The sequence below is a fragment of the Lactuca virosa genome, chromosome 2, assembly GCF_052849685.1.
Source record: "Lactuca virosa cultivar CGN04683 chromosome 2, Lactuca_virosa_CGN04683_v6, whole genome shotgun sequence".
In the NCBI taxonomy this organism is placed as follows: domain Eukaryota; kingdom Viridiplantae; phylum Streptophyta; class Magnoliopsida; order Asterales; family Asteraceae; genus Lactuca; species Lactuca virosa.
In genome coordinates, this window is record NC_136427.1 from 215504628 (window position 1) to 215648806 (window position 144179).

The following is a 144179-nucleotide window of genomic DNA, read 5'->3' on the forward strand; positions in this document are numbered from 1 at the left end:
AATGTCCAAAACCAAAATCTCCATGTCCCAAAAGGCTTATAAGGAAAGAACTTAATCAATAAGCACTTATTCCACAAAATCCGAAGTTCATCCTTTCCAGAAGTGATTGTAGCACCAAAACTAACTTAAAAGTTGGTGTTTTATAGACATGCATGTCCAATGCATGTCTTGAACCCATATTAGGTCAAAATGAGGGTTTTATGACCTAATCTCATGCATGGATCAAAAACCCAACTAAACTCCAGATCCATGGCACAAAATACACCAAATGTCCCAAAGATTCATAAAGTTGCAAACTTTATGAGATCTCATTATCACAACAAACAAGAACAAGAAGTCAATGGGACAAAACTCAAGATCTAGCAACCTAGCATGATAAAAATCGAGTCTTGGGCACTTACAAAGGCCCAGAAGAGTGCTAGGGTGAAGAATGGAGACTTGCTTGCTTGATCTTTGCTTCTTTCTTCCTTTTTCTTCATTCTTAGCTTCAAGGAACACCAAAACTAGCTCAATAATGGAGGAAAGTGATTAGGGTTTCTTTGGGGCTTAAGGGGAATGATGGAGGCTGAGGATGAGCAAACCCTAGCCTCATCATTCCTTTAAATAGGGAGCAAACCCGAAAAAATAGGGTTTGCATGCCAGTCGCCACCACATCGTGGTGACTCGAATACACGCGACCCATTTTCGCCTAGCCACATCGTGGTGGTGCCTCCACCAGGTCGTGGTAATCCCCAACATGATAGATTTAAAAATGAAAAACATACTTAATGATCCGGGCGTTACAAATGTGTTGCATCAATTTCTACTCTACACAAGTAAAATATCTTATATGACTGAAATATGTTAAATCTGTATTGGTCTTCACTCCAAGGAGATATTGGGTCAAATAAAACGTGATACTTGGGTATTAGACATGGTTGTTTTTGGATTGGTTAAATTTCTTAATCGTGATAAACAAAATAAGAAGACGAAAGATGAAAAATGACGTTGTTAAAGATTAAAATCATGTCTGCAGTTCATTTATGTGTGTGCTTGAAGATCCTCAACAACGGTGTATTCAGCTAGGGTTTTCCAAAGGTGCTACATGTAAGATCAGCGGGCAATAGCGATAGTGATTGTTCAATCGGGCAATAAAAAGTTGATGAATGAGTCATGTTGCCTGAGAAGGATCGTGGTGGGTTGGTTGCCTGAGAATGTGTGGTCGGTGTCATGTTGCAATGGTGGAGCCAAATTAGGTTAAGGTTTCTGTGATTTTAGGTTACAAATGCAATCCAAGTTTGGAAACTATGAAGACGCGTAAGTATTTGTCAAAAGAAACTGGGCTTGACTTGTTATTTGGTCAAGATGATGTCGGTAATTTGATCTAAAGGTGGAAAAGTTATAAATGAAATACAATTAAGGTTTTGATTGTTTAAGATAATGTCGTAAAGTTTTTATTATATGAAAAGGGAAGTATGGTCTCTTTTTTGCATATGAAGCAATAGTTAAGGGCTAATTAACGATAGCACAAACGAAAGATTGCATGAACGAACGTACGTGAGTTGGTTATTACTTGCAGAGTCGACGTTGGCAGCTATTCGCATGAAGAAACGGAGAGAAAAATGGGGACGAGAGAGAAAGATAGAGATAGAGATAGAGATAGAGATCTAGAACGTCTTATACCAATTAGCACATTAAGAAGATCAGAGACGATTGATGGTGATTCCCACTCCTCATCGCCGGCGGAATCCCCTGCACCGGGGGCTTCCTCCTCTTCCCCACACCATTCCGGCAAGGAGGTCTGCAAATTTGTGCGTGTCTCTTCCTGTGGTTTGTTTCTCTTGTGTATCCTCGATATTTGAAATGAAATATTAAACCATAATTTGTTTATTAATTCATGCATGTTTGATGATCCGATTAAAATATATATCCAGCTAGGTTTTGATATTGATTTCCAATTAATGTGGTTGATACGATTGATTGTTCGCCACAATTGATACCGAATGTGTACATCTTATTTGACTAAATTGCATTGTTGTTCTTTGCAATAACACATTCAAAATCTTTCTAGGTTGTAATTTTGTTGATCAGGTTTAAATATCATATACAGCAGAATTGATACAGATTCGATTATCTAGAAAAAGGAGAAGAAGTGAAGGATAATTCACAACCAAGTCTATTGAACTTCAATTCGATCTTACCATGTTTAACATCGATTGTTGATGAGGATTCTACTAAACATACACATACACGCACTAATTAATGATTTAAGGAGTAAATCCGCAGAATTATTAGTGATATTTGTTGTTTGTATGTGTATATGCAGGCAATAGTGAAAGTAATTCGCAGTTGGGCTTCAAAAAAGTTCATGACTGGATGGTTTGCTTGCTCTCATTAATTTCATCGTTTTCATATCTTATTCAATTCTTCTCTAAAGTTTTCTTATTTTTGCAGTGTGATTTTATTTCCCATAGCCATCACATTTTATGTGACTTGGTGGTTCATTCAATTCGTGGATGGAATCTTCTCCCCAATCTATTATGTTCTTGGAATCAATACATTTGGTTAGAGCTAGCTAGCTAGAGGCATTAATTGCATCGAATGCATCAACATATTTATACCATCATGACATTTTTTTTTACTAATATAATAAGTTCTTGTTGTGATCATTCAGGTTTTGGATTTGTGACGTCAATTGGTTTCATATTTTTGGTTGGTGTGTTCATGTCATCATGGTTGGGGTCGTCTCTACTGAGCTTAGGGGAGTTTATAATAAAGAAGCTGCCTGGCATGAGCTACATTTATGCTGCTTCTAAACAAATTAGTTCAGCGATTTCACCAGGTAGTTAATTAATTAACTCATTGTATAATGTATTTCTAATAAATATATATATATAAAGATATAAGTTGTAATAGTACGTGTTTAAATTTGTTTAGGTGAAGAAGGTTCACAAGCATTTAAAGAAGTTGCGATCATAAGGCATCCACATGATGGAGAATACGCAATTGGGTTCATAACATCAACTGTTATGTTACGTAAGAATGAAGGGTCTGAAGAGTTATGTTGCGTTTATGTGCCAACAAACCACCTTTATCTTGGAGATATGGTGCTTGTCAATTCAAAAGATGTTATGAAGCCAGATATCTCTGTCAGAGAAGGCATAGGTATTTATATATCACCTTATAGAATTACATGTTTTTAATTAACATGTAATTACCTTTATACATATCCGGCCATAAAAGTAATTATTTACATTTGTAGCATTAATCTGATTTTTTTTACTATAAATACAGAGATTGTGATCTCAGGAGGCATGTCGATACCAGAGACATTAACTATGGTGGATTTTGAAACAACATTTCCAAGAAGCCGGAAGTTTGTTGTTCCACGAGTATGATTTATAATTCATTCAAAGTGGGGATTTATAATTTTTGTTAAATCTTGATTATTCATGTTATTGAAAATACAAAGAATGGATTTACCTCGTATTGTAACCTGTAATTGTCGACAAGCATTGTATTACTTGTAACTCATGAAAGAAAAACAATAAATTAAAATAACATCTTCTTTTCTTTTTCTTTCATATCATCTCTTTGCTATTTGGCCTAATATTTTTCTAAGTTAAAAGTAAACAATTTGCAAATCTGGAGAAGAAGGACCAATCACAATGTGTTAAGTTTTTGGAAATCTATCATTTGATTGAATAGAATATAATTTGAAATTGTTTACTTATTCATCAAAATACCTGTAATCCAATACTACCCTATCGTTTGCATCACACATGATATGGAGAGGTGATAGGAATGCAACAAACAAATAACAATCAAATCATCTAAGCAAAGTAGCAGAAAAAAGTTAAGAAAAGCCCAAACATTGCCTTGTAGTTGTAGATGCTCTAAAGTCTAAACGCAAAGCAAAACATGTTTAACATTTTCTTACTTGCCCATTCTCTCTTAAGTCTTACCAATATTACATCACATGAACCTACTTAATCAGTGCTCACATTTAAAAGAAAAGGGTCATAATTCCATTTCTAGACCCACACAAAATCCTAACCAAACACCGTCATTCCAAAAAAAAATAAAGAGGCAACTGTGAGTGTTTGTTCCAAAAGGGCAAAATGGTAAACATGGTTGCGTTAGTTGTTGACAGTGGAAAGCATCCCACCAGTAGCTGTGGGAATGACCACCTCCCAACCAGGGCCTTTAAGTGGCAGTGCACTTGTCATGTACTCGGGCTTCGCATCTGATCCTGCTTTTGCAAGCAGATCACTCCTATCCAACACCCTTTCAAGATCCTCCTCGCTTATATCTGTTTGTATCCTTTTGTCTTCTGGATCATCATCATCTCTCAAAAGCGCCAGCATGTCCTCCTCCTATACCATTATATCATACTTTCATTATTCATTATCAATAAATAAACATCCATCCAATTAAAATGACTTATTAACTAAACATATACCTACCTTCAAAACTTCTGTGTTTGTCTTCTCCTGTTGAAACTGACCTTTTCCAATCACCACATGCTCCAGCCTCAGCTTCCTGAAAGCTCTTTTCAAAATCCGACCCTACAATTATTATCATCATATCAATCAATTATACAACATTGAATAAACTAACCAGATTTAATTAATATAATATACAAGAAATCAAATAAATACCTCAACAGATTGTGCAGTTGCAAGCCTGTAGACATGAACAGGCTTTGTTTGCCCAATTCTATGACATCTATCCATTGCTTGAAGATCCATTTGAGGATTCTGAACCAAATCCAAATATGTTTATTAAACTAAAACTTAAAAGAAAAAATATTTAATATGTTGGATGATGAATGTACCCAGTCACTATCATATAAAATGCAGGTATCTGCTGCAGTCAGATTAATTCCTAGCCCACCAGCCCTTGTGCTCAGAAGGAATATTCTAAGATCACTATCCACATCATTGAACTCCTGGATCTGTAGTTTTAAAAAAAAAAAAATTAGAATACAATCATTAAAGCTTATACCCAATAATTTGACCTAAACTAAACCTACTTGTTGTCTTCTCTCATCTAACTTCACACTCCCATCAATTCTACAAACTTCGATACCCTTCTCACTGAAGTAGTAATGCATTATATCCAATATTTTAGTCCACTGAGAGAAAATTAAAACCTGTTGTTTACAAAAATTAAACATATCATTAATTTACAATTTACAAATAATAACACCAACATCTCAATTCTCAACACCAAAAAGAACAAACATCAATTTAATTTAATACTTTGTGTTTGCGAGCCAACAGCTTTTGCAGCAATTTTTCAAGCAACTGAAATTTCCCACATTGTCCAACTATTTGTTCTACAGGTGGATAAAAACCTATCCAAACAAAAATAATCAATATTTATTTATAATATTTAATATACTAATTATTTAATTCAATAAATTTAAACATACATGAACCCTCAAAGGCTCCCTCCAAGAGGTCAGGATGGTTGCAATTTTTCCTGAGCTGAATCATCAGATTATTTAGCTGTCCTTTCGAACCACGACCTGTAATTTTATTTTTCAAATAAAACCATTATTAATATTATATTTTGATTATTTCAAATTTAATAAATTAAAAAACCTTTGCAATTGCATTACCAGTGTCGACTTTCTCTCTCAGATAAGCTTCAAGAGACTTGTTGACCAAAAGATCTTGGAAGTTCTTTTGATGCTCAGTAAGAGTAGCATACAAAATTATCTCTTTTTTGCGAGGAAGCATTTGTTCAACATCTTCTTTCATTCTTCTCAGCAGAAAAGGACGCAAAATAGCATGCAACTTTGCTACAACCTGAAATTATAAACAAATATTAAATTAAAAAAAGAATAAGAAATAAAGGTAGGGAATAAAGTATACAAATAATTTTTTACATACTTTTGATTTTCTCCCTTCTTCTCCTTCCTCGGTGTTTGACTTTCCAGATAGATCAAACCTATGTTTACATCATATTATTAATAAGTGAAGATTTATATAGTTGTATAAAGTTAAACTTATAATTTTTTATAAAATATAAAAGTTACCATGACTCAAATTCAGCATGGGACGAGAATATATCAGGCAAAATGAAGTTGAGCAAAGACCAAAGTTCTGCAAGATTGTTCTGAAGAGGTGTTCCAGTCAACAAAAGCTTGTTTTCAACACGTAACCATTTTAACTCTCTTAATAGTTTGCATTGAGAATTTTTCAATCTGTGACCCTGTATGTTATGAAATTTAACAATTTAGTTGAAGGAAATAAAACAATGATAGGCATAAAAGAATAGATAAGAACAAGGTAACTAGAAGCACCTCATCAACCACAAGGTATTTCCAGTTGTAATGCCTCAAGTGCTTTTTAGCATCATTCATTGCTACTTCATATGAAGTAATCACAATTGGAAACTTTGGGCCTATTGATTTTGGCATGTGTTTTCTCCTTAGTTCCTCTCTTGCAGATCTATCTCCATGGTAGATAATTGCATTCATAGATGGGACAAACCTTCACAAACAAGAAAAGATAGAGTTTAAATTTGAATACTCAAACTTGAAAGAAACCAATAAAGATAAAAACTTTGTAGAACAAGAAAAATGATACCTTGCAATCTCATTTGCCCAATTTGACAAAGTAGACAAAGGGGCAATAACCAAGTAGGGCCCATCTAAGCCATTCCCTTTTAAATGTGCAAGAAAACCAATAGTTTGTATTGTTTTCCCAAGTCCCATTTGGTCAGCAAGAATACCATTAAGACCATTTTGCCACAGTGAGATCATCCATTTGACACCTTTAACTTGATAAGGTTTCAACTTTCCACCAGTCAACAAAGGAACAAGCTCAGCCTGCTCTATTGCAGCTCTCTCTTCTTTACTGAGATTGGTGTCATCAAAAGGGGTACCTTCTTCAGATCGTGTAAGCATGGCTGCTACAGCTGTTTTGGCCTTCCTCTGAAAACATGATGCAATATTGTTATGACTTGGGTAAAAACAGAGAAACTGTAGAGAAAAAAACAAGATAAAAGACATTACTGTGTTGTAATTTGAGGCAGATTTTCTTTTAGCACCACGGCCTTTCTTCTTCGCCCCTTTTACTCCATTAACATCTTCAGCCACCCCATTCTGCAATTGCAACTCAGAAAATGTGAGCAAATGTCAAATTATGAGCAAAAGAACGAGATGATAGAGGGCATGGGAGCATACTTTAGTTATGTCGTCCATTTTTTCCAGTAAAAATTCAGAGTAAAGCTGAGTCTGAGTAAGAAGCTCATCCAGTTTAGTAAACTGTGTGTCGTTCAAGGTAGGAGGTTCCTTTTCCACAGCTTCTTCTTCCTGATTCCTTTGTTGTTCAAGTTTTACTTCCTCTTCTGCCATTACAGCTGGGATGAGAGTTGCGTCCCCATTTTTTGTCTCGCATAACAGTTCATCTTCCATCTTCACAGCAGATTTATCCTTGCAGACATCCTTCAAAATAAATCGGGAGTAACAGTTAAGAAGGTAACCAAGAGCTTTAACTTTTTAAACAAAATATTCAGGCAGAAACCTCGAGGAAAAAAAGGATAAACAAAAGCTGTAGATATGGCGCCGTAAAGCATATAGGATCACAGTAGATTCAAGGATCTTATAGCTAAAATGGAGTTCGATAACAATAAAGCCACAAGCACGCACAAAAAGTTGATTTTAAGCATATACGAAGTAAAGTACGGAGTAAACGAAAAAGGGGGAAATGTATAAAAATATGATAACACACCTCGTCTTCAAGCACCGAAGTCGGAGAATCTGCTACTGGTTCTTCCATGACTTCGTTTTTAGGCACCATCTCGCAGTCAAAACCCTAGAAAATAAAGTCAAACAAAATCAAATTTTCAACACAAAATGTATACAAGGAAATCAGAACTTAAAACGCGAACAAAATGTCTGAAAAGTTTCGAAGCAAAAACTGCAAACCGGAAAGGTGAACTGAATCGCAAGCATGTGGCGAGAACATATATCAACATATATGGAGAAATTAAAGCATCATACACATAAAACAGCAAAATTATTTCAAATTTGAGGGTGAAACTTACTTGGATCTCTGCAGGAAGCGTGAAGAGGACCGGTGGAGAAGGTCCGATGACAATGGAGAGTGGCAAAGAAAGGTTTTCAATGGAAGAAAAAGGGGGATGTTTGGTAGTGTTTAATAGGCTTGTGTAATCGAGGAGTGGGCGGGAAAATGTGAATTTGCTTTAATGCCCTGGAAAGAGGATACAATTACGAGTGGAGCCATTCTTCACGCCATTACTGGTCATTTTTCAAATTTATTCCACCAATCGATGTACTTTATGCATATGGGTTTAATCCTAAACATTATTTTAAATAATAATTTTAAAAGAGTTTTAAAAAAATTATATGATTATTTAAGACACCTTCGATGGTATTTTGTATGAAGTAAATTACTTACTTGAAATGATTTATAGGTTGACGTTGATAGTCTTGTTAGTTTCCATAATCGACCATTTTGTAAATGTTAATACTCAATACTTTTATGATACAAAGCAAAACGGTATGTTTAATTGTTTATAATGAGGATTGAATTTGATTGAATGTTATTTAACACTTATAAAAGTCTGTTATCTCTTAGGGGTGTTTGGATAAATATTTCTACCACAATAAACAATAAGCATCTCCCCTTGCTTATTAAAATCAGCTTATTTAGTTTATTCCTACCACAATAAGCTGGTTTTTAAGCTTCCTATCCAAACACTTCAACTCAGCTTATTGTTGTGAGAATAAACAATAAGCAACAAGCAGCCACTTTTTTCCCTATCCAAACACCCCCTTAACTCGGACATTCAATTTTTTACTCTAATAAATAAAGATATTTTTGTCACATGTCACATTATCATTCATTTTGCCACATGTCATTTTGTGGTTATTTTAAATTAAATTTTATTCCACATGTCAATTTTATGGTTTTTTCATTTTATTAAATTCCATATATATTTAAATATAATAATAAATGTATATCAGTTTCATTAATGGTATTTCCTTCTAATTGCAAAATTACTAAAGTAAAGCCTCATTAGTTTCTTTTATTTATTTATCTAAATCTAAATTATTTGTTTAAATTTAAAAGAGAAAAAAAAACACTTTACTTTTAATAATTCAATATTTTTCTCAATTTTATTATAAATTCAAACTTCTCAAATGTTTATAATTTATATTTATTTTTTATTTGAAAGAAACGCATATAATACATGGGTCTCATACCTAGTTATTTAATGAAGTATGATTGAGTTTGACATTGGTAAGGGTCACTCGTCCAGCAGGACTCATTCTGAATTTGATCCACTAGTAACATGTTCCTTAAAGGATGGACTTAGACTATTTGTACAAAATATGATGTTAAGTCCACTTGACATTAATATAAGTGCCAAATATGGATATCCCCATTTCTCACGATAATACAATCCTTACTTTTTATACCTTTCGTAGAAATTCAACCACTTAGTCCCAACTAAAGATCAAAATATGTACAATAAGAGGATTTGTAAATGTTTTTCGAAGTATTTTAGCATATGTTATGTTCCATAAAATATGCTAAATCTTTAAGAAAAAGCTTCTAAGAGATTAGGGTTATCAAAAGTACCAAAAATGGCACGTATATTGCTTTATGAATTCGGTCGAATAGGTGTACAAATATCGGTTGGTCGGGATTATCTCAGCCCAAAACTAACGGCCCGTATCGAATATGTGTACCCTTTATGCCGTTGGTCACTTTTGGTGCACTTGGACCCAAGTTCTGTAAGGAAAACTCTTTCATAACTATATTAAACATGTTTTAAACTTATAAAACAATTTTCTTTTTTTTGCATCTTGTCTTCTCCTTTTATGAAAACCCTTATTTTTAGAAAGATGACTTTTTATAAGTCTAATAATAGTGCACCTTGGGGGAGTTGATAATAGAAAGTTAAAAGTTTAAACATGTTTTACAAGTTTCTTGAACACCGAAATAAAGTTTATAAAGATAAAAAACAGTACTTTCATTTATATTTCGCTATGATAAAGATACTCTCTGTCTTCATCGGTTGCACTCACGCATGGTTGATCTAGTAAAAATCATTAAGACTTTAAAGGTATTCTCTAAACAAATATATAAGTTTTGATAACCAGTACTCTCATATACAATGTTAAGAGGTAATGAATCCCTCGTATAAATGTTTTGGAACATGTACACAATATAATGATATCGAATGGGGTCACACCACCGATATATGAATTGAAGCAAGTAAGTGTAGATGTGTAGATGATAATATCAAATGGACTTGCACCATCTTTTTCTTTCGGGTTTACCTTGGCAAGTCCCCAAGAGACGAGAGACAATGACAAAATGAGATTATATGACTTTGGGATTTGGATTTTAATGCCATAACATACATTGCATGTTACATTGTTTTATCTTTAAGATGGTTAGGAGTGTTCATCATCACATATCCAATGTTTTTTTATACAACCAATCCAATCAAATCATTCATTTGATATTGGATGTTGTCAATCGATCCAATCTAATTCGTTACAACTAACCGAACTAAATTGGTCTAATTAGAAATTGAATTTGATCAGTTGTATTCATTAGATGTTTAATATTCGATATCCTATATATCTAACTTGATCTATATAGTTTTCATCCAATTGGATCCATCTAAATTTCATCAAATTTTTAAATAACTGAAATATTTATATTAATATTTTTTAATAATTGAAACTGGATACTAATTGGATTATAAATGGATATATAGAATTGCATGAAATTTGGGTATCAAGTTGGATATCTAATTGGATATCTAATAGGATAGTAATTAGATTACATCGGTTGGTTTGGTTTTTATTGGATTTTCGTTATCATCCAAAAATCGAACCACTCTAATTAGATATTGAAATTTGAGAACCAATTCAATTCAATTGTGACTATATATTCAGTATATTTCAGTCGTTTGTAATTGGATCGGATTTTTTTCTACACACCCTCAAAGATGGTTATTGAGTATTATGGAGTTATAACAATGTACTTTGTGTTATGTAATGCTTTTCCTAAAAAAGAAAATTAAAAATGTAGTTTTAGGATGTCTAAAGAGGTTTTAATTGAAGTTGGGGTTGTTGCACTAGTGTATAAATTGTGTTCATGCATATACTTTGATATGACATCCAATCCCTGTATGACTCATTAGGCTCCTAAACCTAGTATATTATTTTGACATATGTTCAAGTTAGCAGCGGTCTCAGGTTTGAATCTTCAACCATAGGGTGACCCGTCGTTCGAAAAAAATGTACATAGCGACTATGAAGGTTGATTAGCATGCTGATAATGAGATTATGTTTCCACTTGACCTATTAGTGTGTTCATAACTTTTCTATGCCTTTGTATATTTTTGGCATTTTTTAAATTTATAAACCGTGAAAAGCTTGAATATTTTTGGGACCTTTTCTACACTTCTTTTATTGAAAATGGTATCAAACTGTTTTAATGAGATTGCAAGGCCTTTTTCAATTACCATATAATGTGCAAAGCATACGCTTAAGTGTAGTAGGTGGTTAGCATTGATTACTAGGTAAGTATTCTATCGAATATGAATTTATCAATGTGAGGTATTCATTTTGTTCTACATTAAAATCACTTTTCTTTAATTTTACATCTCCAAACAAGAGCTCTCTGTCGTATTCAAAAGCGTATGATTTGCAAATAAGGGGTCTGAAAACAAACAAGAGAAATCCAACTCTTAGAGATATCTTTTTGTACAAGTTTCTGTAGAAAATCCAGTGGGTCACTAATCCTTCTAGTTTTCACTATTTGGGCTATTTTGAATTTCATATACCACAAGAGCACAAGGCACAGTCTCCATTTCATGAAAACTCAAAAACAAATCACGAGGCACGAATAGTCTAATACACTTGATATTACAACTTATAAAAAACAATCCAATACCACCCACAAAGGTTAAATCCAAAGGTCCATAACAACACACAAAAACAAAAACAAAAACAAAACACATACGCGCATGCATCTTATGCTTTCAGTACTCAGTACTCATAGTCACGAGAAAGCGACCTGTCGGATCGCCTATACTCACGTTCACGATCCTTATCACGCGGCTCCACCTTTCCTGGCTCATACACATCATCCTCCATCTGATCATACCGATCATGATCCTGATGTTCATACCGCTCCTCATCATAATAATCATACCCTCCACCACCAACACCTCCCATATCACGCTCCGCATCCACACGCTTACTATTCCCATGCTCCCCTTGCTCATACCACTCCTCCATATCCCCACGATCACGATCATCATAGCTTTTCCCCCTAACATTATCCCCTCCTCCATGTTTATCTCTCTCATGTCTTTCACTGCGATCATACTCATAATCCTTATCACGCGACCTCCCGCGATCACGATCCAACGCCTCAACATCGCCCACCTCATAATCTTTCTCCCGATCCTTTTCACGGTGACGACTGCTACGCTCGCGGTCCCCACGGTCACGACCGCTACGGTCCCGGTCACGGTCGCGGTGTCGATCACGGTCGCGACCGGTTCGATCGCGGTCACGGTCACGGTCGCGGTCCCGGTGCCGGTCATCGCGGTGTTCCCGTTCTCTTGGCTTGTCGTGGGACCGCTCGCGCTCACGTTCACGTGATCTTTCCTTAACCACCCTTTCGCGCTCACGTGACTTCTCCCTCTCTCTGAATAATATTTAATTATGAAAACTATATAATAAATAAATAAATAATAATTGTATTATTTAATTTACCTATCTCCTCGCTCTTCAGTTGCTCGTGGCTCTACGGATCGAGAGGCTCCTCCTGATTGTTGTTGTTCTCTGATCACAAAAACAACATGTGCCAAATTAGAATCACTCAATTCTAGAAACAAAAACATGTGACAAATTACCTCCCGGAGTTCTTCTGGTTAACTTCTTCACCACCAACCCTGGTGGTCCCAAGTCCACCACCAAGCCTACGTGGCCGCCAGTTAGGAACTGTTCTTCCACGTTCAACATCCACAAGCACTCTTCTGTTATCAAGCTTCCTTCCATCCGCTTGTTTATATGCAGCTATTAATTCATAAAACATGCAATTTTAATAATAATGATAATAATAAAAAGGAAGTGAGACATGAGATGTAAATAAAAGAAACCTTTCATATCGCGTGTATGCATGTACTCAATGAAAGCATATCCTCTTGGTTTATTCGTCTCTTTATCAGCAATCAAGCGAACCTAAAAACTCTTGTGAATTAGACAAAATATCCAGATGGATTTATATTTTTTTTTTAAAAAAAAATCATACTCTTTTTGGATTTGAACAGATTGTAACGAAAAACATGCAGATGAAGGTTAGCAATTTTATAAAATCCTAATGCACGGCAAACAGGCGACTAAGCCTCAATAGCCGTGCTCACCTTTTAATTTATAGGCTCCCGAGGCGAGAATAGATGCATCAATCATCATCATCACTGCTAGAACTTGTAGCCAATTTCTCCAACAAACTACCCTCCCCTTACCAGGGACTATTTAATTAAATAAATAAATTACTAGAAAAATGATATAATTGTTTATATATATAAAATACCAGGAAATCTTCTCAACTTCTGAAACGTTTTTGATATGATATGATATGATACCCTTTGAATCCAAAAGTAAGAAATTTTCAGTAGCAAAAAACGCAACAACTTTGAAAAGAAGAGAAGAGATGCACTCCCTAAATGTTTTACCCATTCACAGTCTCCATTTCTTGCATCATTCATCTGTGCTGAAGTAGGATACCTTTTAACAAGTGACATGACACAATTGCCCTTACCATGGATGGTGACTATAATCTTTTTTACTAGAATAATACCCAAAATACCCGGATTCTTGATTTGTGATTTGAGCAGAGAGAGAAAAAGGAAAGGGGAAAAGAAAAGAAACTATGAGGGTAGTAGTAGAATGGGTGGGCAATAATACCTGAGGAAAAATTACCGATTTGACTGAACTTCCAACTTACTATTCGGATTTTGGAGAAAGGATAGGCATGTAATTTTCTCAAACTTACTGTGTATTGTTGAATAGATCTTATTCTAGCATCATGATTCACAAGTAAATGCATTGAAAAATGGAAAGACACATTTACAATTCTCCAAGTTTGTTGTTTCAGAAAAATCATTAATAGCAAGCATCATGTTAAAGGTGTATTGATATGGCAATATGGCATTGACAATCATGTATGCAGTTAGCAGAATTATAATCGTTTTTCAGATAACCCAGTTATGAGAATATGATAAAATCTATGAAATAATGTCTGGATAATGGGTTATCAGCTTTATTTCCAAATTGGGTTTTTTTATAAAAATTTAATTGTTTATTTCACAAAGATGTTTTGCAGACAACTTGATGAGGATGTTGTCTGTGTACCACATAACCAAACCTCTTACCGAACAAAAGGCTATAACCTTGAGCCCCTTTTTAGGGTACTCTACAAAACCTACCCGTTTGATTGGCCCATATGCCTCAAACTCCCTTTTAATTCTGCTCTCTGTTGTCTCATAGTTCTGAAAGTAAAAAGAAAAAACATTGATTCAATTAAATCAAGAAACTAGAAAGACATAAAGTCTAAAAATGCATCAATGCAAAAGAGAGTAATGCTCACAAGCCTAGCTACAAACAATGTCTTGTATGGATCTCCAGATATATTTGGGTCGCTGTTTGGATCATCTGTATAAGAAAACATGCATATGTCACTTCTAGAATCTATTAACTCAAAAAGAAAGAAAAAGAAAAGAGTCTTCTTACATTTCTCAAGCTCCTCGGCTGCCTTTCTTGCACCCTCTTCTAGTCTTAACTGGTGAATCCTAGCCCTCCGTTGGCCCTGATTCACACATGTACATCAAGTATCAACCAAAAGATAATTAACATACAATGGATGATTAAAGTGTATATAGTTTGCTAAATGAAGAATCTTACAGGTGTTTCACCCTTTTCTACTGGTGGAGCATATTCAGGATCAGTGGGCTCAGCAAAGTGGCTAACATACTGTGCCATGCCTTTTCAAATGAAAGTAGAAGCAAATCAATTAGATTTTTCAACCTGCAATGTATGAATTAGAACTTAAATAGTATAACATGTATTACATACCTGTATATGGTGGACATTTTCTCTTCTCAGGAGGTGGTTTATACTCCAGAGGAGGACGTGGCTCAAAAAGCTTTAACAGATTATTAGTTAATCCTGTTGGATGACTCTGTCCAATCTGCAAGAAACAATAGAAACAATCTCATACAGTTAAACTTGGGGGGCAGGAGTGCAAGCGAAAGCAAGTAAAACAAACAGCATCATTGCTCAAACTCAATGAGAATTTGATCCTCCCACAACCTTGTTTGCTAATAACTTCAACCTAGAGTTCTCAACTCAATAATTAATCCAATTTCACTGAAACCTAATTCTCAATTGAAGCCCTAATTACAACAATCACCAGCTAATATTACGAGAAATGATACTAACCCCTAGCAATTTCCGAATCCACTGCAAAGAAAACCAGCTAAAATCTCCTAGTTTCAATTTAATCGCATAATACAGAAACGCAGATTGCGGTAAAGAAATTAACCAAACCTAGGGGCTAGGGCGACAATTTTTTTTCTACAAGTAAAGTTCACCTAAAACAGAATCAAAGTTAGGGTTTTTAAGGATAGAGATATACCAGCTTCATTTGCATGAGATTAGCTCGGTTCTGTTGCTTCGTTCGAGCCTGAACGGCGGCGTTGTTGTTGCGCATGAACGCATCATTGTAATCCCCCATGTTTTTCAAGATCGGATCACAGATTTTAGGGTTTCAGTGTGATAACAACGAAACGGATATATAGATTAATGAATCAAAACGATTTCATGACGGATGACGAAGGGAAAGATCGATTTCTTAGAAGCGGCTACCTAAATAAAGAGAAAGGGTTTGAAGAGTTTTGTGAGGACTCGATGTAAGCTAACCGAGTTGAACCTTCTGTAACTCGGTCGGTGGCAGAGAAACTGTTCTGTTGCACTTGCATCTCCAGTTGGGCCTGCACTGGCCCATTTCTATTTGAGTTAATCCGGAAAATGTAATACGATAAAAAGTTTTAACTCATTAATGAAATTTTGAAGTATTCTTTTTGATGAATGTAAATAAACAATAAACTTGTGAATTATAAGGCTAAACGAGGTGACTTGGCACCAGTAAGGTGCCGTTTGATTTTCTGAAGCAAAAATTCATAAAGTCTGCGGACCATCTCTGCAACCCTTTGCAGTAGAAGAGGTGGACCAAACAGCTGCAGACTGTAATAAGAAGCGTGTTTGTTTTTTTTTTAACATCTGCATACTGCTGCAAATATTAAAAAATTAAAATAAACTAATTTTATAAACCGAAAAAAGTTTTTTAATACGTAAATTTAATAATGTATAACATTTCGGCAATAATTAATGATATTTCAATAAAAAAATAATGATATTTCAACAAAAAATAAAGATATTTTAGTAAAAAATAAATATATTTTAGTAAAAAATAATGATATTTCATTAAGAAATTATCATTATTGAATATAAAAAAACAAAAAAAATCAACAATAATAAACAAAAAAAAACGAAAAAAAATGTGAAATAAAATTTCAACAACATATAATCAAAATTTCAGCAAGAAAAAAAAATGTTGGAAAAGGCAGTACAAGTGTTGCGCTAAATAGAACATGCGCAGAGGTTTTTGACTCTGAAGACTTCTAAAAAACAAAAAGCTGCGAGATAAAAAGTGTTGCGCGTGTGTTGCGCCGCGCAGCAATAAGAGGTATGAAGAAGTTTTTTTCCAAAAAACAAACAGCACCTAATTTACATACTGACTTACCACCAAACATCACCATGTCTTATGACTTTGTTGTGACTTTATGACCATCCGTAAAGCTGTTACATTCTTTTACAAATGAGAAAAAAAATACCTTTTTTATACCTCTCTAACTACAAAGTAACTCATAAATATCATTTCTCACTATTAGTAACTTGAGGGTGTAATGATTTTATGTAATGTGGCATACCTTGACGCATAAATGCATTGTGATGCATTCCATTTAAACATACTAAAAAGTAGAGGTGCACATATATTAGTTTTAGGTTTTTTTAAATATGGTTATGTCTAGACCTCTTTCAGTTATAATCGGGTTTTTTTTTCTGAAGTGAAATTGTATTAAAAAAAACATGTTTCGGTTAAAAAATGGTTTTTGCTTTTTTAGAAAAACTATAACGTCCCAAATTCCAATATAAACTTTTTCAATTTTAAAATAGAAAAAACACTCATTTTTATAAAATTACATTAACTCAAACCATTTGTTCAAAATTCATAATTCAAAATCAGACTTGGGAAAACAATGTGGAAACTCGAATCATAAAACTGTTGATATACGTGTGTACAGTCCCGCATTCGCAATCCGATAAATACATGAATAATATTTAAATCTATAATTGTAAACCAAAGCTTAGTGAGTTCCCTCAAAATATTTCACACAACAATACATATATAATGCATGTACACTAGGCTCACTGTAACGTCCGCGCTTTCCCGCTAAGCATTACTAAGATGATGTAATATTTAGGGTCAACAATTGTAACCTATTTTGAAATAATAAAGAAGAATTATTTGAGTATTTTGTGATTTATGTGTAATTATGAGCAATACACGTGTTTATAACGATATAATAAAGTAGGAATAAAACACACGTCTAAATAGAATAATAATTAGGCCGAATATCATTCACGAAAGTTAAAGTAGTCGTAAAAAGGATTCTGGAGATATAAGAAACGCTTAAATCGGACTTATAACAAATAATTAAGTTATGACCCGTTGAAAGTTCGCGATTTAACCCGATACGGCATCGCGTGTCATAGAAAGTAAGTTTTTGTTAGGTTACCTAAACGAAAGTCGTAGTAGTCGTTAAACCGGGAGCGTGCATATAGAGAACGTCTAAATCTGACTTCATTATAGGAAATTATGGTTTTTCTAAGATTCAACGTAACAGTATATAACTCAGAAATCGAACTTTTGATCGGTCGATTTTTAGCCGAGATGATATAAACGAGAATTGAAGATCTCGTTAATAGGAGTTCAACGATATAAAGACAGTCGAAAACGGACGTCAGATAACAAAGTTATGCATTTTATATGGACTTTAACAGTCTAAGCCTTTGTGAAATAAATAAAGTCAAAAATAGCCGACGAAGTCTACATGAAAGTTGTAGATCTCGTCGATAGCTACGTGTGGATATAAAGAACATAAAAACGGAGCTCATGAAAAAGTTACGCAGTTTTTGAAATTCTGAAAATCGGTGCGCGCGTGACGCGCATAGCTTGCGCCCGAAGTCAGCCACGTCGCCCCTGTAGAAAGCCGCCACGTGTCAAGCCCTGAGAGGAAAAGTAGCGGCCAATCCAGTGTATGGCGCACATGGCCTTTCCGCGACACACAAGGTCGTTTATCAGCCTATAAATAGCTGACGAAAGTTCATTCATTCCACAAACCAATCATATTCTCTCTCTCTCTCTCTCTCTCTCTCTCTCTCTCTCGAATTCTAGTTCTTTTGATCCGAGATTCTCTTAGTACTTAGGATATTTTGGCAAGTTCAGAGGTCCCTGGGAGCCCGAAATCTAGTAAATATCAGCCCAGAATTCTTCCAGTACAATTTTTGGACTTTTGTCTAGGAAATCTCTGTAAGTTAAATTACACTCTATATTATTTTAGTGTAATTTATATTTGAATTCATAGTCGTTGTTATGAATTTATAAATAAAAACTATCAGTAATTCCAAGTTATAATATTTGTTGATCTACTTACGGGAGAGGTGACTAGAATTATCATGTTGGCTTGGTTGTTGGATTTCAGAAAGGCTATACGTCGAAATGGTCATGTGATAGGTGCATTTTATGCACCTATTTTGCATGTTTATTTCCGTCCTTTCATAGCATTCTACTTCATAATTCTTGCATTTAGTTAATTATTTGGGCAATTGCATATTTCATCAAGAATGTCTGGTACTTCACTATTTTTGATTTATTTTGCAGGCATTATGGAGCGTAGAGCTTGGATGCTTGGAGCTTTGGAGCATGAAGAGAAGATGAACCAGTCATTCCATGGCAGAAAACATGAAGACATAACCCGAGTCATTTTTGCATTGTCATCATAGCAAAGGACTACGTTTGAAATGCGGTTCTTGTCACGCTGACACGGGTCGTGTTTGTCCTTTATCATCTCATAAGCAACATGACTCGTGGTGAAGCTAGACTGAAGATGGAGCCAACACTGAAGACTTATTTGATTTTTAGCAAAAAGCATGGGCCATGCCAAAAAAACATGGTCAAGACAAATGGCCATGCCAAAAACACATGGGCAAAAGGCATGGCCATGCCAAAAACGCATGGCCTTATGGCATACACGTGAACATTAATTAAAACAGGAGAAGACGTCATTTGGAGGAGAGAACGGTTTCTGGAGCAATTTTGGGCGATCTTGGGCGATTCTATGAGACTTCTTGGAGCTTTTAAGAAGACCTAATCATTGCAAACACTTTTGATTTTATTTTTGTAAGTGTTGGGTCTGGTGTTGCGTCTGTGGGCTCGACTATAAGTCCATTTAGTTAACCCGGTTTGGGTCTGTCCAACCGTGGATAAACATTAGGGTTAGAATATAAATATTGCATGCATGTATAACTTTGGTAAGGATCGCTCTCATCATTTACTTGCATTGTAACCCTAGCACACCTCTACAGTCGAAGTTCTTCATCGAGCTCTTCTGAGGTGTGAGTTATTAATCATTCGACATCATTGATCCATTTTTGTGTTCTTTACTTGATTAAATATTGTTTTTCTGTTTGGAATCTATCGATCTACAACTCTAATAATCCAACAATTGGTATCAGAGCAGGAGATTGTGTAATACATACGCATCTCTTCTGTTTGAAGAATCCTTTAGAGTTTCCGCTTTTATCAATATAAAGACGTTGTCTTCTTCCTGTCGACGGTATCTCTAGTGTTTGATAAAACCCTAAGTTCAATGTTACAAGTCTGATTCTAACAGAATATGTTCATCATGTCTCACGATGACTCTCAAAGCAATCTAATCAACATCTCCAACAGTATAGGATCAACTACAAGGATTCCCATACTCTACACTCAAGATTATGAAGTGTGGGCGCATCATTTCGAAGATTATGTAGTTGGATCTGAAGACAATGGCTACTTGATCTGGGAAGCAATAACATTGGGTCCGTTTGTTCACTCTGGAACAAATCGAACAGTCAAGACTCAAAAAGAGTATAACCAACTCCTGGCGGACCAAGATAAGATGCCTCAAGACGAAAAAGACAAGGTGTTATGTAACGTCAAAGCCATGAGGATGATCCGGTTCGCATTACAGTCCAATACCTTTCGTCTGGTAAGTTCATGCACAACAGCAAAAGAAATATGGGATACGTTGAAAGAATTGTACTCAACAGATGAAGATCTAGAGCACTCGATCCAAACCCTTTTGCTCTCTGAGTTTGGTGCCTTTGTACAGAAACCTGAAGAGAAGCTTGTTCAGACATTCGAGCGATTCAATCATCTGCTCAGCAAGATGATGAAGCATGGCATTGAAAGGAAGGTGGTTAAACAAAAGGTTACCTTCATGAATGGATTAAGGCCCGAATGGATGGCGGTAGTTTCGACTGTGAAGGCTCATGAGCAATTTAAATCATATTCACTGGCGAAACTAATGGGTATTCTAAAATCTCATGAAAGCGTGGTAACGAAGGAAGCAAAAGTAGTTTCGGGTGTGGGTTCACTGGCCCTCGTTTCTAAAAGCAAGAATGTAGCAAACGAGGAGGAGGAATCTGATTTGTCTGAGTGTGATCTATCCAACGAAGAATATGCAATGATGGTCACAAACCCAAAGAAGTTTGCTCGCAGAAAATTCCCAGTCAATAAGAACCGAAACTGGCAGAGAAGCTATAGTTCTGAAAAGGTGAAGGAATAACCGAAGAACAACACCCAGAAGGACGATGAGAAGAAGGAGAGTAAACTTGTGGGAGACTCTGGCTACGATTGCAATTTCTGTCATGGCAAGAACCACTTTGCCAAGGATTGTATGCTGAGAAAGATGGCTGAGAAAAAGGAGGGTGAAGATGACGAGACTTACTACATGAGAAAGCTGGAGGAGATAAAGAAGAAGAGAACTGCTAACATTTCCATGAATGCTTTGATTGTGCAGGAAAAAGTTGTTGATGATGAGTTTGGTGGAGTGGAAGTTTGGTCTACAGATTCTGAGGATGAAGAGGTACGCAGACCCTCACATGGAAGAGCATATGTAGTGAGAGAAGGAGTTGTTGAGTCGGCTGGGAGATGCTTAACGGTTACAACCGAAAGTAAGCATGAGGAAGCGAAGGTCATGGAAGACAGATGTTTCGCAGCCAAGCCCATGTTTGAAAAGATCAGCGACTGCGATCAGTTGATCAAGAAGGTACAAACTATCCTAGAATCTCATAAAGTACCAATAATAAACTATGAAAAAGACTTAAATGATTTAAAATCCAAGTTTTCCAATTTAAGTGGTAGTCTTATGCAAACACGCTTAGCCAATTCTAACCTAACTGACCAACTCAGCAGAGAGTCTTCCAAGAGTGAGGAGAGAAGAATATGGATTCAACAGAAGGAGTTAGAGTTGAGTAAGGCTAGGGATAAACTTATTTATTTGCAAAGAGACAATTTGAAATTTTTGAAACAACGAAATGTTTTATGTTTGATTGCTAAACGTCTATATACCAATATCACTCAGTTACATTTAGATTGTGAGATAGGAAAACAGATTCATAAAATGATTTTGCCCTTCCTTGAATTTAAGGAGGACGAAATCATTGCTGAATGTGAATCTATAATGTCCTCGGATGAAATCTCTGTCACTTACAAATATGGACTGGACAAAATTGAATCTTTCATAGAGTCTAAAGAGCATAAGTGCATGTTTAAGAATTTGTTGGACGAGAATGATAAATTGAAAATAAAGACAGAGACTATACAGAAATTTGACTCATCCAACGCCAAATTGAGTTCAGAAAATAAAATCAATTTAGAAACCACTTCTGAATTTGATGAGGAAAGTGAGATGAGTGAAATCTCTGTAGAAGACATTGTCGATTGTTCAGAATTCATTAAAAGCGGAACCGAACCAACAAAACCCCTCATATCTGAAAATTCAGTTGAATACGCTCGGGTGTCAAAGGACAAATCAAAGAAGCTCAAAGAAAAGGATGTCGTCTATCAGAAGGTGCAAACAACTCCAAACCAAGTGTATGCAGTGACTGGCGTAACTAAGAAGCAAACAGCAGAGCTAAAATCAATGGTTGACAAAGATAACGTTGAAGGGTGTGATAACTTCTTCTGGTCAGCTCCCATCGATAATGAAGACGAAACAGTCGGTCTGTCAGAGCAAACCTCATGAAGAGTTAAGGGACGATACATACCCGAACCCCTCAACAAGCCCTCAAGCTTCGATAAACCCAGCACAAGTGGTACAAAAGACATACCAGAGGAACCACTGAAAGCTACTAGCGATTCATCAACTACAACCAGTGCTCAGGAGAAGAAAGCGAAGCCTAAGGCCAACATTCGCTCGACTCAAGAGCAAATTGCCGAACAGAAACGACAGAGGAACAAAAGATACATGAAAAATCTCAACGAGAGAAAGCAGTTTTGGCACTCACAAAACCCCTCTTATGTTCGCTCTGAAAAAGCTTCAACTCTCAAAAAGGAAGCTCAGGCCAAGTCTCATTCCAGCAATCAACATCAATCGTACCGACAGGCGAACCGAATGACACGTTTCGGCCCTAATACTTGTGGTCACGAGAACCAAAAGACAAGTTTTGGTCCCAGCATCTACTACGCCAAAAACCGAAGGTCTAGTTTCGGTCCCAACACAAGAGCTCAAAACCGAAAGTCAAGTTTCGCTCCCAAATCCCATCCTCCTCACTCTCATCCTAAACCCAACTCCGTGAAGGACGTTAAAAGAAAAGGGAAGCTGTACTCAGACACTGAAATCCAAAACACCAAAAAGTCAGCTACCCCTAGATCTTCCAAGAAAACCTGTAATGAGAAACCTACTAACAATAACACACACCGATTAAAACAAGATAAAAATAAAATAAAAGTTTACACCATAAAATGAAAAAATGAAACCACATTAATAAAAAGAACATATATGGTTGATCTTTCAGTTGCAATTCCCTATTCTGTAAAAGACTCACAAGGACCTAAGAGACTTTGGGTTCCTAAATCTGCTTAATTTTGCAGGTTATAAGTGACGAGCAGTTTGACGAAGAATGGTATATTGATAGTGGCTGCTCTCGTCACATGACTGGAAGAAGGGAAGAACTTAGGGAGTTTCGGTCTCTTAAGGATGGTGGATGTGTTAAATACGACAACAACTCTTACGGCACGATCAAAGGGTATGGGATGATCACCAACGGAGAATTCTTAATACGAAGGGTAGCCTACGTGTAAGGATTGCAGCATAACCTCATCAACGTTTCTCAACTAGTGGCAGGAACAGGTTTGAAAGTCTCGTTTGACGATGAGGGTTCTGAAATAACAGAAAAACAAACGAAGAAAATTCTGCTAAAATGTGAGCGAAAAGGGGAGATGTTTCCTCTAAATCTCAACTCGATAAAAGGAAAGTCAGCTATATGTTTGTTATCAAAGGTGAACTCAGATGAAAGCTGGTTGTGGCACCGAAGGCTATCGCACCTGAACTTCAAAGATATCAATAAACCGGTGCTTGGTGATCACGTGCGTGGACTTCCTGTTCTCAAATTTGACAAGGAACATCTGTGCGCAACATGCGAAATGTGCAAGCAAAGCCGAAAAAGTCATCCAACTCGTATCAATACAAAGATCATCGAACCCCTCGAACTACTACACATCGACTTATGTGGTCCTTCAGCTATTGAGAGCTTCGGTGGTAGTAAATTTATACTGGTAATAGTAGATGATTTTTCTCGCTTCACCTGAGTTTTCTTTCTTAAACAGAAATCAGAGGCGACACCCAAGCTGATGATATTTATCAAACAAGTGGAAGTCCAGCTGCGAAAGATGGTACGAAATATAAGAAGTGACAATGGTCTTGAGTTCAAGAATAAAGATTTCGAAGACTTTCTGGCTGAAAAAGGAGTAACTGACAACTTCTCTGCTCCCTATACTCCACAGCAGAATGGGATCGTTGAAAGGCGAAACCGTTCTTTATGTGAAGCATCCCGAACTATGCTGAGCTTCGCCTCTCTTCTACTATACTTTTGGGATGATGCAATTGCTGCCGCATGCTATACTCAGAACCGATCCTTCCTGAACAAGAGATTCGTCATCACTCCATATGAAATCTTGAATGGTCGAAAGCCAAATGTGAAGTTTTTCCACGTGTTCGGTTCAAGATGCTTCATTTTCAACTCTAAAGAGAACCAAAATAAGTTTGATGTTAAGGCAGATGAAGGAATCTTTCTCGGTTATTCGCTTACTTCAAAAGCATATAGGGTTCTAAATAAACGCTCGAAGAAGATTGAAGAAACCTATTATGTAACTTTTGACGACAATTATATGAAGAAAATGCGAACAACAGAAAGTCCAACGGAGGAAATCTTTCTAAAATCAGGTCAGGTCTCGGTTCCTATTGCCAACCTGTTTGATGAATACATGTTACTCTTTGATGAACCAGAAAAGGCGACCAACTCAGAAGAGAAAGCAGCAGATAACAAAATCGATAACTTGAAGAAAATCATCGATGAAGCTGCTAAAAACATGGAAAGCGAACCTCATCAACCAGCCGAGAAGCAGTCTCAAAGCGCACCTGCTGTAGCAAGTGATCATCCAGTTACTGATGGCCCTCCAAGAGAAAGCTCAACAATCCAGGGGGAGGGTTCGTCTACTCCAAGACCAAATAACATACCTTTCCAAGGGGAGAATCCTACAAAGGCCCCAACCTATGAAGATCCATCTGAGGGGGAGAGCACTGAATCTGACATAGGTTTCGGTTCGCCATTTGAGGGGGAGAATGAGAACGAAAATACAAATGACGAAGGCGATATGTCAGAAATGGAAGAAGAAGTCAATGCTGAGCTGGATCCTGCCTATGATCCCAATTACCCTCCTCTTTTAAAATGGACAAAGGATCATCCTAAAACACAAATTATTGGTGAATCATCTAAGGGTGTTCTCACACGCTCACAAATGAAAGCGAAGCAAACTGCTTCATTCTCTCAAGTAGAATTCTGCATGTTTAATTCGTTTGTCTCTAAAGTAGAACTGAAGACGATAAATGTTGCTCTTGATCACTCTGATTGGGTGCAAGCTATGCAAGACGAACTCCATGAGTTTGAACGTAATCGTGTTTGGAGACTGATTCCCACACCAAAGGACGCATCTGTAGTCGGCTTAAAATGGCTATTTAGAAACAAATTGGATAAAGAGAGAAATGTTATTCGTAACAAAGCGAGACTGGTGGTGAAAGGGTATTGCCAAGAATAAGGGATAGACTATGAAAAGACCTTCACTCCAGTAGCAAGGTTGGAATCTGTAAGAATCTTTTTGGCATATGTTGCACACAAAAACTTCGAAGTTTTCCAAATGGACGTTAAGTGCGCTTTCTTAAATGGAGAACTAGAAGAAACGGTATATGTCGAGCAACCACCCGGATTTGTGAACGAGAAGTATCCTGATCACTGCTACATTCTGGATAAAGCAGTTTATGGATTGAAGCAAGCCCCAAGAGCATGGTATGAAACTCTTACTCTTTTCTCAAAATGTCAAAATTCAAGCAAGGTTCGGTTGACCCAACCTTCTTTCGCAAGAAAGAAGGCGAACACTTAATGATGGTTCAGATTTATGTCGATGACATCATCTTCGGCTCCACGAATCCTAGCTTAACAGCTGAATTTAGGAAGTTGATGGAGACTAAATTTGAAATGAGCGCAATGGGTCTAACTAACTTTTTCCTTGGATTGAATATAAGACAGGGTCCAGAGGGCATCTTCATTAATCAGGAAGCATATACGAAGACTCTGTTAACGAAGTTCGGCATGACGGGTGATTCCAAAGTAAAGGTTCCAATGGCATTTGGCATGAAGCTGACTCCATCTCTAGAGAAACCAGCTGTTGATATGACTCTTTATCGTCAAATGATAGGGTCTTTAATGTATCTAACGGCTAGTAGGCTAGACATAATGTTTTATGTCTGTTATTGTGCCAGGTTTCAAGTTAATCCAAGAGAACCACACATGATTGCAGTGAAAAATATCTCCCGGTATTTAAAGCGAACCTCGTCTCTCGGTCGTTGGTATCCTGCAAAATCTGGCTTCTTTATTCAAGCTTTCTCAGACGTTGATCTTGGTGGATGTGGATTGGACCGAAAGAGCACAACGGGTGGATGCCAGTTCCTAGATGGCAAACTTGTCAGCTGGCAGTCAAAGAAACAGACGTGCGTATCTCTCTCCACAGCCGAAGCTGAGTATATTGCTGCAGCATCCTGCACATCACAGGTCGTATAGATACAAAGCCAACTTAGAGATTATGGCTTAAGCATGAAGAAAATCCCTCTATATTGTGACTCTGAAAGTGCAATACGAATATGTCACAATCCAGTGCAACACTCCAAGACAAAGCACATCGCACTGAGATATCACTTCATTAAGGACCACGTTGAAGATGGAAATGTTGAAATTCACTTCGTTCGGTCCTCAGATCAACTGGCTGACATCTTCACCAAGGCCTTACCAGAAGCTAGCTTTAATAAGATACTCCAAGGATTGGGAATGATGGAAGCTGAGTCAGCACCGAAACCTCCTTCTAATCACTAAAAATGAATAAGCGAAATAGAGCGCATGCTCGGTCTATTTCGGCTCCTGAATTTTTGGAGAACCGAAATGAACCGAACGCTCGGTCTATTTCGGGTCTTAAATTTTTTTTTGGAACCGAAATGAACCGAACGCTCGGTCTATTTCGGCTCTTAAATTTTTGAGAACCGAAATGAACCGAACGCTCGGTTTATTTCGGCTTTTAAATTTTTGAGAACCGAAATGCACCGAACGCTCAGTCTATTTCGCTTCATCTTTTCTAAGGAATAGTTTCGGTTGTATAATCTTGTAAAGCTTTCTTTCTCTTTCGAATGTTTATATTTTCTTTTCTGTTTTTATTATTTTTCAGAAAATCCAAAAATCCAAAAATATTTTCTTTTCTGTTTTTATTTTTATTTTTCAGAAAATCCATATATTCAAAATATATTTCTATGTTTCTTTTTGTTTTTATCTGATGTTTCTCTTCTACACATCAATGTCAAATATCAAGTTCACCGATGCGAAACACGCTGATGATAGGGCAGGTATAATTTTCTTCTCACTGCACTAGTTAAGTGTCCCTAGAAGCATGATGTTGTATGCAAACCAAAGCCTCCATGACTCTCAGTGAAGCCTTAATAATTCGATAAACACCAATCGTCTCTTCCAAATCAGGCTGCTTGAATTGCTGAAGTCACGAGCTACCTACCTCTTCTCATAATGAGTTAAGAGTTTTCTGCTTTGTCCTTCTAATATAGCAGAGGTACTTTCGGTTCCTTAACCACCTCACATTTCTCCATTTCAGTTTCGCTTCATAAAAGTAACCCTTAAGACTCTCAGCAATTACCACTGAGGTTTATGGTTACACAATCTCTGTGTTGATGATCTTAGTTTCGTTTACCACGTGCTGAGTGAAACCCAAAATCCAACACCTTGAATGCATTGATGGTGAACGCTCTAATGTTCAAGCTATTACTTGTCACCTCACGAAATTTCTTTTTCTTTTTGCGTGATCTTTATGAAACTGTCTAACACCAGGACGTTTCTTCCTATAAGATCCAGTTTAATTTTTTTTAGATTTCTTACTATTTTCCAGTTACTTATTATATTTTCCAACCTACTTGTTCAACAAACCACATCGGTTTCACAAGTACTTCACCCGACTTTCGGTCTTATTTCAAGTATCAAGGTTCAGTTGAAGGTAAGCCACCCTATAAAGCCTATAATTGAAAAGATGTCTTTCAATGTTTCTTTACAAACATTTGATCGTATTTCACGGGAAACCACACAGACACTTCTCAGTCTCTCTAGACTTTGAAGGAAGAGATTCGTGCCCGGGATCATCAGTTTCATGTCTCAATAGACATCACTAAAACCCACAAATATTTTGCTTTATTTCTTTATCATTGGCACACTCTTGCATGAAAGTCTTTATGATTTTCCAAATTCTTGTTCGTGGTTCTAATTGCAATTTTCAGATATGTGCTTTCAGTTCTGTCAGATATGGTGATCTCCTTAGTTATGGAGAAGTCACAGTTGATTTTCACAACGCGAATGGATGTGTCTTGTTTATGGTGACGCTGATTTATTTTTGAGGGTGAGTCAGCATGAAGTTGAAACGGTTCGAAATTTGAATAGTAGATAAGATCGAGAAGGCGCGTGAATTTGAAACGGTTTCTATACCCACGCCTGCTGACGCATTTCTAGGGATAACAAACTGTCATATCGCGCTTTTTCAGGCGACGTTTCAGAGATTCAGTCATCATCACAACCGATTTTTCTCTCTCCTAGAGATGGTATAAAATATTTTCTCGAACCTCTTGGACTTCTTTACCAACTCTTTTCTCTCTCTCTCACAAACTCATCGGCGATTATACACTGTTCATCTTCTTCCCCACTGTAACAATGGCGGAATCATCCTCAGTCCAAGATCAAACTGTGTCATCATCGTTGCTCACGATCAAACCCAATCAGAACCTCATTATTCAACTGGATCCTTTTCTCTACGATTCCTACATGCTCCATGTTTTCGAGTGCCTAAAGTATTCTCCATTAGTGATTGCACTCACTCGGGTGGAATCCGTTCCAATGTCTCTTTTATCCCGGTATACTTTACTGCTGCATACGACAAGCGCAAGGAACGAATCTTCTTCGATATCTTCAATCAAAAGACATCCATTTCCAAGGCAAGATTTTGTTCGCTGCTAAGGCTTGCAGTTGATGCCTCTGTCATCTCACCGGACTTCATCACTACGACCCAGTTATTTCAAATGCTCTATGATATGGGTTACACAGACATTCTAACAACGGTAACGAAGTTCAAGAAGTCTTGTTTGCCACCATAGTGAAATGGTTTGCTTACCCTTCTCTACAAGGGTTTAGCAGAACGAGTGGCAGGGTCGGATGGGGCAAGCAAAGGGTTCCTGACCATTCTCTATGGTCTCTATAACGGTATCAATCTCGATTATGGAACACTTCTTTGGGCCCAGTTGGTGCAGAGTCTCAACTCCTCAACGAAACATTCAGAGATCTCTTGCGGCTATTTCTGGACTTTGATCGCTAACAGAGCGATTCAATCTTTTCAGATTCCTGTAATGGAAGGTGCTCTGCGGTCTTCAATTGCGACCTTTCACACAGTCAAAATTATTGTGACTGATCCAACTAAGTTCCTATTTATCGGTTCCATTCCAGAATCGATGTACCGATGTGTCTCCAGTGAAAGTAAAGTGATGGCTGATTACAGGAAATTGACCCCTTCTGGTCCACGCCAACTCACTCCAGAGATGCAGATTTCATTGGATGCTGCGGACAAGCCAACAAAACGAGGGAAGAAGGCTGATCCCAAAGGCGACAAAGAGGGTCAATCCTCCAAGGTTTCAACTCCGAATAAACGCAAGGCAGAGCAAGTTGTGCCTACTGCTCCAAAGAAACGAAGGGTCAAAAAGCAAGCTCGACGACCGAAGTCTCCTTCCCCTTCTACAAGTGATCCTGAGTATGTTCCTTCTGATGGCCAGCCAGATCCTTAGACCACTGATGATGAAGCTACTTAAACCGATAGTCCATCTAGAGGTAATTCGCCTCCTCTCTCACCCACTAACGATAGCAACCGAACCTCGCCTCCACGTTCTGTTCCAATTTCTGTTCATATTACTATCGCTCCTTGTCCTCCACCTATCACATCTACAACTGCTTCATCCATCCCCATTCCAAACCCTCTGTTCACTACAGCTACAACTACCACCACCACCACTACACCCGAACCAACTGTTCATGTCAACGTATTTGATACGGGGGCAAGTCCATTCAGTTCTGATCCTCCTGTTACCTCAACTCCTTTAACCCCACCTGCATCCCCTAAACCTGTTCTTGGCGGTGAGGACATGGAATTTGATTCAACTTATTTCATTCCTTTTCGTGTATAAAGCGATGAAGATGATGACGCCCTAATTACCAAAAAGCATCTCAAGGCTATAACCGAAAAACTTGATCAACTGCTTTCGTCATCTTCTACTGGTGCATATTCAGAGGTTGCTCTTCAAGCTTTATTCTCCTCAGTCGTCAAAGATCATGAGGCCTCCATCTCTAATGCTGCCAAAGCCATTGAAGCCTCCACCTCCACATGCCAAAACCTTCTCTTGCTGTTGAAGCTTCTACTAAAGATTGCAAGGAAGCGACCGCAAAAGTCGAAAAACTAGTTTCAGAGGCACATATTTTTCTTGATTCCCTCCAAGCAGATGCACAAAAGAATGCTGAAACAGTGAACGCTTCGGTTGATCATCTTACGCGTTCACTGGCAGCCGAAAAGACACATCTTGAGGAAGCTCGAAAAGCCATTGAGGCTGCTAACCAAGAACTTCATACTTCAATCGGTGATCGGTTGACTCAACTTGAAGTCGAGCTTGCAGTTGAGAATAAAATTATGGATGAACTTGACAAGCGACCTCTCAGCTTAAGCTTCAGAATCTTAAGCTTAAGAATGCCACCAAAGAGGTTGAAGATTTAAAATCTGAGCGAGAAGTGATTAAAAGCTCAGTTGGTGATGTGCACTCCATTCTCTTACATCTACTGGAAGCTCACGACTCCATTCTGACCATCTCCATCCGACGTCACCTGACTGAAAAACTATGACCTGCATTGGATGTGTTGAGTCGTATCGAAGGTGTTCCGGTGACTGTGTCCATCCAAAACAAGGGGGAGATAAGACTACTCATGGCAAAGGTCAACCTCATCCACCTCCCAAACCGAACATCACTACTGAGCCGAAGGTTAATGAAGCTTCGGGCAGTATGAGGGACAGAAGAAAGAAGAAGATTGGAGAAGATGATGATGATGATGATATGCAAGAAAATACTGAAAGGAATGCTTCTAAACTTGATCAGAAAATCAAGCCTACTGATCAAGAGATCCGGGAGAAGGTTCAGAAATAGAAGGAACTTCTTGAGAAGGAATTGAAAGCGAAGGAACTGCTAGAGCAGAAGAAGTCCATGTTTCCTGAATGGACTATGTAATCGCTTCTCAGGGAGGTTATTGATGCACCGAGCACTCATTGGCTTGAACCCGTTTTTTCGTTCGGCCTTGAGAACTCGAAGGACTTACAGTTTGACATGCCAATCTCCCGAAAGGCATTCATCTTTCATTGTTTTGAGTCGACGGCGGGCATTCCTTCTCCAGACCCGAAGGTAGATCGGGATTTGATCGAGTATTATCTCAAGTTTGCTCAGCCACAATACCTGACCTGAAGCACTCAGAAAATCACAACGGTCAAGGTCTTGAAGCCCACTTCGGCAGGGAAATTTATTAACATTAAATTCAAAGTGACTCGAGGCTCTGATAGATTGGTCCATATGGTTTCCCTGGCTGACCTACCGAACTTGAACCCTCACGACTGGATACTCCTTAATAATATTTTGCTGACCAATCCACAGGAGTATCAGCCTATTATCGATCACATCAAGTGGATGCTTGTATGTTATATTCATGAAGTCGCGAAGATGGATCAGGTGATCGTTGCTGCTATTCATAGCGATTGGAAAGGCAGGCGATGTAAATGCGATGGTTAAGGGGAAGATCGATCCAAAATGTCACACTGTTATGTTCATAAGGGGAGAAGGTCAAAAATGCATGTTCGCTCTGATTGACAAACACCTATTTTCCACTTCTTGTTTGGAGCACATTTTGGAGATCATACATAGGTGTAATCAGAACAGTGATGCTGATAAGAAATTGTTCACTGATATGCTTCGATGGTATATCCAGTTTCGTCAGACGCTTCTTGCGATCATCCCTCGACTCTTCAAAGTTGTAAAGAAGATCAAGGTCACTCAACCGAAGTAGTCTCTCGCCTCAATTGACGCAAAGGGGGAGATTGTTGGGTCTGGTGTTGCGTCTGTGGGCTCGGCTATAAGTCCATTTAGTTAACTCGGTTTGGGCTTGTCCAACCGTGGATAAATATTAGGGTTAGAATATAAATATTGCATGCATGTATAACTTTGGTAAGGATCGTTCTCATTAATTACTTGCATTGTAACCCTAACACATCTCTACAGTCGAAGTTCTTCATCGAGCTCTTTTGAGGTGTGAGTTATTAATCATTCGACATCATTGATCCATTCTTGTGTTCTTTACTTGATTAAATATTGTTTTTCTGTTTGGAATCTATCGATCTACAACTCTAATAATCCAACAGTAAGCATTAAACATTCCAATTCCATCTTTATTCTTTTTTTGATTTGTTCTTAGCCATGTGTGGCTAAGAAACCCTAGTTTATAGTTCTTGTTCAAAACATGTTGATTGCTTGACTTGCAACATGTGATTTGATGTTTGATTTGTGATTCTATTCTAGTGATTATGTTCTTGTTTAAACTAGAATCCTTAAATTTGATTTGTGTTGATTGGCCACTTTCATGAATTGAATTTTTGTGTAGTTAATTAACTTTTAGGGCACCTAATCGTTCTACAAAGTTAATGATTGGTAACAAACAATAGGTTTTCTTATTGTAGAACATTTATCACATGTTTTCACACTTCCGAGCGTATGAGAAGAAAAAAACATTGTTGGGAAGATTGTACAAAACTTAATGCAGTTTTTCAATACAATGTAAGAGCATGTTTAGGTTGAATTAGTAAAGTTAGGTCTAGTCAAAGAGCGTGTTTTTGTTAGATAATTTGGCAAGCGAGAGGTATTAGAGCGTGTTAATATCTTTCGGTACCAACTTAGAATAACAATCACAAATTACATCAAATCATAATCAGGTTAAATGACAACATTGAGAACTAGAACTGGAAGCACTTTTACAACTTGTTTACAAATCTATTTCATTTTATGCATGTTTCAAAGTTGATTGTTATTTTCATTATTTGACTTTTGCAAACAAATCCCCCTTTGTGACTAAAGTACCTTGCGCAAAGAGGTATAGACTTTTATCTCGTGTCTCTGTGGTTCGAACCTGCTTGCCTTGTACTACTTTTTAGTGCATTAGAGCAGTATATTTGGAGTCTGTTGTACCCCTATTATTTGTTGGGTTTGACACACTTAACATCCTACCTCACAACTGTCTTGCCTGATTGATCCTTATTTGATAGAAATATCGGTATTCATTGGAATGATTGATAGGTCTAGGCTATTTTCAGTCACATAGAATATTAAACTAAAACTTAGTGATAATGATACTAGGTTACGTCAGAGGAAAATTCAGTAGCTAGTAGCGAAGCACTGTCCGAGTTTCGAGTCATCACTTTAACAAGTAAGTGCATAGTTACTTTCATTTTACACATAGATATGAAGTATTTAAGATAATTACATTCTATATGTACCTATTATCTGTGTTCCTGATATTTATGCTAGATGAACGACTTATACATGTTTTTCTTAATTTAAATTGTATATGTATTTTTATACCTATAAATATGTTAGGTAGAGATGGGTAGATAAAAAGATGATATAGATGATGAGATATGAAAGATAAAATAGGTGATAAGAGGCCTTGACTTTAAAGATGATCCAGTCGTCTAATGGAGTATAGATGACGACCACGAATTATTCTAGACAGTCAATTGGAACACTAGCATGCTCACAACCTGTAGGTGTTTTTGAACTAAGTGTTCACCAGGTGTACTCCATCCCCCCCCCCCCCAGTTGCCTTATTGACATATATTACTAGGGAATCTCCTAAACATTATTGTAATCCCGAAGATGATCCGTAGGATAGGTCCCTCGAAGATGATCCACGGTTGCTAGTTTTTTATTTTTAATTTACGTCTACGTTGTGTATCTTTGCAATATTTACTTCGCTTTCAATTGTCCATGTTTGTTTTTATCTCTTTAGTCTCATTTAACTAGTTTATTCCTTATTGTAGGCTAACGTTTAATGTTGCAGGAAATTACTCATTGTGGGCAAAATGAACAACCCAATTTATCTATTCATTTATTTTCGTTTTATACGTGCAACTTATTGCATGTATTTGCTTTTTTTTTTTTTTTATCTTTTTTATTTAGTCACATTCCACTGTTTATTATCTATTGCATGCTAATGTTTCATATCGTAGAAGATTATTCGGCGTGGCATATGAACAAGTCAATTTTTTTTATTTATGTTTCTTTTATGTCGGAGGTCATCATCGAAAGGATCGTCTCTACTGTCGGTAAGGACTGTCTGATTCTCACATCCCCTTTATCTAATTTTTATGGATTAGGTTAGTGTTAGTGTTAGTGTAAATGGTTCATTAATGTCTATTTTGGAAAACCAACCTCCAATGGTACATTTTCCAACACATTTCTTAGCCCTATACATAAGTTTATAGTTTTTGTCTCTAAAAGGTCATGATTTATTCGTCTCGTTGCTCATACTCGATCTGCTACTGTATTCGTTGCTCTCAAATTCTTGGCTCGACATCACCATCTTCCTAAACTTCATCATATCATCATTGTAGTCTTTTGTGTCATAAACTCTCGTTTCACCATTGCTTATTGGTGTCCCTCCATTTGTTGTATTCTCGTTCAAGCTATCCAACGATGCATCCCCTTCCAATGCTCGTACAATCTGGTTTGTTCATGTCAAATACCATATATCAATTAGTTCATGCACACATGAATTTATCTTTGACATAATTTAATTAAGGAAGTTAGAGAAAACAAAATCCTAAACCCTAAATCTAACCTGGCTCATCTTAGGGCGCTTTCTAGCAGAATGTCGAACTGCAGCTGCAGCACAAGAAGCCATACGGGACATCTCTTTCTGATCGTAATTACCTTTCAAACGTGGATCCACGAGCTCGTTGAAGTCTCCATCTTCTAATGCCTTCGCGATGAGTGGTTTCGCCTGTTTTTTAATTTCACAAGTTATAAAAAGAAACTACTAAAGTTTATATAAAATTCATGAAGGTTAAGAAGTTGAATTAGGTTAAGCTAGTTACAAACCCATTCGACAAGACTGTCATCCATGTAGTCGTTCGAGGGATCGACCGGTTTCCTTCCTGTTAATATCTCCAATAACATGACCCCAAATGAGAAAACATCTGATTTATCTGTTAGCTTCCCACTCGAAGCATACTCCGGAGCTAAGTACCTGTTAATTGATTCAATAGACTGGAGAAATTTATATGCAAAAACTTTAAAAAAATCGTACACTTCATCATTTTAATTTATAGATAAATAACTCACCCGAAAGTCCCCATTACACGAGTTGAGACATGTGTGTCGTTAGCCGATGTTAGTTTAGCCAATCCAAAATCAGCCACCTGCAACAAAATATCCAAATAACCTTTTTGATAAACTTAAAACCATGATGGAAGTTATTGGTAGTTGTGATATCCTTCACGCTACTAAAATAGTGTCAATTTTAGAGAACATGACTCGAGCACTTTCCAAACGGTCACCCATCTCTTTACTATTCTTGCATAGGTATATAGTTGTTCTTTTAGATAGCATTTGGTAATGGGACAATATTAGATGGAACTGTAAAAGTTCTATAGAACTGGAATGGACTAAACAAAACAAATTGTTTGTATAATGTTTCGTAAAATCGGAAAATGATAGAATAAAGATTTAAAATTACCAAGTTATCCTTGAAACTTATCATATTGACTTTTTAACATATAACAATTATGAATGAGAAACATCGTGTGATTTTTAAGTCCTATTATAAAAAAATATACACACAAGTTTATATGATGACAAAGATGGGTGTTGCTCTCACTCGTTTTCTTCATTAAATTAATGGAAAGAATCGAGATTAGTCAAGTATTTTAACAAAGTTCCAAAAAATTATGTAAATGGGATTTGCTTCTATTAATTGGAAAGTTTGATTTGTGAAAAATGTGACAGGGAAGAAAGAGACTCAAGTACTCAAGTTAAATGAGAAAGAATCCAATAGTAATAAAGGGCATTTTAGTCGCAAATTATTTGTTTCATTCTTTTGGATAAGACAAAAAAATTAGAAATTTTTTCCCATTTGAATTGGTTTTTGTTATATTGTTCTTGTTCCGTTCATGTCAAACACCCCAGAAACGATTCTGTTATGTTTTGTACCGTCTAGTTCCATCCACCAAATATTATTTTAAGATCTTATGTAATCATAATTTTAAAATGCTTTTGATAGGTGAAATAACCTTATAACAAATTCTTAGTTCCCCTTCAACTAACATGACGTGAGACTAAGTTTACACTAATTGGTGTATAGAATTTAGTCTCACGTCGACTGAAAGATAACAAAACATTATTTATAAGATATGGATTTCAATAGTAATGAGTCTCATAGAACAACATAGTTAAACGTTCTACGTTCTCAGAGTAAAGTAATACCAAGACTCGTGAACCACTTATAAGTTCAAAACGAACAATATCTTTATGTGTGCATGAAATGTTATAATGGCCCACAAATGTATTCATTCATTTAAAGTATTTCTACTTTTTACCGACATAACATACCTTCGCCTCATACTCATGGTCAAGTAGAATGTTAGCGGATTTGATATCTCGATGAATGATCCGAGGATGGCCTACAAGATTTGAGGAAATGTTTAGACTATCGACAAATAGAACACATGAGAGAATGATAGAGTGATAATGTCGTACAATCTTCGTGAAGATACGCAAGTCCTTTGGCAGATCCAAGCGCAATATGCATTCTAGTTTGCCAATCTAGAACAAGTTGACTCTTTCCTACAAATAAAAGTTGGATTCATGATGCATTCCTACAAAAAACATGAAATGTTTTTTGTGTAACCTGTACCATTTTGATATGGTCAACATGTATTAATATAAAGTGAATAAAGATGTTTAAAAATACACACCGTGAAGATGGAAGTCCAAAGTTTTATTAGGAACGTATTCGTAGACTAAAATCCTCTCCGCATCACAAATACAATATCCGACGAGTGAAACCAGATACCGGTGGTGGACCCTGCTAATGATCTCCACCTCTGCCTGAAACTCTCGTTCACCTTGTCCGCTGCCCGATTTTAAGCTCTTTACAGCTACCTCTTGCCCGTTGGGTAACACTCCTTTATGAACATACCCAAAACCTCCCTGCCCTAAAATGTTGTATCCGGCGAATCCTCCGGTGGCGGCTGCTAGCTCGTCGTATGAAAATTGGCTCCTGAAAGCTAAAGACATGACGGATGTCGCTGACATTCTTGCCCCCGACGACGCGCGACCGGTGTTCACCGGTGGTGATTGTCCCCAATTACTACTGCCGCCAGGCCCACCTCCAAATTTGACGACATGGTCTGGTTTGCCATGGTAGTGTAGTCCACCACCGCCTACTCCTGGAGGTTTTTCATGGCTGTCGTCCAAATAATAGGGTTTCTTCTTCTTCCGATTACAGAGTAGACAAACGATAACGAGAGCAAGAAACACCGCAAGGGCGGCAGCTACTCCGGCGACGATTGTTATGCTGGTGGTGGAATCAGAATCTGAAATTGAATCATAGTCGTTTGATTTATATGGTGATTTCCGGTTAGAATTTTTGGGTAATTTGTTGTCAGGATCTCTGTTAGAAGCACTGCCACGTGGCGGATAAACGTTAGGAGGGGTGAAGGTAGATGATGGACGTCGCTTCTTCCGCGACGGGGTTGGGTTTGATGGCGGCTGTAAAGGAGCGGCAGGCGGCGGAGTTCCTTCACCGTCTTCAGGCGGCGAGGGTGGTGGTGAATAATCTGAAGGTGGTGGCGATGTGGGGGCCGGAGCAGCCTCTGGGGCCGGTTCCATATGTCAAGATGAACTTTTTCCGGCCCTCGGAATTAGAATCCCTCTGCCGGAAAAATCAGACCTTCATCTGTAACTTCTAATTCACCACCCCTATAATCTATTTACTAACAATTATGTAGTAGTGGTATTTTTCTTGATTTTCCTCCTCAATGCAAATTTAGAACTACATTCCAAATTCCAAAACCAAAGTCAAAATTCGCATAAATCAATCATACACCCTTTTTTGTATTAACATTACAAGAATTCAGAAATAACCCACATTTGAAAATTTGTATTTCTTTTAGCATGAAAATTGAAACAAAGGATCTCCATGTTTATCATCATCATTAAAAACTCAGATTATAAATTTTGAACAAACATGAATGTTAAGACTTACAAAATACGAACCAAACACCATTCAGAATCTAAGACTTTTCCCAAATAGAATCTTTTCATTTTGCTTATAATCGGAAAGAATTTACGGATAACAAGTCATAAAAAAGAGAGATGTTTTACTTTTACCTGAATGAAGAATAAAGAAAGGACTCAAGAAAGGGAGGAGAGAGAAAGAGCATTGCGATATTCCCAATTGAGAAAAGTCAACCGTGTCTTTCCCCTCCTACAAAGATGGACCCTTCTCTCACCTCACAATTCAAACAAAATATGATCATATAATGACCGAAATACCAAATTAACCCCTAAAAAAATCAAGATTAAACATCTCAAGAAACTACCATGTCAATTAAAACGATATCAAACATCCAAAAAAACAAAGTAATAGCATATGTACCAAGGGGCAAAACTGTCATTTACTAACTACTACTTAAAAAAAACATTAAGCAATGGAGACAAGGCTATTAGCATAAGGCAACAACTTATTAAAACCAGAACCCGAGATAAACCATGGGCCTTCTACCTTTCCATCTTTCACATGATAAACAAAAAGACGATTCAGCTCTTCACACGACTTCTTCAAAATCACACCAACAACATCATCACATGAATTACCCAAAACACTACAATCAACCACGTCACCTTTTTTAACATCGTCAATGGGAGCAAAAAAACTCATGCTATTTTTCAATGACCGAAGACCACCACGATAAACATTCAACACACACTTTTTGGTAGAATTGCGATAATGCCCTTTGACATAGCATAACTCTCCGTGGACCTTCGACAATGCACCACCTCCGGGGAGTATTTGAACACTAAGGATTTCATGCTTCAAATCAAAGGCTAACAACTCGCCACCTGTCGTTTCCCAGTAAACAACTCCATTTACAAAAACACCCTCGCTTTTCACATCAGATTCATTCAAATCTACACATATTTCTTCAGAAACCCTCCAAGATTTTGTATTTGAATCATAAATGTCAACATACAAAATGGGTTCTTCACCAGGAATAGAGAACGGGCATATAACATGATAAGATGGCTGGAAATTTAAAAGATAAGGTTCAAAAGCAAGCACAATTTTTGCTTCTTGGCTATGGTAGTAACTAGAATTTGGAAGCTTGATGAACTCTTTGTTTGCAGGGTTACAAACGTAATTTTCGTTTTCATCTTGACAAAGAAGTAACCCGTTGCATGAGCTTTTTATGGAAACTTCTTTTGGGAGGAAATTTAAAGAAGGTAAAGGAACCCCATAAGTGAAGTGGTCAAGGGAGATGAAACGAATTGATCCAAATTCGTCTTCAAAGATACCTGAAGTTTGACTAAATTGACTTTGGGTGTGGGTGAAGAATGGACCTGATATCCATGAATCCCATTCTTTAGAGACAAGTTTACACCTGGCTAATGATTTGGCTGGAAGGTAAGGAAGGATGTGGGTTTTTGCCAAGTATTGTATCGTTATTTCTTCCTTTAACTTATGATAATTAGGCATCAACGCTAACTTCTGCTTTTTATTCTGTAAACTTGAATACAAGTGATAATGATTATTCAGTAAACGAAAATGATTTATGCAAAAAAAAAAAAAAAAAAGACATGGGTGTTAGTGTTACCATATCGTTACTAGCAAGAAACTCCATTCCTTCTTTATCATCATTTTCTTCTTCATCTTCTCCATCCTCATCATCATCTTCATATTCTCCACCTTCTTCTTCATCCTCCTCCTCCTCCTCATCATCATCATCATCTTTATTCTCATCATCCTCATCATCATCTTCATCTTCATCTTCTTCATCTTCTTCTTCATCCTCATCATCATCTTCATCTTCTTCATTCTCATCATCCTCATCATCTTCTTCATCCTCATCCTCATCTTCTTCATCATCATCATCATCATCATCATCGTCTTCTTCCTCATCATCATCTTCTTCTTCATCATCATCCTCATCATCTTCTTCATCCTCATCATCATCATCATCATCATCATCATCATCATCATCATCATCATCATCATCATCGTCATCTTCTTCTTCATCAACATCATCTTCTTCATCATCATCATCTTCATCTTCACCATCTTCTTCATCAACATCATCTTCATCATGAGAGTTGGTTGAATCCTCGAATTTTGAATCCTCATTTGGTAAATCTAACGAACAAGATTTGATTTGTGTATTGTCCTCATTAACAGGTGTAGTGTTTGAAGCTTCTTCTTCTTCTTCTTCTTCAGAAAGGAAGTCATAAGAACCATCACTGGATCGATCCTGAAACAGAATGAAAACATTTAGATGTCATTTCGTTTATACTCTATACTGATTTCTTATGTTCTGTAATCATACCATGTTACTAGAGATATCATCCAAATCGACGAATTCGTAAGATCCATCACTATGAACTTCCTCTTTGACCTCCATAATCAAAACCCTAACGATTCAACAACAAAAAAGGGTTAGAGAAAAGTAGACAACAATGGAATACAAAATTGTAAAGTCAAGTCAAAACGATTGAGGGTTTTTCATCAAGAACTGAAAACAAATTCAATAAAAACAGGAGTGAAACACAAACACTAGAAGTAGGGGCTGAAACCGATCAAAACTAAGGTGTTGTTTGTTTTGGAAGTGGTTAAATGTCTTTTGTCTTTTTCCATGTTTGCGGAAGAAGACGTGCACTTGCGAAACGTCTACCCACCAGAAGGAAAAAGCGCTCCAAAAATACTTTTGTAGAAAAACAAACGAGGCCTAAATGATATAAACAATTTTAATTTGGTTCAAAATTATGATATATTAAAATAAAAAATATGTATAATTAATATAAAATACTTTTACATTGTTTATCAAATTGGAACTTGTACAGTCTTCAAAATCTTGAAGAATTGAGTCTAAACTATTCTAACAGACATAATTTATCTTGTCATTTTAATTGTTTTGTACCAATTTTAACAAAGTAAAGTGCTAAATTTCCTTCACCCTTAAGGGTATTTTCGTCATGTCCAAATGCATATCTAGTGTCTGGTAACTTTTGAGCTTTTAAGGGGTGAGCAAAAACTCATTGTTGTAAGGCATCATTTGTTATAAAAAAAACATTGTTCAGCCACTTATACAGAAATCAAAACACAAAGGTGAAGGGACTAAAACTGAAATTTTATGTAACTTTGAAAATGATCAACAGGTTTAAAAAATGTATTAACTTGTTTAAGAAAACAATCTCACATTTGAAGTTGTGTATTTATCAATTATCATAACCTTTTCTTATAATAATGGTACATAATAAAAGCTTAAAGATCTGAATCCACCATTACTTTCTAATAACCATAAATTCACCGATACACAAATTGTAAAAAATAATCCCAATTATGATATTTTGTATCTTTTAGAAGTCACATTTTTATCACAAAATCTAAGAAGCAGGGGTGAATCTGTTTTTAATGAGTTCTAAACACCAAACACAACCCCACATGCACCTTCTTCATCTTTTGTAGTACAATATCAAACTTGAGCATGCTATGTCAAGAGTCGATCTCTTCTTAATTGAGCATAGCTATTTCTTTTAAGCTACCAATTCCTAAGTTTTATGTCTAATGATGACAGATAACTTTTATGTCTTTATAAATAAATAGAGATTACGTACAGCTACTTAGATAAACCAATAAAGTCATAAACCCAATAACAGAGAGAGAGAGAGAGAGAGAGAGAGAGAGAGAGAGAGAGAGAGAGAGAGAGAGAGAGAGAGAGAGAGAGAGAGAGAGAGAGAGAGAGAGAGAGAGAGAGAGAGAGAGAGAGAGAGAGAGAGAGTATGTACCTTTGTGAACGAGAGGGCCGGAGAGCACAGAACAGAGGTATCCCAACGGTGAGCAGCGGCGGAGGTCGGCAGCGGGGGAGCAGCGACTGAGTTCGGCGATCCGGTAGGGAACTGATATCACAAACTGTATGGGGTTTTATGGATTGAGTTAATAGGTTTGTAAATTGAATATTTATAATGATTGTTTTCGTACTTTAAAGAATTATTTGTTTCCTAATAAAAAGTTGAAACCCTAGCAGTTTCATGCATGCAAAACAATAAGAGAAACTTTCAATTCGTATATTGTTTTCATATAATCGTAAAGACTTTGAAGAAATTAAGCAATGGATCATGATTCGTGAATCTTTATGCATGAATGTGGTTTGAAGAACATACAGATTGAAATCGAAAATCGCTCTGAAAACCCCGAAAGTGAAATTGGTGAAGTGCGTAATTAGAAGGGAAAAGAGAGGTTTATACCTTTGGTACCTTGACGTAGAAAAGAAGGTTAGGCCAATAGGGTTTTTAAACACAAAATAATCATTATATCCAATATTTTATAATTTTATATTCCCCTAATCCCCTTTTACGGATTTTGTGATAAATTAATAAATTATAACAGCTTATACTTATCCACTAATCCTTATATATTATAATTGTAATTGTAATTATAATTTTACATATAATTATACAATATATACGATTATTGCTTGGATATTACAGTTATTTATGGTTTTGTTGAATGTTGAATGTTGAAGAATAAGTAAATTCGAATTACAATTATGCCCCCTACATTCTTCTTTATTAGTCACAAACCATTCCATTACGTGTGCACTTTTTGTTTATTCACAAACCAATGAACCATCCGTGCAACTTTGTTGAAGAATAAATAAACTAATAAAGCCCCATTATCTACAAGTTAAAATATGGTCCTTATATTCTTCTTATTTATTTATTTTTTTGACAAACCATCTAATATTTATTTCTTTTAAATTTTTGGTGTTTTGTTGCCCATTAGCATATATCATTTTCCTGTTCATATATAGATTTTTTTATATTTCATCGTTTTTTAGTGTATAATAAATTAATATCGTTTGCACTTTGCAGGTTTGTTAACAAAAGTTTTGCTACAATCAATAGTTTTATTTTGCAATTTTAACCTAAATTTCAAATATATATATATATATATATATATATATATATATATATATATATATATATATATATATATATATATGGTACTTTCTAAGCTTTTAACAAACAAATAAATTAAAACTTGCTTTTTTGAAATATTTTTTTACAGCTTATTGTTTTACAACCCAAGTTTGTCCATATACAAATTAGACAAAACTTTTGGTTTTTGTTTACAGTGTTTAACAAATTAAAGGTGTTCTTTTTATCCAAACACTTCCCTTTTTTGTAATTTTAATCCAAATGTTAAAAAAATCTACAATTTTGGTCGAATCTTTTAACAAAAGTTTTTTAATACTTCGGTTTTTTAACATTTTTTACAACTTATTGTTTTACAGTTTTTTGTACAGACTTAGTTTTTTTACAAAATTATACTTTACCAACCTTTGTATATATTTGTTTTTATGTATATTTTTTGAATTCAAACTATATTTTTATTAACTTATTCTATATCTATATCTGCAGCAAAAAACATCAATCATACCCTAAATAATTGGAATACAATTCACATCCAAAAAACTTTATTTAAAAGAACAAATTCCCATGTTAAAAAAACATAATAAACATCACATGTACAAAAACACCTCATAGGGGCAAATTAAACCATCCACTAATTAGTGACAAAAAAACGCTGCTAAAAATTAAAATGTCGACTATAGATTTCTATGAACCTATAGAAACAAGACTGTTAACATAAGGAAACAACTTAATAGAGCTCCAAACATACCATGGGCCTTCAACCTTTTGATCCTTCATATGATAAGCAAAAAGACAATTCTGCCCTTGAGACTTCTCCAAGGTAAAAGCGACAACATCATCGCATGAATTACCCAAAACTCTGCAATCAACCATCTCACCATCTTCGACACCATCAAGACGAACATCAACACTCATTGTACTTTTCAAAGACATAACACCACCACCATAAACATCCAATACACACATTTTGATGGAATGACAATAATACCCTTTGACATAGCATAACTCTCCATTGACCTTCGACAATGCACCACCTAACGGAAGCTTCTGAACACTGTAAAACTCATTTTTCAAATCAAATGCCAACAACTCGCCACGTGTAGTTTCCCAATAAACAATTCCATTTACATAAAGACCTTCACTTTTAACATCGGATTCATCGAAATCGAGACATATCTCATCGCAAGTCCTCCAAGATTTTGTATTTGAATCATAAATGTCAAAATACAAAATGGGTCCCTCACCAGGAACAGAGAAAGGGCATATAACTTGATAACGTGGCTCAAAGTTTAGAGAAGAAGGTTCAAAAGCAAGCACATTTTTTGGTTCTTTTCCATGGTAGTAACCAGAATTAGGAAGCTGAATCCACTCTTTGTTTGCAGGGTTACAAACGTAAATTTCATTTTCATCATCAGAAGCTTGACAAAGAAGCAACCCATTGCAAGAGCTTTTTATAGAAACCTTTTGTGGAAGGAAATAAAGGGAAGGGTAAGGAACCCCATAAGAAGAGTTGTCAAGAGAGATGAAACGAATAGTTTCAGCATCATCTTGAAAGAAACCAGAGGTTTGACTGAAGTATCGACTTTGGGTGTGTGCGAAAAATGGGCTTGAAATCCATAAATCCCATTCTTTAGAAACAAGTTGACACTTAGCTAATGATTTCGCTGGAAGGTAACGAAGGATGTGGTTTTTTGCCATTTCTTTTATTGTTATGTTATCCTTTAACTTTATGTGAAAAGGGTAATCATGAACATCAAAATTCGAGTTCTCATAAGCCATGGTCATAAAATTTCGCTTCCTACTCTGTAATTTGAAAACAAAGAAGCGATATAAGAAAAGAAACAAGAAATGATTAACAAAAGAAGATGAAAAGCAGGAGATAAATGTTAATGTGTTACCATATCGACACTATCAGGAAAATCCATGCCTGAAAACTCTTCTTCTTCTTCTTCTGAAGGATCAGATTTGGCTTCATTTTCTGATTCGAGTGAAAAGAATTTGATTTGAGCAGAAAGGTCTTCGTAAGTAGAAGCTTCTCCTTCTGTTAGAACAAGTATATCAGATAGTTCAGAAGAAAGGAAGTCATAAGAACCATCACTGGAGATATCCTGCAACAAAATAATAAAATTTAGATTTCATTCGATTTATAGTACTTTCTTATGTTCTTTGACCATACCCTGTTGCTAAAGAAATCAGCTTTTATATTCATATCTTCCATGTTCACAGCGTAATCATCAAAGTCGATCAATTCAAAAGATCCATCATCACTATGAACTTCCTCCTTGGATTCCATTATCTAAAAACCTGTCGATTTGAGTTAAAATTAGCTGCGCAGTTGCTTGATTTGGTAGTTCTTGGATATAACAAGCTAGTTGAAAACTGAAATGACTGATCGATCATACATCCAAACACTTATTTTGATAAAGAAAGAGAGACACACGAGTGTGTGTGAAACGACTTGTAAAGTGAAGTCAACACGATTGGGGTTTATTCTTGATCAAGAAATGAAAACGAATTCAACCCAAAACCAAAAGCAATAAATCAAAAAGAAAATGAAAACAGGGGAATTAATTTCATCTATCAAAATCGAAACCCTAGCGATTTCATGCATACATATACATACATACATACAAGCAATCAGATAAACGTTCGTATTATTTTCGGACGATCGGAGAAAACGTTGAAGAAAAGAGATTGATCATGCATGAGTGTTTACGCGAAAAGGGTTTGAAGAACTTACAGATGAAATTGAAAAGGCAAATCGATCTGAAAACACCGAAAGGTGAATGGGTGAAGTTTAAAATTAGAAGGAAGAAAAGAAGAGAGGAGAGGTTTATAATTATATCGTGACGGAGTGTATTTGCTTGGTATCTTCCGGAAAATTTCGTTGCATGTAACGAAGAAAAAGAATTTAGCCCAATAGGCATTTTACACAAGACGAAGTCAACAGTCAAATGATTTTTTATTATCATTTTTTGTGGTGTTATTTTGGTTTATATTTATATTTTTTTTTTTGTAAGTTTATATTTGTAGTAGATATCAAAATCCCGTTAAATATTGGGATTCTTGTTATATTTGTATGATGATCCGCAATTCCAAAACTATAGTTTTATCTTCTAAACTTTCCAAAATAATATATTTAAGCTTAACAATACGTGCACCTCAAGGGATGTGAGATCTTGTTGCACAGCCAATTCCATGTAAAAATCAAAGGCCATCTCAAACTGCTCAAACTTTCATGCACCATACACAAGGTGTGTAGTTGAGCTCGAGTTGGGTGAGCTTAATACCGCTTCCCAAGCTTAAATATATATTTGTCTCGTATGCATTTGACAAGTCTTTCGACGTCTACAAACAGTCAATCTGAAATCTCATATAGACTCAAACAACTTAAATATATATATTTGCAGAATCTCATATGTATTTATTTATTATGACTAGTCTCTCGGCGATTACAAACAGTCAATCTTAAATCCCACATAGACTCAAACAACTTAAATATATAGTTGCAGAATCTCATATACATTTATTTATTATGACTAGTCTATCGACGTCTACAAACAGCCAATCTGAAATCTCACATAGACTCAACCTGTACGGTCATATTCACTCTCCTTTGGTTCAAGATCTTCCCTATATTACTGTAAAACACCGTTATAAAACTCTTATTAAACTCAACATCTTTGAAGATCCGTTGGAACACAACATCACGTTCTCGCCCGGAGGTCCTATTCTCTACCCAATGGAGTATAAGGTCATCCACAATGGGAGTTGTATAAGGGTTTAATAGATTAAATGTGAATATAATATAAAGGAGAGAGAGTATGAAGTTAAATGGGTGCAATAGAATTCTAATGAAAGTTTATGAATTTTTTAAGAATAAAGTGAATGCATACATTCTCTTTCATACTTGGCAATCCATAGAACTCTCCATGGATTTAACATTGGAGATGACCTAAGATTGTCTTTCTATCTTGACATACACTCATCGGGAGATCGACATCTCTCTAAAATATTTTTAATAAAACATAAGGAATTGAATCTAAAATATTTGTTGTTAGCTAAAAATGACCAAACTCCTTTAAACACATAAGAGTTCAATTTTTGTGGGTCACCATGTTAACGAGATTTACTTTTAAGGCCACATAAATTTAGAGCATCACGTATAAAAATGTCAAATATATATTTTTAACTAATATAATTAAACTGTTGACGTGTTGATCCGTGGATCTGCCTACTTACGGGGTATGCAAATCAACCCACTAGTGACCCAATCTCGGTTAAAATCGAACCAAACCAGTTTAGTTGTGTTTCGTGTTTCGTATCATAACTGAAAAATACTACCTTTAATTAGAAAATACCTATAAACTGATTATACATATAATTTACAAATATGTTTTGATATGAGTTCACAAGGTGACCAAATTATATGGGCACACCTAAGAATGATATGGACCGTTAAATTATAATTTTTTTCATTATAGGTATATTAGTAAACCACTAATCCTATTTATTTAATATATACAAAAGAAGCAATTGATCGAGATTCCTTGGTTAAAAAAAAAGGTCAATCCCAAAATAATATACGGCCTCGACACCATCTCCATTATGGTGGAATCATTTTGTGCTTTTAGAAATTCTTGAACTCAATTTATGTCTAATCTTATCCTTCTTGAGCAAATACACAATTATTTTTATAAATCCAGAATATCTACAATATGAGTATTTCAATAGTGTTTTCAATAGTTCTAAAAAAATCTTGAAAAATGAAAACTGAAAAAAACTATAAGAGAAGTTTTTTCAAATCAAAACATTTTCAAGTTAGTTTGTTAACTAGCAAAGCCCTTCTAATAAAAAAATTTCAATGATTGTGTAGGTTCTATATTTTTTTTAACAAATTGCAACTAAACAACATCTAATAAAAAAAACATCTCATAAAAATATATTGAAAAAACTCTCGTAGGAGATACAATGAGCTTTATCTTTTTGAGTTTTTTTATTAAAAGAACTTCACTAAATATTTCTTCTATTATGGATGCTTTGATAATAATAATAATAATAATAATAATAATAATAATAATAACTAGAAAAGATTCCCCGGCGTTGCCGGGGTCGGAAGGTATTGCTTTGTAAAGTAAAGTAGCATGTTGGTTGCTTTTTGTCCGTTAATGTGAGGGTAATTTGGTCTTTTCAGGTAGTAGAGACTGAATTTGTCACCATAGGTAAACCATATGGACCATTTATGAAATTTTGGCGGTGGTGGTGGTGGTGGTGATGGCAGATGGTGAGTGGGTTTTATGGTATTGGGTGAATATTTTCTAATAAATAAAACATTAATTTAAAACCAAAAAGAGAATGTTAAATCTGGTAAACCACAGGGACCAATCGTGTAATTTTGTCTAACAATAATAATAATAATGATGAGGGACAATTTCTGCCAAAAGACTAAATACTAATAACATGTAATAAAAGGCGAGGGTTATGAAAAATTCGAACCAAAGTGAAAGGGTTGTTTGTGAACAAAAGCATAAAGATGAAGGGTCAATGTTGTAAGTTGGAGGACCAAAATTGACAAAAAAGGTGTTACTTTACTCTTAAAATCTTTCATAACTTTAATATATATATATATATATATATATATATATATATATATATATATATATAATAATAATAATAATAACTAGAAAAGATTCACCGGCGTTGTCGGGGTCGGAAGGTATTGCTTTGTAAAGTAAAGTAGCATGTTGGTTGCTTTTTGTCCGTTAATGTGAGGGTAATTTGGTCTTTTCAGGTAGTAGGGACTGAATTTGTCATCATGGGTAAACCATATGGACAATTTATGTAATTTTGTCGTCAAATTCAACAAAACCTAAGGACCATTTATGTAAAATAAACCAATTCCTTACTGTTCATATATGCTTTTACATATTAAAAAAAACCATTAATTAAAGAAGTGACGATAACAAAAATGGGAATCGTTTTAAGTAAAAGCGGAGCGAGAGAATTGAACGGAAGAAGTAAAAAACAATAACTTAGGGGAAAAGTGGCAACAGGTAAAACAATTGAAGCAAAAGAGTAAAAAAAAAGTTGTAGAATTACCATTTCATAAAAGTGTTATCCTTTAAACAAAGTGACACACAAACAAAAATGTAGGGACCGAAATGTAATTTAAGGGACCAAAAATGGCAAAAATATCTCAGCTTTACTGTTCTTTTTGTCCACAACTTTAATATATATATAATAATACCATGGGTAACGTCTAGTCAAGTAATGTTGATTTCAAAAGGAGATTTGATTCAATCAAATTTGATATTCTATGAAATTGAAGATAAAGAACGTGATACTACGACGAACGATTCTCCTTGATCAATTTCATATACAAAAGTTTGGGTTTTTAATTTTGGCTACCCTTTGGACACACATAACATAACCAGGGACAAAACTTAGTATGGTAGGTACAACTGTAAATTAACTGAACGTTCACCGAACTGTTTGTAAAATTGTTTGGCGGAAACTTCATTTATGTTATTTTATTTAATAAATAAACGAACACGAACACAAATTGTTGTCTGTTTAGTTAAACGAACGAATATAAACAGTGACATCAAAATCAATTATGTTGTTCATTTACATTCGTTTATGTTCATTTTATGATCATAAACGTTTAACTTTATTTGATTATATTACTATGTTATATGTTCGTTTATGTTTATATATGTTCAATTATGTTTATTTATATTCGTTCTTTTATTTACGTTTAGCATGTTCACGAACATAAACAAACAGACATGAGCAATGTAATTTGTTAAACGAACGAACATGAATAAAAAAATTCATTCGTTTATCTGTTCATGTTCGTTTGTTTGTTCAGCTAATTTAAACGGACAAACATGAACTAGATCTCGATCACATTCATATTCGTTCGATTTGTTTACAGCCTATGAATAAAAGACGAAAGGATATAGGGTGTGAATGTCCCGTGGGGTTGACCATAATTTATGACAATCTGAGATCTTTATATAAAGATTTTTATGCCAATATGATAAAGGTGTCTTGCACTCGCAATAAACAAATAATTTAACTATATTGTTAATTATATATAGATTAGATGTTTATTATTATTTATTATTTAAAAAAATAAAATGTTTATTAATTAAAATTATCAAAATATTTATTTATTATTATTAAGCAACATGTTTAAATAACATAGTTAACTAACTAATTACGGGTTTAGATTGATTAAAATAAAATCTTGAACAAAATTAGAAAAAGAAAAACATTATCCTCGTCACATACAAATGAGGTAAAAGAGAGGACTTAGAGTGGTATAATGGTTACCAACCCGCCAACCTCCACCTAGCCCCTCGTTAGGGTTGAGATGGAGTGAAATTAAAAGTTTCATTATTTTTAATTTAATTTAAAACAAAGTTTTGGATCATTATGTTAATCATTATAACTCTAATTGGTTTCATCCCCTCGTTTTGTTGATGGCGCCAACCATACAAACATTTGGGTTTGTAACATCCCAAAAACCATAGAAAATTTTTTCATTTTCAGAAATGGGATAAACCATTTTTTCATAGTATATAAGTCATAAAAATATTGTTTCATAACCATATCATAAAATCAGAGTATCAAAACATAATATATCTAAAAACATGTCAACCATTAGATGAAGTGTACAAGCATTCGTCTTTCTCCGATCCTCTAAAGTACCTGAAACTTTTAAATCCATAACTATAAGCCAAAACCTAGTAAGTTTCCCAAAATACATCACACAACAATACACATACAATGCATGTACACATGAGCCTTCTGTCTGACTGGACCACTTCGCAAGGCCTACTGTATACCTGGATCGCCCTCCTGAGCCTACATCATATAGATGGACCACTCTCCTGGGCCTATGTTAGGCGTGTCAAACCCAACAAATGATAGGGGTACAACAGACTCCAAATACACTGCTTTAATGCACTAAAAAGTAATACAAGGCAAGCAGGGTCGAACCACAGAGACACGGGATAAAAGCTTATACCTCTTTGCGCAAGGTACTTTGGTCACAAAGGGGAATTTGTTTGCAAAAGTCAAATAATGAAAATAACAATCAACTTTGAAACATGCAGAAAATGAAATAGATTTGTAAACAAGTTGTAAAAGTGCTTCCAGTTCTAGTTCTCAATGTTGTCATTTAACCTGATTATGACTTGATGTAATTTGTGATTGCTATTCTAAGTTGGTACTGAAAGATATTAACACGCTCTAATACCTCTCGTTTGCCAAATTATCTAACAAAAACACGCTCTTTGACTAGACCTAGCTTTACTAATTCAGCCTAAACACGCTCTTAGATTGTATTGAAAAACTGCATTAAGTTTTGTACAAGCTTCCCAACAATGTTCATTTCTTCTCATACGCTCGGAAGTGTGAAAACATGTGATATATGTTTTACAATAAGAAAACTTATTGTTTGTTACTAATCATTAACTTTATAGAACGATTAGGTGCCCTAAAAGTTAATTAACTGCACAAAAATTCAATTCATGAAAGTGGCCAATCACACATAAATCAAATTCAAGGATTCTAGTTTAAACAAAAACATAATCACTAGAATAGAATAACAAATCAAACATCAAATCATATGCTTCAAGTCAAGCAATCAACATGTTTTGAACAAGAACTAGAAACTAGGGTTTCTTAGCCACACATGGCTAAGAACAAATCAAACAAGAATAAAGATGGAATTGGAATGTTTAATGCTTACAAAAATGAAATCAAAAGTGTTTGCAATGATTAGGTCTTCTAAAAAACTCCAAGAACTCTCCCAAAATCGCCCAAGATCGCCCAAAATTGCTCCAGAAACCGTCACTGCTTCAAAATGGCGACATCTCCTGTTTTAATTAATGTTCACGTGCATGCCATAAGGTCATGCGTTTTTGGCATGGCCATGCCTTTTGCCCATGTGTTTTTGGCATGGATATTTGTCTTGACCATGTGTTTTTGGCATGGCCCATGCTTGTTGCTAAAAGTCAAATAAGTCTTCATTGTTGGCTCCATCTTCAGTCTAGCTTCACCACGAGTCATGTTGCTCAAATATGAGATGATAAAGGACAAACACGACCCGTGTCAATGTGACAAGAACCGCATTTCAAACGTAGTCCTTTGCTATGATGACAATGCGACAATGACTCGGGTTGTGTTTTCATGTTTTCTGCCAGGGAATGACCGTTTCATCTTCTCTTCATGCTCCAAAACTCCAAACTCCATGCTCCAAGCTCCAAGCTCCATGCACCATAATGCCTGCAAAATAAATCAAAAATGGTGAAGTACCGGGCATTCTTAATGAAATATGCAGTTGCCCAAATAATTAACTAAATGCAAGAATTATAAAGTAGAATGCTATGAAAGGACGGAAATAAACATGCAAAATAAGTGCATAAAATGCACCTATCAGCCTACATCGTAGAGATGGACTACTCTCCTAAGCCTACATCATATAGATGGACCGCTCTCATGATCCTAAACTGTTCTCATTAGGCCTACGGTATCAACTGGACTGCCCATGTATCTTGGCCTACAACATAGAGCAAGACCGCCTCAACCCAACCATAATACGTCGACATATGTAACAAACAAACAATAAACAACAAACACATGTAATCATAACAGATCTACAGGAGTAATATATCACTACAGCATAAAACATCCTACACACAAGGATACATATTGTAATACAAAGTATAGTGAGAAAAGTCACCTCGAAGGTTAGCGGACAGCAACACAACTCTCACGAAGCAAAGACAGGTACTACAAGCAACTTATACAACAATCAGAGGTATATCCTCGATATACAGTCTAAAAATCCTCAGGTTGACCAAAAGTCAACTTGGTCAAAAATTCAACGGTCAACGGTCAAAATCAACAGTAAAAAATGTAACATCCCGTTGTGAGGTACTCCTAAATTTAAACCCTTTAATTCATTTATATGCATTTGGTCTCAAAGTTCAAGAATGTATGCAAAAGGGCTTGAAGGGTATTGTTGTAATTAGAAGCCTTCAGAGTACGCCATGCGTACGTGGTGTACGTTGAGCATACTAGGGCGCGACCTAGTACGATGGCGTACATCAATGTACGTTGGGCGTACTTGCTAAATGGGGAAACCCTAATTTTTAGGGTTTGGCTGGTATTTAAGCATCCTTATGGCCTCATTTCCCTACACCTTATCAGCCTCCACCCTCTCATTCGTGTTTGAAGCCCTAGTTCTCTTTGAGAATCTATTTCTAGCCTAAAAGTGTGTGTTTGTGTGCTTAGAAGAAGAAGGAAGGAAGCTAAGATCATCTTTGGAGAGTGAAGCACTTTGGATTTAGGATTTACTCTTCATTTGCAATCCTTCAAAGGTATAAAGCCTGCAACTTGATCTTTCAATCATGTAGATCTAGAAATGGGTGTTTTAGTGATACTTTTTGGTCCCAAATGTCTTATATTGAACATGACATGTTCTGGACGATTTGAGTTGTCCTTTTAGACCCTATGAGGGATCCTAAGTCACAAAAACGAAGTCTCAATGGTTAGTTTTGCTCCATGCATCTTGTAGATGGTCTTAATGGTTAGTTTTGCTCCTTATGGACGCCCCACGTCCACAAAAGGACAAAACAGTCGGGCCACTTGGCTGAAAACAGACGCATACCAGCCTTCACAAAAAGTGTGATGTGGCTCGAGAAAGAGTGTCGCGCCTTGGCCAAACTCAGATTCTTAAACCTAGTATGTATGTATATATATATATATATATATATATATATATATATATATATATATATAGGGGAAGGTTATTGCAAAAATACATAAAAGATGCGAAAATACGAGAACCAATCAGAAAATGACACATCATTAACCTTTATTATTATTAATAAATCATTAAACTAAATTATAAAGGGTATAAATGTCACTTAAAAATTATTGAAATGCACGTTTTCAATGTATTCGTACTAATACCTACTTAATCAGAAACTGCAAACATATTAACGGTTAATAAGGCTATTAACCAACATCTCTATGATTCGCCTATTCAATTTATCCGAATCTTGATGAATCGAAATACTTCAATGAAAAAATCTTATTGAAAGAAAAAAGGTGAATTTTCAAGAAGATATTCTTACATCGACAACAACTGATTATCAAAACTTAACAATTGAAAAATCAGGAAGTGTATTCAACGATCCTAATGCAGGCAAGTTTTCAATCTGTTTGTATTTGATTTGAAAAACGGTAGGTTATTTAACTTCAATTGATCTTCCGTGAATTAATATCAAACATTAATAAGGTGTTTTATTACAAAAAAAATGCATACTTATATTAATTAAATGTTTAATTAAAGAAGATATCGATGAATACAGAATAACATATACGTTACAAAAAAAAAGTTTCAATAAGATTGCATAATTTTTTTTCGCAGAATTTTTATATGGAGATGGAGTCGATTTTTATGTTCCAACTGCTGAAAAAGAAATACAATCATCAATTGATTTCAGCATTGATGAAACAAAATCATAAAATATTTGTTCAGGTGATCAATCAGAAACATTAATCACAAATTATTCAGGCAAGTATTCAACCTTAATATTAAGTTAATATATTTTTATTAGAATAACTACAAATTTCATATATAAACAGAACCAATTTATCCTGAAGGAGACGATTTATATCATCAAAATGTTGAAAAAGAATTGATTCCTAAGGAAAAAGATTCTTTTCCATCATTGAATGAAGCAATTGAAATGTACCGGAAGTATGGGAAAGCTGCTGGCTTTGGAATTAGAATGGGAACTTCAACTTATTATGGAGATTATACTCTGCGAAAAAAACATATAAGGTGCAACAAGTATGGTCAACCAAGGAAAAAAAGTATTGATACATTGACATCAAGAGGTCTGAAAAAGAAAGAAATAAAAAGTTATCATAAGGTAACAGGATGCATGGCTATGATAGGTTTTCACAGAGATCATAAAAGTGATACTTTTACAGTATACAAATTTCAAGCAGTACATAATCATCCACTTAATGATTTTGATCAAGAAAGCATTTGTAGTAAAAGCCATAAGCTGACAATTTGTGATCAAGAACTTATTGTGAAAGCTTCTACTTTAAACATTGGAGCTACAAAAGCACACAAGTTACAAGCAAGTCTAAAAGGAGGCTACGATAATGTAACTGCATCCAAGATTGATTACAAAAATTTCTGGAGAGATTATATGAATATAGTTGGACCTAATGATGCTCAATGTGTTTTGGACCAGTTGCAAATTCGTAGAGATAATTATCCAAATTTCCACTTTGAATATAAGCTAGATGATAAATTACTAAATGCTATGTTTTGGGCAGATGAAACTGCTAAAGAAAATTATTCTAAGTTTGCTGATGTGATTTCAATGGATGCGACTTACAGAACCAACAGGTACATTTCAATATAAAATTTATATTTATATTAAAAATTTATTTAAATGTTATAATATACATTACAGGTACAACATGATTTTTGTTCCTTTCACTGCCATTAACAACCATGACAAGACAATCAATGTTGGGGCTGGACTCTTATCGGATGAAACAATAGAGTCATATACATGGTTGTTAAGAGCTTTTCTTAAAGCACATGGAAAAATTCCTTCCATGATTTTGTCTGATATGGATCCGGCTTTATGTACGTCCATTTCAAAAGAGTTTCAGGGATGTAGACACAGGTTATGTATGTGGCACATCATGAGCAAAATTCCTGCCAAAGTAATTTACTTATTAACTATGTAGTTAATAGAATTTTTAAAATTAACATTGTATACTAACAACTTAATAATTGGAATTGCAGATTTGTTCAGATGTAGTTGAAAATACATATTTCAAGAAACAATTACATAAAATTGTTTGGAATATCCATCTTGAACCAGCAGAATTTGAGAGTAAGTGGAACTTAATGTTGGACAAATTCAAATTGAGAGAAAATGAATGGTTGGATGACATGTATAATAAGAGAGACAAATGGATTCCTTCTTACTTTAGAGATATTCCTATGTGTGGTCTTATGAAGACTACATCACGATTTGAAAGTTCAAATTCTTTCTTCAATGTTTTCTCTAGCCCATCCAATTTACTTGTGAATTTTATGTTTAACTTTGACACTGCTATTGCAAAGCAACGTCATGAACAAAGAAGATTGGATATAGCTTCAAGAGATGGTACTCCTCATATGATTTCTGCCAATTATCCATTGAAGATTGAAAAACATGCATCCACTATTTATACTAGGGAGGCATTCATTAAAGTACAAAAGGAGATCAAAAAAGCATTCACTTTATGTTTCCAAAAGACATCCTTAATTGTGAATGAAACTCAAGAATGCACAATAGTTTACAAGAACCACAAAACTGGAGAAAGACCCCATTTCAAGGTTTAAAATTATTTAACATTATATTTGTTTTCTATTTCTATTTTTTTAAAAATTTTATTATAAATGTAATTTGATAAAAAAATAATAATATTGCAGGTGGTTTTTAATGAAGGAGATATGACCATACACTGTTCATGTAAGCATTTCCAGTTTTATGGAATTCTTTGTTGTCATTGCTTTAGAGTTCTCTTAGACAATGACTTTTTCAAAATACCGGAAAAATACATTCTTGATCGATGGAGAAAAAACATTGTAGATGTTTCTTATCAAAAGCTATTGCATAGATGGGGAGTGGGCAACACTGAAACTTCAAATCTTTTGCATGAGGCGTCATCAGATTATGAGAAATGTGTCGATTCGGTGGCTCATGATCTTGGGAAATTACAAGAACTGGTACAAAGTTTGAAGACATTAAGCATTGAGTGTGAAAAGAATGTTGTGACTAAACCAAATACAAATCTAATAAAAGAAATTGTTGAAAATGTTGTTGGTCTCCACATTCCAAATGAAATTGACATTGAGGCACCTAGCGGGATAAGAACTAAAGGTTCTGATAAGAGAAATAGAATGTGAAGCTCTGCAGAAAAAGCAATTGCAAAATCTCTTAAAGTTAAACGTAAATGCACTGGATGTAATGAATTTGTCAATCATGATAGAAGAAACTGCCCCATCAACCCATCCAAATTGCTTATGCCTTTGAAAAAACATCAGTAGAAAACTTTATATTATGATTTTCTTATGTAAACTTATGCTAAATCTTTGCAGATATTTGTTTAATCATACATTTTTAGTTTCATATATTTGAATGTGTTACAATGTTGGATTATTATGTTATCAAAATGATGTTTCTGTTACAAAAGGACAATTATGCCCTTCAATAAAAATACAAAAGGTTATCTTATCATAACCAAATTCTGAAAAAAAAAGCTTTGTATAAGAAAATAAAAGGTTTAACATGTGTGTTGTGATGTATAACAGATAGATAGATGAAATTGTGGTACTTCATTTAATACAATAAACATCAACAGTTTTTAACAGGTATATTATAAAGACATAAATTGTATGAAAGAATAAAATTATAAAAATAATATGAACAAACAAATTTTTTTGATTTTTTAGAATTTAATGCAGGGGCAAAATGTACAAACTTGAAATTTTAATACCTTTATGTTGTAAAAAAGCTCATTATCCTTTTAGTCAATGGAATTATAAAATAATAAAAATAATTCAACTTTGCCCAGGGGCTAAATAACCAAATTGAAAAGTATATTGAATTTTAATTTCATTTAAAGGGATTTATACATAAATTAAAGAAAATCAATGGAAGTTTTGAAAAATCAACTTTAATAAAAAAATTTATGAAAATGTATACATCTTGCAAAAATAAAAAAAGCAAACAAAATTGAAAAAAATGTAAAAAATTGAAAAAAAATTCAACTATGTATTAAATAATTATAAAAAATGATGTTGTAAGAGTTTTCCAACATAAAAGTACATTGCAGTTGTAAAATGGATCAAAATACCCTTAATACAAGTATTGTATTTATTTACTATCAAACGGACAAAAAAAAGACAAAATAAACAAAATTGAATAAAAAAGAATTGGAAATTTTTTTAAAAAACTACATCTTCGCATAACGTAAAAGTATGATTAAAAAAAAGTACAAATGTCCTTTTTTATGTATTTTATTAAATTTATATTAAATTAACGAATTGGCCCTTTTATAAATGTACATTGCTTATTTTGATTTTAAAGAGATTTACACGCAAGATAAAAAAGTGATGCAGGGGCAAAATGGAGGAAATTGCACTTTTTACATGTATTCTATTAATTAGATATCAAAAGGACAAAAAAAAGACAAAATAAACAAAAATAAATAAAAATTAATTGAAAAAAATTAAAAAAACTAAATCTTCGAATATCATAAATGTATGATTAAAAAAAAGGGCAAATTTTCTTTTTTTCATGTATTTTATTAATTTTATATTAAATTGATGATTTGGTCCTTTTATAATACTACATTGCTTATTTTGCTTTTAAAGGGATTTATACACAATATAAAAGAGTGGTGCATGTGAAAAATGGACAAAATTGCCCTTTTTTCGAATAATAATATATCCATCAATACAAATAATTTTTAAATACTATATTTTATTAAATTTATTAATAAAATTATTAATAAGAAAAAATATATATGGTTAGTTATAATATAAAAAGTGTCATTGTAATTAGTATATTATCTACCAATTGAAGGATACCAAAATATATTTATTATTGATTATACTTCCAACATTAGAAATTGCATCGAATATATAGATAATATGATGCAAAATATAACCGCCATTATTAGTCATAATATGAAAAGAGTCATTGTAATTAATATACTATCTGCTATTTGAACGATTCTAATGATTATCTAATATAAAGGATAAGGATTACCTAAGACTCTATAACCGCTATTATCAGAAACAATAAATGTGATTGGCAACCCAAAACAATATTTAAAAACTACAATTATTTCTTTTGACTACAATTACTTCTTATATATGCAACACCTCCACATCTTCTTCCGTTATCAAAAAACTAAAGACTAATAAGATTTGCATTCGATGGTTTTTGATGGTGTTAACTGTATTGTACGTGATTCATCACAGTATATCCTTCCAGATGAGCTCTATGGTATGATTCTTTTTCTTTATATCATATGATATTTATGTTTATCTAATTTTTATTTTTATTCAATCAGGAATTGAAAACACATGTTACTTCTCAATGAAAATTTATCATGGAGGACATTTTTTCTACAATCCAGATAGATCTTACGATGGAGGAATTATTGAGTATGTTGATTTTTGCAACATAAATAATTACTCTATTCAGATTTTTCAGAAAATAATCTCCTCTTTAGGTTATGAATTCCACAACACATTCTGCTACTCGTTGGTTACTTATGCTCCTTTAGATGTTGGGTTAAACAAACTTCAATATGTTCTTGATATTTCTGATTTTGTTGAAAAAGTGAAAAATGATGGGCTGTTTTGTGTTCAAGAGATTTATGTTGAACATTTTGTTAAAACTGTTTCTATCTATTTCCTACATACTGAAGGACATTCTCTTTGAAAATTTTATACTCTTCTTCACTTTTAGTTCCTTTGATGTGCATATATCCAGGATTCTACTTATAAAAAAAAATTATCAAAGTCATATTGAAACAAATAATAAATTAAAAAAAAATTACAATTTACCAAAATACATGTCTTGAAGAAGAAACATGACGGAGTATCTTTATTTCTAGCTCTCTCATCATAGTTTAGAACATCAACAAAACAATCAATTGTTCCATAAAATAGATATTCATGCGGATATAAGCTCTCAAACATATGACGTTCTCCACGTTGACCATATATGCTAAGAAATAAGTTATCCCTACAAAATTAAAATAATAATATTAATATATGTTAAATTAATAATTACCTATATTCACAAAAAAAAAAAATACACATTACATTGGATCTTCAACTAAACTGAATACCCAGTTAGATATTATGTTCTCTTCCTTTGTCAAAGTAGTATCAATAGGAACCGCACGAATCACATAAGGAGACCTCCTTACTGGAGGTAACATTTGATCTCTTTTTGGCCTTGATTTAGATGGCAATTGATTTTGATCTCTTTTACTCAAAGAACTTGTAACATGCAAATTTTTACCCATTACATTAACTGGAGAATCAAAAAACCCTTTAGATATTGATTTCTCTTGCATTTTATGACCTGAACTTAAACAAGAATTTTTTGGGGTATATAACTCAGACTCTATTCCTAAAACAAATGATGGTATATCTTCATTCAACAACCTTTTTCCAATTTCCTTACCTACAATACAAAAAATAAAAATAGATTTAGTATTTCATGTTCTTTTGCATTATCATAAAATGTATAATTCATAAATATTCAAAACAATTACCCTGATGATTGAAAGAGTCATCCTCACAACTAATTTTCCTTCTTATTGAGTCTGAACTTGAAACATTATCAACATCACTTTGATGGAATTTAGTAAAAACTGAAACAATCTCTTGTAATTTCAATCTATACAATTGAAATTTTTTATGACTTCCATGCTTTTGCAATGCCATTTCAACTTTCTTATTCAAATCATAAACAACCCACTGAATATCTGACTCAAAATCCTGAAAATTTTAAAAAAATAAATAAAATAAAAAATTAATGAGAAATTTAAGAAAATATACAAATAAAAAATGAATCTTACTAATATCGATCCACTTTCAAAATCTTCATTACAATTTGCAACAACTCCATAACCGAAACCACCATTTTCCAATTCCTTGATTTCTCTAAACTTAAGTTGATCTGATGTCCAGAAATTAATTAAAGGAAATCTTCTGAGAAATGACATTTGATTACATTGAATCCTGTCAACATATAGCAACTACAAAAAACAACTTTAGTTAGAAAATGAAATGATATGAATACTATTTATTATATATACAAAGCAAAAAATTTAAAAGAATATACCATTAGAAATTCACATGGTCCATTAAAAAATGTTTTAATTTCATTTCTGCTCCATACCACTTTCTCTTCCTTCAAACAATTCAAAACATATGCACACCAATCTATTTTATCCAACTTAGATGATTGAGACAAGTAAGGAAGAACTTTGAAATTACAAGCTCCTTGTTTGTTACATGATCCGAAACATGTACACACCAGAATTATGAAATTCACAATGAAAACCATATCTGCTTCACTTCGCTCTATTATCTTCATCAACAAATCAGAAGGAGCTACTAATGACAATGGCTTCTTAAATTGGTCTTTCCAAATTTTAAAGCAATCCTCATTGCCTCGAACACCTAAACAACTTATTTGCTCATAACCCAAAGGCAAACCTAGAACCCTATTCACATCTTCTCTTGTTACCGAAATATTTCCACCTTCACTCTTAATAACCATCTCCTCATGATCAAAAGAATCCATAACAAAATAACATAATTTTGTTGGAATACTTTGAGTCTTCATATCAAGCAATGATCCAAAACCAATTCTTCTTACACAATCTTTTTGAATATCATTCATAGATTTCACAGCCCCATAAATAGAATTAACAGAAACACGAGCATACAAAGCTTTCACATTACTAGCTTTATCATCTTTTTTTTTTCTTTTTTATCAGATTTTGCTACAAACTTCTTAAAACTTCTTATACTTGCATCTTCATAATCTGAATCACTAGAAAAAGAATTAGAACCTACAAAACATATCCAAAAGTTACATTAATAATTAGATTAAAACTGCAATCAAGTATTCAATTTGTTTGTATTTAATTTGAAATACCTTAGTTTCTTTAAATTTACTTCATATTCCGTGAATAAAAATCAAAATTTAATAGGGTGTTTTAATGCAATAAAACAACATCCTTATATTAATTGAATGTGGAATTAAAGAATATATTGATGAATACATATCTTCATTGATTTTTTTGCCCTTGCAAAGTTCATCATCAATTCTATGTTTCTTAAGCTTCAAAGAATTGCTAGAATGAATCTCAATTGCCTTATTCACATCTGCTACAATAAAAACGATTGTATTATCTACTGAAAAAACAACAACTCACAAAACAACTGCCTTCATTGATTTTTTTCACGTTTCTAAGTACATCAACACTTGAAACACCGCCATCTGCCAAATCTTCGGGATCTTTCTTAATCTTCAATGATTTACAGGAATGTATCTCAATTGGATTCTTCAAATCTGGAACAAAATAACATGAACTACATGAATCGATAAAACTAATAATGAAAGTTCTCAATGATTGTATTATGATGAATATGGATAAACATATGAACCTCCATCGAATTTTTGTTTCTGTATGAAATCTTCAACTGCAGAATCTTCATCATCTTCAATTTCAATCGGATTATCAACACAGTTCAAATTCCAATTCATGTTTCGTTCTACTTCCTTTCGCAATCTGTTCTTTTTTTTTCCTTTGCGAATTAAACTTTTTTTTATTTGAACGAGCATCCAATATGGCTTTAAACGCAAACATCGAATAAAAAACAAAACTGCAATCGATCAATTCTCAGTTGAGTCAACCGAAGGTCTATACATTAAAAACTAAATTGGTCCACTACGTAGGGTAAGAAGTTACCAACTGAATTCAAATTTCAAATTGGATTATCCACGTTAACTGATGAATACATTCAAAAAATCTACATTTACAATTATACCCTTTAAATATTAGAAAATAATATTAATTACAATATACATGTGTCAAATACTGAATGGTTCTCGCATTTTCGCATAATATATATATATTTTCGTATGAACCTACATTTATATATATATATATATATATATATATATATATATATATATATATATATATATATATATATATATATATAAATGTAGGTTCATACGAAAATATATATATATATATATATATATATATATATATATATATATATATATATATATATTATGCGAAAATGCGAGAACCATTCAGTATTTGTAAAGTAAAAAAATATATATATATAAATGTAGGTTCATACGAAAATTTATATAAACAGGTGCGATTTTTATGTTTGTAAAGTAAAAAAAATAGATGTCTCAAAGTATTTTTAGGGTTTTAGATTTTTTTTGAGTTTATATGTTTTCTACTAAACCCATATATATATATATATATATATATATATATATATATATATAGAGAGAGAGAGAGAGAGAGAGAGAGAGAGAGATCGATCTAGGTTCAAATGTGGATTAACATCTATTGTGCGAACGTGTGGACAATGCTATTCTTTGATAATGACAAAAAAAAATATGTTGTTTGATAATGTGAATACGTTCAATCTTACATAATTATTGTCATCATCACATATTCTCACTAATTAAATCGTATATAAGATTATTATAGACTTTTTTTATTATTATTCTCGTTCTGTTAAAATTTTATCAAAATGTTTATTGAGTCGTATTCTGTAAGAATGAAAATGAGTGAGAAACTGTGCGTGAGAACAAAAATGAATAAGAATTAGTGGAAATGCATGAAAACTACGATAGTTGTGTGAGGTTGAACGTATTCGCATTACTAAACAACCTATTCTCTTAGTAATTCTCGTAGAATATCACTGTCCGCACAATAGTTGTCCATCTACATTATATATATATATATATATATATATATATATATATATATGTGTGTGTGTGTGTGTGTGTGTGTGTGTGTGTTGGTGTGTGTGTGGATGTAGGGTTAACCTAGAATCCCTAACATCAAATATCATGTAGTCGTTTTTTAAACATTTAAAGAGTTGCATGCACACATAGTTTATTTATTTATTTATATATTTATGCTAAAAAACCCATCAAATTTAATCGTCATTGGATGGTTTTGGTTACTAATATTGTGGTGTTACTTTTATTTAAGGAGTTGCCTCCCTTATTGGCATGCGTATATCACATTAGGCATGAGGATAAAGTTTAATTTAGTAACACCCATATTAGTTATGTTGTAGTAGTTCGAGTATGTTTTTTTGACAGATTTATATAGTATTTGTTTAGGTTGTACGAAGGTTATCTTAAATACTCAATAGAAATGTTATAAAAAATAATTAAAAAGGGACTTTGCAAACTCTGATTATTCATTGTTGCAACCGAGATGTGTGTATTTGCTATCATGCAGAGTTCCCAAATTGGGGACTGATATGGTGGGGTAACACACATCAATAGAAAATTACAATTGACCACATTAGATGGCCTTTCTTGAAAAGAGAAGTAACAAAAGATGGTGAGTAGTGACCAAGATTGTATTTTTGAGTGATGTGATAAAAGTAACACATCCAATACAAATTTATAGTAACAACTAACAGGAGGGGGGGGGGGGGGGGGGGTAGGAAAGATCTGCAAATGAATTGGGAAAGACAAGTAGTTCAACTGTTCAACTCTAAACCGTAAACTGGTTTCAAACTCAAACAATCAGTTCAGTTTCAATATTGTTTTTTTACAAACTTTTTTTTTTTTATACATCTAGATTATTGAAAAAAATGAATTGGGAAAGAATATGTAAATTAGATCAAACCATATAAAAGATTTTTACGTTACTTACTCTATATAATAAACTAACTTATAGTCCGTAGGAACCACGGTTACAAAAATAATTAACTTTTTATAGTAAAAATTCATAACTATTAGTCAATTATTTTCAGTAAATTATTAATTAAACTTGATTTTGTAGGATTCTCAATATAGAAATACAATTAATTATCGACAATGACAACCGAAACTTATTCAAAGCAAATTTAAATTTCTTTTAAAAATCAGGGATCAAATAAATAATTGTCTAATTTATTATCAACATCAATACTTTTTAAAAAATAAAAATTAATGAGAAAATGACAAGTGTCATTTTTATAGAGCATTTGAAAAGAAAACATAAATTATGAGAAAATGACAAGTAACACTAATAATTTTTTTTTATTAATATAGAAAGATGTCACTTATAATATAACTAGGTGTGAGACCCATGTAATACATTAGTTTATATATATATATATATATATATATATATATATATATGAAATTCTAAACATTTAAAGTTTGAATTTATAAAAAAACAATGAGAAAAATATTAAATTATTAAAATTAAAGTGTTTTTTTTCTTTTAAATTTAAACAAATAATTTAGATAAATAAACAAAGTAAATTAACGAGACTTTAATTTAGTAATTTTGAAATTAGAAGGAAAATTCATTAATGAAATTAATATGCTTTTATTATTACATTTAAAATTATGTGTAATTTAATAAAATGAAAAAACCATAAAATGGCACGTGGAAAAAAAAATGAAAATAATAAGAAAAAGTCATGTGACATAAAGCACTAAAGGATAATAAGTGGCAAAATTATTTTAAATTATAAGGAGGATTCAATAGATTTCTATTAGATAACAATGTTAATTTAAATTCAAACCTCAATTAGATGTTCTAAACTGCTCAATTTTTTCCTCATTCCAACATAAGTATAAGTCAAAATTCTTTCATGCTTAAAAAGGAAAGTAAATTGGAAAAACCATTAACTACAACATGACTTTGAGCCCAATAACACTTTTATTGCTCGACAATAACATCTAAAGTCTCGTAAGGGTGGATGGAATCCTTCCTTTCCAACCTACTCAATCCACTGTCATATCAGTTTTTTTCTATATTTTTTCCATCTTTTTCAACCCACAACACATGAAAATCTTATCTTTCCCAACCTTTCAACCCACTTGCCATATCACTATTTTTTATTTAATTAAATTAAAAAAATAAATAAAATAAAACATAACATTTTTAAGAAAAATTAGTTTTGTTAAGTTCCAAAAAACTTAAAATAAAGACACTTAAATCATGAAGAAGAATTATTTTGGTAAAGTTACAAATCATACAAGAGGCAAAAAAACAAGAAAGAAAGAAAGAAAGAAAATATATTCATGGGTGGGTTGCATGGTAAAACAAAATATGAAGAATCATTTTCTTTTGTGGTCAAAGAGAAAGTCAAACTTGATGCATTAAATCCAATAGCGGGTTCAGAGACCCTTTGGAATCAAGAAAATGGTTGAACCCACTGAAACCGTTGCTCAAGGTGTGGTTTTCCGGGGGTATCGAAAAACCACATACGACTCCGTCTTCCCTAACCGATTAACTCGTAAGAAGTTATATCTCATGCCATTATGCCTCATAAAGTATCGAACGTATAATGATTTCCACTTAAAACGTGAATTTTCAACTTCTACGGTTAAATAAACCATATAAACAAAATCACCCTACTACCTTTTATGTAAAACAAAACTTGTAAATGTTAAAGCTAACGAATCCAACATAATTTCTCTATTCTTACATTGATCGAACATTGTCACGGTAATAAAAACTTATAAAAATATAAAAATATATGATACAAGGACTTTGAAACAACTAAGGAAGGTTGGATTAGAGATTGCAACTAAGACACAATTGTGTAACAAGATATACTAATTTAATGAATTATTATCGAATCAAGTACAGAAGATGATTAGTTTTTTTGTTAAGCGAAGAGTTAAATTAAGCGACACCACTTATTTTTGTTTGAGTAAATGATTTGTTTCTTACATTTTGTTTTAGACAAGAGACAACGTCATTTATTTTTGTTTTATATGATAACCTAAACACAAAAAAAGATAAATGTCATGCCACAAAACAACTGATAATTTTTTTAAAAAGTTAGATATTTAGGTTAATGTGAAAGTTAACTGAAACGGTTTATGTACATATAAATAAAATATAAATATTTTTTAAAATATTTATAAATAAATAGTCGTGCTTTTTGAATTTGGACATGTTTAGGGGTGAGCATGGTGCGGTTTGGTGCGGTTTTAGAGCCAAACCGAACCGCAAACCTCAATGTGCGGTTTTTGAATTTTAGAAACCGTTGGGTGCGGTTTTTCAATGGTTCGATTTTGCGGTTTTAAGTGTAGTTTCGGTTTGTACCGGTTCGGTGTCGGTTTTAAACCAAATCAAACATATGGTGCAATTTTTTATGTTCACAGATACGATTTTTTTAACCGTGGTGTTCATGTGAAGATTTATGATTGTATGACATGTTGTTTACTTGATCACTTCATTTATAACCCATATTCCCTAGCTTATTTTTTATTTAATTTGTGCTTAGAAGTTACAAACTTGCAAGTTGTAGCCCACATAGTGTTTACACTTTACACATAATCATTAAGTCATAAACACAAAGTGACAAACTCACATATTAAACCTAATACCTAATTACTAATTACCGTTAAGTTCAATATATATATATATATATATATATATATATATATATATTAGAATTTATTAATTTTTTTAAAATAATATGTATAATTGTATAATATAAATTAGTGATTTATTTTATTGTTAATAAGTTTGCGGTGCGGTTCGGTTTTGGTGGTCCGGTTTCTAGATGAAAATCGCACCGCACCGCACCAATAAATTCGGTTTTTTAAAAAAATAAAATTTGCACCATCGGTTTCGACTTTTCGGTTGCGGTTTATTGCGGTTTTTGCGGTTTTTCTTTTATCGGTTTAGTTTTTGGTCACCCCTAATCCTATTTGATATTATTCTACCATTTTAGTTTTTGTCATGGAATCTTTATGGGAATATGACTTATTAAGGTAATTAACTTTTCGGTATGTTCACATCTGGGTAACTATCTTTTTTTTGTACACATCTAGGTAACAAACTTGTTAGAAGTGTTCACATATGACCATTATGACCTGCTATAGCAGGTTAAATCCTAGATGTGAACGCTTTCAATAAGTTCGTTACCTAGATGTGTACAAAAAAAATAGTTACCTAAATATGAACAAAACGAAAAGTAAAAGTAAATTATACGAATGGTCCCTATGGTTTGGGGTAATTTGTGTTTTTGGTCCCTAACTTATTTTTTTTTTAACTTGGATGGTCCCTATTGTTTATTTTTGTTGCGCGTTTGGTCCACGTCTTACCTAAAAAGACTAGTGTGCCCTTATTAATTTATTTTTTAATTAATTTTCTTGTTTATGTATTTATTTTTTACATATTTAAAAAAATTAATAGACCCCGCATATTTGTATCTCCTCGGATGATCTCTACTGTTTATTTTTTAATTAATTTATTTTTTTAACTCGGATGGTTCCTACTGTTTAATTTTGTTACGAGCTTGGTCTCTGTCTTACCTAAAAAGACTATTGTGCCCTTATTAATTTATTTTTTTAATTAATTTTCTTGTTTATGTACTTATGCTTTATATATTTAAGAAAATTTAGTAGACCTCACATATCTGTATCTCCTCAACATCCCATCTCTCATCCTTCTCAACTTCTATTTATTTTCCATCATTAGTGATATCGACGTCTTCAGCACCCCTTCTTTTTTCGGTCCTTCAACTCCGTCGAATCAACACCACAACCCACTAAAGATGAAGAGACAGTAGGTTATGGTGTTGGTTCGCCGGGGTTGAAGTACCAAAAAAAGAAGGATGGTGAAGACGTTGATGTTACTAAAGATGGAAAAGAAATAGAAGTTGGGGACGATGAGAGATGGGATGGTGACCGGTAAGACCCAATATAAAGTTATCAAATGTGATTTCAGGTTTACGGTGAGGAGATACACATATGTGGGGTATATTAATTTTTTTAAATATATAAAAAAATAAATACATAAATAAGAAAATTAATTAAAAGAAATTAATAAGGGCAAAATAGTCTTTTTAGGTAAGACAGGGACCAAACGCGTAACAAAGTTAAACAGTAGGGATCATCCAAGTTAAAAAAATAAATTAATTAAAAAATAAACAGTAGGGATCATCCGAGGAGAGATACAAATATGTGGGGTCTATTAATTTTTTTTAAATATGTAAAAAATAAATACATAAATAAAAAAATTAATTAAAAAATAAATTAATAAGGGCACAATAATCTTTTTAGGAAAGACAAGGACCAAACGTGCAACAAAAATAAACAATAAGGACCATCCAAGTTAAAAAAATAAGTTAGAGACCAAAAACATAAATTCTCCCAAACCATAGGGACCATTCGTGTAATTTAATTTTTACTTTTCGTTTTGTTCATATTTGAGTAACTATTTTTTTTGTACACATCTAGGTAACGAACTTGTTGAAAGCGTTCACATGTAGGATTTAACCTGCTATAGCAGGTCATAATGGTCATATGTGAACACTTCCAACAAATTTGTTATCCAGATGTGTACAATAAAAAAAATATTTACCCAAATATAAACATACCAAAAAGTTAATTAATATTGCCGATCTTTATCTATAGTGGCTTTAAACTTGAAACTAACCAAAATACTTTTATATTTTGGGCTTCAAATCCAATTGGGCCCATCATGGGTCCATGTCCACCCACTTGGTGACGAGCAGTACTAAGTACTAACGATAATGAACATGGCGGTGATGTCAATTGTAACCCCAAATCACAGTGCTTCAAAATTGACAATCTGGAATTTAGCGAATCTGATGAAAGATTGATCCAAGCAATCCCATAACTGCTGTGCATGTTCTTCCATTATCTTTTGAGCACTGTGTTTGGTAATCTCTATCTCAAAAACCTCACACAGTTTCATGTCACAGTGTCATGATGAACACTGTTTGAATTAGGCAAATTTGTTTCAATTTTGCATTGTTGGTTTAAATCCGAGGAGAGATGAGGGATGAGGATTCCCTGCCGATATCAACACCCACAACAATATATTCATCATCGGCATTGATCTCTAATAAGAAGGAAACCCTAGAGTATAGCATCTTTAGAAGAGGCCGGTACAAGTTTTGGGCCCTCGCCGCCATTATCCTCCTCGCATTTTGGTCAATGTTTACAGGCACCGTCACTCTCCGCCTCTCCGTCGGCAACCTCAACCGATTATCCGATGACATCGCTAATGGCCCTCCTATCTATGACGATTTCGACGTCCTTGTCCGTCCTTTTCTCTCTCTGTGAATGTTTCCGTGTTTCTTTGGATTCATTGATCTGATTTCTGGTTTTGAATAGGAAATGGAGGAGCGAGAGAAAGTGGTGAAGCATATGTGGGATGTATACACCAATAGCCGTAGGATCAGATTACCTCGATTCTGGCAGGAAGCGTTTGTGGCTGCTTACGAGGATTTAACAAGCGACACACCTGAAGTGAGAGAAGCTGCCGTATCCGAGATCGCTAGAATGTCTTTACACTCTATTCATCTTGATCCTCCTCCTCTCCAATCAACGGTGCGTACTGTACCTAAAGCCCTAGATTCTATGTTGAATTCATAAATCTTAATTTAACAGTGACATTAGAAAGAACCAAGCTTTGATTGAGTAACAGAGATACTTACCTTTGAATTTCTTTCAAATGGTTGCATTGTGTGTGAATGTTGTGATTGCTCATTTGAGGGTATTTTCAGAAAACAAAAAAAATATTAGCAATAGCAGTTCCTGCTTGTCCAAAACAACCATCTTTTCTTTTATTTTTCTTATGATAGTTATGTCTGATTCAACCATTTGTTGAATGAAGGGTGTTGATTGTTAAGTAATCTTTTCTTCTTTTTGTGTTGGTAGGAAAAAACTGATTACATCATGAACTGATCCTAGATTTATTGCACAGCTACCTTCTTAGTAGAAGTTGAAAAGGGTAACCAGTTAAGCTAAGAATCATACATACATGTTCTTTAACCCTTTTGTCGATTTATAGTCAAAAGATTTGTAATCATGCTTAAAGTTAAACCACTCGTTGTAAGTAAAAGCTAAAAGCATGAACACACCTCATTTCAGCAGTCAACCTTTATGGCTTATTGTCATGGCTTTCTAAGTTCTTGATGTAATACATGAAGTTAGATTTAAAATTTTGAAACCATCTACACGGGTCAAGAGAAGAGTTGATAGGAGGGAAGAAGGATCTTTCATGTAAATACATTGAAAAGGAGTAAAGTATTCTAGAAAAGGTGTCCTTCGCACTTGTCTATTTATATTGTTGGAAGACCTCGATTAAATATAAGTTTGTCTCTTTTCATTTGTAGACATCCTATAACTTGTGTAGTTCTTCTCCTTGTAAGCATTTTAAGAGTCATCTCGTGAATTCCTTTTCACATTTAGCTTTGGTGTGCTCTTGTGTTGCCTCGTATCCCTCTTATAGTATGAGTTAGACCGACTTAACTTGAGAACTAAGTGTCGTACGATGAGCTTGTAAAGACAAGTCTTGGACAAATGCTATCAAAAGTAGGATCGTAAGAAATCACTCATGAAGGAGTTTTGTAAGTCAGTAATAAAGGGGGTGTGCGAGTCTCTAGCGAGAGAGATACATGAAGGCTTCGCTTCGTTTGTTTTTCTACAAAAGTACTTTTGGAGCACTTTTCCCTTCTGGTGGGTAGACGTTTCGCAAGTGCACGTCTTCTTCCGCAAACATGGAAAAAGACAAAAGACATTTAACCACTTCCAAAACAAACAACACCGAAATATTAGCACTCAGGAGAGCTTGCGTTGTTACAAAAACAAGTTTATGGAGATGGTGCTTCTGCTACTACATTGAGGATCCAAATTGAAATTGTTTGTTGGTAAGAGAGGGGGAAGGGTGGTTGTCAACATTCTATGAGATTCTTTTTGCTTTTCGTACAATATTTACCTTGCCTTTTTTTTTTTTTTTAGCGAGATAGGCAATGTAGTTTATTTTATTATCCATCATGACAACATACTTACATCTTGTTTTACCAATAATAGCAAATATGTAACTCATTATAGCAACGTACATTCATTTTTTACACATAATAACAAGTACTTACAAAACTTTACTCATAATGGCAACATATTTACACCGAGATAATAGCAATATGTAATTTATATTGGTAGCAAAACGTGAGTACATTGCTATTATAAAGAAAAGATTAAAATAAATACATAACTATTATAGGTAAGAAATACAAGTATGTTGTTATTATGTTCATACTTTTTAAAAGTATATTGTGCATAGTTTTAGGTTTGGAACAAATTCTGATGTGAATTTTATATTTTATATATGGTTTTAACAGAATTTACGAGAATTAAGTTTAAGGCATGCACAGCAAAACAACAACAAGGCGGGGCTTCCAAGAAAGTATAGGTGATTGTCGATTGATTAGATCCAAGAGCCATTCTTTTTTTATACTCGTTAAATTCCTCATATTGGTTTGCAGTTCGTAAAAAGTAGAGAAGATTATATTATATTTATACCCCACAGTTTTATATGTTTTTACACGTTTGTATTTATTTATTTATTTAGGCACCAAATCTTGCATCATTTTTACTCTTTATTTTGTTCATACTTTCACAAACTTTCCATCGTATTGTATGCACATAAGGATACAGTTAGCTTAATTTGTTTCTCTTAAGGTACTTTTTTTTAACATCAAAATCCGTGGATTTTTCTATATTGTTAAACTGTGTTTCTCCATTGTTGTAAAATAAAATAGACACAAACAATATATAAACGCATAGGCAGTTAGTAATTATATGTGTATTATAACAAAAATAATTTTCTTATGATAAATTGATAATGAGATTGGTTGCTACAAAATTAACCATCATTAATACACCAAGATGAGAGCTGTTACTACTTTACTACCAAGGTTATTAAAATCTCGATTTATTTGTTATTTATATAACTACCAAGGTTGTTAAAATCTCGATTTATTTGTTATTTATATTATTTTGTGATATATGTTTCGTAAAATGTTTTGGAAATAATGAATCTCTCAAACAAAATGGAATATGATGGAATTGAAATTAGATAGGATTGGAATTCGTTGTGTTTGGTCGACATTTAATGAAATTTGTTTTTTGTTTGGTTTGAATATTTATTAAATGATATTGGAAAATAATTATTTAAGAGAAAATTACTAAACTAGCCATAATCTCTAATTACTTAGCAATTTTTATCCAAAAATTAGCATTTATCCCATAATAATGTTTCGTGGGCCGTCTACTCTTTCAGGGCTTGTTGGCCCATAGTATATAGAGTTTTAGTATTCAGATTAGGTCATTTGTGTAATTTTCTAGTAAGTTAGACTACTATTTTCTCTCAGTTGAGCTTTCATAGAATAACCATGTATCTTTCGATTCTTGTGTGAAAAAAAATATGAAACAGTAGACTTCATACGAAACCTACGGTGTACAAGTAGACAATGCACAGATTGTGCTTCGAATGCTTGTACACCGTAAGTTTCCTTGATGAAACCGTAGGTTTTCAAAAACTACTATTTGAAAGACCGTAAACATTAGAGAGTAAATCGTAGGTTATAAGAAACCTACCGTTTTGATTTCGAAAATGGAAAAAAAATTATATAGATGTCACTAAAACCGTAGGTTTTAGGAGAAAGAGTGCGAATTAGGAAACCTACAGTTTTAGTGGTTATTATAGGATAAGTGATAATTTTAGGCTAAAAATGGATAAATAATTAGGGTTTATGGCTAGTTAGTAATTTTCTTATCGACCAAAATATTGATTTTTTTTGTAAAACTTTCTTTATTAAACTTTACTTAATCTTGAAAACAACCGACCTCCAAATTTCGACAAACCCTACATGATCTTGAGCAAATTTGTTCCGACATATTTTGTTCTTTGTTTAATTCTTAATTAGTAAATAAAATTAAATTAAATGGTATAAATATCTTTCTACATACATAAAGGATCTGTCATTTACGGCAAAGTTACATGGACCAATCACGTAAATTTTCTTTTTAATGTTTTAATCATTGCGTAAAGGGAGGGAGCGATCGGCCAAAATCGATAAAAGAGCTCGTTAAATTACAAATAGTGACCAAAAGCCCACAAGATTATTGAAAATCACAGAATTCTTTTCCTTTCCCACCATCAGCCTGATAAACCCTTGTAACTCTCCAGCATCTTCTGGTTCTACTCCCTTCCAAAAAAAAGATGAAGGCTTCATTCAGAGGAAGCTACGACGCCAACAATTCCGACGGCACGGGTTCCATAGTAGTGAACGCCGGCGGCGTCAACTTACAAGCTTCCCTCACTGGTGGCACATTCTTTAACGGCCCTCTTTTAAACGACCTTACTCTATCCGTAGAAAGCCCTGGATCCTTCGTCGTCGATTATATCGTCCCCAAAAAGGTGCAAATGAGTATTTATGTTTGATTTTCATCTAGATTTCCATTTTACAGCTAATACTTTAATTTTGCTATGAAATTAGGATGTGCGATTTCAGTTCATGAATACATTTAAGATTAACGAGAAGCCATTGAACTTGACGTATAAACACTCGGTAGTTGAGAACCGGACATCATTGGATGGTACGCTAGCGTTGAATTCTAATCATAAGGTTTCAGCTTATTACGGATTTAAGCCTGGGAGCTGTAAGGTGAAGTACAATTACGTGCATGGAGGTGTGACGACTATTGAGCCTAGCTATGATTTTGCTGAGAATTCGTGGGACGTAGCTGTGTCAAGGAGAGTTGACGATGACAGTGTGGTTAGGGCTTCGTATCAGTCATCCACTAGGGTTTTAGGGTTGGATTTGAGAAGGAAATCCTCTAATAATAGAAGCATCAAGGTAAATTCTCTCTGAACTTTCACTTTATTGATGTAATTTATGTAGCTTATAATGTATAACAACGATAGAGATGTTGAATTAGTAACACTGTAACAGAGGAATTGCAGTTATTTGATATAATTTGCGTAACTTTGGAATTGGGCATGCTATGTTTTGGATTTCATTGTGCAACAGATCTTGACATTTGGTTCTTAATGCCTTCCAGGTTTCTGTATCAGTCAATTTAGCAGATAAGAAAAAGAAACCAACCATAAAAGCCGAGAGCATCTGGGATATCGAGATTTAATTGCTCCAATTCAAGCACAAAATTTTTGTTAGTAAGTACTCGTTTTGCTAGTATTTATTAAAAAAAAGCATAAGGTCAAAGTAGTTTTTGTATATATCACTGCATAATTTCTTTTTTGTGGTGACAATTAGATTACAAAGATAGCCTTATGAAAACTACCCTAACAAAAAGATATTGATTCTATTTCATGCTACATATAAGGATTAATCTTTGAGCTTAGATGCTTTCTATATGAGTTCAATTGTCTCCCAATATCTTCTGCTACCCTTTCTGCATCATTTGAAGCTCCAAATAAGCCTTGCCCTGTGAAGCCTACGCTGTAAATTCCATTTTTGCCCTTCATGTTACCGATCCATGAACTTTTGGTATTATTACCCTGTTCTTGTCCAGACAAACTTTCCTCCTACAAGAAAAAAATCAATCAATGCAAAAAACATACATTTGGAAATTAAATGCCCCACTAAGGATGCATTATCATGTTGTATGCTCATGCATTGCAGATTGTACCTTTAACCATGAAGCTACATTACTTGTGTAACCAGTAGCCAAGATTACCGAATCAAATTCTTCCACTTTTCCATCAATGAATTCCACATGGCAAGATGTGAATCGTTGGATTTCACCTACAACCTATAAAAAATCAAGAATTTAATTTTTAGTCGAAAATAGGATTAACTAGGATTATGTTATAGTGATTTATATTTACCTTAATTTGGCCAGACTTAATCTTAGATAACGATCCAACATCCAAAACCGGTGTTTTTCCAGTTTTACCCTTGAGTTTAAGAGGTCCATCTTTAGGTCTTACAATACCAACCCTACTTGTGTCTCCAAGAGTCATCCGTGAATATACAATTAGAAGCCAATCAACAAATCTTAAAGGAAACAACTTTAGCAAACCAACTGCAATCGCAAAAGACGATCTTCCTAAAATGTCCCTAGGTAATATATGCAACTGCATACATTTTTAAATTATTCAGTAATTCATATCAAATAAATATTAAACTAAAAAACAAAAAGAAGAATATGTTATATGTACCTTATCTCTTACTACTAAAGAAACTCTCGCACCATTATGACACAAATTCAAACTAATCTCCATCCCCGAATTCCCACACCCAACAACCAAAACCTTCCTCCCTCTAAACTCACCTCCATTCTTATACTCACTACTATGCATCACTCTCCCGCCAAAAATCCTCAACCCATCAAACTCTGGCACCACCGGGGCGGCATTATCTCCGGTGGCCACCACCACCCACCGCGACACAAACTCCGTCTGGTTCGCCACCACACACCACAAACCACAACCATCGGAAGTTGCTTTGTATTCTGCACTCTTAACCTCGTACCCAAACAAGGGACGAATTGAAAAGTGTTTGGCGAAAGAATCGAGGTAAGCGATGAACTGTTCCTTGGATGGGTATTTTGGGAAATGATTAGGAAAGGGGAAATGAGGGAGTTGACAGAAGTTCTTGGGTAAGTGAAGCTTAAGGGAATCATATGATTTTAGTCTCCATAGAGATGCTAAACAATTTTCTTTTTCAAGAATTACAAAGGGTACCCCTTGTTTTCTAAGGCATGCGGCTATAGCTAAACCCGAAGGTCCAGCACCCACGATTAGAGGTCCGGGGACATAAACACGCGTTAATTCCATGTCATCCATAGTTTGAGAGAATCCCATGAATTATGGTCAAAGGTGTAGGAGTGAGAGTTTGAAATTTGAATTAGAATGAATGTATATAATGAGAGGTTTAGAGAGATGGTGTTTGTGTCTTATTCTGTATATTGTTGGTTTAATGGGTTTACTATTTATATTGTATTTTGGTATTTTTCTATGTTAAGCAATAAGCATCCTTGTTGTACTTTATTTATGGGGGGCCTTCGCTTCAATGTTCATTATCCGTATTCTATAATATTTTTGCGAGTGCCAGTTCACAAAAGGAGGGGCTTTTTTGGTGTTTTGGGTAAATAACCCATCAACAATTGACCCGAAATTTTGGAGGTTTCTCTCAAAATATGGACCCGGTTATTGGCTGTTAGTGAAGTACATGCACATCGTCTGGTCCTAAACAGTCTGGTCTTTCTTAACAAAAAAACCAGTCTTTGTAAGACTTGTTCGGTTTAGGACGTTTTTCTTTTCATTTTCATATATTCTTTTTCTTCAAAAATTAAATTTCGATCATTTAATAATTAGTAAAAAGTCTTAAAAAAAATGCTCCAACAAGGTATTATTAATATTGTATGTTTAACATAGGCGTTTGAGATTGCTTATTTAAAACAAATTAAAGCTTATATGGTACCAAAAGAGTATGAAGTATTATTATTGTTCATGGGATTGTGGTCACACTTGAGTTGAACACGTGGTAAGCTACTAAGCTTTCTTTATGAAATCCATTTTGCAATAATAGACAAAAAAATAAAAACCATGCATCATGCATGATGTGAAGCTTTAGTGTCCGTCGATGGTGATGAAAACACAGAAAGTATGAGGTTGTGATATGTTTGATTGTGGGTGTTTTTTAGAGTTTAGAATGGTAAAACCGTAATTTTGTTTTTATTTATAATAAACACTCTTTAACAAATCGAACCAAGTATCAGAAACAATTTATTTAAAAAATTAAAATCAACACACTTCTGAATTTATGTCATCTTATTATATTAATAAACTAGTTTTAACCAAATGTGGTCAAATTTTACGTAGGTTTTTTAGTTTTTAACTAAAACATTTAGTCACTCACCCAGGACCATGAGGACCATGAATTGGGTGTGACTGTTTAAAGACTGTCTAGTCAGTCAGTCAGGATTGAGATTGGTCCTAATCATTAAAATATTTTTTTAGGACTAGTTTCTGCTGGTTAGATTATGATTGGTTTCAACATCGAGCTGTTTTGTGAAATATGTTGATACGAGTAGCACACAGGATTGATACAGCAACCGATTATGACATATTGGCGGTTACGAAATGGAGTGAGTAAATCTGTTAGATTTTGTTTTCCATACACTTGTCACTAAACGGCCATCATTTTGAAGGGGCCTTAGTTTCTTCATGAATGTATGGTAGTGGAAGTCCATCCATGGCCTAATGCTTGTTCATATGCTCATCAAGCTTTTGTCTTTTATATTTTTTGTGGGACTGGCAAAACATGTGTTTGGCTAAACGTTTTCTATTTACATTTCCCCTTTTTTCAACTCAAATCTTGATAAAACATTTGTTTTATTTATCAAACATAAATCAACTTACAATTTTTTTTTTTTTTTTATAAATGGCAACTTGAATGAGGTGTAGAAGTTTAAACCTAATGAAACATATATATTTTTTTAGTGAAAAGGAAATGGTCATATACCAAATGAGTTTTTCTTCTTTTGTGTATTTTGAAAAGTTTAAAAAGATGTGAACAGAAAACATAAGTGTTACTAAACGTGTATTTGAGTGGTGGGTAATGGATGTTGATATATAAGGAAAGTAGATGGAGTACAGTTTTGGGTGGTGATTAAAAATTGGATTATTGTGTACTAGAAATGATTATCGGTTAAAGTTTGAAAGCAACTTTAAGCAGATATGATCGGTTTTAGAGACTTGGAATATGCATAGATGTGGGGGTATCACTAATATGCTCTTTGCTCTTTGAGCCACGGCACAGATTGTTTTAATTGTAATCCATTGTACATTAAACATCAAATTCTATTAATTTAATCATCCAAATTTTGTGTTACCAATTTAATTGTTTATTTGTCGACTGGCTATAAATGAACCACATGAACAATGTTCATGATATGGACTAACGAATGAACCAACAGATAAACAAATAAATTTTATTTTTCGTGTTTTTTTATTTAACAAATCATTTTGTTCATGTTCATATATCTATAAACAATGCCGTACACACTAACATAAACATCCAAATCGAAAACCGTGTATATATTTTTTAATCAAAAACCTTGTATGTTTTAAACTAATTTTTTCTTTTATTTTCTTTAAACACTTTTCGTCTTCATGAAAAATCAAGTACACATATATCAAAATTGAAATGATTTTCATCTTCAACCATTTCATCGATGGTTTGGCAGCGAGTTGGGGTAGCAAAAATCCACAAATGAATAGTTATTTTTGAACAATGACAACTCACATGTCCTCAAATCTTTTATCGCTTCATAATTTTGTTATCCATTACAACATAATTTTAAGTTGAAATTCTCAACCCTAACCTTATCCGTTTAATTTTCGTGATGTGTCAACATGTTTAATTAAACAGGTTTAAGATATCTTAAACCTGTTGATTTCATGTCGTGTTAGTTTTTGCACCTCAACATGACACCTTTCCATATAAACAAGCAGAAAAAAATGGTTTGCCTTAATCTTGAACAAAAGATTCGAGAATGAAAACCCTTCTTTTTCTTTTCATGGCATTGGGTACACGTATCCTCCATCTAATCATGTATGCATTTTAAGTTGTTATCCCTAAATACTCTTTTTCTTTTCATTTTAGCTTATCTAGATCAAATTTATGATCCCTAATGCATACACAATACAAATGTAAATTTTAATCCAATAGTGGTAACACCCTGTGAGTTGAATTAGTGTTCTTCTGGATCTAAGTAACTTATCATTAAAACCATGAGATTAGCAATTATCAAGATAATATTGTATCAAGTATCAAACCTAACTTTCAACTCTATTATTAAATTCCATACATCAAGATGAACAACAGTCTAAAACACTAAATAAATGAGGAGGCTTATTGTCAGAACAAAATTTGAGCTTCTAACCTGAGTTAAAAAGTTAAACAAATGACAAGATTCAGATATTGAACCAAAAAAGAGCTTCCAACTGTAATAAAAATCAATAAGCAACAGAAAAAGCTCCATATTTGAGCTACAAATCACTCAAACTAACTAGAATTATAACATTTGTATCACTTACCTCGTTGACAAAATCCAACCACCAGATGAAAGTTGAAAGTGAAACAGCTTGTTTTCTGGAGGCTATTGGCAGCATGTTTGTGCGTATCAGTGGTTTTATTCCCATATTTATGATTGATCAAACAGGGCTCATGTCCTAGCTTCTCTTGCAGGATCAATGGCATTACTAGCTAATCCAAGTTCATTCTCCAGTTTTGACCAAGCAACCAAAAGATTAGGAGGGAACTTCTTCCTCATTGTCCTGATCATCCCTTTTGCATCCTTGGTTCTTGACTTTTTAGCTAACCCTTCAACCAAATGCTTCAATGTATTGAAATCGGGTATCTTGTTCACCTTCACACTGTGCTTAAACACCTTGTAACCAGTCTCAAACTGCTCATTCTTACACAGATAAAACAACAGTGTTCTAAATGTAGCAGCATTGGGTTGACAGCAGTGTTCTTCCAACTTCTCATACACTTCCTTTGCTTCCTTCATCATCCCCTTCTTACAGTAACAAGTCATGAGGTAATTGTAACTTATAGTGTCTGGTTTTAGGGCTGCGTTGCTCATTTCTTCAATCATTGACTTGATGTTCTCGGGATCACCATCAACTGCGTTCATTAACCTTACGTTGTTTGCAGCAACATCTATCAAACATCCTCTGTTCACCATCTCATCCCAGATCTTCTCGGCTTCGGTGGGGTTTCCTTTCTTATACAACGAATGAATTATCGATGTGTAAGTGATTCCAGAAATCTGAATACCTTTCTTGTCCATTTCTTTCAGTTTATCTATCGCCAATTCAGGCTTACCGGCATCGCAAAAGGACTTAACCAGTATACCATACGAATACTCGTCTGGTCTGAACCTATACTTTGCTGGCATTTCGTCGAACAGTAGTGGCGCACGATCGAAATTCTTCGTTTTCAGACAAGCCGTGAGTAAAGCGTTGAATGATAGAGCTGATCTAGGCGTTTTCAGGGCTTCCATCTGATTATATGTATTGAGAGCGTGCTCAAACATGCCGGCTACGCCGTATGATTTAATGAGGGAAGATAAAAAGTGCTCATCGGTGATCCGAGGATCGCTTTTATGGGACTCGATGAGGGCTTCTATATCCGAGAAACGATGAGATTTTGCAAGGCGGCGGACTGTGATCTGTTGAGCATGATGTGCGGATCCAGGTGAAGATGCGGAGTAATTGGCTTTGACGGTTGAGTAGATGTCTAAAGCTTTGTCGGTATCGTGTTCCGTTCTGAGTTTTGATTTGGCTTTGGAAATGGTCATGGAAGCTGAGTTAGTGACATCGGTAGTGGCGGCAGTAGCGACGGCGGTTGACAGATGACGGGTGCGGCGGAGGAGCGCAGAAGAAGACGACGCCATGTCTATTGTCTAGGGTTTTGGGTTTAGCAAGGAATGAATCTTCTTCAGTCGAGTTCGAGTCGCGACTCACGAGTGTACCTGTTACTAACCTGTATATGAACAGTTTGGGCCTATGTTGGTCCTTGGGTTAACCCGCCTCAATATTCATTAGGCTATATTCGCATTTAAACGATTTTTGGTATAAAGTTCGGGTTGTATTTGTGACCACACAACAACCAATTTGGAATAACAGGTTCCAAGTTACCATAAAATGTTATTTACAAAAACTCATTAAGTTTATAAATATTTTGCAAAAAAGCCTTAAATTTACAAATTTTAATAATGGTCTGGAATATGTTGTTAAAGATTCTTGAAGTCATATTGATGAATACGGAGTAACATCGCTTCCTATAAAGACCGAATATAATAAAATCCTTGATAGTAAGGTTAATATATTTTGATAGAGAATTTCATTTGATCATTTGTATGACATCCCCTATTTTTCAAAAAAAAAAAAAAAAAAAAAAAAAACTTTTCTTTACTCTTTAAAATCATAATAATTTGTTTGCAAAATCCCACTACAATAAAACATTTTGTGGAAACTGTCTCATTTTATTAAAATATAGTATTTGAGTAAAGATGTTGTTTCAAAATACAAAAACTTTAAGGATATCATAATCAATACATAACAATGTTACATCGTAAAGACTTAATGGTCCCGAACAATATTGCATGTTGTCTTTTAATCACTCGGCATCCTAATCAAGTTCTAACAACTTTAGCAATGCTATTTGTGATGCATATAATTTGAGTGGGTCAGGTTGGGAAACCTGGTTAGGGTTTGTAATCTCACAATATTATTATGACAATAATTTACAGTTATCAAAACTGCAAAACCAACTATTACCAAACTATATATATATATATATATATATATATATATATATATATATATATATATATATATATATATCATAACTTAGATATCTATAAAACCTTACACCCATACATACTCATCCCAACCGATTCTCATAAATCCTAGTCCACGATTATTAAGAAGAATCAACTCGTCTGATAAATCGTTTAGAGCAATGGTTTGACTACACGGTTAGGGGTTTCCTTGGCCATTGTAAGTCATAAAGGCAATTTAATCCATCAGAGTATTTGATGAATATGGTATCCCATTTCATCTATGTTTGTGGGTTATAAGTCCGCACTAACAACGTAATTCATAAGACCGTCCAGAATGATCAAGTAAATGTTATCATCTTACTCTGGTAGATGACCAGACATACCATTTCAGTTGCCTGATCAGACCCACCATATATGGTTGTCCAAAGAAATACTTTATTGTACTCCGATACGTAATCCATACATCGACACCTGATAGTGTCACGGAACAGAGTTCTACTCTCCGTTCCTATAACACACACCCATAATATGATGCTACCCAATATCCAACTTAATTGAACTAAGCATCCCCTTTAAGTCCTAGTGTATAACTAGACAAGATTACAATGTTTATAATAAACACAGTTTACTGTAAGGGTGAACATTTGGACCGGTGGATCGGACCGGACCTGTGAACCAGACCGTTTTTTGGACCCCCGGGCCGGTTCTCGGTTCTAGGAATCCATCAAAATCGGTCCGGTTTTTTTCCCAGTCTGGTCCGGTTTTTACCGAGTTTAGAACCGGTTGGACCCGATTTAAAAAAAAGTGCAATCTATGAAATTTTTTAAACAACCATAACTCATTCGTTTTAAGTCGGATTGACACGCGGTTTTTCCAACATTTAATTTACAGTTTGTAGATAAATTAAGACTATAATTTTGTTGATTTTGGTATTATATTCAATGAGTTACAGTCTTTCAAAGTTGAGCTATCAAAGCTGAAAATTTTCAGCTTTTCAGCAACATTTTTAAAATTTTGTAATTTGTGAAAAATTTTAAACAACCATAACTCATTTGTTTTAAGTCAGATTGACACGCAGTTTCTTCCAACGTTTAATTTACAGTTTGTAGATGAACTTAGACTATAATGTTATTGATTTTGGTATTATATTCTATGAGTTAACGTCTTTCAAAGTTGAACTATCAAAGCTGAAAAATTTCAGCTTTTCAGCAAGATTTTTAAAAGTTTGTAATATGTGAAATTTTTTAAACAACCATAACTTATTCGTTTTAAGTCGGATTGACCTGCGGTTTTTTCCAACATTTAGTTTACAGTTTGTAGATAAATTTAGTCTATAATTTTGTTGATTTTTGTATTATATTCAGTGAGTTACAAACCTTCACAGTTGAGCTATCAAAGTTGAAATATTTCAACTTTTTTAACTATTATTTTAGACTATAATTCTGAATTTTATGTATCTTTGACAGATAAATCATATGAAAGGATCTTGGTGAACTTGATTTATATGTTATTTGCTTTTATTTGGAAAATTAATTTTGAAACTTATAATATTATAACATCAAGGTAGATTAATTATGAATGAAACGGAAATGTAATCATTTTTACAAGTTGTATCGTATCAAACCCAATAACATATTCGTTTTAACGAGTTCTATCAAACCCAAAAACTTATTTTAACGACTTGTACTCTATGCAATTAAAGTTGTACCTGTCCAAACGGGTCCAAGAACTGGAAAACCCGGACCTGGAGACGGACACAGACACGACTCATCCGGTTCGGTCCACGGTCCACAATATTTTCCCTAACCGGTCCGGTCCAAATGCTCACCCCTAGTTTACTGCCTATGTAATGTTTTTACAACATAGGGTATAACTAAACACTCTTTCGATTTTATTCGCACTAATTATATTTTATAAATCTTATTTCATTACTAGGTAAGGCTATAAGGCTTATAAGCGATTTCCAAAACCATTTTTCCTGTTTATACTATACTATCGCAATATAGTATGCGATGATTCTTTTATCCAACTTAACAGGATATAAATATTCTTTATACGTCTTAGTTTTAAACTCAGACAATATTACAATCATTGAATTCCACTTTTAATATCACTATGTTTAGAGAACACTGTCGTAATTTAGTATATATATTTAACACAGAGTATCATGTATTTTAATATACAATAATCTTTTAAGTAATCATACTTATCTTTAGGATTATCATATAATAATATCATATAAGCACTTTAACACATAAATACCATATATGGTTCACACAATATACGTTACCAAATATACATTTAACAAATATTCCAGATAATAAACATTTAACTTACAACTTTAAACATATATTTAATATTTTTTAATAAGTACTTGTATTAAGTCGTGTTTATGAAAGTAACTATGCAGTCAACTGATATAGGTGGAAGACTTATGGGAAAGTCAACTCTTTAACTAGCACTTCATATTCCCTTTTAAAACGACCTAAACACGAATATTACTAAGCCTTAATATTTGTTTGTATTTATAAAGTTTAATCGTTATAATATTTCTATCAGATTTATCAATAATCCCAAAAGAACATTGACATATAGCTGATAAGGAACAACCATGTAACGCCCGGTTCCTGGTATGTATTTTTTTTAAAAAAAATTATTCACTTTTAAATGAGAACTCGACGAGATGGAGGCCCCAAACTCGTCGAGTAGGAATTATTTTGGGATGCGGGTGAAGAAACCTACTTGACGAGTTGAGAGCCCCAACTCGACGAGTAGGGCTGGCAGAGTGAAACCCTAATTTCAGGGTTTTGCACCTTATTTAAACACATTAATCCTTAAAGGTTGGCCTCATTTACAGCTCCAAGTCCTAAAACCCTAGCCACGAAACCCTAGAGCCTTGTGTGAGCTTGTGAGACCTTTTTGAGAGAAAACTTATGCTTTTGAAGCTTGTGGGAGAAGAGGAAGCTAGAGGACTCAAGAAGAAGAGAGTAGATCCATAAACTTCACTTCATTTGCAACATTTTCGGGTAAGCAAGTCTCAAACTTGCTCAATGATTTATTAGATCTCTTCATTTCGCTTTTATGGGGTTTTGGTCCAAGAATGTTAGCTTTTGAGACTTGGACGTCCCAAGTGATTACTCTTTCAAATCTGGGGTCTAGAAGGGGTTTCATGGCATAAAGGTGCAAACTTTATGTGACATCCCCATTTTCACGACCAGAAAAGACCGATTTTGTTTATGCTTTATAAAAATCAGAATACGTCTTTTGATAAAAATGTTGCGGAATTTGTTCCCAGAAAAACATGATAAATACGTTATCAAAGCATTTATGAAGAAATGTATTTTTATTCATTTTCAAAACCTTGGGATGTCATCGTCAATACAGAAACATAAGCATAAACAGAACTTACATTCATTTACACTAGTGATCTACATCTCTTTTAAATCTCTCAGTGTAAAGTAGCTTCATATCGACACCTGTGATACAAATAAGCTTGAGTGGGTCAGGTTGGGAAACCTGGTGAGTACATATGGATTTCAATCCCACAATGTCGTATCATATATACAATTTAGAAATCACAAAATATACAATTTCACCATATATATAATAGCAACTCTTACCCCACCCCGTTAATCCTCACAACGAGACTATCATACTCTCGGACCTTAAATTTTACCTCTTACTTAATCCATACTCTCGGATCTAATCCATGCTCTCGTATCAATAATAATGCCCATTCCATACTCTCGGATTAGGGACAAGTGTCTATGTGTAAATCCATTCTCCCGGATTAACGACGAATAACTATGTCCTATCCATACTCCCGGACTGAGGACGACTGACTATGTCTTAATCCATACTCCCGGACTAATGACAGTTGGCTATGTCCAATCCATACTCTCGGACTAGGGACAATGACTATGTCTAATCCATGCTCCCGGATCAATGACATATACTAAAGTTATATTCTCTGAGTATAACTCACTCGTACTTGTAAGAAAATACTACCCAATATTCCCCATAATTAATTTAGGTTTACTCTTTATCCTAAATCATCATATATAATCATGTATGTTCTTTAACACGTACTTCAGGCAATATCAAATAACTCGCACATAAACATATATCTAATACTTCAATCAATACTTGTATTAAAATCATGTTCATGAAAGGGACTATGCACTCACTTGAAAAGGTGGCGACTCGGTACTCGGACCGCACTTCGTTATCTCAAAACAATTTTCCCTTGACCAAACCTAGTATCAATACCACTAGGGTTTAGTTTAACGTTAACCACGACTAATTAATAGTCTAACTATTATTACTATTATATAAGCATTAAACAACACTCTATATAACTCATAATAATAGCCCAAATAATTATTTTAAGGTCCTAATAATGTTACTATAATTAATTAGAAGTTATATTAAAAATAGCGTAGGCGTAGCTCACTTACAGCGGGTTTTCTCGAAAACCGAACTTTGCTTGGAGCAGCGTTTCCGAACCGAAAGACTCTTTTTCTCGGGGCTTCGGGAGCCTCGGGGCTTCCTTCGGGTGCTAGGGGGTTTACCTAGACTTTAGGGGGGGGGGGGAGGGTTAGGGAGCTAGAGAGAGAACCTAGAGAGAGAAAGAAAGGTTGAATTTGGTGTGAAAAATGAGCTGCCTTCGCAGCCCTTTTATAGCCAGGCAAGGCTGCTGAACGCGCTGCGTTCCTCGGAGCTACGCTCAGTGCTCCTCGGACGCATGTCGTTCCTCGGCTACGCCCAACGCTCGTACAAGACAGGTGTCCGAATCCGGGTGGGGCGACGTGGATCATTCCGAGACCAAGAGAATCCGAACGCGGGGCGTTCCCCTCTCGTACGCGCTGCGTAGCGAGCCAGCTGTCACCCATCCAAGGCAAGTCCGTGATCAGCAAGCGACGGCCCAGATCGAGTCACATCATCATTCTCGCATCAGATTTCGCAAATTCATTTTCCGACTTCTAAAAATCATAACTTTTGCATACGAGCTCCGTTTTCGACGTTCTTTATATCCACGCGTAGGCGGGAACGTACTCTACAACTTTCGTTAGAATCCATCGGCTAATTTTGATTTTATTTTAAAAGTCATATTTTTAACAGACCGGGACAGGATTGGTCCGTTAAAAATTCATAACTTCTTCATCCGACGTCCGTTTTCGTCTGTCTTTTTATCGTTACGCTACTATTAACAAGATCTTCGATTCTCGTTTTGGTTGTGTCGGCTAAAAACCGATCGATCTAATATTCGAACTTCGGGTTGTACACTGCTAAGCCGAAACTTCGAAAAATCATAACTTCCTCATACAAAGTCAGATTTGAGCGTTCTTTTTATGGACACTCTCGATTTAACATTTTCTACGACTTTCGTTTAGATCGCTAAGGCTAAAAGTCGCTCTATCATAAATTCACTATTTACGCTTCTCGGTGCCGTGTCAGTTCCGTTGCGAAACTTCGACGGGTCATAACTTCTTCGTTATAACTCGGATTTTGGCGTTCTTTATATGTACGGAACCCTTGTAACATATACTACCACTTGGTTAAGATTATTTATTCTAAATAATCTTTTGTCGAAAAGTCGTTTTCGACCCCTATTATCTCTAAATTGACTAGCCCGGATCTACGGGCATTACACTTTATGACCATGGAAGCCCCATGCAAGCTTTAAGGTGTCATTTTGGCCTTTTATGCTCCAAAAGGCCATGCATCGAGGGAAAGTCAAGGACTTTACGTATTCATATGGTGTCTAGGGCCTAGATCTCAGTCGTTATGCTTTAGTGTGAAGTATTATGGCTTTTGGGTCTAGATTTAGGTCTTAAAGAATTAGGGTTTGAGCTAAACCCATTAAGAATGGCTATTAACGAGTAAAGTTGGAAACTTTACCCTTAGAAGGACATTTTCAGTGTGTAGAAGAAGTGTGGAGTCCAGATCTAAAGGATAGGAGCTTAATTTATTAAGATGGCTCAACAGACTGAAGAACTCGGCGAGTCCATAGACGAACTCGACGAGTTGTGTCGAAGAATCCTGAGTCTGTAAGGGTAAAAACTCAACGAGTTCAACGATGACTCGACGAGTTGATTGGAGAAGCCCCGATTCTATGGATAGGAGGAACTCGACGAGTTGTGAAAGAACTCGACGAGTTGGATCAGCGATTTCAGGACTTATTGTTCATGAAACTCGACGAGTTGGTAGACTAACTCGGTGAGTTGAGTCAACCCGGATGTTGACTTTGACCAGGATGTTGACTTTGACTTTGACCTTGACCAAAGTTGACCATTAAAGGGGTTATGAGTATAAAAAGGGTAATTAAAGGAAATGCTTATGTGTAGGAGTCTGAGAAGGGTTGATTTCAGAGCAGGAGCCTTTGCAGTTATTTCCCAGTTATCGAGGTGAGTTACCTTCCAGTAGAAGTGGGTCGAAGGCACCAATGCCGACCTACAAGTAAGTGTTATAGTAGAGATTATTGTGTTTGTGATAATTATCTGGTATGCCACTATCTGTTATGTTTTATGTGCGAGTATGCTATGATATTATGTGATAGTGGTAGGAGGTGTAGGATAGGCCCCAGTACCAGTCGAAAGGACTGAAGGGGTAGGCCAACACCCTGATAAGCTAGGCAATATGTGACTTATGTGTTTATGTACTAGGATGTTATATGGTAGAAGTAAGGGGTGAAATAGTCCCCGGTACCGGTCGAAAGGACTGAAGGGGTAGGCCATCACCCTGATATGCTAGGCGAGGTACCGGTCGAAAGGACCGAAGGGGTAGACCAGCACCCTGATATGCTAGGCGAGTTACCGGTTGAAAGAAACCGAAGGGGTAGGCCAGCACCCTGATATGCTAGGCAGTTACCGGTTGAAAGAGACTGAAGGGGTAGTCCAGTACCCGAACATGTTAGACAGTATGTTATTATATGGTATGTGGTATGATGGGGAACTCACTAAGCTTTGTGCTTACGGTTTTCAGTTTTTGTTTCAGGTCCTTCTTCTTCTAAGGGAAAAGAACCGGCACGATAGCAGTGCATCACACCACGATTTTTCGGACATGAGATTCTTGGGATTTATACTTTGAAATTATTTTCCTATGATATGTTTTTGAGATAGTTGACTTATGGTTTTTCATGATATGAGATAACATTGATGGCATTTTCGGTAATCTATTTTATGAATCTTTAAATTAAAAATGAAAATTTTGGTCTTGAATTTTGGGAATGTTACAAACCATGTAAGATCGTATCGAAGGTAAGATCCGTTTGGTTTATAAAGATATAATGTTTGGAAAATCCACTTTAAACACCTCACAAATATAGCCTAGACATCACTCCTGTAAGTAGATCGGTCAGTATGACGACTGGTATTATTGAAAAATCTTATTTATAAGTTCATAATAACGTTTACGAACATAAATATAAGTTATACCTAAACTACGGTAAGTAGGGGTGTCAAAAAAACTCGAACCCGACCCGACCCAAACCCGAATAAGGTAATTAGGGTCGGGTTTAATAGGGTCAAAGTTACTAATTGGGTTATTCGGGTTAACCCGACAATCCCGAATTGAAGTTAGGGTCGGATTTAGGGTTGATTTAAACAAAAAACGAGTTTGGGGTCAACCCGAATAACCCGTTTAACTAACAGTATATACATTACAACCCTTTGTAGCTATTGTTATTCTTCGACTTTATTTCTCTTCGTTTAAATGTTAAATCATATCATGAAGACAAAACCCTTCATTTTTTTCTCATCCTCGACGATTGGTTGTCATAAGTAACAAAATAAACTGTCTGGAAATTTACATTTCCAGTCCTTATATTAATAAGTGATTTATAAAAGTGATACAAATTGAATCCATCTTACCTTCTACGTATAACCTACACTAACATCATAATGAATTGAACTTTTTTTAGCAATTTACGTATTCAGTCCCTCTACTATTATCTGATTTGCTCAAATGGAAAAACATTAGTCTGACTTACATTTCAACCTGATTAACTCGACTAACCCGACCCTATTAACCCGTAACCCCATGTAACATCCCGAGTCCAGGTATACTTCGAGAACCTTGATCTTTTGAGCTATTATCTAGTTTGGTCCTTACTGTGGAAAAAGTGAAAAACGAGTACGCGGGGGGTACCTGAGGTGTACGCTTAGCGTACTCGTCAGCGTGCATGTAACGCAGAGACCATCTAGTACGCTGGGCGTACCCGTGAGTACGCTGGGCGTACTAGGCCCAGAGTGAAACCCTAATTTGGGGTGAGTCCCCTATATAAGGGATATGATGGCGTCATTTATGGCCACCATTCCCAGAGAGAAAACCCTAAGAGTGCCCTAACCTCCATTCTAGAGCTTGTGTGTGTGGTTGAGCCTTGAGAGAGTGTTTTGTGTGGTTTTGAAGAGAAGAGAATACCTTGAAGAAGGAGAGTTGGAGTCCAAGCTTCTAGATCTGAGAAAATCTGAGTGGGAAGCTTCTTGTTGAGGTATAAAGTTTCAGACTTTGCCTTTCCTTTCTTATGAGCATGTTATTTGAGCATTTTAGGGTTTTGTCCCATAAAGGTGGAGTCTTGATGAGATCTTGAACTCTAGAGTCTAGGACCAACCCCTTTTGAGTGTATGAGTGGTGTTATGCCATAAAAATCTAATCTTGGTTGGTGAAATCACTCCATGCAAGAGTTATGAGGTCCTTGAGACATAAGAGTGTGTATTTTTGGAGAATGGTGACTAATCAGCCATGCAAAGGCTTGAAGTCGATGACTTTACGGATTAAGAGACATTAGAGAGTCCAGATCTGAGGTATGAGCTTATGTCTTAACTGATTAAGACCATATATGTGAGAAGAGTGAAACTGGGGCGTACGCTGGGCGTAACCCCAGTACGCGTAGCGTAAGGGTCGAGCACCCCCGATTATGTATAGCAGCCGAGTACGCCCAGCGTAGGGAGTTGGAACGCGCAGCGTACTCCCTGCTGTTGACTTTTGTTGACTTTTAGGGTTTGGTCAAGATTGAGGACTATTAAGCCTTGGAGGGGTAAAATGGTCTTTTACCCTTCTGTGAGTTGTAGAAGGGTTAGTCTAGCTTCTTGAGGGCCAATATTAATTAGGGATAATTATTATGTGTTAGGCGGAGGCTAGACCAGTGGGTAGAGTTCGAGATCCCGAGTACGAGATTTTCATTCATTAGTTGCGAGGTGAGTCTTCTCACTATACTTACCTTGAGTGGTAATTTTATGTGTGACCAGAGGGTCTTATGTGCATGAGCTGTGTTATGAGATATCCTACTATTTGTTTTGTGATATGCTTACTGTGTATTATATTGAGTTGCTGAGTTGAGGGACCGGAGGGTCCATCTGAGTCGTGGGACCGGAGGGTCCCATTGAGACACATTGTGAAACATCCCAAAAATACAGTCCAAAAATTTCGTTTTTAAACCATTAATAAAACCATAAATATCTTCATTATATAAAATCATAAGTCATGTATCTCAGTCACATGTCAAAATATATCAGAGTATAAACATCCCAGGTTAAACAAATGGTGTGTGCACTGCAATCTTCCCGAGCTCCTCTTTTGAAAACCGAGTACCTGAAACCAAAACTGAAAACCGTAAGCACGAAGCTTAGTGAGTCTCCCCAATCTACCACATACCATACACACATAACATGCAACTAGGAGATACGGGCCCCGCCCACACTCATGGAGATGCGGGCCCCGCCTACACTCTGCTAACTAGGAGATACGGGCCCCACCCACACTCCGCTAACTAGGAGATACGGGCCCCGCCCACACTCTGCTATCTAGGAGATACGGGCCCCGCCCACACTCTGCTATCTAGGAGATACGGGCCCCGCCCACACTCCGTTATCTCTGAGATACGGGCCCCGCCCACACTCAACTACTTCGAGATACGGGCCCCGCCCACACTCGACTACTGTGAGATACGTGCCCCGCCCACACTCAACTGCTATGCCAAAACATACAAGTATCACACAGACAATATGCATAACTAATCTATCGTTCAATCATATATCATAATCAAGTACGGCTAGGAGATACGGGCCCCGCCCACACTCGACTAATAAGAGATACGGGCCCCGCCCACACTCAACTACTATGAGATACGGGCCCCGCCCACACTCACTAGTCATGAAAATACATACAAGCTCTAAACGAACAACAAATATCACTAGCATATAAATATATACCATATCAGCTATATATGAGATACGGGCCTCGCCCACACTCAACTACTAACGTATCACACATATACGGGCCGACCTTGGTGCCTTAGACCCGTTCCTACTGGAAGAGGACTCACCTCACACTGCTGAAGTCCCGTAGACATAACCCCCAGCTGCTGAATGACAGATTCCCGAACTGTCAATATCAAAACATCACCCAATTAATAATTGGGTTCCGCTACATAACTATAAATACATACTTTGGATAATTACTACATTACCCCAAGCTTGGCTTATTCAAGCCCAAGGCCCAATCCAAAGGCCCAAAAGTCCAACTATGGCTTAAAGCCCAACATATGGCCCAATTTTCCAAATTGGGCCCATACCTCTACATGGCCTTCCCGTGAGGCCCAATTGTCCAGTCCAGCCCAACATGTCTCATTCTAAAGGCCCAAAATCATACAACCATCTAGGCCCAAACTATGGCCCATCTATGGCCCAATTTTCCAAATTGGGCCTAAACCCTCCTATGGGCCTTACCCTACAGCCCATTAATTTGTTCTAGTCCATTTGCTTGTTCTTGGATGGCCCAACACAAAGCCCAAGTGAAATTAGGGCTTCACATAAATTGATGATTAGGGTTAAGTGTTTCTTACTTAACCCATTATGGACTCAATCCATTAAGTCCTTCACTCTACTAGGTAAATGATATGGAGTAGTTGGGCTTAATACACAATCCAATCCCCAAGGCCCAAAAGTGGGTCCAAATAAGTCTAAGGCCCAATTACTCACAATTAGGGTTTCCTAAACCCTAATTAGGGTCTCTACCCAACCGTGGCCCAATAGGCCCAAAATTAATCTTTAAGCCCATTAGGGTTTTGCTAGGTCCATTAGGGTTTGCTTGCAGGGCACCACCCACTACCACCTCGGGTAGTGGTGGTCAATCGGCGGCACACGGCGGCGGCCACCACCTTACGATGGTGGTTACTATTATTTTTATTATTTATTGATAATTACAGTTACAAAGCTTAATCCAAAAATAAACACACACACTCTAACTAACACACACACACAACCACCCTAGTGGTGGCCGGCGGTGGCATGTGGCGGCAGCCACCACCTCACGGTGGTGGCGGTGGCTTTCTTGATCTATCCAGCCAACAAACCCGATCATAAATCATTGAAATAACACACATACGCCCTTACTGATTACAAAAGAACCCTAGCCACCCACCTGGTGGCACATGGCGATGGCAGCCACCACCGAGTGGTCAGTCCTTATGGTTCACGAAATCTCTGGCATCAGCGAACCTATGACGACGCTACATGAACAAGGGAGGTGGCGGCGACACCTTCACGATTCGGTTACGCCGGCGGCAACAACGCCGCGAAGGCACACATCATCAAGGCAGCAGGCGGCGACCTTGTCGTCGTCGAAGGGCAGCAGCAGCAGCGCACACCAAGCGGTGGTTACGGCTTCCGGTGGCGGCTGGGTTGCTCGTGACTGGATGACGGCCGAGCGACTCCGATGATGGCAGCTGATCTCCCACGTCCGACTTCATCCTCAACAAGTACTGGAGGCGAGGCGGCTGAACAGAAGAAGAAGAAGACGAAATGGCGTATGACACAACTTCGTCACCCGCTTGGTCATCGTCGGTGAAGAAGATGCAGCGGTTTGCAGCGACGACTAGGGAGGGAACGGTGGTGGAGAGGTGGCGCCGGTGAGGGAGGCATAAGGGGGAAAGAAGATGACGGCTGCTAACTCTTGAGCTAGGGTTAGGGTTACGGGTCTTATATACCCCGTCCAATTAACAATTTTCCTATAATTACAATTCTGGTTCCTCCCCATGGGATCTTTTCAAAATAAATTCAATATTTATCCTTTTGCCCCTTATTCCATAATTTCCTTTCATCATAAGCCCTAATAATTACCGAACATACCCCCGCTTCTAAAATTCTTCTCAAATCAACTCCGTAATTTACTAAACAGCCCTCCACTATCAAAATTCTTCAAAAATTAATCTGGGAATTACATTTATTAATTTATTTAAATAAACGGGGCGTTACAACTCTCCCCCACTTAAATTAGATTTCGTCCTCGAAATCATTCCTTACCATTCCTTTCACTTCAAACCACTCTAGTAACATGGTCACCATCCTGGGCACACCCTAGCCTTTCTAGGGTAACCGTGACCAACCCTCGCAGGGTCCTAAAATCCGCAGATAAATGAATTCCTCGCAACAAGATCACATCTACTCCGTCCGAAATCTGTTGTCTCGAAATGGTCTGAATCCCTGACAGACCACTCTTACTGAATCATTATTGTCGAATCCAGTCCACTTGTCTCTCAGCTACCTACTCATCTCCTGATAACTCAAGGTTCCCACTAGAAAACAGAATCGCAGATCCACTTATCCATGTGGTTAACTCATACTTGACCAATGCTCCGATAATCTATTTGTGGGTGACTTAGCACCACCAAAGCAATACGTTACTATGCCCGTACTTGCAACCCAAACATAATACTAATACTGCCCATAACACTGAAACTGACCAATTACTATCTTCCTGAAGCAATATGCTGCTACATAGCTGCTTCCCTAAATCCATCGAGACCCCCTTGGTCTCAGTTTGTTTACCAATCATCTGAAATACCGGGTTCCAGTCCGGCTGCGGAGCCAAAGGACTCCCTATTTAGTCGCCTCGCCCGACCTCCGAACAAAATCCTTCTCTGGAGCTAACTGCTACTAGTTATCATGTCACTGTGGCCCTAACGGCCTTCTGATCTAACTGATTGGTTTCATGCGTCAAATCCTGATGTCACCAAACCCAAGGCTAAAGTGATTGCTACATGACCATTGGTAGCATTATGTCATAAATGACCTTAAGCAGTCCACTGCTCCCTTGCTCTCATCTCTGTAGTGGCGCTTCTACAATCTCATCGCCGGCTCAACCAGATCTAAGTCGTCTGGGAAATTGCGAAATCCAATCCGTGGATTTCCATATCCTCACTGCTACACCCGAACTAGTGGGTACTACTGTTCTTTCTGCTTCCTAACAACGCACTCACGCTATCTACCAACCCAGTGAATGCTACGGCTACACCCGCAGACTTACTACACTCTATCACTATCCGGCTGCTAGTGAATGCTACGGCTACTCCCGCAGACTTACAACACTCTAACACTATCTGGATGCTAGTGAATGCTACGGCTACACCCGCAGACTTACAACACTCTAACACTGTCTGGATCGAACACGCGCTTGACCCGCACTCAACTGAACTCATGTCCTGACTGGAATCCCCAACCTGATTCCCTAAGGCTTGCTAGCAACATTACAGGAACGCTATCTCCTTATTGGCAAGTTTTTCTGAACTTCCATCTCACACTATCCCCAAACCATACAGCCGCTTGGGCTGTCTTCCTTCCTGACAAGGATGCGGAACTTATCCCAGTTTCAAAACTGCTCCTACTTCTGAATCCTTGGATGATTCTCCCCCACTTTGATTCAACTAACGTCTTACAGCACACAATACTGGAAGGATTCTCAATCCTTCTTACCATTCTATGCCCAATCTGCTGAAAACCACGCTTACCATTTCTAGTGATTAAATACTAGCCAATCCAAAAGATCACACCACCTCCAAGAAACCGAATAAATTTTCGGTAATAACCCGCTAGACCCAGGAAGCTCCGAATCTCAATTGGAGACTTCAGAATCTCCCACTATATCACGACCTCTATCTTGGCCGGATCGACTAGAATATCCTTCTGATTGACAAGGTGCCCAAGAAATTGCACCTCGTGCAACCAGAACTCACAATTGAAGAACATTGCGAAAATTCTCTCCCTCCTCAAAGTCTCTAGCACCTCCCTCAGGTGCTTCTCGTGCTGCTCCTCAGTCTTGGAATAAACGAAGATGACGTTGTACTTTCCCAATCCCGCAATTTGGGAAATGCTCTATCACTATTCGCTAATGCTTCTCGGTATGCAATTGGCATATGACATCCCTTGAAAATATAGTTCAGACACAAACTGAGGATAACTCAGGGCTACACTTACTTAAACCCTTGAAACGAAAGACTCCATCGTGCAGTTTCCTGCATGTGTTATACTGAATCTAACCCTGTTGGTCCCTCAAAAGCTGATCCGAAATCTAGGGTCTTCTCCCGAGACACCTCAATATAATCAACTGATCTAATTGCCTCTTACTAATGTGCTCCAAGTCCATATCTCGCTCTCAAGCTCAAGAAGTCATATCATTCAGGGTCTTGCACCCCTATATACTCATGATCTCTCTGCTATCATTCTACAGTATGTTCTGATAACTTACCTTCTTCATTTCCTCATCTGCTGCATACTGTGATACCATATAAGCTCTTTCCAGAGACTTGGCAGTGATCTCTGCCACAGTCTCAGTCGTCTGGTGGAGATCTAACAACTCTTGCGCCAACTGCTGTGCCTCAATCTCCTGGGTACACTCTTCCCAAAATCTGGTCTAAAAGTCATCCCATGACATAGCATCTGTTGGATTAGTGTCTAAGTCCATAACTATAATTGGTATATACTTGACCCGGCCCGGCATGGTCCATTTGGGTTGCATGGCATCAGAACAATTGGATAGACCTTTTAATGAGAAGAAGATATTTGTGACATATTAATATATTATAAGTTCTAATATATCAATATGAAATCATATTATTTAATTAGTATTGATCTAGAACTAATTTGGAATTAATTTAGTGATCAAAAGAGACTAAATAAATATATGGGGATTGATTGTGTAAATCATAGATTCTTATATATGTGGGCTCATGATCCATGATTCCTTATGTTGGGTTTAACCCATGTGGTGGCCCATGGATACTCCATGGAGGTTAAAACCCATGGAGCATAAGGAATGGGTTAAGTCATGGGTTACATGGTGTAACCCTAATGTGCACACTATATAAAGACCCCATTGGTTGGTGAAATTGGCACTAGTGTATAATAATGAGAGGGAAAACTAATTTGAACTCATATCTTCTCTCATGGTTATTCCAAATGTTCATGGTGTTGTGTGAACCATTTGAGGTGTCACATTTGGGGCACTAGGCTCTTGAGCTCCATGGAATCAAGCACCAACAAAGAGGTATGTAATTCTACTAGATTTTATATTACATGTACTTTATATTATGCTAGTTAGAACAATACCTTGGAAAATTGATATTTGCATGTATAATAGAGAAAACATAGATCCAAGGTATTTAGGGTTGCATGTACACCATAGGTGTGTTAGAATGCTCAAAACCCAACAGTGGTATGAGAGCCTAGGCTTGTTTTCACTTATACTTGATGCAAACTGCTTAAAATCGAAGTTTTTTTTGCTGCTGGGACAGTGGACTCGCCGAGTTCACTGATGGACTCGACGAGTCCAAGACAAAATGCATCCAACTCGCCGAGTTGGTTCGTGCACTCGACGAGTTGGACCCCCAAACAACATATCTTCGAGTTTTGGTGCTGGAATTGGTTTAGAATCATTACCTTTGACTGTTTTGGACTTATAAAACCTTTTTTTTAATGTGGTAATGATTGTGTTAAACCAATTTCAATGCTATAATCGAAGTTTCAAGTTTATATATGTTTATGTAATTCTTGAAAATTGTTGATTATGAATGTTCATGCTTATGAGTTTTGGTAGATCATAGGAATTATGTGCAAATTGTTTGTTATTATAATTCTTGATCTCAATGAAATTGTAAGGAGTCCATAACTTGTCCTCAAATTATGGATTACCAAAAGTTTTTTATGTTTCCTTGATTTATGAGTTTGTTTTGATTAATGAAAAAAAAAATTGTGTTTTAGTTGTTTTTGATCCAAATTAATCTAGAGTTAGTTCATAAAATATGTTTTTGTAACTTGTCTTCAAGTTATATGAAAAGTCATATTTATGAATCTTAAAACTCATAAAAGTGTCATAGGTTACATAAAAATGAAGAGTCTTTTTCATTAAATAGTATTATGACTCCATAACTTGTCCTCAAGTTATGGATGTTAAAGAGTCACTTCTTTAAAAGATGTCATTAAAAGATAAGGAGTTACATAAAAATGAAGAGTCTTCATTTTAATGTACATAAAACTCATAAGTTATGAAATGAAAAGTCTTGAATAGTTTCAAAACTTGCCCTCAAGTTTTGGAATTTGTAAAGTTACTCTTCATGTATACTTTAATTCCAAAATTGAACTCTTACAATTTTAAAAGCTAAAATTCAAACTTTATGGACTTCATTAAAATAATTAAAGTGTTTAATTAAAAGAGTTAATAATTCCATAAAGACATGGTTTAAGTTTAATTAAATTAAGAGTATAGTTTAATTAATAGATTAAACCACCAAGTATTTTAAATGTTTAAAATACACCCTTATACTATTATTATAATTTTAATTATATAGATATGTATAAGGTAAAGTCAATCTTACCATTAGTAGGCCTCATTCACGAAGCCGGTCTATAAGGGGGGTATAAGGTTACTGCCTATAAAATGACAGTTTAATGGGTGTCCACTCTCACCCACCGCTTCCTTGACTGGTGGAGGGTCGTTAGCCGAACGGGTAGGAAAGGACTATAATTCTCCCTTCATTAAAAGTATAATGATAAATACTAAGTAACTAAACACTTATTAATTCCCAATCTTAGTTACGTAGGAAAAATGTGAAATAGGTGCTAACCCATGAAATTACACTTTGTACCTTACCAAGTCGTTAGTGGAGCGTGTGTGGTTAACTGGCACACTAATAAGGACTAGTAAGAGTGGCAAAGGGTAACTTGACTTTATTATAGATCGGTGGAGCGTGTGTGGTTAACCAGCACATCGATTAGGTGATAAAGTTAAGGGTACCAAGTCAATTTGCATGGTTATTCACACCTTGTTTGTGATCCTCGGCATCCCAGTCACAAACTTGAGAGGGCACAATCGAGATTCAAACATGCCATTGAAAGTTCAATGTATCTCAAAAGATCTAGGAGTTTCAAATCCAATTAAAACTTAATAGTTTATTTCGTTTTTCATGGTGGAAATTGGTAAATTGTCATTTACCTACCTTCAACTATTTTATAACTCGGATTACAGCATCCCTCTTCCAGTTATAAATAGGTTGTTGGATCCTAGCCTTAATATTTCATATTGGGTGTTATATTAAGGACTTTAAATCAACTAACTTGAATTTCTCCCTTATAGATGTCTAGTTTAGACAACTATGGTCTTCCCAAATCTTTAGGAACAAGCTTCCTAATGAAGATGATATCCCAAAAGGCAATCAAGGTGAAAGACTAATCCCTTTATTGAGCACTAATGGGACTGGAAATCATACTTCATTTCCTCCACCTCCTCCAATAAATCTCCCTATCCCACAAGTTTCAAGACTTGATAAGTTCTAAGTCACTCAATCCCTATTGGCAAACAAAGTCTATATGTGCTTAGGTCTTGGAGATTAAGTCACATATTGACAAGCCGGGAGAGTCGGGTGTCGAAGTCTCGAGGTAGATGGCTGTTGACTTGGTTCTTCAGTCACTCCCTGATGACATATCACAACATGACCCTTTAATGATCTTACCTATTTGTTTGGTGATGCTGAATCATCAATGATTTGGAACACTGGTAAAGCAAATTTGATTAGAAGATCGACTTCCCAAAACTTCATGGACATTGACAATGGTAACACTGGAAATCCAGAAAAACTTTCTCTTCCCAATGGAAAGGGATCGGCCATAGTCAACTCGGTTGACCAAATGGTAAAGAGAAAGGCTAAGTCTGAGATAGTCCCATGTACCATTCCCAAAGAGTCCATATGTGCCTATTGCCAAAGAAAAGGGGCATTGGTTGCGAAGCTGCCAAATTTACCTGAAACCTCATAAGGATGGTAAAGTCAAAAGTTTGACTCTACTTCAAGAAAGTCCGTTATCTAACTCTATTAAGTCTATTCTGGAGATTCTTAATACATGATGTAATGTAATTACAAAGTTATGAGATATTGCTTAGGAATAGATAACAACAAAGTTTTCATATGAATTTGCATTGTAAGGATAAGTTTTTCCGCAAGTTTTAAAATAAAAGAAAATTTTTGATTTTATTTATTTTAAGTATCCTTACAAAGGCATTTGTGAAAAATTGTTGTTTATATGTTTCCATCGATAAGCAATATTGGAAAATGAATTTGATTCTTTCATTTGTGGTAGTGTCATAATTTATCAAATAAGGAAAGATTCTCATCACCCAAGTTTCAGTTGGATAGAAACTTGGAATCATGCAAGTTGTATTGTGTGATGAATGAGCTTTTTCATCTTTGGTAAATTAAGACTAATTCCTTGTTCACATTTGCATGTGAGTCAAGCGAAGGACTAAAGGATCGGGTACATTAGGTTGTGCACTAGTCAGGTCCACCACAAAGGTTGGTAAGATTATTCGTTATGATTTACTAAAGTTTAGTAAATATGGTTATGCTTACAAGTTTAAGTGTAATTCTGAAACATTGGAAAAGTTTCAATATATGGCAAAATGAATAAGAAGAATCAAATATGGCAAAAAGATAAAAGTTTCTCCAATCTGAAGAGATGGGAGAGTACTTGTGTATCTTGTTTTATGATTATCTTAGTGATTATGGAACCATATCACAATTGATCCTCTAAGGACACCTTAGTGCATTTGTTGGCTAAGGAGAGGAATCGTGAATTGTGGAAATGGTTAAATCAAAAGATAAATCATACTTCATTCCAAAATCAAATCTTAGAGTCATACTCCAAGATTGAGCCTTGAGTGACATAATCTTAAGAAAGGTTTACAATACTTGTCAAATGTAGAGTAAAATGTTTTCTTACTCTTGTACATTTGAAATTGGTAAGTTGTGATGTTTTGGATAAAACAAAGACCAACTAAGGCCAATTGTGTGAAGTGTTTATAAAATAATCCGCACCATCTCTTGAATATTTGGCAAGAGAGTCTTATATGTCAAGAGGACAGTGGGAGTCTAAAAGATCTTAAGATAGGTTCAAGAACTAATCAAGATATTTGTTAATCACTAGCCCACGACTTGAGGTTTGTAACCTATCGTGTTGACATATCATATTTATGTGCCCATTCCAGTTAAAGTTGGCTTTGCATATGAGTACTGAAAGTTCTCAAATGGTTGCATAAAAACCTGGAAGTAATGGTAGGCCCTTGTGCTGCCGGGTGGCAAGAAATTAAGATTGAACAAGTTCAGTCCATATGTGTTTGGGTTTGCCACTAACCTTGTCTTGTGATTATGGTTATGACAAATTCACATGGATAGGAACACATACACCATTAAATCTAAGTGTCATAAGGTTTCTCTCCGATTCATGAAAATGATGGTGAGGAAACTCTTTCACTAAGTAGATTTTAAGTAGATAGCAATTGTGAGAATGACAAAAGGTCTAAACATTATGATTATGGCATCCCTCTTCACAATTGTTTAGACACACAAGTGAGCTATCTAAGGAAATGTGTATGATTTTGATAAAGTCTTATCAATGCATCTCGTATCAGAAATCTGAACTTGGTAAGAAAGTCAATAAAGTATTGTTTTTTTCTAGAAGTCCAGCTGATTTCTGAGTACATGTCAAAGCTAGTGGGAGCATAAGTGTTATGCTAGTAAGATAATAATCATTATGCTAGTGGGAGCATGATGATTATGTTGCAAGTTAGCAATGTTAATTATAGAAAACAAAAGTTTCAATTCGCTTTGAAAAGTTGTTTTGCTATAATTAAGGGAGAGGATTTTATACTTCATTCCAATTCTACAAGCTTAGATTGAGATTTTAATCTACTTTAGTCAAGGATATATAAGAATGTTATGTTGGAATGGTTCAACATAAAGAAATTCTATATATGTTGCGTTCTCAAATTTCGATTATGATTACGACATACCTCTTCATAGTTCGAATTATGAGAATATGGCAAATAAAAAATTTTATAGCATGAATCATGTCCCATATGCTTCGGGTATAGGATCGATTATATGAGCTATAATAGTTATCCTTTCTAAATTTTCCTAATGCTTAGGGCATTAAGAGGGGAAAAGGGATTAGAACTGGATATGACTAAAATGATTAAGCAATTGTCGAGGACAATTTGAGGTTTACTAAAGATTGGTTGCTCATGGACAATTAGAAGTATAGAGTAAGGACCATATTGACATATTTTGAAAAAAGGCAACTCTTGTTCAGAAGTGATGGTCAAAATGGTAATATGGAATTGTTTCCATTGGTGGAAGTTATTCTTTGAATCTGTGTAAGATTAGAGAACTTAATGCAAGAAGGATGTTCAAAGGAATGTACTTTGAATTTGAGACTTCGTTTCCATGGAATTGATCTCCATTGGAATACCTTGTAATGTCTGTTGCCAAGTCTTTGTGACTTGTGTGCATATTCATTACAAGAGGATCATTGCATATAAGTTTAGAATCTAACAAGATTACGGTAAATGACAAGAATTTGGTGTTCTTAAATTTATTGTAAAGGATTTGGGATTGTGAAATGAGCATCATTGAAATGCTGTCAATCGATATGTTTCACAAAGAGAGGACCACATGTAAACATAGTGTGCATACTTGGAGTATGGCATAACTATTGTTTGGACGAACATAGTGTGCATGCTTGGAGCATGGCATGACTATTGTTTCAATTCAAGTATTGAGTTGATTAATCGAAACATGAATAATGAGTAATCAATATGGTGCTTAGATAAAATGTGTAAATCATAGATTCTTATATATGTGGGCTCATGATCCATGATTCGTTATGTTGGGTTTAACCCATGTGGTGGCCCATGGATACTCCATGGAGGTTAAAACCCATGGAGCATAAGGAATAGGTTAAGTCATGGGTTACATGGTGTAACCCTAATGTGCACACTATATAAAGACCCCATTGGTTGGTGAAATTGGCACTAGTGTATAATAATGAGAGGGCAAGCTAATTTCTATGAACTCATATCTTCTCTCATGGTTATTCCAAATGTTCATGGTGTTGTGTGAACCATTTGAGGTGTCACATTTGGGGCACTAGGCTCTTGAGCTCCATGGAATCAAGCACCAACAAAGAGGTATGTAATTATACTAGATTTTATATTACATGTACTTTATATTATGCTAGTTAGAACAATACCTTGGAAAATTGATATTTGCATGTATAATAGAGAAAACATAGATCCAAGGTATTTAGGGTTGCATGTACACCATAGGTGTGTTAGAATGCTCAAAACCCAACAGCATCAACCGCATCATCACTCAACTCACTACCAACCTCTTCCTATCAATCTCGTGCTCTATCCCTCAGGAGACAAGAAGTAAGTCAAATCTTGTCTCCTTTCGAGACAACGTCTGGTACGTAAAGTGTTGGTGACATCTACCAACCATCTGCTGCTAACAATGGGGTCCCTAACCCCCATGACAATCTGAAGCCTCACAAACTCTGAATTCCCGAAACATCAACGTACGGGTCTCTATCATGACTGCTATCTCAGTGCAGAATGCACTCGACCTCTCATCATAAATCTCTATAATGCCCTCCTTGATCACACTGAGGATCACAGGAGTCTGGTCAATGAGACTGCGCGAAATTCTCAGATGGAATGAACTCCCTCATCTGATCATCAATCTGCCCGGCTCCAGAGTCCGAGCCTGATCCCTCGTCGACACCAGAACTACCATCTGGTCTACCACGTAGCGTCACTATACTCAGTAATATACCATCACTAACATCACAATACGCATCAAAACTCGAGTGATCTCACACACTACAAGTTCCCTGGTCTTATCTCAGCCTTCCTTGATTCGAGTACGGATCCTCTGATTTCAGTAGTACGGGCCCATACTACCTTCCACATCTATCCGTACTTTCCTCAAGTACTGCCTCGACTCCACCAAGTCCCTTCTACTACTACTGCTGATCTCTTGCTAATCTCATCCTAGGCTTGCCCTAGGGTAATCACCAACCCACTCTCCGCCATCAGCTGCATAAGAAGTCCCTGCTTTATTCCCCTAACTAGCTAGCAAATAATATTACATATTACTCAGACTGGATAATTCTTCGAATGAGAGATCCTACCCTACAACGGTTGGACTCAAACAAGAGCTGCGAAATAGAGCTAGACCTAACCTTCTGAAATTATTTAGTCCTTGCAATATGTAACTTAACATATTCGTTTACCACTTAGTGAAAGACAACTAGAACTCCTAAAAGCACAAAGGAAGCAGCATTCGGCGTTGAGTACACATAATCAAGCATATACTACTCTGGCTATCATACTGACTAATCTGTACTAGCATGCAGTTCTCAATAAGCTGGTACACATATAACAGGCACATAAGGCATCCTTCCTCGATCCTTAGCCCTAAACTAGCATGCAGTTCTCATAAAGCTGATACACATACAATAGGCACATAAGGCATCCTTCCTAGATCCTTAGTCCTAATCTAGCATGCAGTTCTCATAAAGCTGATACTCATATCATAACATGAACTTGTATGGGTAATTTAGGAGTACTTACTTAAGCTCGACTGATTGCATGCACCACACCCTTTTCTCTTTTCAAAATTCTTTTCGCTTTTTCTAAAACTCTTTGCTCTTGAAAACTTTATACCACTTCCTTAGTTTGAGTTCAGACACTCCCGAAAGTGTGCCCGAATCCCTCAAACCAAGGCTCTGATACCAACTTGAAATATTCCAAAAATACAGTCCAAAAATTTCGTTTTTAAACCATTAATAAAACCATAAATATCTTCATTATATAAAATCATAAGTCATGTATCACAGTCACATGTCAAAATATATCAGAGTATAAACATCCCAGGTTAAACAAATGGTGTGTGCACTGCAATCTTCCCGAGCTCCTCTTTTGAAAACCGAGTACCTGAAACCAAAACTGAAAACCGTAAGCACGAAGCTTAGTGAGTCTCCCCAATCTACCACATACCATACACACATAACATGCAACTAGGAGATACGGGCCCCGCCCACACTCATGGAGATGCGGGCCCCGCCCACACTCCGCTAACTAGGAGATACGGGCCCCGCCCACACTCTGCTATCTAGGAGATACGGGCCCCGCCCACACTCTGCTATCTAGGAGATACGGGCCCCGCCCACACTCCGCTATCCCTGAGATACGGGCCCCGCCCACACTCTGCTATCTAGGAGATACGGGCCCCGCCCACACTCCGCTATCCCTGAGATACGGGCCCCGCCCACACTCAACTACTTCGAGATACAGGCCCCGCCCACACTCGACTACTGTGAGATACGGGCCCCGCCCACACTCAACTGCTATGCCAAAACATACAAGTATCACACAGACAACATGCATAACTAATCTATCGTTCAATCATATATCATAATCAAGTACGGCTATGAGATACGGTCCCCACCCACACTCGACTAATAAGAGATACGGGCCCCGCCCACACTCAACTACTATGAGATACGGGCCCCGCCCATACTCACTAGTCATGAAAATACATACAAGCTCTAAACGAACAACAAATATCACTAGCATATAAATATATACCATATCAGCTATCTATGAGATACGGGCCTCACCCACACTCAGCTACTAACGTATCACACATATACGGGCCGACCTTGGTGCCTTAGACCCGTTCCTACTGGAAGAGGACTCACCTCACACTGCTGAAGTCCCGTAGACATAACCCCCAGCTGCTGAATGACAGATTCCCGAACTGTCAATATCAAAACATCACCCAATTAATAATTGGGTTCCGCTACATAACTATAAATACATACTTTGGATAATTACTACATTACTCCAAGCTTGGCTTATTCAAGCCCAAGGCCCAAAAGTCCAACTATGGCTTAAAGCCCAACATATGGCCCAATTTTCCAAATTGGGCCCATACCTCTACATGGCCTTCCCTTGAGGCCCAATTGTCCAGTCCAGCCCAACATGTCTCATTCTAAAGGCCCAAAATCATACAACTATCTAGGCCCAAACTATGGCCCATCTATGGCCCAATTTTCCAAATTGGGCCTAAAACCTCCTATGGGCCTTACCCTAAAGCTCATTAATTTGTTCTAGTCCATTTGCTTGTTCTTGGATGGCCCAACACAAAGCCCAAGTGAAATTAGGGTTTCACATAAATTGATGATTAGGGTTAAGTGTTTCTTACTTAACCCATTATGGACTCAATCCATTAAGTCCTTCACTCTACTAGGTAAATGATATCGAGTAGTTGGGCTTAATACACAATCCAATCCCCAAGGCCCAAAAGTGGGTCCAAATAAGTCTAAGGCCCAATTACTCACAATTAGGGTTTCCTAAACCCTAATTAGGGTTTCCACCCAACCGTGGCCCAATAGGCCCAAAATTAATCTTTAAGCCCATTAGGGTTTTGCTAGGTCCATTAGGGTTTGCTTGCGGGGCACCACCCACTACCACCTCGGGTAGTGGTGGTCAATCGGCGGCACACGGCGGCGGCCACCACCTTATGATGGTGGTTACTATTATTTTTATTATTTATTGATAATTACAGTTACAAAGCTTAATCCAAAAATAAACACACACACACTCTAACTAACACACACACACACACAACCATCCTAGTGGTGGCCGGCGGTGGCATGTGGCGGAAGCCACCACCTCACGGTGGTGGCGGTGGCTTTCTTGATCTATCCAGCCAACAAACCCGATCATACATCATTGAAATAACACACATACGCCCTTACTGATTACAAAAGAACCCTAGCCACCCACCTGGTGGCACATGGCGATGGCAGTCACCACCTCACGGTGGTGGCAGTGGTCAGTCCTTATGGTTCACGAAATCTCTGGCATCAGCGAACCTATGACGACGCTACATGAACAAGGGAGGTGGCGGCGACACCTTCACGATTCGGTTACGCCGGCGGCAACAACGCCGCGAAGGCACACATCATCAAGGCAGCAGGCGGCGACCTTGTCGTCATCGAAGGGCAGCAGCAGCAGCGCACACCAAGCGGTGGTTACGGCTTCCTGTGGCGACTGGGTTGCTCGTGACTGGATGACGGCCGAGCGACTCCGATGATGGCGGCTGATCTCCCACGTCCGACTTCATCCTCAGCAAGTACTGGAGGCGAGGCGGCTGAACAGAAGAAGAAGACGAAATGGCGTATGACACAACTTCGTCACCTGCTTGGTCATCGTCGGTGAAGAAGATGCAGCGGTTTGCAGCGACGACTAGGGAGGGAACGATGGTGGAGAGGTGGCGCCGGTGAGGGAGGCATAAGGGGGAAAGAAGATGACGGCTGCTAACTCTTGAGCTAGGGTTAGGGTTACGGGTCTTATATACCCAGTCCAATTAACAATTTTCCCATAATTACAATTCTGGTCCCTCCCCATGGGATCTTTTCAAAATAAATTCAATATTTATCCTTTTGCCCCTTATTCCATAATTTCCTTTCATCATAAGCCCTAATAATTACCGAACATACCCCCGCTTCTAAAATTCTTCTGAAATCAACTCCGTAATTTACTAAACAGCCCTCCACTATCAAAATTCTTCAAAAATTAATCTGGGAATTACATTTATTAATTTATTTAAATAAACGGGGCGTTACACATTGACCGAAGGGTCTTATTGAGTTATAGCCTCGAGTGGCTAATGAATTATGTGTGGTATTTTGGGGAACTCACTAAGCTTTATGCTTACCGTGTTATGTGTTATGTGTTTCAGGTAGTTCCGAGGATCGCGGCAAGGCACCGGCATGATTGTACACACTGGCGGGAGATTGTTTTTATGATTCTGGGATTGTGTTTATTTGTTGACATTTGAGACATATGTGATTTTGAGAATTATGAAACGAGTTTTATTATGTTTGAAAATGAAAATTTTGTTTGAAAATTTACGTCGTTACACCCCCATTAACCCGAACCCGACTAACCTACACCTTAATAGGGTCAGGTTTCAGGTGAAATTTTTATTTTTGCAAACGCGACCCATTTAACCCGAAACTCGATCGGGTTGACCCGATTAACAGCCCTAACGGTAAGCATAACTCAACTTGTAGGTTGGTTAGCGGAAAACCAGACTCTACGCGGGCAGAACTTCGAAACCGAAAACTCTAATTCATCGGGCCTTCTAGTGTACCATAGCTTCGCTGCTAACACCTAAGAAGTCCTAAGATCGGGCCTTGAGAAAACAAGAGAGTTTGGAAGAGATTAGGAAAGAATTGGTAACCACATGAGTAGAAAAACTAATGAATACAGGGAGGCACACCGCACCCTACCACATGTCAATATTCGGGTGCTTGTCGTGGCGAGGATGGGTGGCTTGTGATTGCCACATGTGTCGCCCTCAGGTGGGACCACCTATCGGCTCATGGCTGGTCCATATTTGATACTTTTCTAAAAATCATAACTTTCGCATACATACTCCGTTTTCAATGGTTTTTATATCCATGCGTTCCTATCAACGAGTACTACAACTTTCATTTAGACTTTGTCGGCTATTTTTCACTTGATTTTTCGTTTTACGGTTCGAGAGGGCTTATATTATAAATGATGTTGCGAAACTCATAACTTCTTCATACGAGTTACGTTTTCGATGTTCTTTATATTGTCGATTTCATATTGAAGAGTACAACTTTCATTTAGATTGTTTCGGCTAATAATCAACCAAAATTTATTTCGATTTCTTTGTCGCACATTGTTGTACTGTGTCACACTCGAAACTTCAAAAAATCATAACTTATTCATACGAAGTCAGATTTAGGAGTTCTTTATATGCACGCTTCCTAATTACGATTACTACGACTTTCATTTAGATCACTTACGCTAATAAGCAACCTATCTCCGATTCATATTTTACGACATACGATGACGTATCGTGTTGAATGTGAAACTTAGATAAATCATAATTTTCTCATACGAAGTCACATTTAAACGTTCTTTATATTCACGCGTTATTGATCATGACTGCTACAACTTTCATTAAGATTATTTATCCTAAATAATCTTTTATTTTATATTCTTTATTTTATTGCTTCAACGATAAATTTTCTATTAAGTTTCGACAAATATCATATAATCCTAATATTTGTCCACATAACGTGTATACGATAAATATTTATTAGCTCGTAACACATATGAAGAACAATTACTCTAATCAACGATTTTAATTTTTCGATAAAATGTATAATTATAATTATTATACTCTAAACGTCTAGCCCGAAATTGCGGGCGTTATAGTTTGCCTACTAAAACAAACTTGTCTAGCCATGATATTGACATTCCTTATTCTTTATGCCCAATTTGTAACAACTCTACATAAGATATTTGGCATGTGTTCATCGAGTGTGAAGTGGTGTCCTAAATTCTTCTCAAGATAAGTCATTGATGTGATATAGACTTATCTAATCTTATTCTTATCTATGACCTGGCTTTTTGGATTCGTTGCATATGTCCGTGGCTCGCAAAGCAGTTTTGGAGGTGATCATAGTCATTACGTGGTGATCAGTTTGAAATTTCAGAAATAGATATGTATTTGATACAAATAAATCGAGAAAGGATAGAGAATGTTTGATGACATAGTTTTGATTGCTTTTAGTTAGGTGGTTCATAGGAAGCATATGTTCCAAGTGGTATTGACATTCCCATGGTATTGACATTCCTTATTCTTTATGTCCGATTTGTAACAACTCTACATAAGATATCCGGAATGTGCTCATTGAGTGTGAAGCAGTGAGAATATGAATATATTTGAAGATTTCAGAAAGTATTAAACAATATGAATGTTCAAGATTACAAAAATAATCGACGATTAGGTGATATGGTAAAAACAACACAACTAACACATATTTACACTAGGAGTTCAATATGAACCTACGACTTTGTTCCTTATCATCATCATCATCACCATCAAAGTCGTCTTCACTTCCTCGCCTAAAGTATGAACCTCCATGTAAGTTTGCAGACTCACAACACAACTCTTTATATTCCTATCCCTTACAATCATAAAACCGTTGTTGAATAAAGAAAGAAAACAAATACCACATTTCCTTTTAATGTCATCATCATTCATTAGAACTCGGCTGTTGTTGTCTTAATATACCTAAAGCTTCAAATGACTCGTTATCTTCTCTTGTTGGCTTTTGCTAACTTGTAGATACCAATTTCCCTTTTTTTTTTGTTTGCAATCTCTTATACATCTCTTGGTATGTACTGAATTAGTCCACAACCACCATTTTCTTTGCCCTTGTATTTTACATTTGACCTCCTTGTATTTTACTTTCACTCCACCACTTTTCTCATCCTCACTACACTCTAGCTTAGACCTCCTTGCTCCACCATCACGATTCCCTATGATCCTTAACCCTCTCGGACGATAACTGAAGGGTATCTTTGATTACCTATTTGATGTATCGGGCCACACTATTCCATGCTTGTTGTACATCCCCTGCATGCTTAGCAAAAGCTTTTATGTTTAAGGTTGCTTTATCCCTAAAAGCTTTCATTCGTAGACCATATTAAGTTTTTCTATAAGATCCTTGTTCTCATGTGTATGCTCATTCTTAAAATGAGGTCTACACTAACAATCTTTGTTGCAATACACAAGCATCTTAGTAATAGTCTTTCAATCTTTGCATGCCATAAGGTTACAGGGTTATGCCTACACAACAATAGGTAGTCGATTTGGGTGTTATGTCATCCATTCTGGAAGGTAATCTAATGAGTATCCCTCTTTTTAAATGAGTATGAGATCGCTTAATTGGTTTAAATGTACCGCTCAAAACGGTGATATTGTAGGTTCGAGCCTTACTAACAAATCATGTGTTGTAGCATACTCAAGAAGTGAGTGACCATCATGTTACTAGTGTCAAAACTACAGTTTTCATGCACCCATGGGTACCAATCAATCTATCTTCGTATATCATCCAACGCATCCCAAAAACTCCTCTTTTCCAAGTCACCTAACTTACTACGAGGAGCATACGCACACACACAATGGTCACCACCTCCCCTCATGCCACCATCTGATCTCATCCCAACATCTTATAAGTTCAACCACATTGTGTTTAGCTATGACATGGAGACAACAAGACACCCACTCCATTTTTTTTTGCCTTTCGTAGTCTTAAATACAACTTACAGAACTTACACACATTACACCCTCTGACTTTCACCCATTTCCACTTCGTCCCACATATACAAGCTATGCTCACTTCCCTTTTCCTTAAACCTTAGATCCAACAACTTCACATTTCACATTCAAAGAACCGATACTAAGGGTACAAATTCCCAACCTAGTATCCTCCATACTGGCAACCGTTGTCTTTTAGCTAGGTCTCCTACAAAAGAAAATGTAATAAAAAAATATAAAGGTGACGGAAAATGTAATTTTAAAAAGCACAACTATTGTTTCGAATTGCCTTCGTATACATCACCATAACCACCACCCACCCCCATGGTCCACTTCATGTATACCATTGGATTGAAATGCCCGATTCAAGTTAGACTCAAAAAGTCAACTCTCACAAAAGTAACTATCACTATCACTTTCTCTTTGAGAGTGTGGCACGATTGAATTAGCAAAGTTGAAATGATTTAAATTAAGTCAACATACGGAATCTTAGAAGCTATCAAAGAAAAGTAAGAAAAAGGAGCAACTTGGCATAATGGACGGACTCCTTCAAAGATCCTAAAACCAAATGGAAATCCAGATTCCCATAATTTCCTTTCTTTTCTGGATTTAATTATACAAATAAAAAGAAAATATTAATTTACATCAAAATAGTAAAAATCCATATCACTAATTTAAACTAACTTGCTACAAACAAGACTCAACACTTACCACACTACAATTGCAGACACAGAGAAAATGTAGGTCTACTCACAAATCGTGGCTATTAACCAACTTTCCAACTGCTTACTGCTTTCCCATGTCTTTTCCGGTGAACTCACCACCACCACCACCACCACGTCCAAATGACGAAACCGCCCTTGTAACATCAAGACTCCCGCCAATAGATGTCATTAAAGCCGATAAACCATTGGTGGTTCCACCACCAGCCGCCATACCCAACCCAAGAAAATCAAGAGTCGCATGTTTAGGCCCGTATACAGATGGCGTCCCCATCATGAGCTCTTCCAAACCGGACCGCCCGTCATACCCCACCCCTAACCCTAACCCAATTGTCGCACCACCACCACCACCACCGCCGCCGCCACCGACATCCGAGTCATCTAACCGCCCACCATCAAGCCCGTATCCTCTAAGTAAAGATGCGCCTGAGGCGGATGCACCCATCTGAGCAGCTTTTTGAAGTAATGCTGTTGCTGACATGGTGGGCTGAGGTGGCGGGGCGTATTGGCGGAGCTCCGGGCCCGCTGTTCTGAAAATTGAAGAGCCTTGATTGGTGGATAAGCAGAGGGAGATGGGTTCTTGAGATGAAGATGGTAGGGTTAGATCAGGTGTTTGTGTTGTTGATTGATTCATGGATCGAATCAAATCTTTGAATCCAATTGTTTGTGGCTGTGTGTGTGTTTGTGGGTGTAAAATTTTGGATGCAGTTGATGATGCAAATAAGCTTGCAAATACACTGCTGTTTGTGCTTCCTGTATTGGTTGATGTGCAACTACCACTACAACTTCCGCTCACTGCCGCCACCACAATTGGTGGTGAATTGTGCAAAATGGGTCTAGAATCTTGATTGGAGGTGGAAATTTCCAGCAAATCTGCGGGCAAATCAGTAATTTTATATAAAGCTTTTCGCTTTTCGTATACTAGAATTGATGGTACTTACCTGGAGACTTTGCAATACACAAAACTGAAGATGTTACAGGTGGTGTTGGGGTGGCGGTGGGTGGAGGAGGTGGTGGTGATGCTGTTGATGTTGACTGTGGTGTTGACTCTACAGATTGAGGTTTTGGGTCTTCATCTTCAGGTTGACTTTTAGCAGTCTCTACTGCTAATGCATCACAAAATGCTCTGTGGGTGATAAAGCTATCTCTCCTTCATATAAATAAAAGAAATCTTCAACTTTTGTTTAGGGAATAATGAAAGATTTTTATAAATATATGATACAAGAAGTATTATATAACCTTGAAAACAAAGTCCCACAATCACATTTGTATTCTCGGGTTCCACATATTTTGAGATGAGCTTTCCAATCAGATTGAACTGCGTATTTTTTTGAGCATTGATCACATTTCCATTTCTTCTCACCATGTTTCCTACAGAAGTGTTTTTTGATCCCTGTGAGATCTCCTAAAGCGCGTGAAGGATCATGGTGAACACATGAGGGCTCAGGACATACATAGACTCTTTTCCTAATCTCTTTGCTTGTCCTCTGTTTAAGCTTCCATGGCAAATTGTGTCCTCTTCTATGGAGTTGCAAATTCTGGTCTCTTTGAAACCCCTTGTTGCAAATTTCACATACAAATCGGTTTGTAGCCATTAAAGTTGTGGGAGATAGAGCAATCACCTCTGCATCTGGATCTATATGTTGAATATTTGAAAGCATAAAAAAAATTAACTTAATTTCCTAATAGGTATATGCTAAAAGAAGTTCTGTTTTGCTTGAATCAAACAGCTTGAAATCAATTCCAGCTAGAGATTTGTTGATTAATCTAATGAAAACCTCCGAATAAAGGCAGCCAGCCCAATAATCTTCCAGATTAAGAAAACACATATCGGAATCGTAGTTAGATTATTAGCAAATTTGGATAAGTTCCAATGTTACCTGGCATGCCGGCTAAATTTCGCTTCCTTTTCACTGGCTTTTCCGGAGGCGCCGCCGTCTGATTACCCGGAGAGGAAATACTGGCTTCGCCTGATACCGTGGATTCGTTCACCGCCGACGAGTTGTCCAAGTCGGTGGTCATGGTGACTTAATTATTCTAGGGTTTGCTTCTACTTCCGTTTAGAAAAAGGAGATATCTGGTATCCAACCAAATCAAGTATCGGAAGCACTTTTACTTTTCTAGGGTTAGATATCAAACTTCGTATTACTATCTATGGATCAATCTAACATCGATCGTTCCTACTTCGAACCATAACGCAAATCAAGCAACAAAAGCCATAGCACAAAATCAGCTCAGCTCAAGTTGAATTTAGTCTCAAACAGTATAAAACAAGGGTTTCAGACATTTTCCCTAAATTTTAGCACTATTGATCGAACCACAGAGATAGATACAAACAGATCACTAGAATCCGAATTCAAAGCCGAAATTAATAATATCGACAAAAACTAAGAACAAAAGTGATAGAAAGATCTTAGAAGAGAAAGTGAAAATCCAGAGAGAGAAAGTGAGCGAGGGCCGAGGGGTTGCAAAAAGTCTTCGTTTATGAATTTTCAATAAAATATAAATATCAAAGGGGCCAAACTGGGGATAAACCAAAACATTTGGTTGTCTAACCATGGTTACTGTCTAACTCGTGCCTTCTTTAACTATAGTTAGACTAGAATAAGGGTTGTGGTTCCGAAAAGTCAAAGTACTTTTGGTCTTTCTCTTTTCAGTTTTCAACCAATAAAATTTGAACACGTGAGTTATACGGAATATTTTTGAGTGTTCCTGGATAGACACCATATCCCTGCTAAGATCATACCATGGTATGTATGGAAGATATTTCATTTTTTTATTTTTATTCTCATGTTATTTTTTTCTTCATTTTCCTTTTGCTCATCAAAATCAGAAAATGTTTATTTTTATTATTTATTATTTTTTTATTTTTAAAAAATATATTTCATATAAATATTATGCTTATTTTATAGAAAATTAAAAACCATAATTTTGATATATTTTTTATAATGTTTTAATAAATATATAATTTAATAAATATTAAAAAAATAGAAAAAAAATTGATCAATCACATAAGTAGAGAGAAAAAATAAAATGAAGGAGAGGCTCCCCTCATTTTTTCCACCCTCTAAACCATAGCGGCATTATGGTGTATTAATGTGAGGGAAACATCTTTCACCTCTTTCCCTCTCTACATCCTTTGGCCTAAGGCGGAAGGAAAAGGTGTCATAGAAATCATATTCTCTTCACTACCACGTAAATGTCATGTTATTTTTTACCATAAAAATATGATTCCTTGTCACACTTCTTTTTTACTAATTTAAGTTTTTTTTTTTTCTAAAAAAATTATATTTTTAATAAAAAAAATAACATTTCATTACTTCAAAATAAAAATAAAAAAAAAACATTACACTGCATTACTTAAAAAAAATACCATGAAAAAAATCCTTTACACTTAGAAAAAAACACTAAAAATCTTAAACCTACAAACTTAAAAAACACACATCAAACGATTAAAATAACTTAAGGGAAAAAAACATAATATATGAAGTCGTCATTCGAGAACTTGTCTTCCTGGAGATCCAAATTAAGGTTAATATGCTAAATTTCGTAAATGTGTTCCACCAAGTTTATGCGCATATTGTGAAATGTTTCAGTGCAACGTATCTCTGCTCCCTTGTCCATGTACTCGTCGCCACCAATTTCTATTGGTTGTGTATCGGTGATGGTTTCTTGCTCGTCATAAGCACATATCACTCTTCATTCGTCTTCAATAATCATATTATGCAATATGATGCTTGTATACATGATTTCTGAAGTTTTTCCTCACCGAAATAATTTTTTGGTTTTTTCAATATGTACCGACGTTTCTTAAGAGCTCCAAAAGCCCACTCGACATCCTTCCAGGCTCTTTCTTGAGCTCTCTTGAATTTTTTCCGTCTAGAACCATGTGGACACGAAAATGATTTAAAAAGCACAACATATTATCCCATCAACAAGATAATAACCATACTTATATGGTGTTCCATGCACTTGAAAAGAAGAATCTGATGCAAATCCATCATATATGTTGTTAAATATAGGTGAACGATTAAGAAAGTTGATGTCCTTAATCGAACAGGGAGAACCAAAAAAAGCATGTCAAATCCACAGATCCTGTGACACCGTCGTTTCATGTATGATGTAACGCCCGTGTTTCCTACTAAATTAGCCATAGTTTGTAATCGTTATTGTTCAACTATTGTAATCTTTATATGAATAAATAAGATATAAGGAGCGTTTAAATCCAACTTCGTATGAAGGAGTTATGTTTCTTTGAAGTTTCGCGATTAAACCGTACGACTCTGTGTATCGTAAAAATTAAATTTTTGATAAATTATATTTTAGCCTAAGTGATCTAAACGAAGGTCGTAGTAGTCGTGAAACCGAGAGCATGCATATAGAAAACGTCCAAATTTGACTTCGTATAAGGAAGTTATGATTTTTCTAAATTTCAGCACAGTAGAGTGCAATACTAATATCGAAATTTAGAATGGTTGATTGTTAGGAGAAACAATCTAAATGAGAGTTGAAGATCTCGCCCATACCTATCCGTCAATATAAAAACAGACGAGAACGGATACCATATGAGAGGGTTATGATTTTTACACGGACTTTAACAATCTAAGTTTGTAAAAATATAACTTTAAAAATAAAGTCAAAATTAGCTGATGGAGTCTAAATGAAAGTTGTAGATCTCGTCGATAATTGTTCGTGGATATTAACCCGTCGAAAATGAAGCTCAAATAAGCAAGTTATGGATTTTTTTTAAGAAATTAGAAAAATTCACGCGCGGCCGCGTGCACTGACACACCACCCAAATCGCGACACATGGCACCATAAGAAAGTGACTCGTCACCCCTTCTAACCATATTCGTGGTGCGCATTTCAAAAATTCCTATAAATAGCTGCATTTTGTATATGTTGCTCATATCTTGCCCCTACAACCTCTCTCTCTCTCTCTCTCTCTCTCTCTCTCAGTTCTCCCTCCTGTAGCCCATTTTCCTTAGTATTCTGGTAGTCGGTGAAGCCCTGCACCCCCCCCCCCCCCCTGAAGTAACCAACTAGTAGTAGCTAGCTAGAAGAAGCTCTCGGGTCAGAGTTATGCCCACATAATTCCAGGTTTTCATTAAATTACTTTGTAAGTCAAGCTGCTTATTTCTTTTAAGTGTAACTTTTAATTATAGTCATAATCATTATTATGAACCTATAATTAAGATTTATCAGTGATTCCAAGTCATTATACTGATTGATCTACTTGCAGGTGGTGTTTAGGTTGGATTTAGTGAGGTGTTTAAAGTGAGATTTCCAAACAATATACTCTGTATACCAAACGGACCCTACCTCCGATATGATCCTACCTGATTATTCCTTACTTGATAGATATTGATGTAGACATTGAGATTATTGAGAAATCTAGACTATCATAAAATAGTCGCAAGGATTATGAAACTAGACTAAGACTTAGTGCTTTATACGTTAAGGTTTTTGAGAAGTGTTAAGGCGAAGTGTTGCCCTAACCCCTAGTCACCTACTTTGTCAGGTGAGTGCATAGTTACTTTCAAGAACATAATTTAGTAAAAGTATATATTAAATGATATATGTTTGATTTATACTATGTGCTAATTTTATACCTTTAATAGTACTACGTACTAGAAACTGTACTGGACATAGTTTGCCTTTAGTATAAGTTTAGATTAGTTATAATAAGACATGCATAAGGTGTTTAGTTCCCAATAAGTTGGACATTATTTAGGTCTCGTTTTGGGGTGGAGTGTGAGATCAGAGCGGAGTGTAGTAGTCCTAATCTTTCTTGGATGACCAAAAATGGTGGGTCCATATCAGACAACTAGCAAGTATGTCTGGTTCATTGACCAGAGTAGATGACAACATGTCACACCCCCAGCCGGCGGCGGAAACACCGGGCGGTGTACCTTCAATCCTTGTATCACAGTTATCAAACATATATTGAATAGTATATAAGAATTATTATAAACAACGTGCATTTATTGATGATAGAAAGTTACATTATTCCGGTTTCCTAGTGATTATTATATAGTATCCGAATTATCACACACGTCTTAACATATATATGTTCCTTACGAATAGAAAGGATAACAGTAAAATTTCCCCTGTTCGAGAAACATTCCAGCTAATCAAGTTCCTGAAAACACATGCGTTTTGAAAATACGTCAACATAAAGTTGGTGAGTTCACATGTTTTGACTCTGAGTAAAAATAGTACTTTTTCCCAAGTTTCAAAAGTATGGAATATGGTTTGAAAATATCATTCTGACTCATACTTGTTTCTAACATATAGTATATATATCCTAGGTATAATGGTTTACTTACTAAATAAGCAGTATACCTATAAGTTTCATATACTATGAACATAAGTGTTTGTAATCCCATACAAACGAAGGTTGCTACGTATAAATCTTATTTCAATTCCATACGAGTAAAAACCGCTACGTATAGATCTTATTTCAAATCTATACAAGTAAGAACCGTTACGTATAAATCTTATTTCAATTCTATACGAGTATGTGTGCTAGGTATAATTGTCTACTTAATGAATAAGTAGTATACCTACAAATTTCTTTTACGTAGAGTATAAGTGTTTGGGAAACTTATACTTAACATTCATACTTGTATATCGACAATGTATAATGCTTCTAAAATTGTGCTACCATGAGTCCGTAACCGCTGCTATATGACATATGGACCTCTGATTAAAAGATCCCAACAATGGTTCCATCATTAGTGCCATAATAAAACCGTCATTGCTGCCACGAAGGATTCCACCAAGTTAAATACTTCCCCCGTGTGCTTCATCGACGCCGGGTCAAAAAAAATCAATGGGGCAGTTTGTCACCTGCAAACCGTTGGGTTGTAGCTGACAACCACGGGTGGGGGTGTCAACCCGTATAGATCTACATTCCCCCGTAAAACTGTTTGGGTTGTAGCTAGCAACCACGGATGGGGTGACCCACATAGATCTATACACAACTTCCTCGCTCACACGGTATTAACGGTTACAGGTCATAGGATTTCCCCTAAGATTTCCAATCTTGGTTGATGAATAAAATAGCTCATGTAGACTTTGTCAAGTTCCTATAGTTCTAATAGTGAAGGCATATTCGTGTCTAAAACCCTAAGTTACTAGACTATACTTTAAACATTACTCCTAAATAATATTTAGGCAGTACAACAACTACAACTTATAAAACCAGGTTTTATCTAAAATAAAACCAATAATAGCAACATACTTAACAAGTATATATAGAACTCCCGAATATAACTTCAAGGCTATATTAGTAACATACAAGGTTTTATCTATTATAAAACCAATAATAACAACATAATTAGCAAACATATATATATATATATATATATATATATATATATATATATATATATATATATACCGGGCTATATCACACATAATATATAGAACTCCCGAGTATAACTTCGGGTCTATATCAGTAAAATCTACAATAACAACATGTTAACAAGTTTAAGATAGTTGCATGATTTCAAAATATCATTTATATTCTAGGTATATATGATACAAAACAACTATATCCCGGTTAATATAACTATTTATGTTGATACGAATATACTATCATATAAACATAATATTAACATTTATATATTTAGCGTGTATTTTTCCCCCGAAAACATTAAAAAGTGGGGCCGTGAAACTCACCCTAGTAGCGTGATTTAATAGAATCTAACTGAAAACGGTCAGAGGCTCGTCGTTGTCAGGCTCGGGAAGGGAAACGGTCGTCAGAAAACGAGAGATAATGAAAGTAGAAGGTGTAACGATTGAATGAGCCTCGATTGCTATTTATAGGCTGTCCAAAGCCCTTTCACGTCGTGAGCCATGGATGTATCTGTTGGGTTTTGAGCATTCTAACACTCCTATGGTGTACATGTAACCCTATAAACCTTGGATCTATGTTTTCTCTATTATACATGCAAATATTAACTATTCCAAGGTTTCATCCTAACTAGCATATTATGAAGCACCTATACTACAAAGTTCTGGTTAGATGACATACCTTTTGATGTAGCTTGATGTCTTCAAGCTTTAAGAGCTTAGCCCCAATAGTGTGGAAGCCTCAAATGGAATCACAAATCACCAAAACACCTTGGAAGAACTTGAGAGAATATGTATGCACACTAAAATCGGCCCACTCTTATTTTCACACACTTGTGCCAATTTTGTGAGCCAAGGACCCCTTTATATATTATGGAGGATTAGGGTTACATCCATGTAAACCCTAATACCCATGACCTTTCATTTATATAGGATCCATGAGTTAAAAGCTCCATGGACCATCCATGAAAGCTTAGCCCAACCTAAATGAACTTGGCCCATTCCATATATATAAGAGTCCATATTTAATTAGTTCTTTTTTTGATCACTTAACTAATTCTAAATTAATTCTTGATCAATACTAATTAAATAATATGATTCCATATTAATATATTAGAACTTATAATATATTAATATAAATCATAATTATACTATTCTCAAAAGACTATCCATATAAATTGTGCCGGTGAAGTGCAACCCAAATGGACCATGCCGGGTCGGGTCAAGTACATACCAAATATAGTTATGGACTTAGACATTAATCCAACAGTATCACCTCATAGACGTGCCATTTGCGTTTCTAGCTTTGAAAGGTGTCCAGATGACTTCTCACGTCGTGAGCTTCCATGAGTCATCCCATAGCCTTACCAGGTGTTTTCTAGCCTCAATTAGTGTCCTGGAGCACTCTCACATCGTGAGAATACATGCTCACGTCGTGAGCTCTGACCAATTAGGGTTTCTGCCACGTGTTATGCTCTCAGACTGCTACATCTTTGAAAGATCATGAATTTTGCATACGAGCTCCGTTTTGGACGTTCTTTATTGTTGGATTAGTGTCTAAGTCCATAACTATTTTGGTATGTACTTGACCTGATTATGAGCATGGTCCTTTTTGGTTGCCTTCACCATAGCAATATGTAGGATGAATTAAGGAGAGAAAGGTTTAATTATGATTTATTAATATACTATGAGAATAATATATTAAAGGAGAAATCATATTGTTTAATTAATATTAGTCAAGAATTAATAAAAAATTAATTTTGTGACTAAAAGAGATTAATTAAACTTAAGGGACTTATTGTGTAATTATAAGATAATTACATAATTGGGCTATGGATCACCTTGGAATAATAGGTTGGACGAATTCTATGGGGAAGCCCATTAGAAATCGTCCAAGGCATGTTCCAGAAGGGGTCCATGGGCTGCTTAGGGCTTAAGCAGTCAGATTAGGGTTTCCTAGCTGTAAACCCTAATAGCCTAAGTATATAAGGAACCCTTGGGCACCAAAAACGTGGCTAACACTAGGATTAGGGTTTCCAGCCGTTTTTGGTGCCTCCCCTCTCTTCTCTCCTTCATCCAATTGCTTAGTGGTGTTTGTGACTCCATTAGAGGTGCAACACTTGAGGCACTAAGCTTTCTGAAGCCAAGGATTGATTGTTATTGCTATATAACAATCAAAGGTAAGATCTAAACCCTAATTTCAGTTATAGTTTATTAGATCTAGGGTTTATAGCTTTGGATATTAGGGTTTTCATGTACACCATAGGAATGATGTATTGCTCGAAACCCCTCAGTGGTATCAGAGCCTAGGGCTGTTTGTTTGATGTATTTGATGCTATAGTTGATTTTTCATGCTTAAAATCGAAAATTTTTGGTTTCTGGGGGCTGGACTCGACGAGTCCATGGCTGAACTCGCCGAGTCCATAGTGAACTCGCCGAGTCCAAGCTAGAATCGACGAGTCAGAGTCGCAGATGGAGCAAATTTCGGGATTTTGACCTGTTTTGGCTGTGGATAATTGCCTAAAACGTTTTTTTATTAATAAAATCCGATTTTTATCAATATTTGGAGATTATCCTTGCCAAAATAGAAGATAATTGTCAAAATTTAGATAATCTTTTGTTTTATTAGATAAAGATTGATTATTTGTAATTTAGATTTGAATTATCTTGTGAAAAGTTTCAATTTTCCCCTTTAGGTTTTATAGTTTAAATTTGATCTTAAAAGTTTTGTTTTTTGAAATTTAAATAGTTAAACCCTAATGTTTTGAAAAGTTTCAAAACTTGCCATCAAGTTTTGGAATTTAAAAGTTGATTAAAAGTCTAATTTTGAAATGTTAAATTCTAAAACCCTCTATTTTGAAAAAGTTCAAATTACACCCTTATGGTTTTATTAATTAATTAAGGTGTATAATTAAAAGAGATTTAATAAACCCATAAAGTTTTGGTTTACATTTAATTAAATTAAAAGTATAATTTATTAAGTTAGACCACCTAGTACTTTAAAAGTGTAAAATACACCCTATACTATATATATGTAACATTAAAAGTCTAATATTATATATATGAGTGAAGAGTCAGTCTTACCGTTAGTAGGCCTCATTTACGAAGCTGGTCTATAAGGGGTGTTTAAGGAAATTGCCTATAAAATGGCGATTGAATGGGTATCTACTCTTACCCACCGCACTCTTGACTAGTGGAGGGTCGTTAGCCGAACGGGTAGGATAGGACGAAACCTTCCATTATAAGTATAATGAAGCACAAAGTAACTACATGCTTTTACAAATTCCCAAATTCTAGTTACTTTAGGCAAAATGTGAAACTGTATGCTAATCCATGGAATTACACTTCGTACCCTTGTCAAACGTTAGTGGAGCGTGTGTGGTTAACCGGCACACTAATTTGGGATTGACATTGGTGGCGAAGGGTGGCTCGGTGTTTATCGTAGATCAATGGAGCGTGTGTGGCTAACCGGCACATTGATTAGGTGATAGTAGCATTGGGTGCACCACGTGATTCGCACGGTTATTCACACCTTGTTTGTGATCCTCGGCACCCCAGTCGCAAACCTGAAGGGCATAATCGAGATTAAACATGCCATTGAAAAGTTCAATGAATCTCAAAAGATCTAGGAGTTTCAATTCATTTAAAACTTAAATTTCTTTTTCGTTTTTCATGGTGGAAATTGGTAAATCGTCATTTACCTACCTTCAAATATTCTGCAACTAGATTACGGCATCCCTCTTCTAGGTTGTAGAGTATTGTGTTGGATCCTAGCCTTGATGTTTCGTTTGGGTGTTACATCAAGGACTCTAATCAACTTGACTTGAATTTCTCCCGTTTTGTAGATGTCTGAATCTAACAATGGTCTTCCCAAATCCATTGGAACAAGATTTCCAAATGAAGATGGCGTTCCAAGATACGATCAAGGAAATGAGAGTCATGCTTCACTTCCTCCACCTCCTCCAATTGTTCTCCCTGACCCACAAGTTCAAAGGCTTGAAAAGTTCAAGCTCACTTAATCCCTATTGGCAAGTAAGCACGAAGATGGGAAACCTGTGTGTGCACACGTCTTAGAGATGAAGTCACGCATTGATAGGTTAAGGATGTTGGGTGTAGATATCTCAGAGATGTTGGCTGTTGACTGGGTTCTTCAGTCACTTCCTGATTCCTATAGTGAGTTCGTAAGAGAGTACTATACGATGGTTCACGACGTGACCCTCATTGATTTGACCTATTTGCTTATTGCTGCTGAATCAGCGATGATTTGGCGCACTGGTCAAGCAAACTTGATTGGTTGATCAAACTCCCATACTTCATTGGGCACTGGCTACATTGGAAGTCCAGAAAAGACTGAGATTGTCCCTTGCTATGTACCAGAGGACTCCATTTGCTTTTATTGCCAATAGAAGGGGCATTGGAGACGAAGCTGCCCAAACTACCTGAGAGATCTAAGAGATGGGAGAGTTAAGACGTATGGCTCTACTTCAGGTAAAATCCAATAATTAACTCTATAAGTTCCTATTCTTTGATTTTCAATACATGATGTGATAAGATTACATTTTGATGTTTTGTAGGATCGAAGAAAAGAGAGAAAAATTAAGGGAAGAAGTAAGCTGAATCTGATCGTGAAGAAATGGATTTCGATCGCATTGCTTGAAGATCGGATTTTTGAGCTACTACTTTAGAGTTAGAATAGATTGCTTAGAAATTGAAATAGCATAGTTTTTCATTTGAATTGCATTGTAAGGACAAGTTTTTCCGCAATAAAATGAATTTTGATTTCGTCCTATTTATTTATCCTTGCCATGGCATATGTGAAAATGGATGTTTATGTATTTCTAATTTTAGCAATGTTGAATTGGATGTGATTCTTGATTGTGTTATTTGTGAAATGTCGAGAATTTACCAAATAGGGAGAGTTTCTCATCGCTCAAGTTTCAATTGGACAGAAACTTGGAATCATGCAACATGTATTGCGTGATGAATGAGAAACTTCATATTTCGGAAATTAGACTAATTCCTTGACAAAGAGTCAAGTGAAGGGCTAGGGATCAGGTACACTTGGTTGTGCGCTAATCAAGTCCACCACAAAGTGATAAAGATATTCATCATGATTTCTAAAAGTTTAGTAAATATGGTTATACTTATAAGATTGAGTATAATTCTGAGTTGATTGAAAGAGTTTAAATCAATAGCATAACGAATAAAAAGAATCTAGTAGGCAGAAAGATAAAAGTTTCTCTATTCTAAGAAGAAGGGAGAGTAACTTTTATTGTGTTTTATGATAGGTCTTAATGATTAAGAACCGTGTCTCAATTGATCCTCTAAGTGAGTCTTAGTGAAATTGCGTGTCTAAGAAGAGGAATCGAGAATTGTAAAAATGGTTAAATCAAGAAGACAATCATACTTTGTTCCAATATCAAGTCTTAGAGTCAAGATTCTGACATGAGTGACACGTCTTTAGTAGGTTTATAACACTCAACAAATGTGGAATTGGAAAAAGTCTTCTTATTCCTGCACATTTGAGATTGGTAAGTTGTGATGTCTTGGATAAGACAAAGACCAACTAGAACCAATTATGTGAAGTGATAGTCTTGATAAAAACTACACTAACTCTTGAATATTTGTTTTGTCAAGGAATGTTTCTTGACAAAAGAATCTTATATGTCAAGGAGTCAGTGGGAGTCTTAATGGTCTTGAAAGGTTTCAAGAACAAATCAAGTGTTAAACCTAGTTGATCATCACTAGCACACGACTTGAGGTTTAAAGCCTATCGTGGATGACATACTCTTTTTCTGTGCCATTCCAATTGAGTTAATTATGCATGTGAGTTATATGAGTTCTCATGTGAATGTATAAAGACAAAGCACCTTGATCAATGGAAAGTACATTGATAAGTAAGGATGAGTTGCTAAACCACTTGGAAGACATGGTGGGCACTCGTGTTACCATGAGGCAAGAAATCGAGATTGAGCACGTTCGGTCCATATGAGTTTGGATTTGTCGCAAACTTTGGTTTTGGCAAATTCACATGGATAGGAACACATACACTTTAAAATCTAAGTGTCATGAGGTTTCCCTCCTTCATGAAAATGATTGTGAGGAAATGCTTTCACTAAGACAGATTTTAAGAAGATAGCAATTGTGATAATTGTATTCTCAAATTTGATTATGATTACAGCATCCCTTTTCATAGATCGAATTGTGAGATTTGGCAATTGGTCTGAACATTTGAGACTTAGTAACATAAATTCTGAATTGCTTAGACACACATGTGAGCTATCTAAGGCAAAGGTGTATGAGCTTAAAAAGCTTAGATAAAGGATTATCAAAGCATTAGGTATTAGAAATATGAACTTAAGGAATTCAATAAGCATTGTTTTCTAGAAGTTCAATTGTTTTCTGAATACATGTCAAAGCTAGTGGGAGCATAAGTGTTACGCTGGTAAGAAAATAATCATCATGTTAGTGGGAACATGATTATTATGGTAAGTATTGCGAGTTAACAATATTAATTATAGAAAACAAAGATTCACCTTGCAAAGTTGCAAGGGTTGAAAAGTTGTTTTGCTATAATTAAGGGAGAGAATATTATACTTCGTTTCAAAATCTAAAAGCTTAGATCGAGAAATGTTAATAAAATTTAGTCAAGGATACATAGTGCATTCTCAAAATTCGATTATGATTACGGCATCCCTCTTCATAGTTCGAATTGTGGGAACAGGGCACATAAAAATATTATGGCAGAAGGATGATAAAGTATCACGTCTTTATATGAGACATTATGCATCGTGTCCAATACGCTTCGGGTATAGGATCGATTGCATATGCTATAATATTTGACCATTCTAAAAATTTTCCAAATGCCTAGGGCATTAAGAAGGAAAAAGGACTAGAACTGGTTTTGACTAAAATAATTAAACAACTATCAAAGGACGATCTGAGGTTTACTGAGGATTTGTCGCTTGTGAGTGGTTGGAAGTATAGTACTGGATGGACTATATTGACATTATTATGAATAGATAAGATTCTATTAAGAATGAGTTGTCATATGGCAAATATGGAAATGTTTCCATTAATGGGAGTTGGATATTAAGAAATATGTCTAGATTAGAAACTTTTATGCAAAAAGGATGTTCAAAGGAATGTACTTTGAGTGAGAGACATCACATCTATATAATTGTTTTGTAACAATTTCTGATAGAGTACCTTGTGATTTCATTGGCCGAGTCTTTGTGACTGTTGTGCTGTGACTTCACGAAAGGACCGTTGCATAAAATGTTAGAATCTGACATATTCTAAAAGTGGCAAGAATTTGGTATTCTTACACTAATGATAAGGTTGGGAATTGTGAAATGAGTTTCATTGGAAATGTATTCAATTGATCTATTTCACAAAGTAAGGATCATAGGAAACCAAAGTGTGCATGCTTGGAGCATGGGACAATTGTGGTTATAATTCGAGTAATAAGTTGATTTTCTGAAACATTAAACAATGAATAATGAGTAGTCAATACGGTGTTTAAATAAAAGGTGTTTTATTTACGCTCAAAAGTTTTGGGACCATATAGGATTAAGTATTATTATTGTGTTTCACTTTGCATGTTTTGACTTCCAGAATAACTGGGTTATTCGAACCTCCACAGTCAGTCATACGTTGGAAGTAAGTATGAAGGAAGATTGTCATGAATTTGTCTGTAGATTGTCTAAAGTGTTTAGACATATCACAAGTTTGCTGTAGAGTTCATGAGTGCTTTGATAAGATTAAAGTATTGGATTAAACCCACGCTCACTTGAATCACTTCATGGATTTATCACGGGTGATTAGTGAGACGATAACATTGTATATTCTTGAAACCGAGACGTGTGAGTTGTTATTTGCTGGTCGGTTGCACATTGATGATAAGTAAACGCACCAGTAACTTGGTGTTATAAAACTTGTTGTTGTGTGTGATTCGATTAGTAGGTGCAAGCAAGCATTTGAGTCGAAGTTTATCCATTCCTTTTACCCAAAGTGGGATAAAAGCGATATCTGTGGGCCTCTCGATGATTTAGTGATGACACCTAAGCGCTTGGCCAAACCGGGACTAAGTTGATGTGTTCAATTGTAGTCTGTTGTCAGTCGTCATAAATCGGAAGTCGGGAAACAGTATAGAGAGAATGATCGAAATTCATGTCTTGTGTGTATACGATATCTTGAGAATGGAGGAATATATGATCCCTTATCTAAAGGACACGCGTATCTGATAAGATCAGAGTTGACAGCGGTTTTTGAAAGCTACGATTGCTGATCAGGTTCTGAAGTTATGCAAAATAGTTATTAGACTTATCCAAGTGGGAGACTGTTGGATTAGTGTCTAAGTCCATAACTATTTTGGTATGTACTTGACCTGATTATGAGCATGGTCCTTTTTGGTTGCCTTCACCATAGCAATATGTAGGATGAGTTAAGGAGAGAAAGGTTTAATTATGATTTATTAATATATTATGAGAATAATATATTAAAGGAGAAATCATATTGTTTAATTAATATTAGTCAAGAATTAATAAAGAATTAATTTTGTGACTAAAAGAGATTAATTAAACTTAAGGGACTTATTGTGTAATTATAAGATAATTACATAATTGGGCTATGGATCACCTTGGAATAATAGGTTAGACGAATTCTATGGGGAAGCCCATTAGAAATCGTCCAAGGCATGTTTCAGAAGGGGTCCATGGGCTGCTTAGGGCTTAAGCAGTCAGATTAGGGTTTCCTAGCTGTAAACCCTAATAGCCTAAGTATATAAGGAACCCTTGGGCACCAAAAACGTGGCTAACACTCGGATTAGGGTTTCCAGCCGTTTTTGGTGCCTCCCCTCTCTTCTCTCCTTCATCCAATTGCTTAGTGGTGTTTGTGACTCCATTAGAGGTGCAACACTTGAGGCACTAAGCTTTCTGAAGCCAAGGATTGATTGTTATTGCTATATAACAATCAAAGGTAAGATCTAAACCCTAATTTTAGTTATAGTTTATTAGATCTAGGGTTTATAGCTTTGGATATTCAATTGCATGTTCATTAGAAAAACTAGATCCAAAAGCTATTAGGGTTTGCATGTACACCATATGAATGATGTATTGCTCGAAACCCATCATTTATATCCACGTTAGGTATTTCTGAGTACTAAAACTTTCTTTTAGATTCCAATAGCTTCTAAGTCTATTTTAAATTCCTCTTGTTATAAAGACTATATCATAACTTCTTCATGCGAAGTCAGATTTAGACGTTCTATATATTTTTGGAATCGTATAGACTTGTAGTGTTGAATGAAAATTTCATTAAAGATTAAAGTAAATTGATTATAATATGTGTTTGTCATATTTATGGGAGTTATATTTGACCTAATTTTGACTGGTGTTACACAACACTTGACTATTGTAGGCGGTCTACTGAATTACTTTGCTAGTGTGGACTTATAACCCACAGACATAGATAAAATATTTATCAATAACTCTGAACATTGGTTGCCTTTATATAAATTACACTGGCCATGGACTCCCCTAGATGTGTAGTCAACCAGATACTCAAATGGTTTATTAGGTATAGTGATTCCTCGAGATAGTTGTTGACTTAGGATTCGTGAGAATTAGTTGGGCTGAGTAGAATGTCTTTAAGGATATTTATGTCAGATTTTATGTACCTATATTATCTGTCAATGATTGTTTTTGTAGGAATGATATTATGATTTATTATCATTAAATTATTATGGGCTTGAAAACCCTATGGATCTCAATAGGTTTCCCAAACCCAACCCACTCATTTTATGTGCATCACAGGTAGTGGATGTAAGGCTGCTGAAGCTTAGTTAAGTTGCTGAGTGAAATAAGAGATGTGCCTGTTATAGTATTTCAGGACCTTTTATATATTTACGCTGTAATGTATGTTTCGATATGAACGATGACATCCTCGTAATTTAATATAACGAAATAAATTTTGTTATCTCAATATGTTTTAATTAATTGGGAATTTCCGCCTCTCGATTAAATAAAGCGTAAATAAAAAGTTTTAATTGGTTCTGAAAATCGGAGGATTCCACATTTGGTATTAGAGCATTAGTTTAAGCGAGCTAGGAAATTAGGTAAATTCTAGACTTAAACTTAGAAGCTAAGTATAAACAGTGAGTTGTGCGATAGAATGATTTAGGGTAGATGCCTTAGTTGATTTGGATCTTAGCACTAGCATATTATAGGAAGGTTTAATTGTTAATTATGTGTTAAATATGTGTGTAGTAAGTAATATATCACCTTATTAAAACTACTCGCCTATACGATTATAGAACGTCATGACAATCACGAGGAGTGGTAGAGTCGTCAATAATGAAGGAACTCCAATACCTCAGAACGTCGGAGTAGGAGCTGCTCAGATTTCAATGAATGAAGTTGAAAAATGATGCAAGAAATGCTCGATAAAAAATGATGTAAGTTTAGGGAGCTCTTAGCTCAGGAACCAGCTAATGCTAGAGGAGTAGAACTTATGATCAACGAGTCGGTGGTTATTGAAAAGTCAATAATAGTCCGATTCCTTCTCATCCGGAAACGGTTCAAGAAGGACCAGAGAAACCATAGGTCCAAAGGAATGATGAACCTAAGGGCTATTGCAAGTATAAGGACTTCACGAATTGCAAGTCGTCATCATTCAACAGGAACGAGGATCCAATGGGAGTAATGGACTGGATCTCGAAACTGGAGATGGATTTCGTCACATGTGGTTGCACTGGCATGATTTAAACCACCTACGTTGTGAGGAAATATAATGGTGCAACGATTCGTTGGTGGAATACATTGGGGAAAACATTAAGCCCTAACAAGACGTTGTAACTGAGGTGGGAAGAGCTTTTGACCCACTTCAAGAGGAAGTTTTGTTCAGATGAGGACATGTTGGAGTTGGAGACTCAAATCCTAACGTTGAAAAAGGGAAGCATGATAGTTGATGAGTACACCAATGCTTTCACTGACAAAATGGAGTTTGCACTGCGAGTGGTCCCTGACGAACTGGTCAAGATTGATAGGTACTCCAAGGGACTCCCATGGGAGTATTCTATGCCAGTGAAGTAGGCACCGACTTTTGAGCCGACTATCTGGGCTGCAAAGTTCGTGGAGAATATGATTACGAAAAGGACCACCGACAGAGCTGAATTCGATGAGAAGAGGAAAGTTGATGGGTCCTTAGGAAAGAAGAAGAATACATTTTTGAAGTCAAGCAACAAGTCTGGAAGCAACCAAGAAGGGAAATGGTGCAATAAATGCAAGAAAAAGCACTTTGACGACTATGTCGTCTGCTTCAAGTGCAAGAAGCCTAGGCATATTTCTACAAATTGCCTAGTGAAAGGAAAACTTTGTTTCAATTGTACACATCGCACCCCCTTTTATCTTAAAAACCTTTTTAGAAAATCGTTTTCTTTTAGAAAAATTTACCAATTACTCAATTTGAGTTCAGGAACACCCGAGAGTATGCCCGAATCCCTCAAACCAAGGCTATGATACCAACTTGTAACGCCCGGAACTTCCACCCAAAATTTTCATTAAAAAATTTAAGTAATTATTCAATTTCACAACTTAGGACAAACTTAGATAGAACCATTTAACTCAAAACATTTATCAAAGTATCATCAAAAGTTATCACATGCATAAATATCCCGTGGATGCGATGCAATTGAGCCGTGCCCCTCCTTTAATATAAGAAAACCTGAAAACATTTAAAAAACAAAACGTAAGCACAAAGCTTAGTGAGTTACCCAAAATACCACATATAACACAACACAAATGACATATATGGGTTATCAGCAACCCTGGAGACTACCCGAAGTCTCACTGGGCAAACAGCATGCCCTGTGAGTTATCAACAACCCTGGAGACCACCCTAAGTCTCAATGCACATAGTAACACATATCACAGTAAAAAAAATAAGACCCAACTGGTTAGCACATATATACTACCGCACATGCAAGTATAGTGAAAAGACTCACCTCGTGTAGAAGACTGATATAACTCACACCCAAACTGCCGGAACTAGACTTCTCCTATTAACCGCACCAAATAATCCTAATTAACAATTAGGTAACTATCCAAAATCAACTAGTCCCAAGCCAAGCCTAATCCTCATTTTGGGCTAAAGACCATTTTGCCCCTTCCAAGACCAAACCCTCACAAATTGCTCCAAAGATCACACTTTGTCAAAAAGTCAAAGGTCAACACATTGACCATTACGTGCGACGTACCACATTCCTACGTTGGGCGTATTGCACAAAACTCGAATAGCAGGCTCACAACTAGCTATGTTGGGCGCAACCGGATTTATGCTCAGCGTACAGAGCTTAAACCCAACTTATCTTTTAAGCTCTTAATCATTAGGAAATTTTACCCCAACCTCAAATATAACCCCTAGAAGACATCCTAATCCATAAAGTCTCCAACTTTATGCCTTTGCATGGCTAAAGTGAGCTAAATCCCAAAACCCTAACTTCTAACATCACCAAAAACTCCATAACTCTTGCATGAAAGAAAGGAAAGGACCAATCTTGCATTTTTATGACATCATGCACTCATAGACGTCTAAAAGGATAGCGCAAATGGTCTGGAGTAGCTCATACTTACCGAGACCAAGGTTTAGGACAAAACGAACATAAACTTAAGCTTAAACAAGATCTAAAAAAGCAAGCCTCAAGGTATGAACTTTATACCTTCTAGAGATGAACAAGGAGGTGTAGATTCTGGATCCAAGAGCTTGAGTGCACCACCACTTCTTTAATCATCCGCCCTCACCACCAAGAACACTCAAAATGACTCAAAGGCTTCAAAAATCACTCTGAAGGGCTAGGGTTTCGATATTAGGGCTAAGAGGGATGGAGGTTGATCATAAGGTCCAAGGGGAATAAAATGCTTAAATAGGGGACACAAACCCCAAAAATTTAGGGTTTGGGAACAACACGAGTGCACCAAGCGTACACAATGTGTACATCCAATGTTCTCGACCAAAGGTGCGATCCAATTACTGACTTACGCCCGACGTACAATCCATGTACGCCCATCGTAAGGACCTTCTTTACAAATAATTAACATTTTAATGTTGAAAAAGGAAGTTCCTAGGAATGGGTTTTACACCAATTTTGTTGATCGAAAGTGTTTTAGTTGGGATCCCAATATTTCTATAGTGTTCTAGAGCACCACGTGGTTAGCATTTGCTCAATAGATGGTTGAATCTCACCTTTAATGATGGAATTAGGGTAATTCATGCCCTAACTTCATGACCAGGTTGTACCGTTGCATTTATGACTTGTACTTTGTGTTATAGACATTATTTTTATAATAGTTCATGTATTAGATAGTAATTGTTTCTTGTATCTCAATGTGGAAGTCAAAAGCATGATCTATGATAAAACTAGGGTTTGATATTTGGAATTGGACATTCCGAAGTGGATACTTGTGAATTTGAGTAACTATTATGGACTAAGTTGATTAATGAAAATTACAGACTTAAGAAGTGTAATGGACCTATATAGGGGTATTTTAATCTTTTAGTAACCTATGTACTTTCATGTCATGCATTTGACATGTATAGTTGACCCATTGTAGACTTAATGAAAATTAGACATGTACTTATCACATTATGCATTGATAACTTGTACCTTTGATTAAAACAACCAATACCATAAATCACATACTAATAGCGGTTAATAACTTGTTAAACCATTATCATATAATGATAATATATTCATATAACCCACATGTATCAACCCTTTAAGAACTAAGGTTATGTCAAGATTTCCAACAATTGCCAATATGATCAAAACAAATTAATGGTAGAAGGTTATAACTTTTTGTTCTTTCTTGGATGAGTATGATACCTTTAAACCCTTTCTTTAATTCCTTGATTTTTTATCAACACACAATAATTTCACCAATAACACATACATTAAGTGTTCTTGAGGTTTTTAGAGAAAGATTATTATGATTTTAAAGTGAAAAATACCCCAATACTGCCGATAATTGAACTAAATCGGGGCCAAATAAAGTCTGAATAATATGTTCTACTTGCCAAACTAAAGGAGAGAGAGAGAGAGAGAGAGAGAGATCTATTTTGTATCAAAATTTATGTCACAACCTCTTCTGCATGTGTCGCCACACACCAAATAAGTGGACCGGGTGAGCTTATGAATTTTATTTATGTTCCTTCAAAAACTCTTGTTTTCTCTTATATTTTCAAACTTCAATAACTCTCTTTTTAAGTCTTATTTCAATGTGTCTTGGTGTTTCGAAATCCATATTGAGAGTATTACAACTTCCTTCTACTGACCATTGGTTGAATGTTTCTATATTGTGAACTATAAATCCATGTTCATATGTATTCACTTATTTTTTTTTCAATTTATCCTTTGGATATGCCATTTTCATATGATCATAACTACTTCCTTCTAATTTCACTTTATTTGAATCGTTTTCTTATACTTTCTTTGTCAACTGTCAAACAATCCACACTTTCATTTTATAGAGTTCTTTTCCATTCATTCTAAATCTTTGAGTTATAAAGCTCCAAAGATGATATCTTAAAAATGTGTAAATTTCCATAAGTTTTTCATAAATTTTCTCCTAACATTGTAGGTTCATGTATTGCTCATAAGAGCTCGAATATGGGTGATTTTTTTATCTCTTGATTCCTTTCCATATCTACTAAAACTTTTGTTTAGAAATCTTCTACATATGAGGTCAAAATCTTGATTTATAAGGTCATGAATGATCTAAGACTTAATTTATAACCTATACCTTTTTCTGCAAAAATTCCATTATAGTGCGTAAAAGAGGGCAAAAATTCCATTATAGTGCGCACAAGGGGCCTTTGTGCACTAATTCCATTATAGTGTATACAAGGGCCTTTTCTACAGTAATTCCGTTAAAATGCACACAAGAGGTCTTGCATATACATATCATTAACAAATAAACCTATAAACTCATAATAGCTTATAAAAGGGATGTAATTACAAAATTTTCTTATATTTAAGAAAATACCCTTTGGTTCACAAACATAATGCACACAAATTTTACATTCGCTTCTAAAGCTATCATTTGAACACTTTAACGTATTTATTATTAATTTCTTTTAGTTGTTACGTGTTAGGAGTAATCTAAATTGGTCATAATAGGTTCAAAACCTTTCTAATGTTGTTACCATAATGTAATTTTCTCCCTTGTTTCTCTAGATTTTTACTAGAGAGTTGGTGTTTTGAATGATAATGTTAGTGTATCTTACATAAGTGTGAAACTGTCTCTTATGTCTATGTATATGTTGGAGTCTCTCGTATCTATATAACAAGCTTAGACTCTACCTGTATTTTACATGGTATCAGAGCCGGTGTCTGCACCCCTGTGCCTTAACACATATTTTTCTGATCTCATTGAGCCTCCGTCTCTATGGGAGTGTTAGTATATCGTAGATTAGTGCAACATGGTCCCATATCAGAGTCGATGTCCTGCACCCCGTTGACTTAACACATCCATGTCTACCTCATCAAGCTTCCAGATCTTGGGGGAGTGCCAATGTATCCTGTATCAATGTGACACGGTAATATACGTGTCTATATATGTTAGAGTCTTTCATCTCTTTATAAGGGCTCTATACAATTTTAGACTCAACATATATCACACAGATAATTATTTTTAAGAAAACATACACATACACACATTAACATACATATACTCATAATGATAACTGAAACATGTTTATATTATAAAGGTCGGGTGTGACAATATTAAATGCGAGAATTGGTGTTTGGAAAACTTTTTGTATATTAGATGCCTCGTATTTGATGACACTAAGTTTTATCCAGTCAGTTGTCAAATTGATTTCATCATAAAAAAATTGAAAACAACTAAAAGTTTATTTGTCGTTGTACTTGGGGTTTTAGTAGATTTGCCAAGTATTTCAGAAGATACACCGAGTTTCGCTAAAATTACCACTATTTTAAAAGATACGAGCTTCAAATTCTCATAAAAGAGACACGACGGGAACTCGATCATGATAGTTTCCATGTAACATATCAAATCAAACCCACTTAAAACTAGAGAGTTAAGAAAATGCTATTGAGAATATAAGTTTATATTCAAATTGGTTGCATATTTATTTATTGGTTTTAAGCAAATAAAGAAGTAAAATTGGTCTCTTCAAATCTCACAAACCAAATTCAATACATTCATAACACCTGTCATCTTCTTATTATACATCAACCACATTATGTTTATTCCAGTGCATTAGATCTCTTAACCATAACTTCCACCACCTCTACCACCTTCCCCAACCATAACTTCCACCACCTCTACCACCTTCCCCAACCACTGCTCTTAGCCTAACTGCTACTTCCTAAGTCTCTCCATCACAAGTCCCACATTTCCATCTCTTCCTTCCCCCTTAAAGATATTTTCCCTTCCTTTTATGCCTCTTGCCATCCTTTATCACCACCCCTTCGACCTTCCTTTCCACTTCGACTACTTTTTCCTTCTCCATTCTAGTTCTTTCTCCGTCCATTTTTTCCTCTTGCGACTTTCCACCTCTATCTCTTCCAAATTCCCTTTCCATTCCGACTTCTTCTTCCTTCCTCCTTATAGCTATTTCTCCTTTCCTTTCTGTCTCTTGCTTCCCTTCACCACCACCCCCTCTTCCGCCCTCCCGTTCCCTTCCTTCTTCTTCTTCCATCGCCCTTTCCTCATCCTCCGCACACGAGGTGCAATCTAAGAGTATCGATTCTTTTTTAGCGGACAAAACTTGATCCATTGTCATGTTACTGACATTAAAAGACTTCACCAACACCGTTTTATCTAAGTTTTGGAGAATGGACAACTTTCCAGCTAGATATTGAGGAAAACTATCCTTTGATGTCAACGTGAACCCCATGAAAACAAAAGTATCATTATTGAAGGATATTTGAGCCATTGGATGATATCTTGGCACCACAAACACATCACCTTCTGCAACCTTAAACCTCGAGTTCTTGCATACTTTTTCATTTGTAATGGTAGGGCAAACCACCTGAACCATTCCTTGTCCATGAAGCACAATCGCTATTTCTGCACTTCTTGGGTTCCAGTGTGGTCCTATCATCGATCCCTTTCAACAATACACCATCATGAGAGCCATAAACCAATATAGTAAAATCTTCCGTTCTAAAATAAGTGTTAAAAAACTGACCTTTGTTAGATTCACCATGAACACACTGAAATCAGTGTCTTTCAACACATCCAATTGTTTTTTGGTGACGAATGCACTCCATCCATAACAATTTTCAACATCATGATCCGACTCATGAATATTATATGCCTTCTTTTTGTTTTTGTCCTTTTTATTTTGGATGTTGAAGATGTCATTGTTCTTGGTTCCTAGAAAGGAACTGGTAACCCTAGAACCAACTTCCCCCATGGAGTTATTAACTACAGGCAATCCTTGCACAATCAAAGGTTGTCTTTTTCCTGCTCTTAGTTCTTCCATCAATTCTCCTGGCAACTAGAATTAGACAGTGATTTCATGCTCTTAGTCAAACATTTTTGTTGTCTTTAAAAAGATAGGAACTACATAATTTCGAAGAGAGAGAGAGAGAGAGAGAGAGAGAGAGAGAGAGAGAGAGAGAGAGAGAGAGAGAGAGAGTACATTGAGGGCGGCTTGAAGGACTACGTTGTCAAACCCTAGCACCAAATCATGAACCCCGGCATATACTTCGTCGCCTTGTTTGTTCTGCAACATGTGGAACATATTGCACTTAATGTCAAATTATAAAATGAATAACATAAGATAAGGCTAATATTATGGGATTCAATCGATATATGCTCATGTTGTCATGCATGTACAATTATGTTTATGAGTTGATGCTCATACTTGTAGTAGCTCGTCATCTGAATCAGAAAAAATGGCGTAAATCTGAAGTTCTTGCCCGTCGTTGTCCACTAAGTTGTTTTCAAGGTAAAACACAGTTTCCGGTTGTAGCCTGTAGACGTCTCCGCTCTTCAAATTTACTTGCTGAAGTTTATCGTCATCTTTGTTGACGTCCATCCAACTCAGGCTTCCGCTGCCTGATCATAATTAATATTCAGTACGTTTAAAAAAAATCCTTAATTGGACTTCGGTGTTATCGATCTGGTTAAACTCCAAATGCAATGTTTTCAGTTTCAGTTTTGTGAAATTCCAATATAAGTTCATCCACTCATTTGTCGATGATTACTCCAAAATATGCATACATCTCTTTCATATTACCTTTCACGTAGTGACTTTGGTTAAGCCATCAGAAATAAACCTTATCCTTACCTTTTAGTCTTTTACTATAGCAATAATTGTAGCATCATTTTATAAATAAATAAATAAAATATTAATTAGAATTGGTCAAACATTTCTTTAATAAAGAATAGCTAAACCAAACGTTTCCTATAAATATGTATTAACTCATTACGATTTTTATGTTCATGATACTTACGTCTTACAGCATAGAAATTAATTAGCAGCAACAAAGTATGAATTAATATTTAAACTATTCATTGATATCTATACAAGAACAACGATCTAACATTCACAATAATAAATATATGGGTATCAGTAGTATCAATGTTACACATATATAATAAATTAATCTGTTGACGAAAATATTTTAATTCAACCTAATTAAAATCTAACATCCTTATCATGCATATCTCTAAGATTTCAATACTTTTTGTTCTATCTATGATTTTATTTAAGAACAGAACCTTTTATATAATTTGTGAAAGGCTGAAAGCCCATGTTGATTTTGTAAACTACTCCAAATTGTAAATTTTAAAGTCGTGAATGGCTACAAAATATAACTTGTACAATAAACCTGAAAAAGTTGAGAATATATATGTTGTTGGAAATTTACGTTAACGAGCGCATGCAGGATACCTGAGTTAACATATAAAATCATTTCCGAATAAAGTTGAACAGGAAGTAAGAGAGACTGAGTATCCATGGTGATAAAATGGAGGTGGTAACTCCCATTTCTGCCATCACTGATCTTAACAGCCGATATTTCACCAAACTCCGACGACAACAAAGGCCACCTCTCGTCTTTCCTCACCGTAGGTCCATCAATCACCGGCACCGAACCCCCACTACCACCGCCACCAGCGGCAGCTACAGCTCTTGTTGCATGTGGGAAGTAGAAAATTAGAGGAAGTAGAAAGTAAGTAGAAGTGATCAGTGTAAGGGAAAGTGAAATGGAAAAGGGATTAGCCTTCATTTTTAAATTGTTCTACTTAAATATGTGTCGGGGATAAAGGCATTAAATAGAGTGAGTATAGTGTGACGTGGTATTTGATGCTGGACACGTGGATGGGAGGTGGTGAGTGCCGGGTGCACCGTTGATTGAAACGTTGGTTGCATTCGATTTTTTCATGCAGAGTAAGCAGTAGCTACTGGTTATAGGCAGTTTCCAGGAAATTTCTTCCTCGCTTATGTGAGAAAAATCATCATCGGAATATAATATTTTTTTTTCAGAAAATATATTCGTTAAAAGCCGCAAGTGAATAAGCGATTCTTCATTTTGTCTAAAGGTAAACTCATTTTTTTTCTAACAGATAACCTTTATCATTTTCTTTTTTTAGTTTTGATTCATCCTTTGGCGAGTTTGTCAAAAATAAATGGTATAAAAGGATCAATACCGAAGACGCCCTATATTTATATATCCAGTTATACTGGTTGCTCTCACATATAAAGTCTAATATTTAATACTTCGACCACTTATGCATTAACAACTTACATAACTTTTTTAATGAAAACAACTTATATGCATAAGAAAAGTAGGCTAATATCAAATATCATCTTTAACCTAAAGACATGTTATTTTTTTTATTGGTAAAGTCAATTTTTTTGAAGACTACATCTATAGATCTGGGGATATAACATTGCTATGCATGATCCGTTGTACTTTATTAAGAAGCTCCACCGTATCCGGCGTAAGGAAACCAAACGTATCAAATGCAAATGGTATGAACGCGTGTTGATTTTTCATGCATGGGTTCTCATGTTTGGTGACCTTGCATGTAACAACTTTTAATGCAGTCTGTCCTGCCGTGAAACCCCCGACCCTCAAGCTTACGAGAGGGGATACCCCTGTAAGGTCCACACATGCGTATTTCCCTCCAACCCATCCAAACATCAAAACGTCAGTCGGTCTAAGGGTTGACCTTCCTTCTGTCGGATTAGTCAGGAAATTTACAGGAGTCTTTTTCTTGGCGGAGACCCCGACACGCTTACATATGTCGACCAAAACATCCCTAACCATATCGTGCCTGTATTTGAACCCCGAGAATTCTTTGCAATGAACTGCATGCTCACTGAAAGAGTCCAAACATGCCTTGCGGCACACCGGACAAATCCCATCGGCTGGGAATATTGGAATCATGCATAGCAATGTTATATATTCCCGGATCTATGGATGTAGTTTTCAAAAGAATTGACTTTACCATACCAAAGGGTTTAGCGGCTTAACTTGTTGCCCGTTTGCCTTCTCATTCGTTGTACGATGATAACTAATTTTAAATCAATTGGGCTACTTTTTTATTTTTTTTACACATAATATTTTTTATAATTTATATTATATTGTGAAGCTGATTCGATTCACTATATATAAAATTCTTTGACCTGATCGAAATCTTGTTAAAACAATGGATTGTGAAGCATGTGATCAATCTAAATCTGGTATTAGAAAATATTTATCTGATATACATATGTAAGTATATTCTGATATAAGGGTCAATCAAAAATTTAGAAAAATAAAAATAAACTTATCAAGAAGAAAAAGAACAAATTCATCCAAACATTAGAAATCATTTTTATGGTCAATTTGTAATTATAAGTCTGCTTTATATCATTCAAACATTTAAATGATTAACTAATTGTAGTAATTCATAAAATGGCAATCAAGATCCAACCTGTATTTATATTTCATGTTATAAAGTCTATGTTTTTCATTCTTTAATCATAAAGAAATAATCTTGATCATACAGCACCCTGGTTTTCCATATAAAATCCAAAATGGTTGTCTGTTATATAAAATCAAAAAAATATGGAATGAAGTGTTTCATTTAACTTAAATAGAGCTGAAGAGTTACATACCTGAAATGAAATTGAAGCAACCATCATTTTGTTCAATACAATAACAGTTTGAACGTGACCTACAGTTCCCTAACTTCTTTCTGATTGTGAGTTTCCTATTCTTTGCATTTTACACAACTAAAAAATCAAAAACATTACACAAAGAAGACAAAAGTGAGCAATGTATACACCTATGGTTTGCTTGCAAAAAATTAAAGTATAGTTCATAACCATCAAAACACAATTGAACCAGGGTTCATCAACACAAAATGAAAAAACAAACTTGTTTCAGTAAAATAAAAATGTTTATTCAATGCATTTTACCGGTCAAAAAGATAGCTTTTAACTCATCTGTGCTCGTAGCTTGTTCAAATTTCTCCTTCAACCAAGAAATAACTACAATGGATAACCATAAAAGCAATAAAAAATAAATCATTAACATCACATTGAGCAGGAAACACTAAACTAATATAACCCCAGCTTAACAAATATGTCTAAGAACATAAGGAACAAATAATCAATAGTTTTTATGGGAGTTGGCTAAGAACATAGATGCAAGAAGCAAGACCGAACCCACGAAGAAAAACAAACTAATAAGATAAAAGTGTGAAGATTTTTCTAATAAAACCAGTTAACTGGGGGAACGATATGCGACATAACAAAGAATCGACCATTTTTCTTGAGATTTAAATGGGGATAAAAAACGAAAGAAATGCATTTGAATTAAAGCTTACTTGAGATGGAAAATACATTGACATGTGGATTGGAGATGGTGATCACAAAAACACCATCAGAACCAACCTCAATTTTGACTTCAAGCTCTGTCATATTTGTTGGATTATTCAAAATTTCGAACACTTCTCTGTTCTTCTATTTGCTTTGCTCTGATTTCAATTTGTATATGATGAAAGGGTGGAATCAGAGAGTCTGCAATCAAGTATTTATAAAGGAGAATCTCACATTCTCCCTTCGTCACTCAGGAAAGTTCGTAAAAAAAAAACCCTAAACAAAGAGTCAGTGGTTTTGGGGAGAATAATGGATAACGTGATAGAATTTTAAGACGCATCTCTTCACAGTTACTTTAACAGTTATCTAATACATGATAAGTTTCTTCAATAGGATTGTGGTGAGGGGTTAGAAGAGACGTTAATGGGGGACGGAGAAACTATGTCGGTCATTATAATTGGAGACATGGGAAGCGACCGAGATGTAAATGAAGGTAAATCATACTAAATAAATCCCTAGAATATATGGATGCTGATTGACGCAATTTTAGGCTAAGATTTTGGTTTGTTTTGAATTTGAATGACCAAGACACGTAATATTCGTTTTCTACGATTGTATAGAGGATAGGCGGGAAAATTATTTGTGAGGGCTTAGAAAAGTGCCACGTGGCATTTAATAGGTTTAGAAGAATGACAAGTGGCAATTTTAGGAGTCTTTTATTAGGTAGGTAGATTTTTAAAAATTTTAAAAATACCACCTACACATACGCCCTATGAACTTTCTAGGTTTTACCCTTTTAGTTACTTAACTTTTTAAATGGTTTTATGAGGGAACGAAGTGTGTTGAAACCTAGCAATTTAGTCCCTATTATTTATAATGCCCGGTAACCTTGCCACATCATCCCTATTTGACACATCATCGATGACATGGCAAAATCGTAATTACGTCCAATGACCCAAACGATGTCGTTTTGGAATGTGAAACATAGAGGGCATGTTCGCACTATTCCCCCCTCCGCCGTATAAAAGTAGAAGATTATGGTATAATTCGAAACATGGTTACCCTAACTGCACACTTAACTCCAATCACAATCGCCAAAACCATGCCTTCACAATCATCTCTAAATCACAGTTGGCCACCCAACTACAGTCGACACATGGCTAAGAATGTCTCCAACGGAGTCACCAATGAAGACATGACGATCAATCTGCTCCAAACACAGTTGGAGGTGTCACTTGTGAGGGAAGAGATTGCAAACGACCTTCGTGAACTACAACACAACGTCACTGGAGACTTGGACGCCCTAAACCATGAAGTCGATGATGTTAGGGCAGGTCAACTCGATCTGTCTAACATGGTTGCTGATTTGAAGAAACATTTGTGTTCACTACAAGCATCATATGTCAACATCGTCTTGGGTAAAAAAAAGTGCAACAAAGTCAGATGGGTTGTTGGGGTTTTTGTTGTCGTTGTTGTGGGGGTGTTAACCTACAAGCTCTTAAAATGACTAAAGAACTTTAGGTTACAACATTTCTGTCGTGGGTTTGTATTTTGTTATGATGTGCATATGGTTTATTGTCCTTATTAGTAAGGCATTTTGTTCCTTGTAATTTTGTTTCTGGTGGTAGTAGTTGGTGGTCGTGGTTGGTGTTTTTGTGATCATGTTGTTGTGATGATTAGTTTTTTGATGGTAATCACATGTGATAGTAGTCGTATGTAGTAAGATGTAGGTACAAATCCTGTTTTAACTTGTATAATAGATGTAAATATATAACACAAACCCATGAATTAAATGTTGGTTAAGTTAAAATATTGTTGTTATAGCTCTGAATGTGCATGTGTGATTAAGTAATAACCAGATTTCTTGATGTTCTTCCTGGGACCACATGACAAATTCAAACTTTTTAAACAAACAAAACATGAACCCCAATGTTTCTGTTGGGGACATAGGACAAAATAGAAGAATCTAATACACGATGCATCTTCTTAGGACCACTGCATAGTCGTTGTCTATAACCCAGAAATGGAAAACAATGAAAAAGTTCTTTTTTGTTGTTTTTGTGCCTTCCCACTTGGATAATTGCCAGGAAAACCTGAAATACCCCTAATGGATTAAGTCACATAATATACTGACTGGAATGCCTACAACACCCCTTCAGGGTTACCTGACACAAATGACTAAAATACCCCTAATGGGTTACCCGCTTTAAAAGACTAAAATACCCGATTTGTTTAATTATTTGAAATGACAATAATACCCCTAACGACAAATCCTTTGATTGACTAATATACCCCTACTTTATTAATTACTTGAAATAACATACACCCTATGGATTAATTGCTTCGAATGACTAAACTACCCCTAAACTAACATTACTGCCCTAATTACCTCAAATGACTAAACTACCCGTACCTGTTTAAATATTTGTAATGACTAAAGTACCCCGTACACACTAATATAAATAACATCATACATGATGTAATTATATACACGAATCCAGATATCACATGTTAAGATTAGTATAACATACATGAACATAACAAACATAAATTGCCTTGTTC

General features: G+C 35.7%; 12 protein-coding genes across 13 annotated transcripts; 4 read left to right on the plus strand and 8 right to left on the minus strand.

Annotated features, from left to right (window-relative positions):
- Nucleotides 1-1480: 1480 nt before the first annotated feature.
- Nucleotides 1481-3507, plus strand: LOC145160180 (protein LIKE COV 3-like). 2 transcript variants are annotated; one of them, XM_079079288.1, is made up of 6 exons: nucleotides 1481-1790; nucleotides 2306-2358; nucleotides 2434-2543; nucleotides 2654-2821; nucleotides 2917-3144; nucleotides 3274-3507. In XM_079079288.1, exons 1-6 carry the CDS (start codon nucleotides 1602-1604, stop codon nucleotides 3375-3377), a joined length of 852 nt encoding a protein of 283 aa, XP_078935414.1. In that variant the 5' UTR covers nucleotides 1481-1601; the 3' UTR covers nucleotides 3378-3507. The 2 variants fall into 2 exon arrangements, with proteins under 2 accessions (XP_078935414.1, XP_078935415.1); XM_079079289.1 differs by having other exon boundaries at nucleotides 1578-1809.
- A 394-nt stretch (nucleotides 3508-3901) lies between these two features.
- On the minus strand, nucleotides 3902-8175 carry CHR1 (chromatin remodeling 1). The gene is made up of 16 exons (XM_079079287.1): nucleotides 8041-8175; nucleotides 7725-7808; nucleotides 7178-7438; nucleotides 7007-7096; nucleotides 6579-6925; nucleotides 6293-6482; nucleotides 6026-6201; nucleotides 5880-5937; nucleotides 5606-5795; nucleotides 5417-5512; nucleotides 5244-5338; nucleotides 5015-5134; nucleotides 4817-4936; nucleotides 4641-4739; nucleotides 4446-4547; nucleotides 3902-4355 (listed from the first exon to the last, which is right to left on the minus strand). The coding sequence occupies exons 2-16, from the start codon at nucleotides 7791-7793 to the stop codon at nucleotides 4119-4121; spliced, it is 2250 nt and encodes a 749-aa protein (XP_078935413.1). The 5' UTR covers nucleotides 7794-7808; nucleotides 8041-8175; the 3' UTR covers nucleotides 3902-4118.
- Nucleotides 8176-11889: 3714 nt separating this feature from the next.
- Nucleotides 11890-15974, minus strand: U1-70K (U1 small nuclear ribonucleoprotein-70K). Its single transcript, XM_079079290.1, has 10 exons — nucleotides 15690-15974; nucleotides 15128-15242; nucleotides 14957-15036; nucleotides 14786-14861; nucleotides 14643-14707; nucleotides 14482-14544; nucleotides 13153-13234; nucleotides 12907-13069; nucleotides 12767-12835; nucleotides 11890-12698 (listed from the first exon to the last, which is right to left on the minus strand). Exons 1-10 carry the CDS (start codon nucleotides 15786-15788, stop codon nucleotides 12032-12034), a joined length of 1479 nt encoding a protein of 492 aa, XP_078935416.1. The 5' UTR covers nucleotides 15789-15974; the 3' UTR covers nucleotides 11890-12031.
- Nucleotides 15975-34547: 18573 nt separating this feature from the next.
- LOC145160182 (proline-rich receptor-like protein kinase PERK5) lies at nucleotides 34548-38584 on the minus strand. Its single transcript, XM_079079291.1, has 8 exons — nucleotides 38551-38584; nucleotides 37134-38212; nucleotides 36916-37002; nucleotides 36769-36839; nucleotides 35503-35579; nucleotides 35260-35407; nucleotides 35000-35161; nucleotides 34548-34882 (listed from the first exon to the last, which is right to left on the minus strand). Exons 2-8 carry the CDS (start codon nucleotides 38047-38049, stop codon nucleotides 34661-34663), a joined length of 1683 nt encoding a protein of 560 aa, XP_078935417.1. The 5' UTR covers nucleotides 38050-38212; nucleotides 38551-38584; the 3' UTR covers nucleotides 34548-34660.
- A 5315-nt stretch (nucleotides 38585-43899) lies between these two features.
- LOC145160183 (putative F-box/kelch-repeat protein At3g22730) lies at nucleotides 43900-46250 on the minus strand. The gene is made up of 4 exons (XM_079079292.1): nucleotides 46109-46250; nucleotides 45545-45672; nucleotides 45267-45476; nucleotides 43900-45171 (listed from the first exon to the last, which is right to left on the minus strand). The coding sequence occupies exons 2-4, from the start codon at nucleotides 45659-45661 to the stop codon at nucleotides 44053-44055; spliced, it is 1446 nt and encodes a 481-aa protein (XP_078935418.1). The 5' UTR covers nucleotides 45662-45672; nucleotides 46109-46250; the 3' UTR covers nucleotides 43900-44052.
- A 7229-nt stretch (nucleotides 46251-53479) lies between these two features.
- Nucleotides 53480-57376, plus strand: LOC145158213 (protein FAR1-RELATED SEQUENCE 5-like). Its single transcript, XM_079077140.1, has 6 exons — nucleotides 53480-53494; nucleotides 54496-54592; nucleotides 55036-55816; nucleotides 55884-56142; nucleotides 56225-56803; nucleotides 56900-57376. Exons 1-6 carry the CDS (start codon nucleotides 53480-53482, stop codon nucleotides 57374-57376), a joined length of 2208 nt encoding a protein of 735 aa, XP_078933266.1.
- A 12535-nt stretch (nucleotides 57377-69911) lies between these two features.
- Nucleotides 69912-72658, plus strand: LOC145160184 (uncharacterized). The gene is made up of 3 exons (XM_079079293.1): nucleotides 69912-70304; nucleotides 70380-70595; nucleotides 72389-72658. The coding sequence occupies exons 1-3, from the start codon at nucleotides 70038-70040 to the stop codon at nucleotides 72461-72463; spliced, it is 558 nt and encodes a 185-aa protein (XP_078935419.1). The 5' UTR covers nucleotides 69912-70037; the 3' UTR covers nucleotides 72464-72658.
- A 1492-nt stretch (nucleotides 72659-74150) lies between these two features.
- Nucleotides 74151-75446, plus strand: LOC145160186 (outer envelope pore protein 24, chloroplastic-like). The gene is made up of 3 exons (XM_079079295.1): nucleotides 74151-74469; nucleotides 74549-74908; nucleotides 75114-75446. The coding sequence occupies exons 1-3, from the start codon at nucleotides 74272-74274 to the stop codon at nucleotides 75192-75194; spliced, it is 639 nt and encodes a 212-aa protein (XP_078935421.1). The 5' UTR covers nucleotides 74151-74271; the 3' UTR covers nucleotides 75195-75446.
- LOC145160185 (putative indole-3-pyruvate monooxygenase YUCCA4) lies at nucleotides 75275-76965 on the minus strand. Its single transcript, XM_079079294.1, has 4 exons — nucleotides 76234-76965; nucleotides 75901-76149; nucleotides 75702-75824; nucleotides 75275-75597 (listed from the first exon to the last, which is right to left on the minus strand). Exons 1-4 carry the CDS (start codon nucleotides 76876-76878, stop codon nucleotides 75385-75387), a joined length of 1230 nt encoding a protein of 409 aa, XP_078935420.1. The 5' UTR covers nucleotides 76879-76965; the 3' UTR covers nucleotides 75275-75384.
- A 2893-nt stretch (nucleotides 76966-79858) lies between these two features.
- Nucleotides 79859-81595, minus strand: LOC145160187 (small ribosomal subunit protein mL103 (rPPR7)-like). The gene is made up of 2 exons (XM_079079296.1): nucleotides 80119-81595; nucleotides 79859-79964 (listed from the first exon to the last, which is right to left on the minus strand). Exon 1 carries the CDS (start codon nucleotides 81480-81482, stop codon nucleotides 80247-80249), a length of 1236 nt encoding a protein of 411 aa, XP_078935422.1. The 5' UTR covers nucleotides 81483-81595; the 3' UTR covers nucleotides 79859-79964; nucleotides 80119-80246.
- Nucleotides 81596-112249: 30654 nt separating this feature from the next.
- IDD1 (C2H2-like zinc finger protein) lies at nucleotides 112250-114893 on the minus strand. Its single transcript, XM_079079297.1, has 4 exons — nucleotides 114293-114893; nucleotides 113652-114048; nucleotides 113354-113562; nucleotides 112250-113285 (listed from the first exon to the last, which is right to left on the minus strand). Exons 1-4 carry the CDS (start codon nucleotides 114432-114434, stop codon nucleotides 112477-112479), a joined length of 1557 nt encoding a protein of 518 aa, XP_078935423.1. The 5' UTR covers nucleotides 114435-114893; the 3' UTR covers nucleotides 112250-112476.
- Nucleotides 114894-135920: 21027 nt separating this feature from the next.
- On the minus strand, nucleotides 135921-139035 carry LOC145158214 (vicilin-like seed storage protein At4g36700). Its single transcript, XM_079077141.1, has 5 exons — nucleotides 138699-139035; nucleotides 137667-137860; nucleotides 137442-137525; nucleotides 136986-137297; nucleotides 135921-136904 (listed from the first exon to the last, which is right to left on the minus strand). Exons 1-5 carry the CDS (start codon nucleotides 139033-139035, stop codon nucleotides 136209-136211), a joined length of 1623 nt encoding a protein of 540 aa, XP_078933267.1. The 3' UTR covers nucleotides 135921-136208.
- Between the last annotated feature and the right edge of the window lie 5144 nt (nucleotides 139036-144179).

Excerpts from the sequence above, each read along its gene's own strand:
- LOC145160180 (XM_079079288.1), top strand. The coding sequence starts at position 1,602 with ATGGGGACGAGAGAGAAAGATAGAGATAGAGATAGAGATAGAGATCTA. Across the intron at positions 2,544-2,653 it reads TCTTGGAATCAATACATTTG|GTTTTGGATTTGTGACGTCA; the intron begins GTTAGAGCTAGC and ends GTGATCATTCAG. Across the intron at positions 2,822-2,916 it reads TAGTTCAGCGATTTCACCAG|GTGAAGAAGGTTCACAAGCA; the intron begins GTAGTTAATTAA and ends AAATTTGTTTAG.
- CHR1 (XM_079079287.1), bottom strand. The coding sequence starts at position 7,793 with ATGGTGCCTAAAAACGAAGTCATGGAAGAACCAGTAGCAGATTCTCCG. Across the intron at positions 7,097-7,177 it reads AAATGGACGACATAACTAAA|AATGGGGTGGCTGAAGATGT; the intron begins GTATGCTCCCAT and ends TTGCAATTGCAG. Across the intron at positions 4,740-4,816 it reads TTTTATATGATAGTGACTGG|AATCCTCAAATGGATCTTCA; the intron begins GTACATTCATCA and ends GATTTGGTTCAG.
- U1-70K (XM_079079290.1), bottom strand. The coding sequence starts at position 15,788 with ATGGGGGATTACAATGATGCGTTCATGCGCAACAACAACGCCGCCGTT. Across the intron at positions 15,243-15,689 it reads ATCTCATGCAAATGAAGCTG|ATTGGACAGAGTCATCCAAC; the intron begins GTATATCTCTAT and ends TGTTTCTTGCAG. Across the intron at positions 14,862-14,956 it reads TAGAAAAGGGTGAAACACCT|GGCCAACGGAGGGCTAGGAT; the intron begins GTAAGATTCTTC and ends TGTGTGAATCAG.
- LOC145160182 (XM_079079291.1), bottom strand. The coding sequence starts at position 38,049 with ATGGAACCGGCCCCAGAGGCTGCTCCGGCCCCCACATCGCCACCACCT. Across the intron at positions 36,840-36,915 it reads TGCGTATCTTCACGAAGATT|GCCATCCTCGGATCATTCAT; the intron begins GTACGACATTAT and ends CAAATCTTGTAG. Across the intron at positions 35,162-35,259 it reads ATGACAGTCTTGTCGAATGG|GCGAAACCACTCATCGCGAA; the intron begins GTTTGTAACTAG and ends ATTAAAAAACAG.
- LOC145160183 (XM_079079292.1), bottom strand. The coding sequence starts at position 45,661 with ATGGAATCCAAGGAGGAAGTTCATAGTGATGATGGATCTTTTGAATTG. Across the intron at positions 45,477-45,544 it reads CTGATTTCTTTAGCAACAGG|GATATCTCCAGTGATGGTTC; the intron begins GTATGGTCAAAG and ends ATTTTGTTGCAG. Across the intron at positions 45,172-45,266 it reads TTCCTGATAGTGTCGATATG|AGTAGGAAGCGAAATTTTAT; the intron begins GTAACACATTAA and ends TTCAAATTACAG.
- LOC145158213 (XM_079077140.1), top strand. Across the intron at positions 54,593-55,035 it reads ATTCAACGATCCTAATGCAG|AACCAATTTATCCTGAAGGA; the intron begins GCAAGTTTTCAA and ends ATATATAAACAG. Across the intron at positions 55,817-55,883 it reads GCGACTTACAGAACCAACAG|GTACAACATGATTTTTGTTC; the intron begins GTACATTTCAAT and ends TATACATTACAG.
- LOC145160184 (XM_079079293.1), top strand. The coding sequence starts at position 70,038 with ATGAGGGATGAGGATTCCCTGCCGATATCAACACCCACAACAATATAT. Across the intron at positions 70,305-70,379 it reads ATGACGATTTCGACGTCCTT|GAAATGGAGGAGCGAGAGAA; the intron begins GTCCGTCCTTTT and ends GGTTTTGAATAG. Across the intron at positions 70,596-72,388 it reads CTCCTCCTCTCCAATCAACG|AATTTACGAGAATTAAGTTT; the intron begins GTGCGTACTGTA and ends TGGTTTTAACAG.
- LOC145160186 (XM_079079295.1), top strand. The coding sequence starts at position 74,272 with ATGAAGGCTTCATTCAGAGGAAGCTACGACGCCAACAATTCCGACGGC. Across the intron at positions 74,470-74,548 it reads ATTATATCGTCCCCAAAAAG|GATGTGCGATTTCAGTTCAT; the intron begins GTGCAAATGAGT and ends CTATGAAATTAG. Across the intron at positions 74,909-75,113 it reads CTAATAATAGAAGCATCAAG|GTTTCTGTATCAGTCAATTT; the intron begins GTAAATTCTCTC and ends AATGCCTTCCAG.
- LOC145160185 (XM_079079294.1), bottom strand. The coding sequence starts at position 76,878 with ATGGGATTCTCTCAAACTATGGATGACATGGAATTAACGCGTGTTTAT. Across the intron at positions 76,150-76,233 it reads CTTTAGTAGTAAGAGATAAG|TTGCATATATTACCTAGGGA; the intron begins GTACATATAACA and ends AAATGTATGCAG. Across the intron at positions 75,598-75,701 it reads ATGTAGCTTCATGGTTAAAG|GAGGAAAGTTTGTCTGGACA; the intron begins GTACAATCTGCA and ends TTTTTCTTGTAG.
- LOC145160187 (XM_079079296.1), bottom strand. The coding sequence starts at position 81,482 with ATGGCGTCGTCTTCTTCTGCGCTCCTCCGCCGCACCCGTCATCTGTCA.
- IDD1 (XM_079079297.1), bottom strand. The coding sequence starts at position 114,434 with ATGACCACCGACTTGGACAACTCGTCGGCGGTGAACGAATCCACGGTA. Across the intron at positions 114,049-114,292 it reads AAATTTAGCCGGCATGCCAG|ATCCAGATGCAGAGGTGATT; the intron begins GTAACATTGGAA and ends TTCAACATATAG. Across the intron at positions 113,563-113,651 it reads TGTGGGACTTTGTTTTCAAG|GAGAGATAGCTTTATCACCC; the intron begins GTTATATAATAC and ends ATTTATATGAAG.
- LOC145158214 (XM_079077141.1), bottom strand. The coding sequence starts at position 139,035 with ATGAAGGCTAATCCCTTTTCCATTTCACTTTCCCTTACACTGATCACT. Across the intron at positions 137,526-137,666 it reads CAGATGACGAGCTACTACAA|AACAAACAAGGCGACGAAGT; the intron begins GTATGAGCATCA and ends CACATGTTGCAG. Across the intron at positions 136,905-136,985 it reads TCATGGTGAATCTAACAAAG|GGATCGATGATAGGACCACA; the intron begins GTCAGTTTTTTA and ends TATTGTTGAAAG.